The 144179-nt window shown below is 41.6% G+C and overlaps 1 protein-coding gene and 1 long non-coding RNA gene across 4 annotated transcripts; one reads left to right on the forward strand and one right to left on the reverse strand.

The window, feature by feature from the left end:
- Positions 1-54743: 54743 nt before the first annotated feature.
- LOC127685956 (uncharacterized) lies at positions 54744-58602 on the forward strand. The gene is made up of 3 exons (XR_007977957.1): positions 54744-55002; positions 55862-56250; positions 58426-58602. It is a non-coding gene; the product is annotated as an uncharacterized LOC127685956 (long non-coding RNA).
- Positions 58603-66169: 7567 nt separating this feature from the next.
- On the reverse strand, positions 66170-114472 carry Gpcpd1 (glycerophosphocholine phosphodiesterase 1). Of its 3 annotated transcripts, none has more exons than XM_052183700.1 (20): positions 114312-114472; positions 108377-108449; positions 104014-104110; positions 101197-101281; positions 94933-95008; positions 93171-93212; positions 90228-90351; positions 87837-88074; positions 86123-86285; positions 85694-85826; positions 83687-83741; positions 81923-82015; positions 80079-80156; positions 79627-79666; positions 78110-78171; positions 76628-76693; positions 74183-74319; positions 73529-73664; positions 72952-73112; positions 66170-68048 (listed from the first exon to the last, which is right to left on the reverse strand). In XM_052183700.1, exons 2-20 carry the CDS (start codon positions 108423-108425, stop codon positions 67835-67837), a joined length of 2049 nt encoding a protein of 682 aa, XP_052039660.1. In that variant the 5' UTR covers positions 108426-108449; positions 114312-114472; the 3' UTR covers positions 66170-67834. The 3 variants fall into 3 exon arrangements, with proteins under 3 accessions (XP_052039660.1, XP_052039661.1, XP_052039662.1); XM_052183701.1 differs by having other exon boundaries at positions 108377-108452; XM_052183702.1 differs by lacking the exons at positions 94933-95008; positions 104014-104110; positions 108377-108449; positions 114312-114472 and having other exon boundaries at positions 101197-101283.
- Positions 114473-144179: the final 29707 nt, after the last annotated feature.

Genomic DNA, 144179 nt, shown 5'->3' on the forward strand with positions numbered 1-144179 from the left:
TCCCTCCCTTCCTTCCTTCCTTCCTTCCTTCCTTCCTTCCTTCCTTCCTTCCTTCCTTCCTTCCTTCCTTCCTTTCTTTCCTTTCTCTTCCTTATCCACCATCCTCTTTGTTTTGGATGCTACTGATGTTGCTAATAAATGAAGTGTCAGGCTCCTATCTCAACAATAACCCCTTTCTACCAACCTGCATCTTTTTGCTTTTTTAAGCTCTTTTCTTTTTCTTTTTTTAAAATATGTATTTTCTTTATTTACAGTTCAAATGTTATCCCCTTTCCTGTTTTCCCTCTCTGAAAACACCCTATCCCATCCCCATCTCCCCACGCTCACCAACCCACCCACTCCTGCTTCCCTGTTCTGGCATTCCCCTATACTGGAGCATTGACCCTTCTCAGGTCCATGGGCCTCTCCTCCTTTTGTTGGAAAACTCTGCTAACTAAGGAAGCTGCTGTAAGGCCCAGTAGCAGAAGGCTCTGGGTTTGAACCTCAGCACCAAAGGGAGAAAGAAGGAAGGAAGGAGGGAAGGAGGATGAATTACCATATACAAAACTGGTACTGAAAAAGCTTGACTTTTCTTTTCAATTAAATGAGGGGTCAAAGACAGAGATTACAGAAAATAACTCAGGAACCAATCAGCATGGGGAATTTGGTTGGCATGTTGCACACATGTATGAAGTCCATCTGTGACTGTTCTAGGAAAATGGAAGAATATGGGAAACTAAGGTATCAGCAGTTTCTCCTGCAGACTGTGGTGGTTTCCACGACATGACCAGAGCCCAGGTGAGTTGCATGCAATGATTCTAGGATAGCATTCTAGAACATTCTAGGATAGGCTGGAACTTAAACCTGGCCTTCTACAGAGGGACAAGAATGATTTTCTCAATGTTACATACTGGTGATGACTGGTGATACTGGTGAGACTGGTGATGCTAGGTCAGCGTTGAACTTGGGACATTTGCACTGAGTTCTTTGATTCCATCTCACATTTTAACCAACAACAGACCCCTGACATACTTTTCTCATCTAGGCTTATCCAGGAATAAAGCCATCAAACGGCACACATCTGCCCTCTGAGATGGTGCACACATAGCAATCAGGATAACTTTGTGAAGTAGGCCCTTCCCTTTCACCTTTACACAGGTTCCTGGAGCTAAACACAGCTCACCAGGTTTATGCAGCAAGAGATTTCCCTGTTGAGCATCCCACCAGCTCTCCATAAGAATTCTTTAAACAAGCCCTGTACCCTTCCCATCCCAACACATCTGGTAGCCATGCCACCCAAGCACCTCTGCCTTTCAGATGGCTTCTAGATGCCCAGGCTGAGTTTGGCAGAAACTTGGTGTTCTCCAGGACCTCAGAGCAGTCTCTCTGGGGCTCTGCCTCCACACTGCTCTATTCCCATAACTAAAAGCAATGGCAGGTAGGTGTAGGCTTAGATTTTTCAAACCTACTTCACTAAGGATTCTTAAGTGCTTCAACCTCCCATATAGCCCACTGACCAATGGTAGAGGAGGAAGATGGCTAATAGGACAAGGGGGATGTAGACCTGTTTAGAAGTAGTTCTTTGGGATGATTCCAATCTTCATTATAAGCAGTCCAGACCACTAGCAAAATACCAAACATGAATCAGTGGCAGCAGCTTGATCCAGAAGAAACCAACAGGCATGAGACTGCCGAAGCAGCAAGAAGCAGCTAGAGCATCACCAGTTCTTTGGTGCATTTCTCTCTATGATGTCATGGCAAGCGAAGACCAACAAGGTACTAATGCAAGAGTGTCATCAGCAAAGCCCAACAATGACCAGCAAGGCGAACCAATGCCAGAGTGTCGTCCACTGTCTTCTGGGTTATACCTACTCTCCTTCCAAACATCACATGTTCTCTCAAGCATCTGCTCCAGCAGAACATCACATGCCCTTTTACCAGACAGCTTCTAGAAAAACACCAAGTGTCTGTTTTCAGAAAGACATCCTCTCACGTGTCTGCTTCAGCAAAACATCCTCTTATAAGACAGTTTCCAGAAAAACATCACTTGTCACAACTGAGTCTCCAATGAAACCAGAAATACCCACTTCAGCATGAATGTAAAACTTGCACGATACACTTAACACCTGTAAAGCACCCACCAATGCCTGTAAATGCACTCTTTTAACCCTTACAATAAGCCATTAAATCATAAAAACTTGGTCTTTATGATGTCAAGTTTGCTAACAAGGAGCTGAACTTGTTCAGCTAACTAAAGAGGTTAGTGATTCTTTCAATAAAACTTCATCTAACCAGAGCCCAAGCCTTCCACAATCCCTGTGGCAGTGTCTAAGGGACACTGCTCCACCTGCGCTGCCAAATCTTGTCATGTGGGAAGGGATAGTGTGACACAATTCCTGATCCTGGAGCAGAGCTAGCAGAGTGCGGGCCTCCACGAGTGTTGACAGTTGTTAGATATGAGGCTTGTTCATATAACAATGTACACAATTTACTTTATGTTCCTCTTTTGGAAATGTTCTTCCTGCCAAGGCTAATAACTCTGTGATAATTAAAAACTGTATGGGTCCAGTGGGCAAGGGTGTATCCTATGTCCTTAGCAAACTGGTAAACGCTGTGACCTTCCAGGACAGCCCTTGAGGCTGTGGGAAAGAACTATGAAAACATTAGTTTGCAAGATATAAGAATGCAATATAAATTATATGAAGGACTTCATGGACCTACAAGAACAGAGGCAGCTGCACTATGAGCCAGCTTATTAGAAAGATATTATGGGAGGAGATAAAAAGACTTGGGGAGTTGGTGATCACAGACCAAGATTCCACCCAGCTAAGTTTATTTTCTGTGTTTACAAAGACAGGCAGATTCCTAAGTTCAAGGACAGCCTGAGACATAACCCTTAAATCGGTAGTTCTGCTAGTGAGAGACCCCCAACTCAGTGTTTTTAGACCTTTAAGCAACCAGCCCATCACAGACTAACTTGTTTTTCTGCTTTCAGCTTGAGAAAGATAGCCCACCCTGTTCTAGTTCCAATGTTTAATGTCCAGTGCCCCAAGGACGTTTGCTCCAGATAATCTCTAACCTTCCTTACTTCTTCATTCTGTACTTACCCATTCTGTGCATATTTTGTCCTCCACCCCTTGCCTTGTGAATTGTGTCCTCCAACCCTTGTCTTGTGATTTTTCCCCTTTAAATACCCCTGACTTCAGTTGCACGGGGTCCTCAGTCCTCTACTCCTGTGTGGTGTACAGCTGTGGAACCCAGAATTCTGGAATAAAGAAATCCTCATGCTATTGCATCGAGATCGTTTCTCTCGAGTGATTCGGGTGTCGCCTTCCGAGGCGTGGGGTGCTGGGGCACCCTCGGTTTTTGGGAGTCTTACATTTTTTGGTGCATGGGCCGGGAAGTGTGATTTCCCTTCACACTCGAGAACCAACTCGGAGGTAAAGGGGATCCCCTCTGGAATGTGTGTTTGCCGGCTGGTGTCTGTGTCCTGAATGTCTGTACTGATCTGTTTTCTGTATCTGAGGAGACGCGAGTTTCGGTGGACAGCTGTCCTCTCAGGTTTGTGAGAACCAGAGGACCGTGGTGGGCAGAAGTGCTCTGTACCACAGGCTGTGACCCGAGAAGACGTTCACGGGTATTTTAGGGGAACTCCAGAGACCCTGGAAGATTCCTGTCTGAATTTCGGAGAGGACACAGTAGTTCTACTGAATTGGAGAACTTATATGCCCTCCCGGCCGTCTGGTTTTCTGATCTGGGTCTGTCCATCTCAGTGGAGGTGAATACTTGTCAGTTTTGTGTGTCTCTGTCTACAGTTTGACCACTAGACGGGTGCTGTGGTTTGTTTTCTGTCTGTCTCACTGTGTGTCAACGTCTGAGTCTATAAGCCTTTCTGAAAATTTCGGTTTTGCTTGCAAGCTTCTGGTGTGGTGCGTTCAACTGGCAGCTGCTAGAGTCGAGACTGTGAGGGTCTGGAGGAAGCTTTAGACCTGGGAGAAAGCTGAATAAGGCTCTCCTCCATCTGTAAACAGCAAGTCAGTAATAGTGGAAGCCATGCTTTGCTGAAATCTGTTTTATCTGATCCCTGCTATGTGTGCAGGGACGCCTGGTGTCTGAAACTGGGCCCCTCTAGGGGCAAATTGTATGATTTTCCTTTCTCTGTGTTCTTGAATCTAGAGACCTGATGGTGGCAGAGTCAGGCTGTCTATGTAGTGTTGTTTTGTATCTTGCTTTGTGTTCTTGGACTTAGATGGACGATATTATTTTGACTTTGACTGAAAAGCAACTCTGTCTGTGGTGCCAAAATTAGGTATTGTGACTCAAGCACGCCAAAATCGGGTCACATGCCTCTAGCGCGCCAACTTAGAACAAAAGGAGAGACAAAATACTTGGGCTCTGATGCCCCTTGAAAAGAAAAACAAGTCTTAACAAGACGCTCAATGTGGCAGACACGAGAATTTTGGGTTTAAGTTGGTACAAATGGTTTATTTCTTTTATTTTAACTTGTTTAAATTGTTATGATCAATGCAATGTTAAGCTTTGTGGCTATATTGTTCCTTTGGGAGAGAGGTCAAAATAAGGGAGACCTCCAAAAGACTAGATTCTAAAATATTAAGTGAAAAAAAAAATCTGTCTTTGTGATACTAAAATCTTTATAATTGGTATTAAGTTCAAGGCATAAGTTCTTATTTGATACAGGGTTTATTTTGATAGATAATCAAGGTTTTCATTGGTATAAAGACTAAATTTGAAAGTACAGAATTTACACCCAGTTCTTTGTTATTATTACTGATCTGAGATGTTTAAGGCTATGAGTTTAGGGTTAAATGGAAATGTAAGGCTCTGGGTTTATTGTTAGGGTGTTTTCTAGATTTTAATCAGAAATAGCTGAAGATAGTTTAAAAGACAACAATCCACATTACTTTACATAGATAGTTGGTTGTCAAAAATGTCAAAAATCCATGGTATATAATATTTATATCTTAAAAGCTATATAAAGCTTTCTATATATTTCAGTTAATATTGGTCACTCAGATTTCTGATGGTAATGAAGACTGTTAGTCTCATAGACAGCCCAAGCTGTTTAATCCTGAGAAAACTGATATAGATTTAATAAATGATTTTCAGGTGACATAAAATTTAAAGCCAGGACATGAGTTACTTCTTACAATGTTAATTCTTAAGTGTTAATTCTGACAGTCTTTTAAGATAATACAGATGAAAAGGGTTCTATTTAATTGATAGGGATAATAAACTAGGTGTTATGTCTATCTAATAGTTTATAATTTACAAAATGGTAATAATTATGCTCAATTGATATTTATAGAGGACCACAGAGTGGAGCAGGAGAGGACCTGAGACCACCTATCCTGATACCATGATAGCTCTCTCACTAAGGGTATATTTCCCAAGAGACTCATTAATCTCTTTGAGACTGTTTTATTTGTAATACAGGAAGCCAAAAAGATTACCCCCTCAGACAAAAGGTAAGAGGCATCTGATAGACCAACACCAGACTACATTGGCAGGTCTCCAGGGCATGGCAACCCAGAATTTGACCAAGGTATGTAAGGTTAAGCAGGGACCAGATGAGTCACCTGCAGCTTTTCTAGAGCATTTCATAGAGGCATTCTGCCAAAATACATGCTATGAATCCAGGGGCTTGGAATATAAAGCTACTATGACAATGACTCTTATAGACAGAGCTAGTAGAGATATCAGGAAAGAGCTTCAGAGGCTAGAGGGATTTGGTGCAGGTTGCTGAGAAGGTCTGTAGAAGGATTTAGTAGTGTAGGTTATTGAGAAAGTCTGTAGAGAGATTTTGTAGTTTGCTGAGACAGGGAGACAGAGGAGGAGAAGAAACAGAGAAAAAGAAAGAAAATGACAGAGAAGCAAGGAAGCTACAGAGAATCCTGGATATAATAGTTTAAAAAAAGCAGAAAAGGGAGACAGAAAAGGACCAATGTGCATACTATAAAGAAAGAGGCCACTGAGCCAGAGTGTGCCCTAAGAAATAGAAGCCGGGAGCAGGAATTCCCAGGTCTTGGAAAAAGTGCCCCCCAAATGGCAAACCCAGGTATTAGCCCTGGGTGAAGACAGAGACTAGGGGAGATGGGTTTTCTGACCACCTCCCTCAACCCAGGATAACTGTGGAAGTAAAAGAGAAACCCACTCAGTTCTTGGTGGACACAGGGGCTCAACACTCGGTCTTCCAAGCCAATGGCTCTGTTTCCAAGAAAAGATCTTGGATCCAAGAAGCCCCTGGCACCAAACTGTATTCATGGACTACCCGAAGAACAGCGGACCTAGGGATGGGATGAGTAGCCCATTCATTTAGAGTCACCCCAGACTGTTCCTACTCTCTGTTGGAGTAAGACATATACTCTCCAAAATGGGGAGGGGGCAGATATGCTTCCTGCCCAACGCTGCAGCTTACTGGCCCAAAAAGAGAGACTGACCTCTGCTGAAAGTTGCTACAGACCGGAGCAGTTTTCTCCATGATGGAAGCAGGTGCTGCTATGGTGGACGGCACAAATGTCATCTGGGTAGAAGAATCTTTACCCCCTGGCATGTCAATGCAGAAAGTGGAGCTCGTTGCCCTCACCAAGACTTTGGAACTTGGAACAAGCAAGAAAATCAACAACCACATGGATAACAGGTATGCCTTTGCCAAAGCCCACACCCACAGGGATATATGCCAAGAGGACTGCTCACATCAGAGGAAACCAACAGGAAATCTTGGACCTCTTAGATGTCCTAATGAAGTCAGCCACTGAGTATTCACTGCCCAGGAAGTGCAAAGGGAAAAGACTCAATGGGAAATAACCAGGCAGAGCAAGTGGCTCCAGGAATGGATATGCGGGAGCCTATACTGATTATGGGTCTGTAAGAGATACCCATTGGGAAATGGGACAAAATTTAGGAACAGCCTCACTTAAAAAAGGACTGAGATTGCTAGCCATCCTACCAACTATTACCAAGAGAGGGTGCACACAAGAAGGGAGAACTATACTCCCCAGAAAGTAAGCCACGGACTCACTAGGCCAAATGCACAGATGGACTCATTTAGGGGATTTAAAAAAAAAGACACTGTCCTGGCAGTTAAGGGACCAAACGTATATATTTATGACTCAGGTTTTAGGCTAGAGAGATAATTAATAGAACAGTGTAAGATATGCCAGCAAGTAAATGCTTATGCAGTAAAGAGTAAACAGGGCAAAAGACCTAGAAGAGAACAGCCTAGAGTATATTAAGAGATTTTATAAAAGCTACGGCAGGAGAATATGGTTATAAAATGTCTTATAGCGTTTGTTTATAGATACTTTTATCTAGATGAGTTGAAGCAGGAAACAGCTGCCAAGGTTAGAAGAAATTTTTCCAAGCTTCAGAGTGCCCAAGGTAATTAGATCAGACAATGGTTCTGTTTTTTTGTTTCTAAGGTAAGTCAGAAATTGACAGAGATATTGGGGACTAATTGGAAACATTATTGGATGTACTGTCCCCAGGGGTCAAGGCAGGTAGAGAGAATAAACAAAACGCTATGAGAGACCTTAACTAAATTGACCTTGGAGACTGGCTCAGGCTGGGTGGTGCCTCTCCCCTTGTTTCTGAAGAGCCCTACCATTTTAACCTGACCCCCCTAGAGATCCTCTTTGATACCCCCAACTCCTTTGGTGTCCACGAGGCCCTCCCAGGAGGTGTCCCACTATATATGATTTGCCTTAAATGCTCCAGGCATGCCAGAGACTCCTCACTGCTTCCAGATAGGTGACTGGATCTGTATAAGAAGGCTTCAGGAACTGTTGCTGGAACCCTGATGAAAGAAACCCTCACCAAATTGACCACAGAGACTGGTATTAATGATTAGATAGCTCTTCTACCCTTTTTGCTTCAGGCTTTTGTTCTCTAGGCTTAAGGCCCTGGAGTGGGTGAGGCAGCAAGTGTGGAAGCAGCTCTGGGAGGCCTACTCAAGAGAAGTCCCACATCGCTTCCAATTTGGAGATTCGGTCTATGTTAGATGCCACTGCGCAGAAGTGAGTCTTGGTGGAAAAGCCCTTATCTTGTACTCTTGACCACCCTGCTTTCTGTTTTGATGAGACCCTTTGTAATTTTACTCCTTTTGCTTACAATTGGAACCTGTGTGACTAACCAGTTAATAGCTTTTATTAGGGAAATGTATAAGTGCTGTGCAGATTCTTATGCTACGCCAACAATATCAGAGATTAGGGCAGGACAATCCAGAATATATAGTCAGAGATTTAGTTTATAGTTCTAAGATTAGAACTATTAACAAGAGAAGGAGTGGGGAATGAGAGACACCCCCCCCCCACACTCAATGTTTTTAGACCTCTAAGCAACTAGCCCATCACAGAGTAACTTGTTTTTCTGCTTTCAGCTTGAGAAAGATAGCCCACCCTGTTCTAGTTCCAATGTTTAACTATACAGTACCCCAAGGACGTTTGCTCCAGATAATCTCTAACCTTCCTTACTTCTTCATTCTGTACTTCCCCATTCCGTGCATGTTTTGTCCTCTACCCCTTGCCTTGTGAATTGTGTCCTCCAACCCTTGTCTTGTGATTTTTCCCCTTTAAATACCCCTGACTTCAGTTGCACGGGGTCCTCAGTCCTCTACTCCTGTGTGGTGTACAGCTGTGGAACCCAGAATTCTGGAATAAAGAAATCCTCATGCTATTGCATTGAGACCGTTTCTCTCGAGTGATTTGGGTGTCGCCTTCCGAGGCGTGGGGTGCTGGGGCACCCTCGGTTTTGGGGGGTCTTACACTAGCTTTCCGCTTCTGCACACTGCATGCAATGACTCTCCTAAGAGTTCCAGTGTTTTGACTTAGTTTTACTAATATAAGATTTTATATATTCTATACTTGCTTATCTAGGAACCACTCTCAAATGTTGTGCAAAACTTATTTCATAACTTTAATAGGTTTTCTTTTCTTTCTCAGGGTCCCAATGTTGGCTCTAATTCATTTTCTAATAATTTTGTCAAACTTTTCTTGAAAGTCAAGCAGTAACCAAGAACTACCATTGTGCAATTATTACATTGTTTCCAAGATGAGAACACACAGCATGCACCTGGGCATTAGGACTGTGCAGTGTGTGCTGTGCCCCATGCCTCAATTTTTAATTGTTTAAGAATCATTACATCAGGGAACATCTAGTTTCACAGAATTCATCAGAGTAGAAGGAGAAAGAAGTAAGAAAGTCAGATATAATAGAATAATTATGTACACCAAAGCCAACTGAAAAGCACTCATGCACAAATGAAATCTATTCGGCTGTTGTCCAAGGCTACAGTTAGGAGAAATGGGAACAACTGTTGTTACAAAGAGCTGCCAGGGTTACTGAGATGTCTCCATCCTGGCCTACTGCAGGCAGCCCCTTATTTCAGATGGCGGGTCTCCTGGAGGGAAGTGTCTTCAGTTTCTCAGGGTCCCAGATACCCTCCTTTTCCTCAAGGAGCTGCCGCGGGCTTCTGAGATGTCTCCAGCCCAGCCTACTGCAGGCAGTCCCTGTCACTGTATGCTGTCCCTAGCAGGAATGTGAGGCAGCTGGTCACATATGGTCAGGAAGCAGACAGAAGGGGATGCGATGCTCAGTCTGCTTTCTCCTCAGCCCAGACAATGGTATCATCCACATTTAGGATGGGACTTCTTACCTTAATCAACCCAGTCAAGACACTCCCTCATAAACACACCCAAATTCTTAGGTGATTCTAGATCCTATCAAGTCGACAATATCAACTATTATAATTGTACATTGAAAGTACAGGTCCCCCTGTCCCAGACTGAGTCACCTGTGTCCCAAGAGCCTGCATTTTCAGATTCCCTCTTCACTTCCTACCCCTGTGCTCCTTCCACACACAGGACTGACTACATGCCAGTGAAGCTAGTACTATCCATAGAATGGGCACTGTTGCATTAAGTTGTTTCCTGGCTCTAGTGTTATATCCAAATACACTCACTGTAAATTGAAAGCATCATTGGTCAAAATGTATTTAATACATCTAATGCAGTAAGCATCCTGTATCAGTAACACATATGTCACAATGGAGTACTGACCATCACTACCCGGAAACAGAACAAAATTCAAAGTATCAGTCTGGCTTTTGGTATTTTTTTATTTTATTTTATTTTATTTTATTTTATTTTATTTTATTTTATTTTATTTTATTTTATTTTATTTTATTTTATTTTATTTTATTTTATTTTATTTTATTTTATTTTATTTTTATGACAGGGCCTCATCTATAGCCCAGGCCAGTATCTCACTTGTAGTAATTCTCTTACCACAGATTCCTGAGTACTGAAATTATAGATGTGTTCCTCCACACCTAACCTGCCCACCCCCACTCTATTCTGCAAAGAACAAAGAATATGCAACATTTGGTTTCTTTTCTCCTCTCATCTTCTATTGTTTCCCATTCCCCTCTTTTGTGTGCATGCAAACACAAACACACACACACACACACACACTGAAGGGCTTAAGCAAAACCCATGGTGTTTTAGGCAAAATGGCCATTTTAACTATATTGATTCTACCGATCCATGAGCATGGGAGGTTTTCCCATTTTTTGAGGTCTTCTTCCATTTCCTTCTTCAGAGTCTTGAAGTTCTTGTCATACAGATCTTTCGCATGTTTGGTAAGAGTCACCCCAAGATACTTTATACTGTTTGTGGCTATTGTGAAGGGGGTCATTTCCCTAATTTCTTTCTCAGCCTGCTTATCCTTTGAGTATAGGAAGGCCACTGATTTGCTTGAGTTGATTTTGTAACCTGCCACTTTGCTGAAGTTGTTTATCAGCTGTAGGAGCTCTCTAGTGGAGTTCTTTGGGTCACTTAGGTAGACGATCATGTCGTCTGCAAATAATGATAGTTTGATTTCCTCCTTTCCAATTTGTATCCCTTTGACCTCCTTATGTTGTCGAATTGCCCGAGCTAGTACCTCAAGTACAATATTGAAAAGATAAGGAGAAAGGGGGCAGCCTTGTCTGGTCCCTGATTTCAGTGGGATTGCTTAAAGTTTCTCTCCGTTTAGTTTGATGCTGGCTACCGGTTTGCTGTATATTGCTTTTACTATGTTTAGGTATGGGCCTTGAATTCCTGTTCTCTCCAAGACTTTAAGCATGAAAGGATGTTGAATTTTGTCAAATGCTTTTTCAGCATCCAATGAAATGACCATGTGGTTTTGTTCTTTGAGTTTGTTTATGTAGTGGATTGTATCCCAACTCAATTCTTCACAGAGTTAGAAAGAGCAATTATCAAATTCATCTGGAACAACAAAAAACCCAGGATAGCTAAAACTATTCTCAGCAACAAAAGAAAATCTGGGGGAATCAGTATCCCTGACCTCAAGCAATACTACAGAGCAATAGTGTTAAAAACTGCATGGTATTGGTACAGTGACAGGCAGGAGGATCAATGGAACAGGATTGAAGATCCAGAAATGAACCCACACACATATGGCCACTTGATCCTCGACAAAGAGGCTGAAAACATCCAATGGAAAAAAGATAGCCTTTTCAACAAATGGTGCTGGTTCAACTGGAGGTCAGCATGCAGAAGAATGCGAATTGATCCATCCTTGTCTCCTTGTACTAAGCTCAAATCCAAATGGATCAAGGACCTCCACATAAAGCCAGACACTCTGAAGCTAATAGAAAAGAAACTGGGGAAGACCCTTGAGGACATCGGTACAGGGAGAAAGTTTCTGAACAGAACACCAATAGCGTATGCTCTAAGAGCAAGAATTGACAAATGGGACCTCATAAGGTTACAGAGTTTCTGTAAGGCAAAGGACACCATCAAGAGGACAGATCGGCAACCAACAAATTGGGAAAAGATCTTCACCAATCCTACATCAGATAGAGGGCTAATATCCAATATATATAAAGAACTCAAGAAGTTAGACTCCAGAAAACCGAACAACCCTATTAAAAAATGGGGTACAGAGTTAAACAAAGAATTCTCACCTGAAGAACTTCGGATGGCGGAGAAGCATCTTAAAAAATGCTCAACTTCATTAGTCATTAGGGAAATGCAAATCAAAACAACCCTAAGATTTCATCTTACACCAGTCAGAATGGCTAAGATTAAAAATTCAGGAGACAGCAGGTGTTGGAGAGGGTGTGGAGAAAGAGGAACACTCCTCCACTGCTGGTGGGGTTGCAAATTGGTACAACCACTCTGGAAAGCAGTCTGGCGGTTCCTCCGAAAACTGGGCACCTCACTTCCAGAAGATCCTGCTATACCACTCCTGGGCATATACCCAGAGGATTCCCCACCATGTAATAAGGATACATGCTCTACTATGTTCATAGCAGCCCTATTTATAATTGCCAGATGCTGGAAAGAACCCAGGTATCCCTCAACAGAAGAGTGGATACAAAAAATGTGGTATATCTACACAATGGAGTACTATTCAGCCATTAGAAACAATGAATTCATGAAATTCTTAGGCAAATGGATGGAGCTAGAGAACATCATACTAAGTGAGGTAACCCAGACTCAAAAGGTGAATCATGGTATGCACTCACTAATAAGTGGTTATTAACCTAGAAAACTGGAATACCCAAAACATAATCCACACATCAAATGAGATACAAGAAGAAAGCAGGAGTGGTCCCTGGTTCTGGAAAGACTCAGTGAAACAGTATTTGGCAAAACCAGAACGGGGAACTGGGAAGGGGTGGGAGGGAGGACAGGGGAAGAGAAGGGGGCTTACGGGACTTTCGGGGAGTGGGGGGGGGGCTAGAAAAGGGGAAATCATTTGAAATGTAAATAAATTATAGCGAATAAAAAAAAGAAATATGAAAAAAAAAAGAAATATGAAAAAAAAAAAAAACCATGGTGTTTCTCATCCGAAGTCATGGCACCAAATGAAGAGGCTTAAAAAGAGAGGATTGGGCATTAAGGGAGGGTGGCACAGCGGTGTGGGGGAGGGGGTGCCCAAGCAGGCCCTTGTCCAGGCACTTCTTCCCCTGAGGGACCACACACACACAGGCATGGTATAGAATAAAGTTTATTCAGGGTAGAGGATGGGAGTTAGAGGAAAAGAAAGACAGACAGAGAGAGAGAGAGAGAGAGAGAGAAAGAGAGAGAAGAGAAGAGAAGTGGAGTGAAGGCCGGCCATGACCACGTGGAGGGGTGGGGAGGAGAGCCCAAGGGGCAGGGAGGTGAGAGTATGTGAAAGCGCAGAGAGAGCAAAGAGAGAGAGGAGGGGCAAGTAGTCCCTTTTATAGAGCGCCAGATCTATGGGGCGGGGCATACCTGGCTATTGCCAGGTAGGTGTGGGGTGGAGCTTAGACAGAATACCAACACATACACAAGTCTAGATCCACAGATGAGAGAAAACATGTGATATTGGATTTGCTAGATTTGGCTCATTTTCCTTGACGTGGTAATCCCCAGTTCACCCACTTTCCATCAAGTGACATAATCTCATCATTTTTTTAATGGCAGAATAAAAGTCCATTGTGTGATCATGCCATGTTTTTAATAGTTCTATCTGTGACACTCTGAGAAACCTCTATGCTGATTTCAACAACAGGTATGCTGGTTGGGACTCCCACGACAGTGAATAACGTTTCCTCTTTCTGCATCTTCACCAACATTTGTTGTTCTTTGTTTTCTTGTTGATAATCCTTCTGACAGAGGTGGAATCTCAAAGTTTTGTTTTATTTCAAAACAGGGTCTCACTCTGTTCCCCTGGCTGGCCTGGAACTGGCTTTGTAGACCAAGCTAGCCTTGAACTCAGAGATCTACCTGAGTGCTGCAGCGACTAAAAGTGTGCACGTCCACTTAGAACCACAAAGTATTTTTAATTTGCATTTACCCCCCCTCACCCCCTAGGGTTAACAACATTAACCACTTACTAAAATATTTATTGTCCATTTGCATTTCAACTCAGTTGAGGACCGGCTGATCATTTCTTTTGTTTGGGTTGTTGCAGTTCTTTAGACAGTCTTGATAGTCACACCCTATCTGAAGTATAAATGATAAAAATTTCCCCCCATCCTGTTCATTCTGGTAATATTTTCTCTGCTGTGCAGAGGTTTTTAATTTCATATAACACTATTTTTTATTCCTGGGGGAGTATTTCCTGTGCTGTTGGAGTCCTGATCAGAAATTTGTGCTGTGCCTACATCTTGAAGTGTTTTCTTCTAGTGTGTCAATATTTTGGTTTCTAGATTAAGGTCTCTTTCTAGACTAAGGTCTCTGACTCATTTAGAGTTGATTTTTGTGGGGTTAGGAATGTAGATCTAACATCATTTCTCAGGTCACTACTCAGTCTTGCTGCATTTGTTAAATGGACTTTTTCTAATTTGTTTTTGACAGCTTGTTAAATATTAGGTAGCCATGTCTATGTGGGTTTAATTCTGGGCCCTCTATTATGCTCCATTCATGTTTGGGTCCATTTTGTACTAGTACCATGATGTTTTATTAATGTAGCTTGAGACAATAGTTTGAAACCAGGCATTCAGGTACCTGTAGTGCAGCTCTTTCTCCTGGAATTGCTTTGTTGTTTGGGCCATTTGTATCTCCATATAAAGTTTAGGGTTGCTATTTTAGTGAAGAATAGTGTCTTAGTAAGGGTTACTATTGCTGTGATGAAACACTGTAAGTTGGGGAGGAAAGGGTTTAGCTGGCTTACTCTTCCATATCATCATCACAGGAAGTCAGGACAGACAGGAACCTGGAGGCAGGAAGTGATGCAGAGGCCATGGAGGAGCGCTGCTTAGTGGCTTGTTCCTCATGGCTTGCTCAGCTTGCTTTCTTATAGAACCCAGGACCACTACCAGCCCAGGGATGGCACCACCCACAATGGGCTGGGCCCTCCCCCATGGGTCACTAATTAAGAGAGTTTCCTACAGGCTTTCATACAGCCCAGTCCTATGGAGGCATTGTCTTAATTGAGGCTCCCTTCTCTCAGATGCCTTTAGCTTGTGTCAAGTTGACATATAACTATCCAGCACAGATACTATTCACATTTGTATTTGGTTTACACTGAACCTGTAGATTACTTCAGGGTAACACAGCTATTGTTATATTAATTCTACTAATCAATGAACGTGGGCAGTCTCCCATCTTCTCGTATGTTCTTCAGTGTCTTTCTGGCAAATCTTAAAGTTTTCATTTAAAGGTTCCTCACCTCCTGGCTTGAGTTTATTCCTACCTATTATCCTTTGAGTCTACCATAAATGAGATTTTTCTACCTAGCAACCTTATTATTGGCACATTTTTGAAAACTAGTAATTTTTGTTTATTTTGAATCCTTCTACTATGCTGAGAGCATGTGCCATGTCTAAGGCATTTCTTTCCTTTAGAAACATTAACCTGGCATTCTGTAGTCCTCATTTATTTGATCATTAATTTTTAAAGATGCTATTTTCTTTTAATATGCTGTGCAAAATACATGGTCAGATTTTAATAGAAAGCTGCTTAAACACAGTATTCTAAATTTCAAGACTACCTCTCTGAAGCAGAAAAAAAAATCAAAGTTTTAAATCAAAAGGCAGTTATTTGAGAAGGTCACTATACTCTTTGAGTTACACAATAAACTAATTTCCACAAACACGAGATCACTGTTACCCACTAATAGACCACATTTTCCCTCAAGGCACTTTCTTCACAGTGATTGTAGCAGAGAGAAACTTGAGTCTTAGCTACAAGGCAAAACATTGCATAAACCCAGTCAGTGCTGCTGGGGTAAGTTTCTTAAGTTGGTAAATGGTACTGAAGAAAGCAATTTTTATTTGACAGTAAAAGGAGAAGATTCTTTCATGGAACAGCAAATAACTATTATGGCAAAGAACTCTTCAACTCAGGAATGAAAAAGTAAAGACCATTTTTTAATTAGGTATATTTTTTATTTACATTTCAAATGTTGTCCCCTTTCCTGGTTCCCCAAAAGTTGCATAAGCCATCTCCCCTTCCCCAATCAAGCCCCCCCCCCTGCTTCCCTGTCCTGGTATTCCTCTACACTGTGCATCAAGTCCTCTGCTGCCGATGTGTCTGGAGCCATGGCTAACTCCATGTACTCTTTGGTTGATGGTTTTGTCCCTGGGAGCTCTGGGAGCACTGGGTGACTCATACTGTTGTTCCTCCTGTAGCGCTGCAAACCCCTTTAGTTCCTTGGGTCCTTTCTCTAGCTCCCCATTGAAGACCCTGTGCTCACTTCAATGGCTGGCTGAGAGTGTCCCCCCTCTGTATTTGTCATGCTCTAGGAGAGTCTCCCAGGTGATAGCTATATCCGGCTCCAGTCAGCCAGCACTTGTGGGCATCCACAATAGTGTCTGGGTTTTGTAACTGTATATAGGATGCATCCCTGGGTGGGGTAGTCTCTGGATGGTCTTTCCCTCAGACTCTGTTCAACCTTTTGTCTCTGTATCTCCTTCTGTGGGTATTTTTTTTCCTTTTTACAAAGGACCCAAGGATCCATACTTTGTTCTTCCTACTTCTTGGGCACCATTTGATATGTGAATTGTGTCTTGGGTATTCCAAGCTTCTAGGCTAATATCCACTTATCAGTCAGTGTTCTTTTGTGATTGGGTTACCTCAATCAGGATGATATTTTCTAGTTCCATCCATTTGCCTAAGAATTTCATGAATTCATTGTTTTTAATGGCTAAGTAGTACTCCATTGTGCTTATATACCGTATCTTCTGTATCCATTCCTCCGTTGTGGGACCCGGGTTCTTTCCAGCTTCTGGCTTTTATAGATAAGGCTGCTATGAACATAGTGGAGCATGTGTCCTTATTACATGCTGGAGAATCTTCTGGGTATATGCCAAAGAGTGGTACATCAGGGTCCTCTGGTAGTATTATGCCCAGTTTTCTGAGGAACCGCCAAACTGATTTCCAGATTGGTGGTACCAGCTTGCAATCCCATCAGCAGTGGAGGAGGGTTCCTTTTTCTCCACAACCTCTCCAGCACCTGCTTTCTTCTGGGTTTTTGATCTTAGCCATTCTGACTGGTGTGAGGTGAAATCTCAGGGTTGTTTTGATTTGCATTTCCTTGATGACAAAGGATGTTGAACATTTCTTTAGGTGCTTCTCAGCCATTCGAAGTTCTTCAGGTGAAAATTCTTTGTTTAGTTCTATACCCTATTTTTTAATAGGGTTATTTGGTTCTCTGGAGTCTAACTTCTGACCACACCAAACTCTCTACCATATCTTCTGACCACAAAGGCCTAGACTTTCTCTCCTATAAATGTGGATCCTTTCAGGAGAATCAGAGTGTGCCTCACAGGCAGGAGGCAAAGCATATTTGTGTTTTGTGTAGTGTTTCAATGTGCTTATTTAAAGTATGTCCTGCCTTGACAACATGCAAGGCTTTTGACAGATGGTTCTAGAAGTACCATGATGAAGGTGTATAATGCACAAATATGGATTTGTCACTTGGATTATGATAATTTAATTCTGATATCTACTCGCTGTGGTCTTGTCTAAAGTCTTGGGACTTACATCCTACCTCAGTTCCTACATAACAGACCTCTACCTTATTTTGGTCTCCAGAAAGATCCATTTTCTCATTATTTACCGTGATTTATTGAAATGACATTTTCAAAGTTCAAAATACTTTATGACACATGTAGTTGAAACATGATTCATCATTCGTTATCATTCTCGGCATCTAATAATATAAAACCATTAAAAGAGATCTTTAGAAAAATAATGAAATAGTCCTTTGCTATTAAAATTATTAAAAAGCATTAGACCAAAGAGAAACCATCAATGCATAGATGAATTTCTTCATTCATGAATGAAATGAACTGTTTTTGGCCTTATTAACAAAATCAAATATTTGAGATCCCAAATCTTACAATAAATAAATCCAAATACATGAAATCCTAAGGGTTCAGTTTGTCACAGGTCAGTTGTAAACTTCACATCCAGACTTTCTCACTGTTCCGCAGTTTCTGATAATGGAACATTGAAAACCACATGCAACCTGGGAGAGAAGCAGTGTACTGTGTACTTACCAGGCAATTTTTATGCCATTTTGGTGAATTCAGAATTTATTGCTTGAGTACAAAGTGCTCTTTACCTATCGTTTTATGCTTATAAAATAGAAAAAAATTTTTAACATGGCCCACGTCTCATGGCTAACTTCCTCAAGACCTTCTGTGGTTTGGGTGCAGGGAAAAGATGTAACCAAACCGCCTTGGAGGAAGTGATGGAGTGTTTGGCTTTCTCAGAATCAGGGAGTAGCAGAGGGGTGCTGGTCGTTTAAGAAGCAGGGAACTGGCCTGCTCTTTGCTCTTCTTTGTGCTGGAGGCCATTATGCCACTGGAGTGACTACTCCGCATGTCGGTTTTGGAACTTTCAGTCATCTTAACCTGTGGGTCAGAGGTCAGAGTGTCAATCTGGTTAACTACCTCTTTAAGTTCTTTGACCACATCCTTCAGATCACCCAGAACTAATTCCAGAACCCCAACAGTGACCTTGACCTATTCCATGACCTTGGTTTTAGAGGATGCTCGTGGACCCTGAAGTAGAAAGGATGAGGAAGAGTTTCCTTGGACTTGGCTGGCATTCTTTTGGGTTGAGTTAGGGAGGTCAGGACAGAAAGATGAGCAGAGGCTGCCTTGTGCCTCTGTTCCTGCCTCTGCCCACTGGGGGTTTCCACATCTCAGCAGCTTTGTGGGCAGTGCCAGGTGGCTGTGCACTCTTCTCAGACCTCTAAGACTTTTGCTTTGGTGTTGAGTTTTTAAGTGTATGATCACATGGCCTGCAGATGAAGATGATTTCATTTCTTTCTTTCTCATTTGTATCCTGTTTATGTCTTGTAAAGCATTCACTCATGATGTCGACCGAGAAGCAAGATCCCTGGTTTTAGGGGAGATGGTTTCAGTGCCTTCTACACTTGGTATAATGTAGGCTATAAGTTTTGTTTGTATAACTCTCAGTATGTTAAGATATGTTCCTTCTAGTCCTAGTTTCTACAGAGGATTTTGTCATAAAAAGATCTGAACTTTGTTAAAAATCCTTTTCTGATCAATCGTGATGATCGTGTGATTTCTGGGTCTACCTCTATATTTAAATGCTATTTGTCTTAGTTTGGGTTTTATTGCTGTGAAGAGACACCATGACCAAGGCAACTCTTGTAAAGGCAAACATTTAATTGGGGCTGCCTTACTGTTTCAGAGGTTCAGTCCGTTGTCATCATGGTGGGAAGCATGGCAGCATTCAGGCAGACGTGGTGCTGGAGGAGCTGAAAGTCCTACATCTTGAAACAAAGGCAGCCAGGAGGAGACTATTTTTGGGCAGTGTTGAGCCTGAGCACAGGAGACCTCAAAACCCACCTACACAGTGACCTCAACCCCCCCCCCCACAAAGGCCACACCTCTTCCAAGAAGGCCACACTTCCTAATAGTGCCATTCAGTATGGCCAAGCATGCCAACACATGAATCTATGGGGGCCAAACTTATTCAAACCACATTACTACACCGCTTCATTTACGTGTGCTGAAACAGCCTCGCTTCCCTGAATGAGAAGAGCCTGTCGATATCACATCACACTTTCGGTGTGCTCTTGAATTCAGTTTGCCAGCACTTTACTGAGAGTATCTGTGTTTATTGGGAAAGACCATCTATAGCTTTTACCTTTATCCTGCTTTGGTCTCAGGGTAATACTGGCCTCATAGGCAGAGCTTGGAGTGTCCCTTCCCTTTGTATTTCATGAAATAGCTTGGAGAACATTGGTGTTAGTCCTTATTTAGGGCTTGGTAGAATTTGGCTGTGAATGAATCCAGCCTGAGCTTCTGTTTGTTGAGAGGCATGTTACTGTTTTAATTCCATTGTTCACTGTAGATTTATGTGGTTCTTAGCTTCTCAGTGTGGGAGGTCATATGTGTCTAGGAATTTGTCCATTTCTTTTGGATTTCCGGGTAGTTTGAATGAGAAATGTGCTATATAGGCCCAGGCAGTTGAATGCTTATTCTCCAGTTGGTGGGAAATTACTTGGGAAGGTTTAGGGGACATAGCCTTGCTGGGGGAAGTTTGCCACCTGGGTAGGCTTTGAGGGCTCAGAGCCTCTCCCTTTTTCCTGTTCACCCTTTATTTAGCACTTCCAGTTCAAGATGTCAGTTCTCAGCATCCTGTTCTGGCCATCATGCTTGGGACCTGCTGTCATGCCTCACTGCTATTATGGACTCTACTGTAACCTTCTGAGACTGTAAGCCTAAATAAACTCTTTCTTCTATAAGTTACCTTGGTCATGGTGTCTTATCATAGCAGCAGAAACTTATCCAATATAGCATTACACAGCACAGCCCCTAAGAGGCTTTAAAGCTTCTTGGGACTGTGGTTGTATCCTGGGCTAGGACCGACTGACTACCAGTCTGTTTTGAATCAGAGCAGCCCTGGCTTACCCTGTGGAAGTCTTTGGTTCTCCTGTGATCTCGCTTATACTATCAGATCCTTTCGTCTCTTTCTGTTTTTGGTATACATTCTGTTGTCTCTCTGATTTCTATCAACCTGTACCACACAATCATACAAAGGCTGCTTCTAATCTGCCATCATAGCATGATCCCTGTTTTGGTTTGAATATAGAATGTCTTCCACAGGCTCATGTGTTTGAATACTTGGTCTCTAGCTGATAGAGGCTGTGGGACCTTTGGGATGTAGGACCTGTCTTGCTGATGTGCACATCCAGCGAAGGCTATCTTACCTCCAGTTCAGTCTAGAGCTTCACCTCCAGATCTGCTGAGATCTAAAGAGCCCAGCCACAGGCTTCCTCAGCTGTGAAGCCTGCTGCTCCAACCACATGTCTTCCTGCTAGTGACGCCGTGAAGTCACTAGCCAAATAAGTCCTCCCTCAGTAACTAATACATCCCCTCTCAAAGTATTGTTGTTAAATGTGTATTGTTTTTAAAAATTATTTTCAACACGCACTCTTCCAAAGGTATCTATGGAACCATCGTAATCCAGAGATGACCTGGGTTTATTTCATCCTCTGGCTCCTATGGGAACCTGACTCTGCCTGTGGCACCCTCGTCTTCTGCTGCCCTCTAGTGGTGACTCCTTCAGCTTCCCCATCCCTCATTAGCATCTCAGGGACTAACACTGCAGGGGCGCAGCTTTTTGCTTCCCATTGCTACTTTTGGATGTTCCCTGGACCAATTAATTTAGGACATTTATCTGAGCAAAGAAAAACAAAGCAGAAAGAGGATCTCAAATCTGTCAGTTCCCAGAATCAGCACAAGTTCTAAGAACTCTAGACAGCAATGTGATCAGACAACATTTTAGAAAATTGGAGGTGAGAAACAGGACGTAACTTACTGGAGCATGCCTTAGGCAGTGGCTCAGCTGGTTCCTCTTTGGTTAATCAGCTACAACCTCCTGCACCAACCAGCGTGCGATGGCTGTGGTTAAACTCAACGTCAGTTGGGTTTTTTGTTGCTTAGGTGGGAGCATAGGCCACGTCCAAGGACTCATGCAAATTTTGTAATACTAATAAGTTGTTTATATAGTGTCTTACTTTTAGCCCAGGCTGGCACAGAACCCACACAAAGCCCAGGCTGACCTTCAACTCCACACAATCCACCTGCTTCTGCTTCCCAAATCCTGGGATTAGGTGTGCATACCCAACCCCCAGGAATATGTTTCTACCTTGTTCCTAAAACCCCCAACTTTGTATACTGTGTGGTCACAATGTGCATGGGTCAGGCTTTTCATATCTGTGACAAAAATTTCAGCAAAATAAATTGAGGTGGTTTTTTTTGTTTTGTTTTTTGGTTTTTTGTTTTGTTGTTGTTTTTTTCAGTTAAGGGTATTAAACCCAGGGCCTTCTATATACACTACCATTTGGGTCACATCTCTAGGCACTTGGGAGACTGTGTTTCTGGACTCCTTCTGGAGAACATCGTGGTATGGGAACTTGTAGAGGAGCAGGCAGTTTATCTCATGGTGAACAGGAAGCAGGTACAACCTCCGGAAGCTTCCTGTGACCTGCATCCCCCAGCTCGGTCCCACCTTTCAGAAGCCTCCTGTGACCTGCTCGGTCCCATCTACTCAAGTTTCCAATCACATCTCAAATGGCATCAGCAAAGGAAGACAAACCACTCAACACAAGAGCATACAGGAAATATTCTGTGTGAAATCCAAGCCGAATATATGATATATATTATATATTATATATTATATATAATATATATACCTACGTGGCCATCACCTACTGCTGGGGTGTCGTTGTTTGTGTGTGTGGGGGGGTCATCTCTGCTCTCAATACTCTCCTTGGCACTATTCCTGTTGGCTGTTTGGATGCTCATACAACCTTCCCAATACCTCAGGCCTCTTATTCCCTCCTCTGATTTTGACTTTTGCCTGTTCTTAGCCATGCTCACCTTTGGTCATGCCAGAGAACTAATTTCCATGACTCCAGATCCCTCAAGGCTTCTGCTCTGAAATGCCTCCCTCTTTTTTGTGGGGAGGGGGTTTCTTTTTTCTTTCTTTTTTTTTCTTTTTTCTTCTTCTTTTTTTTTTTTTTTTTTTTTTTTTTTTGGTTTTTTTGAGGCAGGGTTTCTCTGTGTAGCCCTGGCTGTCCTGGAACTCACTCTATAGACCAGGATGGCCTTGAACTTAGAAATCCGCCTGCCTCTGCCTTCCTGCTGGGACTACAGACGTGTGCCACCACCACCTAGCAAATGCCTCCCTCTTGATAGCAACCTTTGGCATGGAAACCAAGCCACTGTTGCACACACAAGTGAACAAACCTTTAATTTGCTGGAGGAAGAGCTTCAGCTGATATACTTAAAGAACAGGCATGGCGCTACACACCTTTAATCACAGCACTTGGGAGGCAGAGACAGGAGGATCTCTGTGAATTCCAGGCCAGTCAGAGCTACACCTTGTCTTAAATAAATAAATAAATAAAAGCTTAAAGGAATCGGCTCCACCCCAAAAGGCAGCTGTGCTGTGCTCAACAGAAGGGCTCTGTTTGGGGAAAGAGGCTAAAACTCTGGTGATTGTCAACTGGTCACAGGCATGGCTTCAAAAAAAATGTTTTCTCCGGCCTTTGGGTTACCTCTGTGGGTAAAGGCACTTGTTTGTTGCCTAACTTGATGGCTTGAGTTTGATCCTGGGAATCCATGTGGTGGAAAGAACTGACTCAAAGTTGTCCTCTGACCTCTACATGCATGCCTCAGCAGTTACGTGTATACACACACACACACACACATACACTTTCATACTTTTACAGTATTCTTTTGTTTTTGTTTTTGTTTTTGTTTGTTTGTTTGTTTTTGAGACAGGGTTTCTCTGTGTAGCCCTGGCTGTCCTGGAACTCACTCTGTAGACCAGGCTGGCCTCAAACTCAGAAATCTGCCTGCCTCTGCCTCCCAGAGTGCTGGGATTACAGGCGTGTGCCACCACTGCCCAGCTCACTTTCATACTTTTAAAAATGATTTCTTTCAAGCTCTTTCTGCTGTGGTAGATCCTTGCCAGGTCTGCTGCTGTGAAGATTCCATCTCCTGATACTTCCTAGAGACCCAGCCACTCACAGCAGTTGGCAAGAACCCTCTACCCCCTCCCACCTCTGGAGGCCCAGAGCTGCTGCCAGGGGTCCAGCAGGACTCACTACCCAGCAACAACCAAAAGCTCCACCCTTCTGAATAGCAGTCCCTTCTTTTTTTTTGTTTTTACTAAAATTCTTTTTTTTTTTAATTGGAAAGGGAAGTAAAAACACTTTATGATAAAATTAAAGATTTACATGGAAAATATTTCATGTTAAAATTGACAATTTTCATGGAAAATTAAGGAGTAAAGTGGTAGACATGTATAATATTGCTAAATGAATTGAAATATGGGATAGAAATATTTTATGATAGAATTGAAGATTTAGGTTAAAAATATTTCTGATAAAATTGTAGAAAAATGTAGAAAAACATGTTAGAATTGAAGATTTTCATGGAAAATTTTATATAGATATAATAATGGTAGGCATAAAAGTATTCCTAAGCTGATTGAAAGTGGAATTATAAACATTTTCTGAAAAACTTGAAGATTTACATGGAAAATATTTCTGATAAAATTGTATAAATATATAGAAAAACAAGTTAAAATTAAAGATTATCATAGAAATTATATAGATAAAATGATAAGTATAAAGATAATTCTAAGCTGATTGAAGGTGGAATTATAAACATTTTCAGATAACATTGAAGATTTACATGGAAAATATTTCTGGTAAAATTCAAGAAATAAATAGACAAACAAGTTAAAATTGACTATTTCATGGAAATTTTTACATAAAAAATGGTTGACGTAAAAACTCTTTCTAAATTAATTGAAGGTGGGATTAGAAACATTTGTGATAAAAATCAAAAGATTTACATTGGAAACATTTCTGATAAAATGTAGGAAGTATATAGAAAGACATTAAAATTGAAGATTATGATGAAAAATGCAAATGAAATGGTAGACATAAAAAAATTACTAAATTATTTAAAAGGGGGTTTACAAACATTTTATAATAAAATTGAAGATTTACATGAGAAATATTTCTGTTAGTCTGTCTTTTTATTGGGGAGTTGAGTCCATTGTTGTTAAGAGATATTAAGAAATAGTGATTGTTGCTTCCTGGTATTTTTGATGTTATTTTTATGTTTGTGTGGCTATCTTCTTTTGGGTTTGTTGGAAGAAGATTCCTTTCTTGCTTTTTCTAGGGTGTAGTTTCCCTCCTTGTGTTGGCATTTTCCATCAGTTATCCTTTGTAGGGCTTGATTTGTGGACAGATATTGTGCAAATTTGGTTTTATCATGGAATATCTTGGTTTCTCCATCTATGATGAATGAGAGTTTTGCTGGGTATAGTAGCCTGGGCTGGCATTTGTGTTTTCTTAGGGTCTCTATGAGGTCTACCCAGGATCTTCTAGCTTTCACCATCTCTGGTAAGAAGTCTGGTGTGATTCTGATAGGTCTGCCTTTGTAAGTTACTTGCCCCTTTTCCCTTACTGCTTTTAATATTCTTTCTTTGTTTAGTGAATTTGGTGTTTTGATTATTATGTGCCAGGAGGACTTTCTGTTCTGATCTAGTCTGTTTGGAGTTCTGAAAGCTTCTTGTATGTCCATGGGCATCTCTTTCTCTAGGTTAGGGAAGTTTTCTTCTACAATTTTGTTGAAGATATTTACTGGGCCTTTAAGATGTAAATCCTCGCTCTCATCTATACCTATATTCCTTAGGTTTGGTCTTCTCATTGTGTCCTGGAATTCCTGGATGTTTTGGGTTACCAGCTTTATGCATTTTGCATTTTCTTTGACTGTTGAGTCAATGTTTTCTATGGTATCTTGAGCACCTGAGGTTCTTTCTTCTATCTCTTGTATTTTGTTGTTGATGCTTGCATCTATGATTCCTGAATTCTTTCCAAGGTTTTCAATCTCCAGAGATGTCTCACTTTGTGATTTCTTTATTGTTTCTACTTCCACTTTTAGATCCTGGATGTTTTTTTTTTTTTTCAGTTCCTTCACTTGATTGTTTGTGTTTTCCTGTAATTCTTTAAGGGATTTTTGTGTTTCTCTTTAAGGGCTTCTGCCCATGATAAAGGGATTTTTGTGTTTCCTCTTTAAGGTCTTTTATCTGTTGACCAATGTTCTCCTGTATTTCTTTAAAGGAGTTATTTAAGTCTTTCTTGAAGCCCTCTATCAGCTTCATGAGATATGATTTTAAATCCAACTTTTGCTTTTCTGGTGTGTTGGGGTATCCGGGACTTGCTGTGGTGGGAGAACTGGGTTCTGATGTTGCCATGTGGCCTTGGTTTCTGTTGGTAGGGTTCTTGTGCTTGCCTTTCACCATCTGGTGCTACTTGGTATTCTTGTCTCTAGCTGGAGTTTGTTCCTCCTGTGGGCCTGTAAGCCTGTGTCCTTACTCTTCTGAGCTCAAAAGTAAAAGCACTGCTGGGAGATCTCTCTGACTTGGCAGGTTATACACAGAAGACTGTGGAGTTTCCTGGCTCCCCAGTGTAAATGGCGGCAGGCAGAAAGACTTCTGTCCCAGCTGTTCCACTGATCTTAGGCCCTGTGTGCTCCTAACTGGGTCCCCTCCAGAGAGAAGGTGGAGATCTCACCTCTGTACTCAAAAGTGAAAGCCTGCTGGGAGATCACTCTCTCCTGGTGGGCTATGCACAGAAGGCTGTGGAGTCTCTGCACAGAAGGCTGTGGAGTCTCCAGGCTCCCTGGTGCAAATTGCCATGGGAAGACTTCCATCCCAGCTGCTCCACCAGTCTTAGGCCGTGTGCTCCTAGGTCCCCTCCAGAGAGAAGGTGGAGATCTCACATCTGTGCTCAAAAGTGAAAGCCTGCTGGGAGATCACTCCCTCCTGGCGGGCTATGCAAAGAAGGCTGTGAAGTCTCCCAGCTCCCTGGTGCAAATCAGCAGTACTCTTCTGATCCTTCTCCCCTTCCCACCACTGAAAAATGGTTTCTTTCTTCAAGACCTTAAGGCATATGAATGGCAGCTTAATCCAGGAATTGCCAGATCCTTCCAGTTGCTACTATCATCTTATGTGAACATCTTGTATCCTAGTTTGGTATGGGCCTTAGGAGGAACCATCTGTGCTTGTGTTAATGAGAAAGCACTAGACAGAGTGCAAGAAACGTGTTCACTGCAATGAGCAATAGACCAAATTAACCCTGTGGAAAAGTCTTGAGCAAAATGTTTACCAAAAAGTCGTGCCTACATGCAGAGGTAAGCAGGGTCTGACTAAAGGGCTGAGGCAGAAAACATGCAGGTCTGATGTGTAAGTAGATGCCAAGTCTTCAGTTGACCGTCCTCATCCATCAGAGGTGTGTAAGCGCTACAGAAGAGTACCAGCCTTTAAGTTTCTGCAGTTGTCATAACCAAGGCATCAGCACTGTGATCAGTGTTGGTGGGGAGTGTATAAGGTACTTACTACTCAGCTATAGGACCTTCAGAGTTGTTTCATGGGAGTTAATCAAGAGCAAGGAAAAGGAGAGGGTTTCTTTGGTTTCTTTCTCCCTCATCACTCATCTCCTATTGCATAGCCATGCTAGCTTTAGCTTGGCTTGGGCATGAAGGCTCCTAACCTCTAAATGCTGTGACCTAATCTGCTATTTTATGACAGGGCCACTGAGAGAGTGCAATGGAGGAGAGGGAAGACAATGAGCCGGCTGCCTTTTATGGTGAACAGGTTAAGGGACTTTCGTTCACTCGCACCTGTCTCCCTCCCGGCACACAAGCTCGCACACTTCTTGGTCCCGAGCCCCTCTAAGGAAACCTGAGAGCTTGAGCCTCCCATCTCCCAAGGGTGCACACCTCTCTCCTCAGTTCTTTGTCCACCCTGTACATCGTCATAGTCTTTCACTCTGGTCATCTCAGTCAGAAGACTGGCAGGAGGCCAGGGAAGTGCTCAAGACAAAATGGAGGGAGGACCCACGTGCTGTGTCCTAGCAACACACAGTAGGAGGACCGCTTTGATTTTGCCCTTGGAAACTTCAGAACGTGGCAAATCTCCTTTATCAATACTGGCAACAACCCATAGCATAAGCCAAGAGACCTTGGGGGACCTACCATGTGCCCCTCTCCATCTGTGTCCTCTAGTTCACACTTACCCCACCTTTGCCCTTCTTCATCTCATCAGCACCACTGCTGGGGCATGCCTTCCTTCCTGTCTCTGAGATTGTGGAAGCAGAAGCGTAGGCCTTCCTAACACCCACTTCAGTGTCTCCCAGGAAGAGGCAGGGAGACCTGTTCCCCGGGAAGTACAGCTCCTCCTCAGGGGTATACATTCTAGAACTGGGTTGTGTTCTAAGCCTCCAACTGGTTCTGGTGTTTTCTCTAGCCTATGCCCTTCAATCCTCTCTACTCAGCCACAAAGAATCATACTGTTAGTTTTCCAAACTCAACAATAGAAAATCCAACATCTCTACTCAAAATCAGGCAAAAACAAGGCAAGAAGAAGAGGAGGGAAGAAGAAGAGGAGGAGGAAGATGGAGGAAGGAAGGAAGGAAGGAAGGAAGGAAGGAAGACAGAAAGAAAGAAAGAAAAAAGTAGTAAAAAGCCCATACCAGAGGCTGGGAGATGGCTCAGTGGTAAAGAATGGAATTCGGATCTCCAGAACCCAGGTGAAACACACACATTGTTCATATCAGTCATAAAGATGCCTCTTAATGGATTCTCAGAAACTTAAGCCCATCCATATAAACAGAACTAGATTTTTGAGAAATGTATGAGAAGCCAGTTTTCCAAACTCAACAATAGAAAATCCAACATCTCTACTCAAAATCAGGCAAAAACCTGGATATTTCACTCAAGAGTATAAAAATGGCAGAACAACACCTGTGAAGGAGCTCGACAAACTTTAGGAAAATGCAAATCAAAGCTAATGAGGCCAAACTCAGTAGCACGCGCTTGCAGGAGTACCACCAGCTCAAGGGGCATAGCGTAAGCTCTGTGGTATAAAGCATGGCCTGCAGAGAAGCAAGCGAAGGTCCCTCTTCCCCACATGCCCATGGGTACACATGCCCCTCCTCCATAGCGTGCTGGCCTGAGGGGCCATGAGCTGAGATGCAGTCATTGCCTTACTGGGAAGGCTCAGATACACAGGAAGGGAGACCTGTTCCTAACAGCAGCTGCTGTGGCAGGGGCGGAGCTTAGGGAAGGTGACAAAGCTACATCTGAAGCTCAGAGGCACCACCTGGATCAGCCCTTCCTCCCCTACAGTCTCATTTCCAGGCCGTCCATGCCTTCTCTGCCTGAGGTGCCTTCAAGTCACCTTGTGTTCTTGGAGCAGGAGATTTCGGCATCTTCCTGAGTTTCTAATACATGGCCTCAAAGAGTAATACCCAATATTTAAAAACTCTTCAGCTGGTCCTTTTTGAGGACCGGATAATTCCTGATATGTGGCTTACACAGAGGTGGAACGTGGTAGTTTATGTGGCGCTTCACATGAAGAAGCTTCCTGGGATGGCTCTTACTCTGAATACTGCAGGATCTTGCACGGAGAGATGCATGGTCTTTAAGTCCAGAGACCAGTCTACCGGGCATGTACCGGACAGTTTCCTATCCCTTCTCTCCCTCCTGCAGCCTCTAGAGGCCTTTCAGACAGGCATCTGGTGACCAGCTGTGAACCAATCAGAATCATCCGGGAGTTGGTTCCTTGGAAACAGAATCAGTTAAACTGTCAGAGCCCCCATCAGTCTGTCTCGTGAATCTGGACAAGATGGCCCTTGTGAGTCAGTCTGGACTCCAGACTGAAGTGTACTAGTGAGTCTGGGGAAAGTTAGTGGAAAGGTGGAGGTCAGGAAGGTGACCCGTGCTCAACAGGTTGAGGCCATTCAGGCATACCATGTGAGTGTGCTCAGCACCTTGGGGGAATGAAACAGCTTCTGGTAGAGGAACTTCCCTGGATGGGAAGCCACCGTGCCTGGTAAGAGTGACATTCCGACCATGTCCCAGGGATGGATGTTTCTGAGCAGCCTGCCCTTTTTTAGAGCAGTTGGAGGCAAGTTGTGATGGGGAGGAGGTGGGGAGAGGAGCTCAAAGCACATGATGGGGAGGAGCCATCATCTGATCAGTCAGAGACCAGAGGATCCTGGTCCCTCAGAGAATGAAGACAGGAATCGCCAGGGGCTTATGCTACAGCTCAGCATGTAGTCTCCAACTAGCAGAGTTTCCCTGCAGGCTTTGAGGCCTTTGCATCTGGGCCTCAAAGGAGAGACAACTGGTGCTGAGCTCAAGTTCAATCTTAAAGGCACACATACCCATAAAGATATGGTCATATAGACACAGGCAGCTACAGAGACCCAAAACTACAGACCCCACTGCACTCTTCCTTGTGCAACAGGAAATGACATATGACAGGCAAGCCTTCAGGAAGCATTTCATGAAGGAGTGCTCTGGGATTCACGTGGGACCCTCCAGGCCAGAGTGAGCTCTTGGGAGCTAGGTACTTAGAAGGGAACTATGAGAATCAAAATTGTTTAAAGTGTAGACTCTAAGAGTATGTATGAGGCTAGGACAGATGTGAGAGCAGGAAGAGGGGGTCCTACGTGGAAATGGGGATAATAGCCATCTGTGTCAGAGGGTTTTCGTATAAGCCAGAAACATTGCCCAAGACAGAGAAGGAACTCCTACCCTGCTGTACGTCTCACAGTGTCTCACAGTGTCGCTGTCCCCATCTGTGGTGTCTCTGTGCTGTCAGCACTTGCAGCCAGCCAGGTTCTTCCTTCCTCTGAAAAGGTTGCCCTCAGCAGTCCTCTTTCAGGGACTGACGTGTTCCCTGGGGACAATGATCAGGACACCTGTCCCTCCCTTGCATTTCTCAGTCTAGCAGAGATGGGGACTGAGGTCCAAATCCACAGATGTTCAGGACTTTGAGCTCAAAAGGAAAAAAAGAAATAGCCACCTCATCCATTTGGGTGGAGAGACTCTGGGAATGGCATCTAGACTGGGGGAAACTCTGCTACCTCACAATTCATTAATGTCCCAAAACCCAGCAGCCTTTTCAGATACCCAGGACAAACATGCCGAGAAAGAACTCAAGGAAACAATTCAATTCACGATCACAACAAATCTAAACCAAGTAAAAAAAAAACCCACTTGGAATAAAAGTGTACTGAGGAAGTAAAAGACCCTATAAATACTCAAGGGAAAAATTGAAGACACTGGATGGTGGAAAAACATCCCACACCATGGGTTAGAAGAATGGATACTGTGAAAATGGCTGCCTTGCCAAAAACAATCTACAGATGCAATCCACTATAAATCAAATTCCAACAGAACTGGAAAAGAAAGAATTCTAAAAGTCATATGGAAAGTGGTATGGCCTGCGGCAGGAGGCAAGGACGTGAATGTCCCTCCCCTGTCTTCTGGTATCTGCCAGAGGTGTCTATGGGTTTGTGGCTAACATCTCTCTGTCTGTGCCTGGGGGTTACACACCCTTGAGGTGACCAGCCAGAAGATAGTCGTCCATTACCCTGATGATAGGTTGTGTGCTAAGCAGCAACAGATGCAGAACAACCCTGAGGTATTGTTAATACTTTTGCAATCTTTAGCAAGAAGGGCCTTGCTGCTAACTCCTTAGAGTTATGTGGTCCTGGTGTTCTCTAATAAAGCCTCTTTGCCAGACCCTCAAAAAAACAAAAACAAAACCAAAACAAAACAGAAAAAGCTACATGGAAACACCAAAGACTCCAGATAAAGCAACCCTCAGCAAAAATAACGTTTGAGGTGTCACCATTTCTGCTTTCCATCTGTACTACAAAGCCACAGTAGCAAAAGCAGCATGGTGCTGAACAGACACAGGCATGGGGAGCAGAAGAACAGAGTGAAGGAGCCAGATGTAGACCGATGTAGCTATAGTAACCTGAGTTTTGACAAAGATGTAGAAAATGCGTCTTGGGGAAGACGGCCTCTTTAAGAAAGCATGCTGGGCAAACAGGGCGTCCAGGTGTAGAAGAGTGGAACTAGATCACAAAAGCTTTCTCTGCACAAGAATCAAATCCAACTGGATCACAGACCTGAGCCTTTAACACCATTAGAAGAAAAAGTAGAGAAAACCCTTCAAGACAGAGGCACGAGCGAGGACTTTGTCAACCAGCATGCCTGTCACTCAGGAAATTAGGCCAATGGCTGACAAATGGAATCACATGACCCTCGAAAGCTTGTCTACACCAAAGGAATTGAGTAAGTGAAGAGACAGTCCTCAGAACGGGATAAATTTTCTGTTAGTTACACACCTTACAGAAAATATCCAGACTAAGAAAAGACTTCAAAATACTAAAGAAATCAACCCAATAAGTGGGCGACTGGAAGTAAAAGCTTCTAAAGCATGAGACCCAAATGGTCAGTGACCATGAAAGCTGCCCACCTCTGTAGCAGCCATCAGTGAAGTGCAAACCCAAGCCACACTGAGGTTCTCTCTTACTCCCTCAGAATGGCTGTCATTAAGCCCTATACTCAGAAGGCAGAGGCAGATGGATCTCTTGAGTTTGAGGCCAGCCTGGTCTACATAGTTCCAGAACAGTCAGGACCATGTAGAGAGACCTTGTCTCAACCAACCAACCAACCAATCAATCAATCAATCAATCAATCATCCAAGAATCAGTAACAAATATTGGTGAGGATGTAACCAAATGATAAGATATTTGTACTTTGAATGGCAACGTAAAGTAGGCCAACAACCATGGAAGTCAGTCTGTATGTTTCTCAAATGACGCGAAACTGATTGGCCATGTGTGATGGCCACTCTTGCTCATCCACTTGACGACACCTGTAATTAGCACAAAAGACCTTTGAGATTTTAGAGCAAGTCTACCATCATCTGCAGACAAGTATTCTCCCTTTGAGAGACAGATCTCTTGACCTGCTATGGGGCCTTAATGAAAACTGAATACTTGACAATGGAGCACCAAGTTATCATGTGACCTGAGCTGTCCATCACGAGCCAGGCTTTATCAGACCTCCCAAATCATAAAGTAGGATGTGCACAGCAGAAATACATTATCAGCTAGAGGTAGTATTCTGTGACTGGCCCAAACAGGTTCTGAAGGCACAAGCAAGTTATATGAAGAACTTGTTTAAATGCCTGTGGTTTCTTCTCCTGTTATAATGCCTTCTGCTGCTGAGCACGCACCTATAGCCTCGTGGGATGTTCCCTATAATGGGTTGACTGAGGAAGAGAAAAGGAAGGCCTGGTTTACTGCACGTTCTGCCCATTATGCAAGTACCATGCAGAAATAGACAGCTGTAGCATTTCAACCCTAAAGTCGGGTGAAGGCAAATCTTCACAGTGGGCAGAACTTCTGGCAGTACACATAGTCATACATTTTGTTTGGAAGGAGATATGGCGAGATGTGTGATTGCTCATTGATTCATGGGCTGTAGTCAATGGATTGGCTGGATGGTCAGAGACTTGGGAAGAATAGAACTGAAAAATTGATGAGACATCTGCAAAAGAAGTATGTGGCTAGATCTCTCCAAATGGGCAAAGGATGTGAAGATACTTGTATCTCTTGCAAATGCCCATCAAAAGGTGACTTCAACTGAGGAGGATTTCAGTAATCAAGTAGATTGGATAGACCATTCTATGGACAGTAAACCTCTTTCCCACCCATTCCTGTCTTCCATTCAGCCATCTCAATGAGCCCAAGAACAAAGTGGCCATGGTGGCAGAGATGGGGATTCTGTGTGGGATCAATAACATGAGTTGCTACTCACCAAGGCTGACCTGGCTACAGATGTTGCTAAGTTCCAGATCTGCCAACAGCAGAGACCAACACTGAGACCATCAGGGTGACCAGCCAGTTATCTGGAGGCAAGTTGGCTACACTGGAGCACTTTCTTTGTAGAAAGGACTACACATTGTTCTTACTGGAGTAGATATTCATTCTGATTATGGGTTTGCCTTTCCTATGGGATTTCAGCAGATACTGAAGACCAGCAGAGACATCTAGCTTTGTGGACTGAACAATCACTGGATTCTTGGGCCTTCTTTTGGGAGGTAGCCATTATTAGACTAGCTAGACCACAGCCCATAAGCCATTCTAATAAATCCCCTTGAAATGATGATTGATTCATACATACATACATACATACATACATACATACATACACACATACACACATACACAGACAGACAGAGGGGTAGGTTGATTTACTCTATAAGTTCTGTTCCTCCAGAGAATCCTGACTAATATACCATGTGACCATATGTGCCACTCCTGATTATTCAGCCAAAGGACAACACATCATAGAGCTACTTGTACATCAATGTTTACTGCAGAACTGTTCATATAGATAAGCTATAAAATCAATATAGGTGTCCAACAGAGAGATAGTATGATGGCTATTCTTAGTTGTCAACTTGACTGCATCTGGCATGAACTACAATCCAGAAATGGAGGGCACACTTGTGAGATTTTTTTTTTTTTTGCTTGCTTTGAAGTGGGTGAATTCACTTCCAGTCTGGACCTTTAAGATAGGAAGACTCATCTTTAATCCACACCTTGAGAGAGGAACACATATCTTTAACCTAGGCCACACCTTATAGAAAAGTACATAAGGATATGGAAGAAAGAAGCTCTTGCGCTTTGCCTGTTTGCTCTCTCACCTTGCTTGCAAGTCCATTTCTTCACTGGTATTAAAGACCACTTCCTTAGGATCCCAGCTTATTCTGAGATGTCCAGCTGAGACATTCAGCTTTGTGGACTGAACAACTTCTAGATTTTTGGACTTTCTGTTCATAGCCTGCCATTGTGGGACTAGCTGGATTACAACATGTAAGTCCTTCTAATAAATTCCATGTGTATATATGTATGTATGTATGTATGTATGTATGTATGTATGTAGAGAGAAAGAGGAGAGAGAGAGAGAGAGAGAGAGAGAGAGAGAGAGAGAGAGAGAGAGAGAGAGAGAGAGAGAGATTTTCAGTCTATAAGTTCGGTTTATCTAGACAAGCCTGACTAATACAGATAGGAGAGTGTGGTATGTATGCACAATAGAATACTTTCGGTCATAAAGAATGAAGTCATGCCATCTGCTGGAAAAATGGATGTAACTCAAGAGAATAAGAACAAGCGAATCATTCCTATTCAGAAAGTGTGTTTTTTTCTCACCTATGGTTCCTAGATCTGGAGCACATGAGATATAATCGTGTGTAACATGACATGAAAGTAGGCATAAACTATCTAGGAAAGAGTATGATTGATGCTCAGCTGGCTAGAGAAGATGCTGTTTCTGCAGAGGGCCTGGATTTAGTCCTCAGCCCCCACGTCAGGCGGCTCGCAAGCATCTAAAACTAGTTCCAGGGATCCAGTGCTCTCTGGCCTCCTCAGGCATGCACCCATACATTTGTTGTCCGTTAACTTATTATACAGGCATGCTCGCATACAGACATACACATAAATAGAAATAACAATAAATATTTAAAATACAAGAACTGTTTAGGGGGCTAAGGGGATTGGTTGGAAAGGAAGAGGTGAGAAAAAAAGAGTGATCATGGGTTATGAGGGTAAAATATACACTAAACACGCAACTTATACATCCATGAAAGATAAAACTAATCTGCCAAAGACTTGAGCCCTGCCTTCCTTTCTGTAGCTCTTTCTGCATAGAGGTAGGGGGGCCCAACTATCACCCCTAACCTCATACACACCACCAGAGCACACCTGTTCTCATATCTAGCTGGTGCACACACTGGCAACTCCATCTACCTCTGCCACTGCCACTGGCCTTGAGGAGCTTGTGTCCCATACCTACCCCACCCTCCTCTCTATGTAGGACATCCCAAGTTCTTAGGGGAAAATTCCATCAGTACTCACTCACATGAAGAAAAGTCCTGAGCACCTCCACAGACTCCTGAAGACTGAGTGTAAGAATCCTAAAACTCTATGGAAGATTTGCTACTGAGGTTAGAAAACAATCAGTTTGAACTGAGCTGCGACTGCTCCTAGAACTCCATTTGAACATCAACACTGAATTGCCGGAAGATTGAACTCTAAGCCCCAGGTCAACCACCTGACAAGCTAAGATAGCAGGAAATGGCTTCACTTAACAAATAGAAGACAAGATTCCATATCAAGCAATGCCAGTGACTTAGCTCCAGATGCTTAGGTCCCATCACAAACATACAAACATAAACAAATCAGTTTTAATCAAAACTTAGTACTCTCATAGTAATGGCCCCTGATGAGAAAAGCAACTTAGATGATGTACAAGACAATGATTTCAAAAAAAGCAACAATAAAAGAACTCAAAGAGGATGCTAGAATGACGATGCAAAAATACAATTGAATGAAAGAATGAAAAACTACAAGATAAAATATCAAAATTTAATAAAGACAATCTCTCAAAAATCTAAAATGTATGTTTGCCTCAGCAGCACATATACTAAAGTTAGAACCATACAGAGAAGACTGCACGAGGATGGTGTACTGGCTGGTGTTACGTCAACTTGACACAAGCTAGAGTCATCAGAGAGAAAGGAGCCTCAATTGAGAAAATGTATCAATAAGATCTGGCTATTAGACATTTTCTTAATTAGTGATCAGTGGGGGAGGACGCAGCCCATTGTGCATGGTGTCATCCCTGGGCTGGTGGTCTTGGGTTCTATAAGAAAGCAGGCTGAGCAAGCCAAAGAGAGCAAGCCAGTAAGCAGCACCCTCCATGGCCTCCTGCCTCCACGTTCTTTCCCTGTTTGAGTTCCTGTTCTGTATTCTTTCAGTGGTAGACTACAATGTGGATGTGTAAGCCAAATTAATCCTTTCCTCCTCAATTTGCTTTATGGTCATGGTGTTTTGTCACAGCAAGAGAAGCCCTAACCAAGACAGGTGACATACAAATGCATAAAGTGTTCTATAGATGGAAGAAAAAAAGACAAAATGAAAACTTGAAAAATCCAGGAACTCAGATACAATGTTCAGAGTAAATTCTGAGCAGTAGATTGGATAGAACAGAAGAGCGAACATCAGGTCTTGAAGACAGGTGGAAGAACTTGATCCTCTGGTCAAAATGGCAAATCCAAAAAACCAAGAACAGAGCATGCAGGAATTTTAGGGCGCTAACTATAAAAGACAAAACTTATGATTATATATCAAAGTGGGGAAGACCCAGGTCAGAGGCAGAGAAAATATTTTCAATAAAAATTATAGAAGAAACTAATCTAAGAAAAGAGGAGCCCATCAAGATCTAAGAGGTATACAAACACCAAATAGACAGGATCAGGAAAAAAAAAACACTAAATGAACAGAATGAAGGATATTGAAAGCAGCAAGAGAGAAAGATCAAATCACATATAAATGCCGATCCATCAGAATCACAATAGACATCTCAGTGGAGACCATGAAAGCCAGAAAGGAGTGAACCAATGTTCCATAAATTATAAAAGACTACAAATACCAGTCAGGCTACTATACACAGTAAAACTGCCAATCATAGTTGAAGGAAAGAGGAAAAAAGTTTTTCTCTGTTAAAAACAAATTTAAGAAATTCTTGACAAGCCAGTTCTACAAAAGATACTAAAAAGAATACTTGGATCTGAAAAAATGGTTAAACACACCCCAATATACACACATAACAAACAATTCCATAAAACTGAATAAAAAGATATCTAACAGAATACCATAAAACAGCAAAATGACAGAAATTAATACATGCTGTTTAAAAACTTTTTGCATATGTGTATTTTGCCTGTACTTATGTATCACATGTAGTACCCATGAATGCCAGAAGACACCGGATGCCCTAGAACTGGTCATGCAGACAATTGTGAACCAGAGTGTAGATGCTGGGACTCAGACATTCGTCCTCTGGAAAAACAGCCAATGTTCTTAACCTCTGAGTCATCTGTCCAACCCCAATAACTCTTAATGTTGATAATCTCATCCACCAATAAAGAGACACAGAATAACAGATTTGAAGTGGAAATTTCAGGTTGTGTCATGTGATACAGATTCACATGATGTTTTGCTAAAGCAGCTCATGTGATGTATAAGTAGGACTCAACAGACAGTGATGGAGTGCTTGCATAGCTAGCTGTGTAATGCTTCATTGTTCTTGAGTCTTCACCAGTCTTCATTGAGAGAGGCACAGCAGAGAACTCCTGGCATTCCTGCTGGATCTGGTGGCTCCCACTGACTTGCACCAATTCCAGAGGAGGCCTGGCGGTTTCTGCTGGATCATGCTACTGCTGTTGATTTGTGTCTGGTATCCTGACACTACTGAACTGGACTGCTGGTGACAGATTAGAATTGTCCCTGAAGAACTACTTCTAAACAGGTCGACATCCCTTTGTCCTATTTACCATCTTTTCTCCCCTACTTTTGGATGGTAGGTAAGAAACGGGGTTGAAGCATTTGAGAACCCTTATTAAAAGTAGGTTTTGATAAATCTAAGCCTACACAGACTCTATTAGAAAACAGGATTTATCTTTTTGCTGCCTCTAAGAAACAAATCTCAGGACCAACAATAAACACCACCTTAGGGTAAAAGGATGGGGAAGTGGTTAAGAGAGTGGGGAAAGGTGTGCCACGCAAACGGAACCAGGACAGAAGCAGGCATGGCTGTTGTAGCATCTGACAGAAATAGACTGCAAGCCAAAACTAACCAAATGAGGAACACTTTATCCTCATTCAAGGAAAAAGCTACCGTTGGGCATTAGAATCCTAAAACCACATGCATCAAATATAGGAGCACCCAATTTCATAGAAGAAACACTATCGGACTTAAAATGATAGACTGACACTGAAACAGGGACAGTGTGTGACTTCCATACCCCACTCTCCACATAGACAACATCATCTGGAAAGAAACTAATCAGAGAAACGCTGGAGTTAAATGACATTATAAATCAAATGGACCTAACATATCTACAAAATATTCTACCCAAATACTAAAGAAAACATACCCTTCTCAGCAGCTTGTGGGACTGTTTTCAAAACAGACCACATATTGGAATGCAAAGCATCTTTCAAGAAATACAGAGAAACTGAAATCACAACCAGCCTTCTTATCTGACCACAATGGATTAAATCAGAATATCAACAACAATAGGAAAGATAGAAGTACAAATTCATAAAAGCAAAACAATGCACTACTGAACCAAAATTGGATAAAGGAAGAAATCAAGAAAGAGATTAGAATTTTCAAAATCTGAATGAAAATAAAAATATGACATTCAAATCTATGGGGCACAATGAAGACAGTTGTAAGAGGAAAGTTTACAGCACTAAGTTACTATATCAAAAAACGTGAGAAATCTTAGGCCAAGCATGGTAGCACACACCTTTAACCCAAGTAATTGGGAGTCAAAGGGAGGCAGACATAATAAAGACAATATACAGCCCACAGCTAACTTCATCCTAAATGGAGAAAAACCCAAAAAAATTCCACTAAAATCAGAAACAAGATAAGGATGTCCATTTTTCCTCCTCTTATTCAATATAGTATGTGAAGTCTTAGCAGAACAATTAGACAAGAAGGAGTCAAATAGGAAAGAACATCACAGTGTTCCCATTTGAAGTTGTTATAATTATATTCATAAAAGACTGTAAAGTCTGTGCCAGAAAACTACAGCTGATAAATTCAGAAAACAGGACACAAAATCTTCACACAAAAATCAGTAGTGTTTCTACACAAACCCACCAAGACACAAACAACAAATACACAAAGAAAGAAATTGAGGAAATAGTAACATTGATAGCCACCTCAAAAATATCTGTGGGGATGAGGGCAGGAGTTAAGAAAACTTTATTTTTTTCTTCCAGAGAACCCAGGTTCAGTTCCCAGCACCCACAACCATTTGTAATTCCAGTTCCAGGGACTCTGATGTCTTCTTTTGACTTCCATAGGCACCAGGTACACATATAATACATGCATGCATGCAAAACACTAATATACATAAATCTTTTTGTTTGTTTTTTTTTTATAAAGGGTTTCTTTACATAGCATTGGCTTTTCTGGAATTAACTTTGTAGACCAGGTAGGCCTTGGACTCAAAGAAAATGCCTGCCTCTACCTCCTAAGTGCTAGGATTAAAGGCAGTGTCCCACCACCACCACCACCACCACCACCACCACCACCACCACCTGGCTATCTGGCTGTCTGACTGTAAAGTAAATCTTTATAATAGATAGATATAGATAGATATAGATATAGATATAGATATAGATATAGATATAGATAGATAGATACACATACACACATATATGTATGTATATGTATATATGTATATATATCATATTTTAAATATAGTATATAGTATATAGTACATAGTATATAGTATATATCATATAGCATATAGTATATAGTAGTATATAATAGTATATAGTAGTATATAGTAGCATATAGTAGCATATAGTAGCATATAGTAGCATATAGTAGCATATAGTATATATAGTATATATAGTATATAGTATTAGTATACAGTATATAGTATATAATATATAGTATATAGCATAGAGCATAGAGCATAGAGCATATATGGTATATTATTACATATTACATTCTATATTCTATATTAATTATATAATAAAATAATATGTAATTAAATACGTGTTAATTAATATAATTAATTAAATAATTAATATATAATTAAAAGTATTTTGGAATATATCTAACCAGAGAAATTAATGACTTATACAATAAGAACTTTACTACACTGAAAAGAAAGATACCACAAGAGAAAGATCTGCAAATAGTGATAATTTGACTTCTTCTTTTCCAATTTGTATACCTTTGACCTCCTTTTGTTGTCTAATTGCTCTAGCTAGAACTTCAAGTACTATATTGAATAGATATGGGAGAGAGGACAGCCTTGTCTAGTCCCTGGTTTTAGTGGGATTGCTTCAAGTTTCTCTCTATTTAGTTTGATGTTGGTTACTGGTTTGTTGTATACTGCTTTTACTATGTTTAGGTATGAACCCTGAATTCCTGATCTTTCCAAGACTTTTAACATGAAAGGATGCTGAATTTTGTCAAATGCCTTTTCAGCATCTAATAAAATGACCATGTGTTTTTTTTTCTTTGAGTTTGTTTATATAGTAGATTACATTGATGAATTTCCATATATTGAACCATCCCTGCATCCCTGGGATGAAGCCTACTTGATCATGGTGGATGATCATTTTGATATGTTCTTGGATTTGGTTGGGAAGAATTTTATTGAGTATTTTTGCATCAATATTTATAAGGGAAATTGGTCTGAAGTTCTCTTTCTTTGTTGGATCTTTGTGTGGTTTTGGTATCAGCATAATTGTGGTTTCATAGAACGAGTTGGGTAGTGTTTCTTCTATTTCTATTTTGTGGAATAGTTTGAAGAGTATTGGTGTTAGGTCTTCTTTGGAGGTCTGATAGAGCTCTGCCCTAAAACCATCTTGTCCTGTGCTTTTTTTGCTTGGGAGACTTCAAATGATTGCTTCTATTTCTTTAGGGGTTATGGGACTGTTTAGATGGTCTATTTGGTCCTGATTTAACTTTGGTATTTGGTATTTGTCTAGGAAATTGTCCGTTTGGTCCAGATTTTACAGTTGTGTTGAGTATAGGCTTTCAGAATGTAAATAAAGAATATATATTTTTAAAATAGATAGATCTACCACACCCAGATTGGCAGGATTAATATCCTGGAAAGACTTGATGCTGTAGGATAGAGGAATACCAGGACAGGGAATGTAAATAAAGAATATATCAAGCTGGTGGTGGCGCATGCCTTTAATCCCAGCACTTGAGAGGCAGAGGCGGTGGATTTCTGAGTTCAAGGCCAGCCTGGTCTACAGAGTGAGTTCCAGGACAGCCAGGGCTACATAGAGAAACCCTGTCTCGAAAATACAACAACAACAACAAAAAGAATATATCAAATAAAAGAAAAGATCTACCACACTCAGATTAGCAGTATCATAATTATCATATTAGAATATGATAAAAAATGACCACTCTACCAAAAGCAATCTAAGATTCAATGCAATCCTCATGAACATTCCAACTCAGTTCTTTCACAGAAGTTGAAAAAAAAAAAAACCTTAAACTTTATGTGTCTTAGTTAGGGGTGAATCAAAACATTCTACAAAATCCCCAAAGCACTACTAAAAAGAGTGTATATATACACACATCATATATGTGTGTGTGTATGTATGTGTATATATGTTTATATATTCTACCACACCTACCATTTCCTAGCCTTTAACATGTAGGCCTTTGTGGAAAACCACAGATCCAAACTAGAATAGCACAAAAATTAGAGCGAGTGCCAGCAAAATAGTGAACAGTATGCTCACATACTGGCTTAGCAAATGAAGGGCTGTCATTAGCCTCCAGGGTCTTTGTGTCCCTTCTTCACACCGAGGCAACTATTACCCTGAAGTCACTGCTGGCTAGTCATTTGCTTTTCGTTATAGTTTTACTACACACTGAGATAAACTGAGAGAATTCATCAAGCATTCTGCATATGCTTGAACATTCCCTGCGGATGATTCAGCGTGTCTTTGCTCTGTGTGACACACTGAAGTATCTGAAAACTCACTGGGATGTGAAGTAAGCATTTGTCCATTTCACAGTGTGAGTGAAGGCTGGTGGGGATCCAGACTCCACTGGAATCTGTTCCGCAGGCCTCTGATCTCAGTATCCATGGATCCCAAACATGTGGGACATGTGGGGTCTGAGTGGCAAAGGGAGCTGTAAAGAGTATCAGCATACAGTCATGTTTAGCTACTTCTCCTCCTCCTCCTCCTCCTCCTCCTCCTCCTCCTCCTGTCATGTCCACAAATCACGTAGGCTAAAGAAAGTCCTATAACCTAGTTAAGGGCAAATTGTAAGTTTATTCATTTCCATCAACATAAGAGTTTTTTAAATTATGTTTAAGTGTAAGGTTGTTTTGTCTTGAATATGTCTGTCCACCCCATACCTGCAGTGTCAGTGGAGGCCAGGAGTTAGATCCCCTGGAACTGGAGTTACAATGGTTTTGAGCCACTGTGTGGGTGCTGAGAATCAAATTGTGGTCCTCTGGAAGAGCAGCCAGTGTTCTTAACCACTGAACCACCTCTCTGGACCCAACATACTGATATCACGACACTACAATATAGTGTACCAATATAGTGTACAATATAGTGTACCAATATAGTGTACAATATAGTGTACCAATTACAGTGGTAATTTGTCCTGCCTGTCACCTCGTCAACTAAGGGCTTTGCTGGGATGGCTTGCTCCTTTGGGGATTGGGGATGAGGACAGGTTCCCTGTCTGTGTGACACGACAGTGCCCATTAACCATTACTCTGTTCACCACGACCCTCTGAGGGTTAGGCAACTGATCTGCGTTGTTCTATAGGTTTGCTACTTTTAACATTACCCACAGATGGAGTCACATAGGCTTCTGTGACTGGGTTTTCACCTTAAAGGTTTTCTTACTTTCTCCTTGTCGAATCATGAATCGGAACACCATTCCTTTATGCATGCAAAAGGACTCACCATCTGCGTGTCTGAGAACTGCGGCTGGTGGGCATGTTTTGCCGTGAATGAATCTGCTCTGAGCATTGGTGTGAAGGTTTCTGCTGGTACGTGTCTGCGTTTCTCTTGCGCATTATGTAATTTGGGGGTCAAAAGTATACAGTCTGGGACTGTAATTTGAGGGTCAAAGTATAATTCTGTATTTACTCTTTTGGAGAACTGCCCAAGGTTTTATAAATCACCTGTTCCTTACTGTAACCGCAGCACTTGAGAGGCAGAATGAGGAAAACCATGAGTTCAAACCCATTCTGAGAGCTAAAACACACCAATTTACATCCCCATTAGCAATATATGAGTTTCACTGTCCCTTGATCATCCCCCACCCTAATGGGCACACAGCAGTATTCCAGTATGCTTTTCCTTGCATGTTATATTGTTAAGCACGGCACACCACGACACCTAGATCTCACTGCTGAGAATCTCGGCAGACATGTCAAGAATGTAGAACTAACATTTTCACTGTCTCTTATTTATGCATCTGTTTGTGCAGGTGAAATACATATTAGTATATGTGGAGTCACATGCAACATCACCAAGGAGACACATGAATTAAAGACATCAAAAGACTTGACCCCACGTCCAGACTGAAATGGCGAAAATATATAGGGACCCACAGGATGGCTCAGTGGGTAAAGCACCTGTAGCACAAGCCAGACAGCCTGGGTTTAATCCCACATAATGGTGGGAGCAGAGAACCAACTCCACAAAATTGTCCTCTGACCTTTGTGCTTGGGCACACATATAGCATACACAATAAGAATTTTTATAATTAAAACAGAAGCTACAAAAGGACCTGCAAACCCAAAGACCCCCAGGAAACAAGCATCTTTGCATACATGAATTTTCATGCCACATCTCTGCCTTGTCCTGACACATCAGACCAGCACAATAGCAAACTCCAAGGAATTGTTGTTGCTAGGCATGTGTGTTCGCTCTCAAGAATGCTTCAGACAAGATGCATGGCTCCAAACAAAAGCTGGTTCCAGAGAATCACTTCTTCTGGCTGGGGTTTGACACCTAAAGGATGGCCATTTGGACCTCGGCATAGAGCAAGAGAAGCAAAGAGTGTCTGTCTGAGGTGCATTCCCTTCCTCCCAAGAAGTGGGATTGATGATGGGCAGGTCTGTGACTTGGGGACAAGGAGCTATTCAGATGAAACTGCAGGCGATGGAGTCCAGTCAGTGAAATAAGGCATCTGGGGACAGAGCGATTTGAAAACCAGCTGTGTACCTCTATCCTGGCCACTACGGGAGTGACACCAATTAACTTTGGAAAGTTAATAGCAGAACTTTTGCAGGGCTGGGCATGGTGGTGCACTTCTTTAATCCCAGCACTGAAAGAGGCAGGCAGATATCTGTGAGTCTGAGGCCAGCCTGATCTATGTAGTAAATTCTAGGATAGCCAGAGCTACATAGTAAGATCCTGTCTCAAAGGAAGGAAGAAAGGAAGGAAGGAAGGAAGGAAGGAAGGAAGGAAGGAAGGAAGGAAGGAAGGAAGGAAGGAAGGAAGGAAGGAAGGAAAAAGGGAAAGAAGGTAGGAAGGTAGGAAGGTAGGAAGGAAAAGGAAAGAAAAAAGTGAAAAGAAAGGAAAGAAAAGAAAAGAAAGGAAGAAAAAAAAGAGAAAAGTTTTGCGTGGAGCCAGAGAGATAGCTCAGTGGTTAAGAGCACAGAGTAGAGCCATAGAGTTGGGCCTGACTTAGTTTTGCTTTTCAGTATCCAATGTTCATGGATTAAGTTCTGAAAATGTTCATATCGTAAGGCTGGGATCTGTCTGGATTCCACCACGGCAGTGTTCTTGGGTTGGATGCTGGAGTGAGATCTGTCTTTCTCTTGCTCTGGAGCTGAATACTTCTCTCTTGTTCTGTGCCTTCTCATTATCCAGATTTTCATAGACTGTTAGAATCCTGACAACTACAATTCCCAAAGCCTGGGCTGGAGAGATGGCTCAGCAGTTAAGAACACCCAACTACTCTTCCAGAGGTCCTGAGTTCAATTCCCAGAAACCACATGGCGGCTCACAACCATCTGTAATGGAATCTGATGCCCTCTTCTGGTGTGTCTGAAGACAGTGACAGTGTACTCACATAAAATATTTGTTTTAAGATTTATTTGTTTTTTGTTTTTTTTTTTCTTTTTGCTTTTGTTTTTGTTTTGTTTTGTTTTGTTTTTTTTTGGATTTGGTTTTTTTTTTTCGAGACAGGGTTTCTCTGTATAGCCCTGGCTGTCCTGGAACTCACTCTGTAGACCAGGCTGGCCTCAAACTCAGAAATCCGCCTGCCTCTGCCTCCCAGAGTGCTGGGATTACAGGCGTGCGCCACCACCTCTCGGCTTTAAGATTTATTTTATTTATATGAGTAAACTGTCGCTGTCTTCAGACACACACCAGAAGAGGGCATCAGATCCCATTACAGATGGTTGTGAGCCACCATGTGGTTGCTGGGAATTGAACTTGGTGCCTCTGGAAGAGCAGTTAGTGCTCTTATCCGCTGAGCCATCTCTCCAGCCCAATAAATAATTCTTAAAACAAAAAAAGAAAAAAAAAAAAACAATTCTCAAAGCCTGTGATGCATTCTCGACATCAAAGCAGTACCTGCCCATGTCTGGCTGATTTCATACAAGTATCACCCTTTTAATTTCTTTCTTTCTTTCTTTCTTTCTTTCTTTCTTTCTTTCTTTCTTTCTTTCTTTCTTTCTTTCTTTCTTTCTTTCTCTTTCTTTCTTTCTTCCTTCCTTCCTTTCTTTCTTCCTTCCTTCCTTTCCTTTCCTTTCCCTTTCTTTCTTTCTTTCTTTCTTTCTTTCTTTCTTTCTTTCTTTCTTTCTTTCTTTCTTTCTTTCTTTCTTTCTTTCTTTCTTTTTCTTTTCTTTTTTTTGTTTTGAGACAGGGTTTCTCTGTATAGCTCTGGCTATCCTGGAACTCACTCTGTAGACCAGGCTGGCCTCGAACTCAGAAATCCGCCTGCCTCTGCCTCCCAAATGCTGGGATTAAAGACGTATGCCACTACTGTCCGGCATCCTTTTAATTTCTTTTCTTCAGCAACTGTATGTTGAAGGGGGACTAGGTAGACAGCATCTTGGGAATCCATTTCCATCACCATAGACTATATCAACTGTTTCTAAAAGTCTTGATCAGCTCAAAGCAAACATCAGACAGACTTCGTTTGCCCACCCCACTGCTGTTTCGTGTTGTCAGGATGAGCTAACAGGAAGTAACTTTAACTTTACTTCCTGCTTCCTCTGCCTCCAGACTCTCAGAGAATTCACACAGGGCTTGCCTTGTGTTTCCTAGGAGTGTGGCAAAGAACAGCTCTGCCACCTATTACACAAAGCCAATGTGCTGTCCCTGAAACCTGGCCACACAAGCCACACGCAGTGATGTGCTCATGGGTTTGAAAGGTTCAGAGTCCACATGGGCTTTCTTTTCATTTCGTCCTTTGCTACGGTAGTTCCCTGGTAAACAGCCAGGCCATTTGGAGGTGTTTTATGTGAAGCACACCTGTCTGCCACACAGATGTGCCAGCTCCCACAGGAAGATGATTTCTCGTGACTTCATGTAAGATGGTTTCTCGTGACTTCATGTCATGAGTTGCCTCCTGTTAGCTCATCCTTGCAACACGAAACGAAGATGTAGTCCTAAACTCTTCTGTGAACATCACTGCCACTCACAATGTTGAGTTTGGGGGAGGAGTGATAAGTGGCCAGCGATGGCCCATGCTGCCACCCACAGGTGGTGTCCAGGCTCTCTCTGAGCTTCCTGCTCTTCCAAATCTGGCCGACCATTATGTTCTCTGAAAGGTAGCATTGCTGGTCCCCTGGGGCTGCTTATCTCCAGGGAAGCTCTGACATGGGACGCTTGTTCCCTCTCCGCTGAAGCTGCCCCAGTTCCGCAGCTGGCCTGAGACTAGAGGCATTTACCACCTCGTTCAGATTTGGTGGTGCTGGCCTCAAACCCAGGGCCTCATATATGCTTAGTAACACTTTACCAACTGAGCTACAAACCCAGCCTCCTACACTGTTGTGATGACTGCACTTTGTATAATAATGGGGTAGACAATGCCCCATCTAGACATCTTATGCCACCAGATGAAACATCGAGTGTCAGGAATTGGTTACATGTAGCTGAGCTGTTGACAAAGGGGGACTTGGAGAGCACCTTAAACAACTCAGGCTATTGTCAAGGCTATTGGTTGCTCCTCGCAAACTTACAGTGAGATGTTTTGCTGAAGACAACACATATCTCATCAAACACAAAAACATCAAGCTGGTACCCAGGTAGAGGCTTCGCCTTCTAACTAATGTTCATGGTACTGGCAGAGACCTCTGCACATTGTCGGAGGAGAAAGAAAACCATCAACACAACTACAAACCCTAGACCTACAACAGCAACCTACCTAAAAAATAGTCTTAGTGCAACAGTGGCACAAATATCATGAGACTCACCAACCACTCTGATTGGACTGAAAGCCTACTCAAGGAAATGAAGTCCATGTTTGACACTACTAGAGTGGCCAAGAACCTGAGACTGCATAGATCATGGTTCTGGTATTTGGAAAACCAAATACCACTGTTCTGTTAAAGGAACATAGCACTCAAAAGGACTCCTAATATCATCCTGTTACAACCACAGATCACTATCCTCCCTCCGCCATATTCATAGAAACTGCTTCTTGCAGTAGATGGGAACTAACACGGAGACCCAAAACTGGACAACGTGCAGGGAATGAGAGACTGAAGAACCGAAGCCTAAGCAGTATGTCCTCACCAGACCCCTTCCTTCAAGGCTCAGGGCCCTCTGTGGGAGAGAAGGTAGAAAGATAAGAGGCAGAAAGGATGGGGGACATCAAGACACAACAGGACTGCATACACATGGACTCAGAGACTATGGCAGTACAAACAGCCCACGCAGGTTCAAGCCAGACAGGGTGCCAGGGTGCCAGTGTTGGGTATGGACACAGGTTCCCAACACTAACCAAGAAACTATCTGCAATTGATATCTACTTGCAAAGGAAAAAATAGGTTTTTCCAATGGAGTATCACTGAGCATATGAAGGGAACCCCAGGTGGGCTCCATGCCAAGGGCAGTTGGCCAACACAAAGCGAACTCAATGGTGTTTTGGTAGACGCTCTTTCTTTCATCCCAGTTTGCTCTGTTTGGGTTTTTGGGGTGTTGTTTTATTGGTATTTTGTTTGTTTTAATTTTTGGGTTTTTGTTTCTTGGGCTTCTTTGTTTCTTAAAGAGAAAGAAAGGGTGTGGGGGTAGGGAGGTGGAATGGTGGGCAGGACCTAGGAGGAGTTGGCGGAGGACTTAGAATGTGAAAAAAGATGAAAAAAAATGTAATCTTAGGAAATGCAGACAAAGAACATGCAAAGAAAATGCAGAACAGCAAGGACACGCGACCTAGCCATTGGAGCAATGTGGGAAAGTCTGCCCTGCTCGAGACAGCGCTGGGGGAAGGCAGCCCTGCTCAGTATTATGACCCACGAACAAAGGCAGTCTTTTCACTTACTTGAAATTTCTTTATTTGAATGCTGCTTTGTCCTGTTGCAGAATATAAGTTTTATACTTCTTTTAAAAATGCATTCCTACATATTTTATTCTCTGTGATTGCTGTTAAAAAATAGCACCATTTTCTTAAATTGCTTTTGTTGATAGCATAGAGAAATAGTTAATTTTATATATTGAATTTACATTCTACAGTCTTGATAAGCCATCGTTTTTAGTGACATTTTCATAATTTTCTAGGCATAAGATGAAGTGCCCTGACAATAATGGAGGTCTGATTTCTTCTATTTCAGCCTGAATTCTTTTGTTTCTTTTCCTTGCCAAATCCCTTCCTAGAGCACCCAACTCAGTGCTGAATAAGCGTGTCTCTCGAAGGTGTCTCTCATCTTCCTAGTCATCCACAAGACTTAGCTGTGGGCTTTCGTGGATGCCCTCGGTCAGCAGGAGGTATGTTCCCTTCTTGGTCCTCCCACGACAACTGCTTTCTATGAAGAGGTACTGGATGTAGGCATGCTAGACTTTTTCTGGGTCTATTGGGATGACCATGTGTTTTTTAAACATTTATCTCACTATGATGTGCCTTATTCACTTTCCAGATCATTTTGTTTTTGAGGCAGCCTCTCCCCAGTCAAGCTCTTCATTCACATCTTGATGCTGATGTGTTAGGTTCCTAACCCTGAGTGTTAAGAGGATCTTAATCTGTGTGCTGCTGCCAGAACACTCTATCTCTTTGTTGAAGAGTTTTGCATCTGTATTAGTAAGGTGCGCAGGCCTGTGGTTTCCTGTTTATGTCTTTACCCTTTGATGCCAGACCCAGCTGCATCTCAAGGCCCCAGTCTTCAGGGTGAGTGCTCCCTCAGGAAGCCCCTTTCGTGCAGTTGAGTTCCAGAGACCAAGTGACCTGTTGCTTGAGATCATGAGTGTCACGGAGGTGCTCCATGTAGCAGGTGCCTTCCAAACTTACATAGTCTGGAGCGGGGTGTGGGGGGAGTGGAGAGGTGGGGAGGGGCGGGGCTTTCATCCGGAGCTTCTGAAAGGAATTTGAAAGATCAGGAAGATCAGTAAATAACACCAAGCCAGTGAAAACCTGCTTCCACCATTCTGGGTAACCATTCCAAAGCTCGTACTTGAAAGTAGCCAACTCACAATCACCTCATGGGATAGGACAGAGGACATAAATTGGTGGAGTCACATTGGCCTTCACCAGTGAAATGGAGCCTACAATTTCATAGCCAGACAATGCAGCAAAGCCCACTGCAACCCAACTATACCTTAACAGGAGACATAAACAGCAAACTCTGTTCACGGGAAAATAGGCAGTAAACTGTGCGTTGGCAGGAGAGATGAAATATGGTAGAAACAGTGTGGGGGCGGACGCTTTTGTAGCATTAAAGATGTGCAAACCGTGGCTCATGTGTCTATGTAACAAAGTCTCTGATAAGGGCTGAAGGTCCGGAAGGATCACACCCCTTAAAAGACACACAGAATTGCCTGTACCAAGGCAAAAAGCAAAACAAAACAAAAGCCTACGAACAAAAGTCTAACGAAGGGAAGGGACAGAGGATGAGAACATTCCAGATAGGATTGCTGGGGATGGCAGTGGCGGAAGAGAAGACCGGAAGAAACAGTCATGGGTCTGTATGAGGAGGGGCGGACACCTGGCTGGCTGGGCACTGTGGCCAGCTGTCCCTCGAAACGTTTGCACAATTTATATGTTCTTTCAGGTACGGGAAAAATGTTTTATATCTTGATTTTTAGGTGAAAATTCACACGAGTCTGGGCCTCAGCTCTTCCTCTCTCTTCCTCCACTTGAGCTAGCTTCACGCTAAACACAGAGTTAAGCAAAACCCGGCTAAGAGCTAAGACAGCAAGTGTGAGCCCCAGGGACTTACAGAGAGAAGCTCAGAAGGAGAAAATATGCCAAGCAGGGCCTGCTGGGAAGCCGCCGGAAAAGCCACCCCTTGAAAGGACAACCTGACAGATTGCTGAAAAAAAACAAAACAAACAAACAAACAAAAAAACTACAGTCTTGACCATCCTGAGATCTATGTCCTCACAGAGCAGAAGGGAGACAGCAGGGGGCTTTGGCGAGAAGTCGGTAGAGCCAGAGACATGGCAGGTGTGAGGGGTGTAGGAGAGATCTCTGCTCAGCTCAGAGAGAGAAACTTGGCCTTCTGAGAGGCTCTGGTGCAGATGGATCAGGAGAAGTAAATTGTGAGGATTGATGCATGTGGCCACCAGACCGACTTCAGGGGCTGGTTAGGTGACAAACCGTATCCGACTCTACAGTCGTGGGTCATGAAACCCGGCTACCTACCTATAACGGAGACTGCAAGCCAGCCCGGAGATCCTGATGCCGCCAGCTCCACCCTGCCTGCCCTTGTCTGGCCTCTGCCTTTGGGTAGCAAATACATTTGTGAGCAGCAAAGTCACTGGGACACAGCCAAGGACAGGGAGTTCAGTCTCAGCACCCTTGACACGGTGGCTTCTATCTGAAATTATTTGGCTGTTCAACCCGTGCAGATGTGAGAGTGCAACAAGAAATTCAAAACAACCAACAGTCAGGAGCTTTCTCTGCGGCCTCCGTCTGCGGGAAGCTCAGGTGTGTGTGAGCACTGCGGGCTCCGTGTGAGCACTGCGGGCTCCGTGTGAGCACTGCGGGCTCCGTGTGAGCACTGCGGGCTCTGCGCCAGCACAGCCTCACAGCACATGGGGCCTGAGCTGGACCAGATGGAGCTGGCCTTCGAGCTCGGGGACTCGGACACAGGAGTATACCGACTCCCTCAGCCACATCTCCATCTTTTGTCACTAACTGGAGCTGACTGGATCCCAGTCAGCCGGGCTCCCAATTGCCTCTGCCCTGTTGTCCTGGTTCAGAGCCCAGGGCTTCAAGTGACTCACCTTCCTTTGTCAACTTCACCCAAGCCCGTGGCTCTGTTCTCATCGGTCTAGGCTCAGCACATCTACCCGTTGTTCTGCTGCCCTTGGAATCTCCCCCCTCTCTCCTCCCTTCCCCTCCTCCCTGCTACCCTTTTATCCCCTCTTCTCCCCTCTCCTCTCTTTTACTTTGCATGTATGTGTGAATGCCTGCATGTATGTATGTATCTGTGTCTGGTGCCAGTGGAGGCCAGAGGTCAAAGGAAAAAACAGTGGCCATAGAAAGTGCTAGCAAGTCTGAGTGGCAGCGAATGCCTATGCTGTTGGAAGAGTAACATGGTGGGAAATTATGGCGGCCTCTTAAAAAAAAAATCAAACAGGTGACTCCGGCAGGGAAGCAGATCAGTGCCTTGTCAGCTGTCATCAGAGAGGCCGCCTCCAGCAGCAGATGCGAACGGAGACCCACAGCCAGACACTATGCAGAGAGTGAGGGATCTTGGGACACTCAGACCGTAAGGTGCTGCCTCCATCAAATCCCTCCCCTCAGGGCTCAGGGAACCCCGTGGAAGAGGATACAGAAAGTGTTAGAGCCAGAGGGGCCTGGAGGACACCAAGAAAACGAAGCCCCCCAAGTCAGCATGTGCAAAGAAGATAGGAGCGCACAGAGGCCCGGGCGGCACGCGCAGGCCTCCGGGTTTGTGCCCGGATCTCTGTATGTATATTATGGCTTTCAGTTTAGTGCTTTTATGTCATACCCGAGCGTGCAAGCAAACAAGTGAGGCTTGGCTCTTGCGCCTCCTCTTGGGCTCTTCCTCCTGTTTTCCAGTTACTGTGGTTTTGTTTTTACCTTATTATTATTTTTTTTTTTTGTTATCCCTTAGCCTGTTTGTTTTCTAATGAAACACAGAAAGGGAGTGGATTCAAATGGGAAGGGAGGGGGAGGAACTGGGGGAGAAGAGGGAGGGAAAACCATAATGAAGATCTATTATGTGAGGAAAAATATTTCCAGTTAAAAAATTTATTAGAATTCAAATATAAGGATAAATAACAAAAAAATTAATGTACAATAATGGTAGGGCCAGATAACTACAGTCCTGAGGATTTATGCAAGGCAAATGAAAACTTACACATGTACAGCATGCATGCGTGTCTAGAGTAGCATCTTCTCATCAGGACAACGTGGAAAGCACCCAGATGTCCCTCGGGCAACTCTTCAGAGCAGCTGGAGGGCAGAGCAAAGCCCCTTCTGTGGGGAAGAGATGAGATGCCCTGAAGCTGGGGAAATCCTAACTTAAAGTCGACACACGCTTTCCGCAATACCTCTCTACAAGCGTACTTGGCATTTCTGAGCTGGGTGCAAGGGTTTTAAAAGACGAAGGGTTGTGCGGTTTAGATTCTTCGCCTTGTCAGTCAAGAGGATGCACCTGAAGCCAGCTGCTAACCCTCATGTCCTCCATTCATTTATGAAGAATTTGCCTGCTGTTGGACGGGATTTAATGGCTGACACGCCTCACCACACTGCTGCAGCTACCTGGCATAGTATTACTTACCTTCGTTTTATGGATGGGGAGAGTAAGGATTAGAATCGTTAGAAGCTGTGGTGGTCTGAATGTGCTTGGCCCAGGGAACTTGGCCATTAGAAAGTGTGGTCTTGTTGGAGTGGGTGTGGCCTTGTTGGAGTGGGTGTGGCCTTGTTGGAGTGGGTGTGGCCTTGTTGGAGTGGGTGTGGCCTAGTTGAAGGAAGTGTGTCACTGCGCAGGTGAGCAGTGAGACCCTCTTCCTAACCAACCATGTGGGAGCCAGTCTTCTTTTTGTGGCCTTCAGATGAAGATGTAGAACTCAGCACCTCCTGCACCATGACTGCCTTGAGCCGCCTTAATGATAATGGACTGAACCTCTGAACGTGTAAGTCAGCCCCAATTAAATGTTGACCTTTTAAGAGTTACCTTGGTCATGGTGTCTGTTCACAGCAGTAAAACCCTAACTAAGACGGAAGTCTTGCTGGAGATCTGTGCAAAAGCTGAGGTACACTGGTAAACAGATTGTCTGCGGTGTTTCAGTGGTCTGGTGCAAAAAATGTCCACAAGGTGGCGCTGAGGACTAGAATGTTATTGCCCCCCCCACCCCCTTTCTAAAATGAGATAGCACCTCTTCACTGGAAATATGTTTTAGCAACTAGTAAAACTATTTAGCTACCTATTGAGAATATCCCTTAAAATGGAATCAGTGACAATTAATGACCAACAATTCATCAAGAAAAAAAAAATTCCAAGCCAGGAATGGTTGTACACATCTGTAATCTCAACATTTAGAAGATATGACCAGAGGGCTGCAGCAAGGTCCAGGCTAGCCTCGACTATGTAAGGAGGCAGCCTGGACAACAACAACAAAACCCACCACCACCACCACCACGACAAAACCACAGGAAACCTGGTCATGGTAGCACATGGCTGTAGTCCCACTATTTGGGAGGCAGAGGATGCTCCTGGTGAGTTCCGGGCCAGCCAGAGCAACCCATCAAGAAGCAATTTCAAACCAACAGGAGGTTGGCAAGAGGGATCCATGACTAAGGAACTGGCTGCCCCTCCAGACCCAGGTTCAATGCCCATCACCCACAGGCTGACTAACAGCCATCTGAAACTCCAGTTCCAGTGCCACCTTCTGGCCTCGGAGGGCTCCAGGCATGAATGCAGTGTGGTATACATACCTGCAGGCACTCAGAGGGTGCTCCTCCACACAGGCTAGAACAGAAAGATGTGCTTGGGCAGGCAGGGAGGTGGCGCCTAGGGTTCTTCAGATGAGAAATGGGTTTTTACCCAGTTGTAGACCCAGCTTCCTGGAGATCCAAAATGCCATGGCTTGGTACACAGCTCCTGTAACAGCCAGCACTGGGAGCCTTGCATGTCCCCAGGGAGGCCTGTCTGTGGCCTCAGTTCTTGTCAGTCCCCCTTCCTAAGAAGTGGCTTGTCTTCAGACAGGTAGGAGGCAGACCCAGGTCTACCGACCACTGTCACCCCCACGCCCACCGCCAGCCCTTCTGCATTGCCAGGCCCTGGGCAGCCAGTTCTGCTGTGCCGTGTCAGCTCCCCACGAGGCCGGAGCCTCAGCCAGACCTCTAGAGCAACGGTTCTCAGCCTTCCTAACACCTCGACCCTTTGACACAGTTCATGCTGTGGCGATCCCCAACCATAAAATTATTTTTGTTGCTACTTCATAACTGTCATTTTGATACTATTATGAATCATAATGCCAATATCTGATATGAAGGATATCTGTGAAAGGGCGTTTCCCTCACAACCACCAAAGGGGTTGCAACTCACAGGTTGAGCACCATTGCTCTAGAAGCAATGCCCTCTCCCAGCCCCCACCCTGCAGTCACCTCCCTTCTTACCCCACCCTCCTCAGGCCTGGGAGCTGCTTTCCACGCTACAGAGAAAGGAGATGAGTCACGAGCCTACACTGAGGCAGCAAGGAGAACCGAGACTGCAGCCCTCCCTCCCTCTCGTCCTGTCCTTCCCGAGCCTGCCCTCGCTGAGCATCCCTTCCTTTACTTGTTCTTGCTAGGAAGGTCACAAGCCTGAAACCTCTAAACAGGGTCAAGAGGCACAGTGTTATGCTCCCTGCGGCGGTCACAGCAGCCCACGGACCTGCGGTGTTCACAAGACACTTTTCTTCCACTTGTCGGTGAGCAAATGCTAGTGGTCTAGACAAGTGTCCGGTGAGGAGCAGGCACGTGGCACCGAGGAGGGTGGCTTTCGGGAGGGAGCGTAGTTCTTGTTTGGTTTTCTCCAGTCCTGCTGATGGATGCAGGGTCCCGCACTTTCCGGGCAAACGCTCCCCCCAAGCCCTGTTTCCCTTTCACATGCCTCGCCCTCCCCGAGAAAACAGAGAACAGAAGAGTGGAATTGTTTCCTAACATGGAAATGAATTTGTTCATGTTGTTTGTTTTGGGTTTTGGGGGGAGGGGCCCGCAGAGACTCTCCATGTAGATCAGGCTGCGCTGGAGTACGCTGTGTAGACCAGGCTGGCCTTGAATTCCCAGAGATCCACCTGCCTCTGCCTCCACAGTGCTGGAATTAAACGGTTTGTGCCAGCGCACCCAGTCCACCTTACTCGTGTGCTAAAGGTAGTTCTGAACACCGGTTCTTCATTACAGTTTTGGGCACAGCATATCGAAACCAACTTGTCATGTTCCATTCTGCAACACAGCGGGGACTGCAGATAACATATTTACAATAGGCTTTTCAAAACTATTCAAAGGTGTATAGAACTGATTGCGGTCGTTTTGCACCACCATTACCTTCCCTCATCACCCCCCTTCTCCCAGAAGAACTGAAACGCGGACCCTGCATCCATCAGCAGTACTTGTTCTTATTTCCAACAAGCCCCTCCCCCCATCTGTGACCCACTGAGTTCAATTCTGGTTTCTTGCATGAGCGTGGGTGGGGAATTATTTACTGGAGCAGAGATGACTTATCAGCGGCTGCAGCACAGGCGAAGGCGCACCACTCCCCTGCAACCATTTCTCCTAACAACTCCTTAGGAGCGGGCGGTGCCTCGTGAGTGCCTCTCTCTTCCGGGATGAAATGTTGATGAGTCCCATCTTGGACAAATAACAGCTTCGGTGATTTCACAGGAGTGTGCGTCTTGTCCGGGAGGCGACATTTTGCAGCAGCATCCTCCCCATCCTCCAGCTCTGATGTCATTTCCACCTTCCCTTCACGGTGTCCCCTTGAGCCTTGGAGGCCGGTGATGTGGATGCCCCCATTTAGGCCACAGCACACAGCTCACTCCTCAGTGTTATCAGGTGTTTCCGGGCTCTTGGCCTCGTACCCAAAGAACTGCAAGCCCGCAGGTCAGCACGGAAGACTTGGAGCAGTAATCAGGAAGATACAGAAAAGTCCCCCTGGCAAGTTCGACAGCGCCCGCGGGGTGAGTGGGGACACTCAAGGGCCACAGTTGCTGTTTGGAGTTGCTTTTATGGGGTTCAAAGTTACGGCAGTTCTCTAATTTGATTGTACGTCTCTTACTATGATGCACCTGATGTTAATCATATGCACACACAATTATGTCTAGGCCTAAGATGGTAAATAGGAGCTTCTTCCCCAGATCTTAAGGTTTCCAGAAGATACAGTTTTGCCTCATGGCTCATATATCTAAAACTAGTTCTGACCAGATCGCCCTTTCTGTTCTTCCCATGCGTTGGGAATCTACTTGAAACTATGGATCTGATGGTTACCAGCGGTGGGGAGACGCGCACCACTGTTCAAAGATGAGCCTGTGCTGGGAGGAGGCCAAGGGATTCCTAGGGGAACCAGATGCACTGTCTGAAGAGGAGTGTGAGCACACTAGTTTATTTTCTGTTGCCGTTGGAAACACTGAAACCAAAAGCAACTTGAACAAAAAAGGGGCGAGGGTACTTTGTCTAACTGCGCCCAGGTTCATCACGGAGGGAAGTCAGGACAGGAGCTGCAGGAAGAAGCTGTGGAGGAGTGCGGCTTATAGGCTTATAGGCTGCTCCCAATTGATCGATCGATTGATCGATCGATCGTACTCAGTGTTCCACTGCTGTGGAGAGACACCACATTTTACTCTTATAAAAAGAAAGCATTTCATGGGTGCTGGCTTACAGTTTCGCAGGTTTAGTCCATAATCATTACGACGGAGCAGAGCGGTACACAGGCAGCCGTGGGCCCGGAGAAGCAGCTGAGAGCTTTACAGCGGATCTCCAGACGTCCAGAAGAGACAGTGGAGCCACTGGGCCTGGCTACCCGGCCCCTCCCCCTCCCCCTTCTTCTCCCCTCCTCCTCGCTTCCCCCTTCTCTCTCCCCCTCCCCACGATGTACTTCCTCCAACAAGGCCATGCCCCCTTGCCCTTCTCAAGTATTACTACTCCCTGATGACTAAGTTATTCTAATATATGAGCCTTAATGGGAACCATTTTTATTCAAACCAACACTACCTCCATAACTTTCTCACCTCTCTTATACAAGCCAGGACCACATTCCTAAGTAATGGAAGCAGCCTACACATCCATCAACAGATGAGTGAAAAATCAAATTATCGTACATTTACACAATCAACTGTTATTCCACTACGAAAAACAATGAAATTGAGAAAATTGCAGGAGCCAGGGCCTGGTGGCACACACCTTTGATCCCAGCGCTTAGAGGACAGAGGCAGGCAGATCTCTGTGAGTTTGAGACCAGCCTGATCTGTGGAAGAAATCCTAGGACAGCCAGGGCTACACAGAGAGCCTTGTCTCAAAAAGGGGGAGGGGGGGATGTAGTAAGCCACCTTTTGTTCATCTCCATTACAAGATGGCGCTGGCCGGATGCAGCTCTCTGGTGGTAAATTACTTTAGTACATGCTCAGTGAGCTGTATTTGTTATCATACCTGCTAATGAAGAATTCACTTAGTTCACCAATTAGGAAGCGGTGCACTATCTATTCTACTGCCTGAAGATTCCAGAAGAGGGCACCGGATCCTGCTGAGCTGCACCACCATAACAAGGTTTTCCAGTTCACAGTCTTGGGGTTCATAATGTGATCAAATATCGGGCAACACCTACCAGGCTTGTGGGCAGCACCTTCTGGTAGCAGCCTGGGTAGAAAGGGCGTGGCAGGAGGAGAGCCATCTTGTCCTTTGCTTACTCTGTCCTTTCTCTCTCTGCAGAGCTGAGAGGCCTATTGTGTCCTTCACTGATAGCAGGGCCTGCCTGCCTGCCTGCCTCCATCCCCCTCTCCCTCCCTCCTCCCCTCCCTCCCTCCTCCCCTCCCTTCCTCCTACCCCTTCCTCTGTCCCTCTTACTTTTCTCTCTCTTCCCTTCTTACATCCAACCTCAGTTTTCCCTCTCTCCTCTCTTCACAGCCCACCTCCCCTCTCTCCCAGATTCACTCCTCCCTTCAGGAAACAAATTCCCTTCAGAAAAAGGCAGGCCTCCCAGGAATATCAAGCAAATGTGACCTTGTGGATTAACTACAGAGAGACATGAGAGGCAGCTGTTGTGGGAGACTCCCAGCCTAAAAGGACCAAGAACCAGCATCCCTAGTGTGATATAACAGCTGCTATTTTAAAGCTGACATTTCTTTTTTCTTTCCTTTTAGACAGGGTCTATTATGTTGCTCTACCTGTCCTGGAACACCATATACAGACCAGGCTGGCCCGGAAGTACCAGAGATCCTCCTGCCTCTGCTTCCTGTGTGCTGGGATCAAAAGTGTGAGCCTCCACCATACCATACCCAGCTTTAATAAATTCATTCTCTCTCTCTCTCTCTCTCTCTCTCTCTCTCTCTCTCTCTATATATATATATATATATATATATATATATATGTATGTATTTCTCATTTCTCATCCCATTAATTTTATTCTTCTAGAGAACCCTGAGTAATACAGCTAAATAGATTGAACAGCTTTAAAAATATTTCTTAGCCATTTGTCTTTCTTCTGAGAATGCTTTGTTCAAATTCCATAGCACATTTTTAATTAGCCATTTTTTCTTGATGTTTAATTTTTGAGTTCTTTGTATATTCTCAATCGTAACTGCATGTCAGATGTCTAGATGGAAGAGATTGTTCTCTCATTCTGAAGACTGCTTTTTCACTCAACTTTCCTTGGCTGTACAGAAGCTTCTGAGTCTCCTGAGGTCCATCTGCCATGCCTGTGTGATCAGGGCCCTCACTATTCAGGAAATCCTTGCCCAACGTTTAAGGGTCATAGAGGGGAAAAAAGGGGGTGTGTTGGTGAGTTTTCTATCGCTGTGATAAAACACTATAACCAATAGCAACTTGGGAAGGAAAGGGCCTGTTTGGCTTGTGTCTCCTGGGTCAAAGTCCTTTGAGGGAAGTATTATGGAATTCAGGATCCCTGAGAAAAGACCATAAATTCAATCCAATTATAAGATTTATTGGTTATCTCCGAGCAGGTCAAGCAACCTCTGAGCTAAATTTAAGATTATGGCGAAGGAGGGGTTTGGGAAGGTACTTTTGTTTTTGTTTTTGTTTTTTGGATTTGTTTTTTTTTTTTTTTCTTTTTTCGAGACAGGGTTTCTCTGTATAGCCCTGGCAGTCCTGGAACTCACTCTGTAGACCAGACTGGCCTCAAACTCAGAAATCCGCCAGCCTCTGCCTCCCAAAGTGCTGGGATTACAGGCGTCCGCCACCACCGTCCAGCGGGAAAGGGACATTTAAAAGGGAAAACCACACGATGACCTTCAAGATCTATGCCAGCAAGTAAAAACTGCTCTTTTCTGCCAAGATAAGTAAGGCAACTCGAAACAATCTTTGGGTATCTTTATACTCAAGTTACAGAAGCAAAGTTGAAAAAAAAAATTAGTCATATCATAACAAGTAGAGAGCGACAGCTGTCCATTTTTGGGCGGGGGTCACTGAGTTAGGTTTACTGGGAACTTATCTTCCAGGGACTAGAGTAAGAGACAAATGACTGGTGGGTACCACGATGATACCTAGCATAAAATGGGGCTTCTTTAGCATAGTTGAAGCCCAGGCAGGAACTCGGCGGAGGCGGCGGCAGGCGCTGAAGCAGAAGCCACAGAGGAATGCTGCACGCTGGCTTGCTCTCCCAGGCTTTCTCACACTTATCCCACCTGCTCAGGGGCAGCTGGGCCCTCCCATAGCAATAATCCAGAAAATGTTCTAAAGACTTTGCCTACAGGCAATCTGGTGAAGGAATCTTCTCAACCCAGGTCCTCTATCCAAGATACCTTTAGCAGTGTCAAGTCCACAAAACTCCAACCAGGACAAGGGGTCAGAAAGATTGAAGCCAGAGGTAGTGTGGTAGGTGACTAGAGAAACAGTATTTTCCAGGCACCACAGGGCACTTGCACAGATGAATTCACAGGACTTTGACAGCATGCACAAGACACATGCAAGATCAAGCCAGCCCAAATACCAGCATAGACCGGGTGAGGATCCCGGAGCCCCGTCCTAGCTGAGCAGCTATTGGCGGTGAATGGTTTTTAGAACAGAGAATCCATTTTCTTCAAGAGTCTGACCCCTGAGAGGCTGCCCTCTCAGTGGTTTTTTTTTATTATTATTATTTTAAAAGACATATAGGGCTGGAGACATGGCTTAGCTAGCCTTTGAGAATAGTTTCCGTTCCTTTAGAGGATCTAGGCTCAGTTCCCAGTATCTGCAGGGTGGTTCACAACTGTCTGGAACTCTGGTTTCAGGGGATTTAACACCACCTGGCTTCTGTCAGTACCAGGCACGAACATAGTATACATACATACATGTAGGCAAGACAGTCATACATGCAAAATTATAATAAGTAAATAAGTGAGATCACTCAAAATTGAGAGGGGATATTAGTGAAGGGGTGAGAAGGGATATGAGGTAGATTTAATCAAAATGCTTTATATGCATATATGAAAATCTCAATAAAAAATTTAATTATCTATTTAAATTAATAAATGCTTATTGGGACCGGTGAGATCAACCTGCAGTTAAAGACACTGCCGTTCTTGCAGAAAACCCAAGTTCAGTTCCCAGCACTGACACAGTGACTCACAACCACTCATAACTCTTGTTCCAGACCTAGGCATGTGCTTGTTCTGCATGCAAAAATGCAGGTCAAACATTCATAAAGCAAATCAACCTAAAACAATTTAAAAAATATATTAATACTGAGTATAAAAATTCTTACCATGAGAATAAAATACAAAGCCTTGAAAATGAAAAGCTACACCCAGATTATGTGTCAACATTTTACAGGCTTGTATTTTCATTCACAGATGTGTTTAAAGGCCTCCGAACAGCTTAGCCTGATACTCGAAGGAAGTGGTACGTTAGAAGAAAGCGAGAAATCTCACAGGATGTGGGGATGAAAGTAGGGTTAATATTTTATAAAACATATAAGGGTTTATATAATAAGCATATCACCTGCATGTAATAAACAGCAATAAGGAAACTGGAAGACAACATTGAACAGATCACCCCGAATGCAGTGCTGTGCACTCCTCACTGATTTCAACATGTCCTGACCTCACGTGGCCAGGGCCTTTACCAGATTTAAGCAGGGGAGGGGTAGGCTCGAGATAGGGAGAAAAGCAGAGGGACGCGTGTGTGAGACTAAGGCTAACTGAAAAGACTTACTTTGTGAGCTAAAACACAACAAAACAACCCCGGTGTGGTGATGGCTCCTAGCACTCAGGAGACAGAGACGGGTGGATCTCTGAGTTTGAGACCAGCCTGTTCTACAGAAGGCTACACAGAGAAACCGTGCCTCAAAAAACAAAAACAAAAACCAACCAAGCAACCAAATAAAAGTGAACCCTTGTACCGTGGTAACCTGTGTGGGTGAACTCCCAGAAGCCATAGGCTGGAGAACTGCAGGACTATATCAGGGGTGGGTTATCCTCCCCAAGTGCTGGGGTTAAACCTGGCCCTGTAATATATCCTTTTTTGAAAACCCTAAGTCAGTTTCAGCTCTAAGTGTGGATAACAGATCTGAGTGAGACTTACAGATCAATGGCATGGCTTTAGTGTGTAGGCTGCATACATTCAACTATAGTTAATGTCACAACACAAATGCAAATTAAAATGAAGGTGAAAAATGACTATTTTCCAAACCTTCAAATGCTCATCAAATAAATTCAATACCTCTTATTGAGGGCTGGTTCTCCTACAAAAGGAGAAAAAAAAATTGAGGGTTTTTTTCTTTTTTAAATGTTGGCAGCCATCTATTGGTCAGTGAGCATCAAAGTTATATCTCTACTGATAATCAGAACAAAACTCCAGGCTGCCTGTGACTGCAGTAGCTAATAAAATATACAGGACAGTTCTTAAAACTGGAAGGAAAACCCCACTTTAGTTATGACCAGTCACTTAGAAAATCCCTGAGACTAAATAAGACCCTCCTTCCTTCCCATTCACATGTCAAATTTGGACTATTTTGACTAAATGAATTCACAAGACTATTAGCATTATGATCAATAAACAGTTGGTGCGCAATATTTGCTTAAAAGTCCGTTTAAGAGCCAGCAAGATGACTTGGAGGGGCACCTGTCACCCTGATGGCCCGAGTTTAGTCCATGGAACCCCCATGAGCACCGTGGCATGTAAACCACACCCAAATGCACCCCCGCACCCAAGCACTAAGTAAAATGTAATAAAATTTTAGAGAATGGTTTGAGCACTGTGAAGAGAGGCCAGACAAGGGCGGGGAGGAGCAACCTGCCCTGCCACCTGAGGCCATGGTGAAGTCCTGGTTTATTCTGTTGCTGAGGGGCATGGCTAGGACCTTGACCATGCAGCAGTAGGGGTCTGTGTCGAAATCTGTAGCCTATATAAACACCAAAGGCCATGCAGACATCCCTGCTACCTGGGAGCATGGTAATGTCTAAGGGCCACACAGAGCTGGCCCCACCCCTCACCAGCTGCAGTGTTTGGGAGTGGGCCCAGCACCTCACTTAGGCAGCACAGTAGTGCTGGTCCTGGTGGTGGTAAGCTGGCCCTTAAGGTATGAAAATGTAAGAGCTGGCTCTGCCCCCTTGCCAGCTGCAGCACTGGGTGAGGTAACTGCGGCAGTGCTGGAGAGCTTGGCCTGGTGGTGTGGGTGCAGAACTGGCGGGCGGAGCAACTCAGTTCCCACCCAGGCCCAGAGCTGGCCCACCCAACATCTACCGCATCTGAGCTGTTGGAGCACACAGAGGGGGGTTCTGTAGATCCAAAGTGGCAGGATCTCCATGGCACAAGCCAACAGGACATCTGAGAGGAGTCCCGCTGAGGACCCAGGATTGATAGTGAAGCAGAAGCCAGAGGCCTCCAACCAGACCAATGATTTCTTGCTGTGAGCATTTGCAAATAAAGATGTATGGACAAAAGGATGTACTATGCGACACACTGCAGCTTCCACAAGACTTTATTTGGGGGAATGTTGAAAGGGTGGAAGGCAGATGAAGTCGGGGCATAAGTGGGGTACATAATATAAAATTCACAAAGAAAAAAACCTAGTTTATAAAAAAAAGTCTTTAGAGTAGCTGTTAAGATCTAGTAATGAATTTTTAAGTGCATAAATGTAAAAGCAACACATTTTACTGGAAACATTTTGAATAAAATTGTAGCTGACTCTACTTTTAAAGCAGGGTTATCCCCAGTAACCCTGTTTGTGATATAGCAAATCAACACAGTATTTCAAATACTGATTGAACTCATATGCATAAAGGAGAAATTTGACTGAAGGGAGAGATTTGACTGGAAACAGGCAGCTAATCACATGGACTCAGCAAGAAAAAAAGCCATGGCTGGTGTAGGGGTTCGAAGCGGGCTTGCAGATGAAGGGAAACCTATCTGAGGCACCATTAAGTGTGAGGTGCCCTTCTCACAGCTAAGCAGAGCCAGGATGGGCTGGGGATACAGATCTGGAACTCTGGGAGAGTCTGGGCTGCAGGGATAGCTTGAAACCATGGATGGGATGCTACTGGGCTTTTGCTAAGCATTCTCACTTTCTGCAATTAGCTCCTGTCTCATCCACTTTCCATCTGATAAAACAGGTAGAGGATGCTTACTTAAATCTCATAAAATACTGTATAGAGTAACCCAGACACTTTCTATTCCTAAATGATTATTACTTCAGTAGTTCTTGTTGGCAGCTGGGGTTGAAAATGGGCCTTACTGCTTAGTCCTAGTTGGCTGAGAACTGTGTGAACAAGGGTGGCCTTGAACTCAAAATTCCCCTGGCCTAACTCCTCAGTGCTGAGATTAAAGGCATTTGCCACTACTTTAAACAACTAAAAACTCCTATAGATGTTTTGCATCTCATGCAATTTGTAGTCATAATGGGCAGAAGATGCCAGATCCCCCTTCAACTGTAGTTACTAGAGGTTGTGAGCCACCGTGTAGGTGTCTGAAATTGAACCTGGGTCCTTTGGAAGAGTGTTGTTACCAATGGACCATTTCTTCATCCTTCCTCTCTGCTTTGAAATCAGTACTAGGATTCTTTCATTTTCTTCCTTCAAGACAGCTCTCACCCCACCCCCACCCAAAATGAGACAAACAGCACAACAGAAACATGGCTACTTTGACCTGAGTTTAAACAGGTTGTGATTCAAACTGTCATAACTCGTTGGCTGTTGCTCCATTAGGGGCTTGAGAAGTCATAACCATTTCAATTTGTATCCCAGGATGGCCTAAAACTTGCTATCACAAGTTAACCTTAAGCTCTTGGGATTACAGGATGCATATACACCATGACATGCAGTACTGGGATTGAATCCAGTGTTGGGAACCAGAGAGCTTGGCTCAACGCCCCCAGCTGAGCTGTTTGCACAGGTTCCTTGAGAGCAAAACATCCGTGTCTTAGCTTGATTCCTGCCTTCCTGCCCGGTGTGGTACGGACTTCCCAGGTGCCTGACCTATGACTATAATTGTTTTTTCCTATTCCCTTCCCTGGCCTCTAGTATATATATATTGCTGGTCTCTCAGTAAAGCTTTGGCATTCTCCTTGCAGAATGACCCATGTCTGTGTTTTTTGTTAATCCCCCAGGCCTATGCCCGATACTCGGTACTGTGGCAGCGCGGGCACTGTCATCAGAGCTTCATGCTCTGGGAATTCATGCCCCAGCATAGTCTTAATCATATGCTCTCTTACAACTTAAATATCCTAAATCTACTTCTCAATCTCTAGATGCCAAGTGAGGTTGAAAGAATCCCTGAGCATGAATGAGAATGGTACTATACTTCTGATATAAATACCTTACTTTCAACCTGAAAATCACAAGATTGAGAATGAAATTGTTATCTCAATGAAGGGTACTCTTTCATCAACCCAGTGTAACGAAACCCATTACATTGCAGATGGCAAATGCAGTAACAGCTACAGAGACAAGGGCAGAAGAGGAAATAAATGACCATTCATCGTGCCCTGCACCACACCCAAGTCCAATAAGCTCTATGCCCACAGACAGGTCAGAACAACCTCAACACCACCATCATGAGGGAGCTGTGCGCCTCGCCTCCATACTCAGCAGTGCTAATGTAGGGAGCAAATACCAGAGAATCATAGAACTTTCCAGAAAGTGTAAAATAATTTAACATAACTTCTACATGTAAAAACTGACATCAATAAGCTATCCCAGTGGTCAAAATGTAAGCCACTTCAAAACGTGCTTAATACATGTCCTTTACTGTGGAAATAAAGATAAAGTAGGTAAGATGAAGCCAACTGTGTCTCTGGAATGTCCCAAGACTCCGTAAGATCACTGGCATATGCTTTGTAGGGAGCAGTAAAATATGGGCCCCTCCCTTTCAAAAGTGTTGGCAGTGGATACAGTTGGATGGCCAGAGTGTGGGCAACTGATGAGGAAAGGTCCCAAGCAAGGGACTCGGGCACAGATGGAGTGGTGCAGAGGTGGTCATAGCAGAAAGGCGATAGCTAGTGATAAGGGTTAGCTCAGTCTAATCAACCAGTAACAGACAAGTCAGTGGCCAGGCTCTATGGTACATCAGCCTAGCTCTTCCCAGCAAACTAAACTGTGTGGAAACCACTCCCTCCCACCTGCTGTGTTAGCTCTCTGCTGCACCCTTCTGCTTCTCCTCTGTCCTGTACCCAATCATGGAGCTAGGAGGGAGAATGCATGGGAGAGGCCTAAGGGAGTGCACCACAAGGTACATTTTCTGAAGGGACCTGATTATATGAAAATGTTAAAGATTCATCCGACGTGGGAAAGGCTATAGAAATATCCTAGTAGAAGACCATTTTCTAAACTATGTGCCACTAAACATCGTGTTACAAATACAATACCATGATTTTCAGACCCCATCTCCCCACAGTGAAAAGCTGACCCAAACCCATGCTGTTGCACTGTTAAGAACAAATGAGGAAGCCAAGGGTGGTGGCACATGACTTTAATACCACTTAGGAGGCAGAGTCAGATGCATCTGACAGTTCAAAGCCAGCGGGCTTACACAGTGAGTTCCAGGACAGCCAAGGCTACACAGGTTGTCTCCAAAAATGGAAGGAAGGAAGGAAGGAAGGAAGGAAGGAAGGAAGGAAGGAAGGAAGGAAGGAAGGAAGGAAGGAAGGAAGGAAGGAAGGAAGGAAGGAAGGAAGGAAGGAAGGAAGGAAGGGAGGGAAGGAAGGAAAGAAAGGAAAAGAAAAGAAAATAAAGGAAAAGAAAAGAAACGAAAAGAAAAGAAAGGAAAATAAAAGAAAGGAAAAGAAAAGAAAAGAAAAGAAAAGAAAAAAGGTACAACTGGTCATTTCAAGTTTTATGCTTTTAGTTTCTGTCAAAATATGTCAACACATGAACAAACTGCCTCAGCAGGAACTCTAAAAAAGTGCAGTGAGCCAGCCCATACAAGCAGAATAAAATTTCTATTTGTCACACAGAATACCATTATAAAACCATTCTACAAAATACCTTCTTGAAATTTCATTTTAAGATGAGGAAAAAAATAAATCTGTCATTTTATTTAACATTCATTCTGAAGTTACAGTTTTATCAATACAATCTGCTTCTAATAAAATCTTAGTATAATCCTAAAAGCATGCATTTATATACAGTAAGATCTACATTCCTAAATAAATTACATACATGATATATATTAAACAATAAAGAATACCAATTTGAGAATTCAGGACATTTATTTTTCTGCATGGGAATTTAACCACTGTGTAACACAGCAATTATGTTTACTAGGTAGCGAGACACTAATAAGCATACTCAAGTGTCTAAAACAGACTTTGTTTTTTAAGCGACAAAATATTTTATGTCCTTAACATCTCACTCACCTAGCACCAGATGCAAGGACTTAACAGTAAACATGTACAATCTCATGCTTAAAACCTAAAGCATGCATTGAGTCAAATTTATACATTCTGATCTACACTACTCTATATGCAATATATACTTCTTACAAATACTTTATACATTAAGTTACCCTGCAGCGTCCTGGAACTTTAACATCTTTGAACGGTTTATGAGACAAGTTTGAGGTTCATCTGCAGGCTGGTTTGGGTCAGATGGGACATGGCAGCAATCTGAGGCTTATACTAAAGGAAAATGGTACATGTTCCTATCAACCATGTAAAGATACCTATGTACATGGATGACACAGACATGTGCAGCTGGAGCCACCAGTGCAAATGCATGCATTGAGGTACTTAGTTTTTCCATGGTCAGGTATAATTTATGCATTTTTCTCAAGCACTGAAGATTTAAGACTTAATCAAATGAAAAGCCTGAACTTTAAATGAGATATTTATATAGTTAATTTCCAAGTATTATGCTTTCAATGAAGATTCACCATTATAGGCTTAGATCTCATTAAAATGTTTAACAGTATATTTTCTCATTGTACAGAGACTGATTGGTAATTATACATGGACAAGTGATAAATAGCATACTTGATATTCTTGCGGGAACTGTAATGAAATAGTAAAATACTTCATTATTGCTTCATTGGATGAGAAACCTAAGAGGCAGCAGCGCTCAGTGGTGAAAACTGAACATCAGAGCAGCGGTGTGCCTCCAAACGTCCTCTGTGCACTACCAACTAAGTGTTCTCCACACTATCAATGCCGTTGGCATCCACGTGGATTTCAGGCTCCACGCAGTACGGAGAATCAGGCTCCACGCAGAAGGGAGAAGGGATGAAGTGGCTAACAGTGGGACACAGACAGTTCTTAAGCTCCGGCAATTCTCGCTTCAGGCGCTCCAATTGCTCCACTTGGAATATATTTGGCTGTTCAGGCATCCAGTCGTATATCCTATGGTGAAACAGACAAACAAAAAATATAGTGAAAAATTAATTTTAAAAATACCTGGAGTATCTTTATTATAGATATTTTATTCTGCTTTAAAATAATGATAAAGGTTAAAGCATTAGTTGAATTCTAATTTTTCAAATAATTCAGAATAGAACTGTCTTTTTGAAACCCTGGTTATAAAGCAATTCCTTGAAAATGGAATTTGTAGTTCTCTAGTGATTCTTGAAGTATGCACCCTCTAGGTCAATTAACTGGTGGTGCCTTATTTTTCAGGAGGAAAACCTCCTGAGAGGTGGAACTTGTCCCCAGTGACTTAAGTCACAAATGAGGCCAGAAAGAGCCTCTGAGTGTGAGGCATGCTTCATATGCTGCCCTGTGAAAGCCAAGCAATGACATGGGGCCATGGGAGAACTTATGATGTCACAGAAAGGAGACAGTCTTAGAATACATTCTGCTCTATCAAATATATGTGCACAGTAACACAAAGAATTTCTATTAAAGAACTGCAGGGCCCATGGGCTACCTCTGAATATAGTACTTGTGCACATGAAGGAGAGGTGTGGTCCCCAGCACTGCAAACATCCATCCACCCAACACCCACCCACCAACCCAACCAAGTCAAAAGAATGAAAAACAGCATCTAACTTACATCTCATGGACATTAATAGGAATTTTGAAGGTACAAGAGTATGCCAAATACCAGACAGGGCAGTGACACTGAGGAAGCTGGGGGAAGGAAAGGCTGCAGTATTTTCTATCTTTCATTTCAGTGAAAACTGGTCAAATCAAAAGAACAGGTCAAACAGCTTTTTAAAGCAGCACAAGTTCCCCTTGATGTGGAAATTAAGGGGGATTTTTAAAAAAGCGATAGGACAGTCTTTGGGCAGCAGTTGGGTTATTTTGTTTGCTGGACAGAGGTGGCCTTCCCTGATACTGGCTTTTGAGGTAAAAAAGGATGTCTCTGAGAATGGGTGAGGTCCAGGTAAGGGTTTGGTTATTTTATAAGAGCACAATGCTACTACCAGAAACAAAAGAACGCGGAAACTAAACAAACACAGAGCACACCTTCCAGCTGCAGTTCCCTTCTCAGTTGAGCACCCACACTGGCAGACAGTCAAGGTCTGCCCAGGTATCACGCAGACATTCATTCTCTTAGGAGAAATCTAATCAGCCAAGATGTGAAGCCCTAAACATAGCCTCAGAGGTCTGAGCAGAGGGCCACCAAGACCACCCTATAACAAAGCCCTCCTATTCCTCTAGGGCTTCTAATATGCTTCTTAAATTTCAACAAAGAAAACTTTATTGAGGGAAGAAGGGGAGAGTGAGCAAGCGGCAGCTACCATTAAGTTTAAAAAACAACTAGACTTGGGAGAAATAATACATTCATCAAATGAGAATAGGATACTACACATTCCCTAATAGCACTAAAATCAGCAACAAAACAAAAATCCTTAGCAATTAAAAACACAATAGCATATGTGGAAGATTCAATATAAAAAGGTTTCAGAGAATGAAAATAGAAAAACAGAAAGGATTACAAATGTGATCCAAAAGTTGTATGATACAGGACTTATATATATATATTATATTTTATATTTATATACATATTAGAAACAATACATGAATCTCAGAAATGCTTTGCAACATTCCCCATCTTTTATCCAGTACCAGGGCTAAGCCCAAGGCACTGTGCACACACCACCACTGAGCAACATTCCCATCCCAAAGTTCTGTATCTCTTCACCCCCCCAAATAGGGTCTCATGCCCGGCCTCCTGTTCGAGCACTAACAGACTACAGCCATGCACCATCACACCAAGTTATGCTGTGTTAAAACAAATTCTAGGTTTTGTACATGCTAGGCAATACTGTACCAACTATGCTAAATCTCAGCCCAGTCTTTAATGACATGTACCAACAGGATAGTAGTGGCTGCCAAGTGCTCAGAAAGGGGTACAACTGACTTATTAGGTGCATCTCTGATTCCAGAGCATTGGTAACAAAGATTCTCCCGAGTTTCACAGGGGAAACAAATACTACAAGAAACAAAAACCACCGTGACTTCACAGATCTCAATGATAACAATGGTGAATCGTGGTTAGAAATCCCTCATAGGAAACTACTTCTGAAAGAGAACCCGAGCCTTAACCTTAGATCCTATCTTCACCGAGTCCTGGGATTATAGCTATGGGCCACCATATCCTTTAAACATGGTGCTGGGGATGTGGCCAGCCCCTTGTGTATGCTAAGTAGACACTGGAGCAACTCATCTAAAGTCCCCCATGAAGTATGCATTTTTAACTACTCTCTACAAAATGGTTAAAGCAGATTGTACATATAGCCCCTACTTGTGGTTTAAAGCTGCTTCCCCTTATTTTCTAACATTTCATTGGGAGTGGTTAATTTAGGATGGTCTTTATAGTTTTGACAAATTTCCATCTGGCTTTGGCATGGCAGACAGCAAAGTCTATTTTAGCCAAGCAGACCTGGAACTCCTCTTGATTTTGTGCAAGCACTGAGATTATAGGCATGCCCTTCAGAGAGCAGCTCAACTCCTGCTAGGGGGACAGAAACAGACAGGTGACAGAACTTGAGTGGCATTGGGAATGGCCCAAGTTTAGTCCCAAGCATCACCACCAACTCCAAAAAAGAGTAGGAGAAGGGGGAAAAGGACAGACACTTGCAGTGAGGGTAAAGGCAAGTGACTTTCAGAAGCTACAAAACATACTTCTATCACTGTTCTCTCATAAATGCCCAAAAGTCTCCAAATTACTCAAAACTTTTTAAATTTGTGTATTTAGGAACATATTGGTAAACACAACATAAAAACAAAAAAAAGCACAAGTCAGGAACTTGGCCAGAGACAATTAAAGGAATAAAAAAACTAGCTTTTATTGTAAGCCTTAGATAATTATTACAGTTTTTATGTTATATACACATATTTCACACCAATATTACCTCCCTTGTCTCTTGGAGGCTAAGTATAGCCCATGCCAATTTGGTACTCCAGATGCTCCTCCTGTCCTACCTTGATTCATGCTAGGCCCATGCCTGAAATGTTAGTCCCACCAAAACAAATCTGACCATCTCAAACTTCCACCTCTGTATTTTCTCTTCAAAGAAGCTGAGTCAGGAAGACTCTTGTCTCAAGACTTATAACACCAGCCTACTATTACACATCAACATCCAGCAAGCCCGAAAGCCCTTAAGAGGAAGATCTGTTTAAACTTGTATTCCTTAGCAGAGTCATCCATGGAATTACCCTTACACCATCCTATTCTTGTCCATATTCTTGTCATTTCTTCTTTTGCACTCATGGATACACATAAAAATTCCTAGCATTAAATGAATTTTATCAAACTGTTAAAAATATAAAATATAAAAATTAAGTTTTTATTTTGTTAGTTGGAAGCACCCATTTTTTAAAGACTGGCTAGTCACTCTGTTTTAGATTACTCTTGATTTAAAAGGCAGGCAGATAGGTAAGTAAGACAGCCTGCCAGTACGGCATGGCAGTCAAGTCAACTGTGATGACTTTGGGAAGCTGAGACAGCAAGACTGTAGGACTAAGTCTGCCTGAATAAAACCTTCCCTATCTTCAAAATCAAATAAGTGAACAAACTAGACCAGTTTAGACAAAATAGTGGGAGTAATATCTTTATTAAAGAACGATATAACTTAGTAGGACAAAGAGTAGTATGAATTAAATCCAAGGATAGTATATTTCTTAAAGCAGGTCTGGTCAAAACTTTGTGCTTCCTCCATCAAGTCAATGTTTTTTACAACTTAAAATGTCTTTATACTAAAGCAATATTCTAAGTATTAGCAGCTAATAAACATTTTACATAACAATTCCTAGGAAGCTGTTTTTTTTTAAATCAAGTTAACAAGCATTTGATCTCAGTCTGTATCTTACTGTCCTAGCCTCTGAAGATAGAAACAAACAGCCTCTGCATGCATTAGAGGTAGTTCAAAGAGGCCAGGAAGGAAAAGACACAAGGCATAATGTCACATACATGTGTGTTTGTCAATGATAAATGATCTGGAGAGAAGTTAAGAAGCCCCTGTGAACAAAAGCTACTATTTAAAATAGTGTAGTCCTTGTGCAAGTAACACTTCAGTGTACAAGAGTTATTCTCTGAAGCAAAAAGAAATAGCCCATCGAGGGATGTTGTGAGAGGAAAGATCCCAGAGGTTAAAGAACACTGCTATGGAAGACTTCAAGGATTTAGCCTGAGAAGGCAGAATATGCAGAGAGAAATGAAAAGAGACATAAAAGCTTTAGAAAGTCAGGGTAACGCCCTAAGTTGGATACATACAGCATTGGTATTGTGTAGATATAAAAAGCCACAAATTCAATGAGATCACTGTAGTGGCTTGAGTGAGAAAGTATGGTCCCCAGTGGGTGGAATATTTGGGAAGGATTCGAGGTATGTATGACCTTGTTATGTCACAAGGCAGTAAACGTTGAGGTTACAAAAGTTCAAGACTGTCTGTTTGTCTGCCTCCTGCTTGTGGATCAGAGGTAAGCTGTCAGCTCCGTTAGAATGCCTGCCTGCTGCCACACTCCCCGCCACGATGGGCATGGGTTTATACCCTCTGCAACTGCACCTAGGTCAGCATGCCTATTCATAGCAATAAAAAGTAACTAAGCCAACTGCATAAAAAGCTTTGATAGACAGAAGGTGTGGGACAGGCAGGTATCCTCACTCCAAGGCAAATTACACATTTGGGTTAGCACTTCTTACGTGACATTTGGCATTTCAACATCTGGGAAAAGGTTACAAGTGTCAGGACAAACTAAAATCCAGAATTTTAACTTAACTAAATTTAATAGCATAAAAGATAAAAACTACTATGCTTCTTGAATAATTCCATGGAGAGTTTTTACAAAAAACAAATACCTATCATATATTAGACCATCTACTCCAAATTCTTTCAGTTTCCTTCTGTTTTCAGGATCATTGGTATCATCACCCCAGCAGAATATGACCAATCCCTTAGCTTTTGCCTCTTGCACATAGGATGGGTTTCTAAGGAGGTCTTCAGTATGGGCATTTATCCCCTAGAAGAAAAATTCATTAAAGAAATGTAGTCATTACAGATACTAAACGATCAGACCCCAGGTTAGTGCTATCTAGGAGATGCAAGAAGAAAAACTGGACACATTTCCCTTACTTAATGGATTCTATGTGTATATAGTATATAATATATACATATATAATTAATTAATATATACTTTATAAGCACATAGAGTGTGCAAACACTGTCATTTCTCTACTTGACATTAAACTTTCATCCAGTTGTTAGACTAGGAAACATTATTTACTGTCTAAAACAAAATGACAATTTGCATACAAGTAACAAGTATCATGTATGTGCATGTAACAAAACAAAGGTCACATTTGCAAGGGACTGGGGAATGAAAGCACTAGAAGGAAGTACAGGGCATGAAAGAATGAAAATAGAAACAAAACTTACCAAAATATTTTCAAACTGTGCAAAACTCATTGCAATGGGTGTTGTGCGAGATCTGAGGTCCATGAGTTCAGGGTAAATATCAGACTTCCCTTGAGTCAAAAATAATATGGGATATTTGTTTTGCTTCTGCCGAACCCTAAGTTGACAAGATAAAGGGGGAAAGATTAGTAGGAACATAACAAAATTACTTTGAAACCACTAAAAAGAAATCAGAGAAAGAGCTAGGATTCATAGCTCCAGATGGTTGAGGCTGGAGGATCAAGGCCTAATACTCCTACACAGTGAACTCAGATTGAGAAAATCTCAAAAGCAGAACAAGAATGACCAATCCATTACTCAGATACAACCAAGTCAAACATAAAGATTTAAAACCTTTACATTCAGAAGCTGGTAATGGAAACCCTTAGGGGCTTACATTTGACACAGAGGACAAATGCCAGACGAGGGTTACAGGCCCCAGCACATGACAAACACAAGGGAGAGGTGGAGGGCACCTGACACAAGTGCACCTACCTTTCAGGAAGAAAAGAAAACATGGGCAACTGACTGAGAGGAAGCCATGTGGATAATCTCCCAAAACTGCCTCCCAAATCCGAGCCACAATGAAAGAATACAGAATGAACATTAAAAAAAAAAACCTGTACAATTACTCACATTGTACAAATATCTGCATCAAACGAAGAAAATACTATTCTCCTCTTCCCAGAATTTTCTAAAACAGTTTTTAAAATTATATCCAAAAACACATTCATATCAAAATATGTTGATAAGTTGCCGTCCCACACTCCATCCTGTAAGAGAGGACATTGAGCATCTGTGAGACACGCAGAAGCTGCAATGTTAGAGAAAACCTCAACAATCAGCCCAAAATTTAAAAATGTAATTATGTGTTTCCCAAAAGCATATAGAATATTACAGATACAGAAAGTACATAGATTGCTAAATTAAAGCAAAGAAGCACATCTATCTTTGACATAGTTGCCCCTTAGGTGCAGGAGCAGACAAACTCAGCTCATGTAACATTCATTTCATGTACAGCAAACAGGGTACACCCTACTCCTACAGACCAATCTCTATTTGCTACTTTGTATTCTCTACCTCTGATACATTTATTGCCTTCCTGCCACCAGTAACAAGTTTTATTCTCTATCTGGGAAAGATACTTTTCTGTGGCTTATTCCTACTTAGCAAATAATTTCCCAAAGCCCATTTAATGTGGCCCATTAAATGGCAAGATCTTACTCTTTTATGACTATTTATTTGCCTACTTGCCTAGTAATGACCACTTAGGCCACCTCTTTATTTTGCCTATTGTGAACAAGGGGGCAATAATTACCTTTACAAGATAGTGATTTCATTTCTTTTTGGTAGATACCCAGGAAAAGGGATAACTGGGCCATGATTGATTTCTATTTTTAATTTCTTTAGAAACCTGTTTCATAATAGTTGTACAAATCTATATTCCTGCCCAATTGGGCTCTGGAGATGTATTTTAATCTCTTAATGGCTGATATTTGGTTTCTTTTAACTTCTTTGATAATGACCATACTAAGGACATGTGGCATGATACTCGCTAATGGAGCTGGCTAACACTTATTTCACAGATGAGAAAGTCAAAGGCCAGGGATGACTGACTGCCAAAGACCACATGGTTATCTAGTGATAGCCCAGCAATAATAATTCAGGTGCTGAGACAAGAAAAATCAATTAAACTACCAACAGACTTTGGCTTTAAACTTAAACTAATAGTTGAATCTATGGAAACCTGCAATATACTATGACTTAACAATTTTGACATCATCTTCAGAAACCATAAGATAACGTTAGTCTTAGTAAAAATGTCTTAGTAAAAATAATTCTATAAGCCTCAGCAGACAGACAAAAACTATGTATTAGGAAAATCTTGGTTGAGAACCTGTTCGTTCAATGGTCAATTATGGCAACTCAGTAGTTGCAGACTCCATACCCCATGAACCTTTTAGCATACATACCTTCCTCTAGCCATACATACATTCAATAGGTAGTCCTATCTTTAAAGACAGACTTGTTAAATTACATGTTTATGTGTAGATATGTGCCTGGAGGCCAGAGACACTGAGTTTTCCTGGACTTGAAGTCATGAGCAGTTGTGAGGACCTGGTGCTGTACTTGTGTCCTCTGCAGAGCAGTGAGTGCTCTCCAGTCCCAATAGTTAATTAAGCACTGTTCCAGGACTGACATAAAACTCCAGAAAAACGGGACCTTATTCTACCTATGTTCAACACTCAGAAAATGCCAGGCCATTATTATCTTCTCAGCAAATATTTCTGGATAATGAAGGACTAAACCTGGGAATGATTTTAAACATTCACAGAAATCTCTTCTCCTAAACTAGTATTACAATCTAAAAAAACCTACTTAGAAAATTATTATTTATCATATGTTTTGATGTAGATAATAAAATCTACTTTTTAAATACACCCAGAAACCCAGTTTTTATTAATGTAAAATTAAGCCACTTATATATTGATGGTAGCATTAATTTGTTAAACAGAGTAAAAACAAAAAAGTTTTTAAAACAGCAGCAAGTTCAAGTACTGTCTTTGACAACTTAATTGTCACCATAAAAGACCCTTAATCTATTTATTATAACTGTGCAGGGCTGGAGAGATGGCTTGGCAGGTAGAATACTTGCCACCCACATCTAACACCCTGAGTTTGACTGATTCCACATGCATGGTGGAGAGAATATAGTCCTAAAAGTTGCCTTCTGTCCTCCCCATGCCCATATTCACAATGCATAGAATAGTTTTGTTTCAATTCTCATTTTAAAGATTTGTTTATTTATTTATGAATATAATCTATATGTACATATTTGACCTATGTGCCAGAAGAGGGCACCATTATAGATGGCCATAAGCCACCATGTGGTTGCTGGGAATTGAACTAAGGACCTCTAGAAGAGTAGTCAGTGAATGCTCTTAACCGCTGAGCTATCTCTCCCGCCCTTCTTTTTTAAAAAACTCCAACAATCAATGTGCTTCAATGAAACAAGATTTCAGTTTTACTTAATCCCATTTAAATAAAAAAAAAAAGAGTAACAAAAAAAAAAGTACTTACCCTGTGTTGGCAAATCCATTTTATTTCTATATTAAATCCTACATTTTCTGGCAATGATTCTAAAACCTATTGTTGTTTGTTGATGATGAATTGTGTTGTTTTTGGTAAGATGGATGGCAAAATAAGGGGAAAAAACACACAGAATTATTTAAAAAATCAGCCAAGACTATATTACCAATATGTCTTGTCATTATGAACTAATTTTTCTAATGTCAAATAGAAAACATGATAGATTCGTTAAATGAAGTAAAAAAAGCTTTTAAAGTAATATCTTTGTTCAAGTAATATCTTTGACAACTCAATTATCACAAAACTCAAAAACCTTCTCCATCATTCCTTTAAAAAAACTCTCAAGTAAGCTATAGGCAGTAAAAGAATTGAAGAAGATCCTATTCCTATATCTAATGCTAATCTTAACCCCCAACGCTAACCATCTTTTAAAAAAGATATTGTTCAACAAATACAATGCTGATTGATACTCCCCTCCAAGAAAATATACTATATTATTCTGAGGAAAATAAATCAAGAGCTAATAAACACACATATAGACACAGAAGAGAGGCAGAATATACAAGTTGCTCATATTTTCTGAAGAAAATTATCTGGAAGCCTGGTAATCAGGTAATTTTGGCAGCTGTAGCTGGAAAATTGAATTAAAAATATGATGCAGAGTACTTGCATCATAGAATGCATTAAGTCCTAAGTAAATTCCTACCAACACAACCAAATACAAAAACAAAATCTGGACAAAACCAGACCACAAAGAACTGAATTGAATGTGGGGTCACTATGAAAGTACACTTGCATCTCTCCAGCATCGACATGGACTTCCCTGAGAGTGTCCAAACTGTATCTAGCTTTTAAATTATCATCATCATTATTATTATTTTAAATATAGGATCTCACTATGTAGCACTAGCTGTCCTGCAATTAACTATGAAGATCAGGCTAGCCTCAGGCGTGTGCCCAAATGACCAGCCAATTTTTAAAATCTTTATACTATTTTTTGCTTTAGATCTTTTCACAGTAAATTTCTGAAATATCCTATTTTCAATAACGAAGCTTCCTATGTTCTCTGTTTTGATACTAGTTTTAGATACCATTATCACATCTTCCTTCCATGTCTGTTCTGTGACCTCTTCACTTTATACAGAAATATACAAACTTACTATTGTCATCAAATTAGCCCAGTGAGAGGGAAGTCTTATTCAAGTAAGCTATTCTTTAAACGCAGCAGTCTCAGGGAATAGGCAGAATCTGCAATCCCAGTATCTGGGAGAAGGCAGGAAAATGAGAAAAAGAATCTAGGCAACCTGAGCTATGTGATAGAATGCTTCAATGACTCCCGCCTGCCCAAAAACTTACATTGGTGCTGACGTTGACAGAGCCCTTTTAGTGTCCATTTAATAGCGTAAAAGAAATCATTCATGCAAACAGATATCAATGAGATAGCCCTGTCCAAGTGTCCCTCAAGGAACTTACCATCTTAAGAGAAGGAAATGGCTGGTTTTCAGCAAAGAAATTTTCCTCCTCAGAGAAAGATTCTGAAATTTCAAATTATAGAAGTCTGGTAAGTAAAATAATCCTAGAGCAGATCTTCTCTCCAAACCTTAGGATAGCCTATACACTGAAGTAATTACCAGATCTTTTAGGCTTAGTATTTCCAAAGACGCATTTGCTATCTTTAACCATTAAGAACCCCATTTTCTAAATAACCATCTAGTAAAAAAGACTAGCTCATAATACTTCATGTAAACATCATACTTTGTGGCCCCAAAAGTGATTATTTTCATGTAATAACTGTTAAGATGACTCTGAATAATAGCCAGTAATAAATCCTCTTAGTGGAATTTGTAGTTGGATCAGCAATTACAGATGAACGAAAATCTAAGAGTTGAGCTTGTAGCTCAGTTGCTAAAGAGCTAACATATGAATGTGAGCCTGGGTCCCAGCTTTGGGAATGAATAAAACTACGCATGGCATATACAGCTGTAATCCCAGCACTTGGAAAGTAGAGACCCTGTCAGAGATTGTTGATGAGCTGCCCTCCTCTTGGATGCTGTTGGAGCCCTGGTGTGTCCTGCCCTGAGCAATGTTATGCTTGGGTTGTCTCTGTGGACTAAACTTGGTACTGCCTGCCTGTCCTGTCAGAGAGCGAGGATGGCAGCGGGGATCCCTCAGGGCACCAAGTGGAAAAGAAGTCCAAAGTTATCCTTGGATGTATGTGAACTCAAAGCTATCATGAGCTGTATGAAACTATCTCTTTTGTTATTGTAATCTCTTAATCTAAAATAGATTAAGAAGCATAATTTTTCCTAAAAGAAAAAAGAAAAAAAATCAACCCATGTACAGTACATATCTATTTTAAAATTGAGTAAAAACTCAAATGATTAATGGTAAACCTATGACGTCACATATTGAGGCATCCTTGGTATCTAAAGCACCTCATAACCCCTCACAAAGACAGTCGTGGTTTCAGAAAGCACATTATTGAGTATTTGTCCTTTGTAGAACAAAAGGTGAAAGTCTCTGGGACTATGAAACCACTGTCCTGCCTTTGAGAGATAACATATTCCAGCTAAAGTAAGGGGGTAGAAAAGCAATGGATTTCAAGAGGTACATAAAATAGAGTTCTGTTGAGAGGGGGATATAAAGTGGCACTAAACTGCGGGAAGCAGGGAATTCTGGGAAGGCACTGAGGCATGAAGCTGTTAAGTAAGTGACTGGACATCTACTTGCATCACAGCTAGAGCTGATGCAACTCCTGGCACTGGAATCTGTACCTGAGAGGCACTCTACTTTGTAATGGTTAAGAATTTTTGGAAAGAACTGACATAAAATAAACAAAGTAGTGAAATGATAGTTAAAAATCAATTCACATCTATGAAATTACATTCAGATGGACCATCAGTACTATGGTCATTAAAATGACCAAAGATATAAATGTATCTACGACAATCATAAAACAAAAACAAAACGTTGATGAAACTAGCACATACGTTTCCAGTCTTTGGTTTTTAATGCAGTCACATGAGAAAGCTAGAAAACAAACACAAAATGCAATTAGAAAAAAATCCATAGTCGATGCAAGCAATTAGCTAAAGGTAATTTGAAAAGCTAACAGGCTAGAATAAAATGTGGAATTACCAGTTTAATAATAAGCACTAAACTAAAAATTGTATGCACTTTCTCTATGTATAAATACACATCATGACCAAATACATAATACAAAAACTCCTGTTTGAAAACTATGTGCATTTAGCTGTTTGAGTATCTAATAGGGATATTACACAGTAAAAAAAATTATACCAAGATCCTAGTATGTATAAAAACTACTCCATGAATGTTGAATGCATAGTCATTCTTCATGTACATAGAGTATTACTAAATCAGACAAATGTAAACTATACTAAAGCAGAATGGAAATTTGCATTTTGCATCACTGTAATACCTTTAATAACTGGAGTTGGTCAAATGTTAATTCTTTTACTGGTATTTCAAACAATTCAACTGGATCAGCTTCAAATTTCTGTTTAAAAAAGGGAGAAATAAATTTTTATTATTTTTGAATGGTTGCACTACATAGTAAATCTCAATTTACTGAAGATGAGATAGCGCTTAGGTATCATGATCCCATGCAGAAGAGTCCTTCTAACTTAGCACTACAGGAGCGCTTGTTCTAGGTTTGTTTGTTTTTTTTCCTTGTAGTTCCAGAAGAGCCCACAGCCTTTCACATGCTGGACAAAGGCTCTCATCTGTTTGTTCTGCAGGCAGCCAGAGCCTGGAAGAAAGATCCATGAAAAGGGAGGAAGATATGAAGCAGAGAGTCATGGGGAAATAATCTTCCTCTACTGCCTCAATATTATACCCAAGGGATCAATGCAGAAACATCAGTAACATCCAAAAGCGTTATGTCAGGCCTCATTTTTACTGCCTCCTTCATGCGATATCAACTGCATTTGCCACTTATTCATGCTACATGCCTAGGAACTCAACATGCAAGCACTATAAGCAATTTTAATGCTGCAAATCAACTTCTCTAAGCCTTTTAATATTTAAACTATACGAAAAGTGGCAGGTGCACACACAAAAAAATTCTGTGATTATATATAAGCAATATTTAAGATCTAGCATGTATCCTCCACAGGCAAATCTACATTTTAAAGTCATATCAAATGTTATACTGTAGGAAGTAGCATTCTTTAAGGAAATGCGTTAAGGAACCACTAATAAATAAACTCAACATTAAAAGTCATTGTGCAAATATATTCACTCATGAACATTGGTACAAACCTGTATATGCACAAATTTTTTCTGGAAGGACACACAAGAAACTATTAAGAATAAGGGAATGATATCAAGGGAAGGGGAAGGAAGATGTGTCATTCATTTCATCTTCTGAACTACTTAATGGACATGGGTGAATTGTTTTACATGAAATTGATAAGATAAAAATATATACAATTCATTACTTTCATTCCCCCATTAACTCATTCGGATTCAACTTCACAGCAAGACAATAATAGTCTTCTATAAGTTATGTTAGAAATAACATTTGCTTGTAGCAAAAATGACCTTCCCTATTGCTCCTTTGAATAGATAAACCCTCTCTTTTTTGCCCTCCTAATACTATTCCACAAGGACAGAAGGGTCCTTATCTAGGTCTGCTTAGCATGTAGAGCCAGCTATCCTGTCAGATTATATTGTTCAATAGCGGCAAACTGGCCAACTTTAAACCAGAGCACTGAAAATGATACAATTAAAGAAAATTCAAGAACCTTCCTTTTCTGATCTCAGTATGGACTCTTCCCTGTATCGCATGTTCCTCGCTCTTCTTACTGCCTCTACTGCAGCTGTTGTCTCACTGCCCTATAGCTCTCAAATCCCTGCTTCTCCCATCTAACCTACCTTGACTGAGAGGCCTTCTGCATACTGATGCCACACCACTCCATTGTGGTCCCTTGTAGCTTTGGCTAAACTGTGCCAGCTGTCAACTTAAGATATGAAGCAGAGAGTCATGGGGAAATAATCTTCCTCTACTGCCTCAATATTGTACCCAAGGGACCAATGCAGAAACATCAGTAACATCCAAAAGCAAATTCAGCAGCACTGATACCTGACTCTAGGAAATCATTATTCCCATCAAAACTATCAAAAACCTATCAGGCTTAAGGAGAACTGGCAGTAATTCACTAAACAACTGAATCTACCAACTGTAACTAATTAAACTTGTAACAAACTTAGTTTTTAAACATCTTATTACAGTAGGCATAAAACACAAGAATGTCAACGTACCCTTTTCATAGTCAAACAGCAGGTGAGATCATGATAAACCACAGGCACAAAGTCCTTTGAAAGGTGAACATCAAATTCTACAAATGCTGCACCCTGACAGAAGAAATGGAAGCAAGTATATCAGACAAGCAGACAACACATTTCTTACTACAGATCAATTTTTTTGGTTTGGGGTATTTTATTCATATAGCCATGATTTTGTACAATAAAACCACTTCATGAACATCTCACTTCAAACTCAGCTAATTGGTCTCCTATCATCCAACTTTTTTCCTGGACAAATAAGGTGTGTGTTGGGGTATCCTGATCCATTTTCAAACACTCACAGCACTAAGGAGCAATGAGACAGCCCCAGTCAGTGCACTGAGTAGGAGCACAAGACTCTCTCTGTATAGTCCAAATAAACAACTGAATCTCCTTATTCTGCTCCTGAAGTCACCATTTGCTGCAGGTGGCTTGGGAGTTAGGAGTACTTGCTGCTTTTGTGGAGAATCTAGATTCAGTTCCCAGCTTATAAGTCAGGTCACTCAGAACCATCTACAACTCTAGTTCCTAGAGGATCTGATGCTCTTTGGCCTCAGCAGGCAAGGCATGCATGACGCTTACCCACACACAAACCCACATACATACATGCAAATTAGAATTCTTCTAAAAATACCATTACAGTTTCTAAAAGGGAACCACACCATTTCCTCATAGTTCCACCTACATGTGAAGTCACATTTTCCTAGTTAAAATATTTTATCTTAGCTGGACAGTGGTGATGTACGCCTTTAGTCTCAGCACTTGGGAGGCAGAGGCAGGAGGATTTCTGAGTCTACAGAGTGAGTTCCATGGCAGCCAGGGCTACACAGAGAAACCCTGCCTTGAAAAAAAAATTATCTTACATAATCACACATCTGAAAGAAAACATAACCAAAAGATAAATGTTGCTTAGTAAGCAATAAATTAAAACTAGTTCCAAATTATGAACTATGGTCCAGTATATCCTGTATTAGTATATCCTTTCAAATAAAAGACAAAATTATATATTAATTTTTTGATGCAGGATCTCACTGTGCAGCCTTATCTGGCCATGAGATCCAGCCTGGCCCTGACTCACAAGTGCTGGGATTAAAGATAAGTGCCACTATTCCCAGTTTAAATTACATTAGGAAGTAAAAACCACTGGGAAAAACTGTGGAAAGAAATAAAATAAGATGCTTTTCCATCACAGTTTAAGTGTAGAGCCGAAGTCTCTCAGGTGGAGGAGGAAAAATGAACTTTAATACCTAATGATTAGATAAAAGGAATAGGGACCAGACTGCAGAGCTAAATTTTGAGTTTTAAGCCACCTTCTGCTATTTTAGACAGCAAGACATGGATTTCAAACAAAACAAAGCAAAACTAAACAAAACAGGTTTTTAGTTTGTGTGTATGGACATGAGGGGTTTAAAGCTCAAATTCATTTTTTGCCCTTTCAAAATATCTGTGGTTAGTTCCTAGCACCCACATAATGGCTCTCAAATGGTGGTAACTCCAGCTGTACAGGATCTGACACCTTCTGGCCTCGAAGGAAACCAGACACACACACTGCAGGCAAAACACTCATACACATATTATTCTGCTATTTACATGTAAATCATCATAAATCTATACACAAATACCAAAAGGTATTTATTCTTCACATAGAAACAGTTTCAGAATAGTTTTCTTTTTATCTGTTACTACAAACTGGACCATATCCCTGTCGCTATCTCAATAATCATTTAAAAGGATACTTACATGACTGGCAGCACTTCTTAAAGATGCTATAGTATTTTCTTGTACTTTAGCTAGCCTGAAATAAAGAAATTCAGTCATCAAGAACTAAAGAAAAGAAACATTGTAGTAAGCCAATTATATCACATCTTCAACAGTGAAGGACCTTCTTTGATGAGGCTAATTTTACTATACTCAAAATATAATAGTGAACCCTCTTGGCTGGTATGTGCACTTATTTAATAAACACCAGTGGTAAATGTTAAATTCCACATCACAATACATGCTTCCCTGTACTTCAATCTTTTCTTGGAAAAAAGGTGCCTGATTAAGGAAAACAATCCTTTTCCAGGGAAACTGAAAAGAAATGTACTATATATAGAGCCTCCAAATGACTTCATACTGGCAAAACACAGGGAATTGGGAATGACTGACACATCAACAGGGTAGCTATAAGAGGAGAGTAGCTGGAAGAATAGCTCAATAGAAAGAGTGTTTGTTGCTAAAGTCTAAGAACCTGAGTCCAGTTTGCAGCACTCTTGTGAAAAAGTCAGGCATGGCTGTACATGCCAGCCTGTGGTGCTGTGGTGAGCAGGCACAGGAGGATTGCTGGGGCTTGACAGCTGCCGTTCAGTGAGTGACCTGGTGTCAAAGGTGGAGAATGATATCCCATACCTCTGCAGTAGCACATGGGCATATATGTCACACACACACACCACACAGACACATACAAACACACATAGAAACACACACATACATACATACACACACACATAGACATACACACATAGAAACACACACACAAACATACAGACATACATACACACACACAGAACACACACCACACACAGACACACATAGACATACACACATAGAAACACACACACAAACACAGACATACATAGACACACACATAGAAACACATACATACATACACACACACACACAGACATACACACATAGAAACACACACATACAGACACACACACAGACATACACACATAGAAACGCACGCACACATAGAAATCATTATCATGGAACTTGAAAGTGCTTCTTACTTAAATGTAAGCTGACTTGGAGACCTAAGAGATCATAATGATAACCCCAAGTCCCAAAGAATAACCTCAGAATAACTTACTTGTTTGGTTTTTTTTAAGAAACTAAATTGCTCTTGTTTCTCAACTGGTATTAGTATGTAAGTGTAAGTAGTAAGAGACAGCCTTGGTTGTCCTAAAACTTGCTGAGTAGGCTGGTCTTGAAATCAAAGTTCCACTTGCCTCTTAATCCCATGTAATCGGATTCAAGGTATGTGCCATCACTGCCATGTCGGAATGATGTGGGGGCTGGAGATGTGATTCGTTGGTTGGTTAAGAACACTTGCTATTCTCATGGACATGAGTTTGCAGTCTGCCTAGCATCCACACTGGATGGCTCACAACAACCTGTAACCCCAGTTCTAGGTGATATGATATCCTTCATATTCCATGAGCACTACACACACATGAATACATACTGGCACACAAATAAACTATATTTTTAAATAGGATTAAATTTCATAGTAGAAAGCCTAGAGCAATGAAATACACCACAACTGTATTAGGCTGGCATTGCATCTGATGAAGTCTAAGCTTAACTCTATTCCCAGGACTTCCATAGAAGCATGGCTATGGAGAGATGAGTCACTAATAGTCTTGACCAACCCTTCCATAGGTGAGGAAACAGAGCAGCTTGCAAGAGCAATAATATCACAAGAGTGGTAACAAACAGGCCAAAAGGCTTTCTGCATTGAATCTTCCTCCTGGCTTTCAATTTTAATGTCTTTTTCATTATGCAGCCAGTACATCAAAAAGATTGAACATTATCTCAGGAAAGCCCTTGTTTCTATTGAAACAGTAATCCCTTTCATTACCACTTTTATTCTATGGGTAATAAAAAGTTACTTTCTGACATTTAGCAGGTAAAAAAAAAATCCCATTAACTTTACCAAGTTTGGGCTACTGAATAGTAATCATATCCAAATATGCAACCTACTTGGCAGTTGTTGTTGAGTTCCCTGCACCACGATGTCCAACATCCAATGGTATTCTTGGTTTCCAATACTTTGAAAATGAAGACTGCATAGAACAGCTATACCCAGGTAATGGCTTGATGATGATAAAATCAACTTCCATAGGAAAAAAAGAGGGGCATGATTAAAAAGGCCACTGTAGGCTCAACACATCTGGAACGTACTTAACCAGTTTTCTACCAAACAGAAAAAGATCAAGATAAAATTGATTTAGAGTAATTACTGTGCAGAAAATTCAGTAACTATACTTCTTAAAGTGTTATTGAACTATTAAATAATGAAAGTAATCAGTGTTTACCTTTGTCATTCAAAAATACTCCTTTTAAACTAATAAAAATGAAATATGACCTTAAGTTTAGTTGTAAGGGCCTATTTGCTTCCCCCCAACTTACCTCTGACTTTGCCTATAGTTTTTCTGGAATTTCTGCTCATGATGGGAAGAATAAGGATTCCAGCGCTTCTCCCACTCTCAGCAATGGTAGATGACAAGAGGCACGCTGTGCCCACGTGTCCAGGAAGAACATCACCCTGAACTACGTGCTCACTGAGATCTTCCTGAAAAAATGAGGTTCAGAATATCCTGAATTTTTACTTACATTTTTCAAAACTTCTTTGTGTGGGAGAATGAAGATATTTGGTGTGCAAATGCCATCACATGTATATAGAGTTCAGAGGACAACTTGTCAAAGGTGTGTCTCTCCTATCATGTAGTGCCAGGGTATGAACTCATGTCATCAAGTTTAACAGCACTGAGCCATGCAAACTATGCAAAAAATCTATTAAATTTTTTAATAGATTTGGTTATTAAATAAATGTGTGTATAGGGTGATATATGTATTAGTACAGTGACTGTGGAGGCCAGAGTCCCAGGAGCTGAGTTCCAGGAAGTAATGAGGCACAACTATACACTAGAAACTGAGCTCAGGCCACTCAAAGTACAGAAAGGGCTCTTTTTACCATTTATCTACCTTTCTGGGCTGCCCTGCATTTTTAAATATAGTTAATTTTCAGCTTCCAAAAACCTTTAAAGTGAACATGGAAGACAGCTGATGAGAAAGATATCTAGGACTAGAACTTAGTTGGTAGGGCACTTGTCCAAGTATTTCATGAAGCCCCGGTTCTGACCCCCAACAGTGGATGAAACCAGACATGGGTGTGCCTTTCTGTAATCCCAGCACTTGAGAAGTGGAAGCAGGAGGATATGGATCAGTTCACAGCAGTCTAAACCACATAAAACCCTATCTCAAATGTACAAATGATATACAACAAATATACACATGATGTATTCAAGAATAGTGACACACATCTATAATCAAAGGCCAAAGCAGGGAGGGTATTATTTTTAGTAAGATCCTAACACTTAAGTAATGAAAAAAAAAAATCCAACCAAACCCTCCTACATTCTTACAGATTCCCGTCATCTTACAGTTAGATCTGTAACTTTAAGAAATATAATCAGAGTTTACATTACATCTTATATGTAATAAGAGGCAGTCAAAAAGCCATTCACAAAAACCTAAAAATAGCCAGGAAGTGGTGGCGTACACCTTTAGTCCCAGCACTTGAGAGGCAAAGGCAGGTGGATTTCTGAGTTCGAGTCCAGCATGGTCTACAGAGTGAGTTCCAGGACAGCCAGGGCTACACAGAGAAACCCTGTTTTGAAAAAAGTACTATCACTGTGCAGATATTCTCCTACCTCAAAAACAAATCAGCAGAGGTGGCAAAGGAGCCAGTACATATAATCTACAGGTCAGGCACACCTTGCAGGAAGCAAAGAGCTAACAATCTCTAATGTAAATGTCATTAGATTGGGACAATAGTTGCATAGATTGTTCAAAACCTGACAATAAGTTTTACTAATTTTTTAGAAGCAAGAAAGAGATTGTTTGGTTGTCCATGCGTGGGTACACAGCTGCCTGACCCTCTTTAATCAATCCATGGGAAGTTCTTTGGAAAATTATTTTTATATTATTAGGCATAGACATCTTGTCCTTATTTAAAATATAATTCTACTGAAGCTGTCTTATTCTTCTTCCAAATGTTTCTAAGAAGTAAAATCTAACCATATACAAAATAAGTTTGTCCCTCACTGAGATATCTACTCACCTCAAAAAAGTCAAATATGAGTTCCAGGTTATCTGGCTCCATTGTCTGTATGCTGTACTCTGTCCATCGATCGGGCTGTAAGCCATACCCACATTCTGGCTGTGAGTGCCTGCACTTGAACTCATTGTCACTTACTAAGGATATCTCCAGGCTATTGGACATTTTGTGAAGAACAGTGGGAGATCCCTTATCATCATCATCATCATCTTCTTCCAGACCCTCTAGTGTAAGCTTTACCCTATATGACAAGAAAAAATAATGAAGTCTAGTAAGAATAATTCACAGAATGTACAAATTGAAAGTATTCTTAAATAAGAAAAAACAGACAAAGAATATCTACACTTCAAGTTTATTTACTACACTACCAACTAAAGCTAGCTCTAAATTTCTTCAAACAGGAATTCTTTGAGATCTCATTTTAGATAGATGATTTGATAGATGAATTAAGCTAAAGTAACTGTACTTTAACTGTAATAAAAGTAATGTATTTAAGTACTTAAGTAAATGTACTTTAACTGTCCATTAGAATTACGGGTTTAAACTGAATACTTTCCACTTTTTGTTTTGCTCATTTGTGTGAAATAAGGGTCTCTCTCATACTATGGTGGCCTGGGACTAGCTATGGAATTCAGGCTGGACTTAAATGCATAGTAATCCCATTGTCTCAGCCTCCCTAGTGCTAGGCAAGAGCCAGGACTCTATGCATGGACAGTACTATCTGCATGTATCTATTTTTAGGTAACTGCTTTTTTTTTTTTAGCCAGGGCTACACAGAGAAACCCTGTCTCGAAAAACCAAACACCAAAACCAGAACCAAAACCAAAACACAGAAACAATAGTTCTGATATTGCATTATAGAATACATCAATAACTCAAAAAACCCCAATTATCTCCTCTCAGAAAGCAAGAAATTGTTCTAGACAAGCACTAACCAGGCAGAGGTTAATAAACCTGGGGGGGAGCCAGGCGGTGGTGGCGCACACCTGTAATCCCAGCACTCTGGGAGGCAGAGGCAGGCAGACTTCTGAGTTCGAGGCCAGCCTGGCCAAAGAGTGAGTTCCAGGACAGTCAGGGCTATACAGAGAAACCCTGTCTTGGAAAAAAAAAAACCTGGGGAGGGGGGAGCAGAAATGTACAGAAACAAGCAGATAAGAGAAAAAAGTAGGGCAAGTCTAAAGGAAAGGGATCTGAGATGGGAAAGAAAGGATTTCTTCAAACAGCTATGCAATGTCCAATAAAGATAACACTGTTTTCCACCTTTAAATGAGTCAATAAGTAAGAAAAGAACAAAAAAAAAAAAAAACCAAAGAAACAAAGAAAAAAGAAAAGAGGAAAATAAAAAGGGTATCTTTACAGATTGGTGCTACTGAGGTGCATGTTCTCTGCTACATTTAAAATGCAAAAGCTAGACCAAGTTTTAAAATCACTGAGGCTCTTACAGACACATTTGTTTTCTAATCCATGGGGGCTAAGTCTATCACTAACATACATTTGGTGAAAAGAATGACCAGAACTGACAACTATGTCTAGATAGTTTATTTCAACAAGAATCAATTCATTTAACTTGTAGAGTCCACCAAGTACACAGAGTTATAAGAACATTATTTCAGTGAAAGTCTGATGACCTAAATAACATTTAAAAACCCTCAAAGTGATTTCTATATAAACGAGAATATATATACCCACTTTCCTTACCTGTGATTGGGATATGTATTATACTTGGACAATTAAAAAGATTTAGAGTATGATAAATTTATATTAAGATAATTAAGAAAATTAAGATAATTAAGAATTTCAAGTTAATTCTTGATTCCAAAACCACATCAAGTGTAAGGTCAGGCTACATCTTAAGGAAACCATCTTACTCAGATTTATGCTCAATGACATTACAGAAAAACTAATTCAACTATTGTTTTAAAGCTTTTCCCTCAAATGGGGGAAATTGAAGGAAACAAAAGAGAAGGAGCATGAAGAAGAGAGTAGGAAGGGGTGGAAAGTCTGGAACTCCCAGGATAACTTTTACTTTCATTGTCAAAAGTTTTAAGTCATAAGGTTTAACTCTCTAATTCTAGCAATTGTTTTCTGTTTGTCATTTCCTCTTACCACAAATCACTTCTGTTTTTATCAATCTGAAAGCAATCCCTACATTATTAAAGCTTAAATGAAATTACAAAAATATAAGAGCCTAGAAACCACTTGCTTTTACAAAAATGAAATTTTCTGGTTGCAAATTTAGAGGTTAAAACAAATATAAATGTGTAACAGTAGCAATTTGAATAAGCAGTTCATTATCCTAGAACCCTATAAATTCAGAGGTTAAGACCACATAAATCAGAAATCTGCAGGAATAGCAAAATTAATGGCCTAAGTAAAACAATCAAATGGTCATACCTAAATCTAGATTTTTTGAACTTTTTCTTGCTAATTGTGACAGGAGGTTTCTCAGAAAAATGCAGACGCAATCTTATTTCAGTCTGGCATGTAAGCCATCCAGAATCCAGTGTTTCGACACCATCTGGCAGGAAAAATAGGAAGGATAATACAATTTATATTATTAAGCGGTCTGGTTATACATATTAAGATATACATATTAAGAATTAGAGTTCCCATTCATATTTCAGTACTGATACTATATAATACTGGTCTTTTCCGAAAATTAAAAATAATTAATGCATTACTCTAATTAAATGTATCACTAAAAAAGAACTTTCATTTGAAATTAGAAGAACAAAGCTAAATGACTACTAATAGTCAGCTACTTAGGGACTTAGGGATAAATTATGAAAGTCTATAAGAATTGCCACTGGAGTTAGAAAGACTGTTAGTTAAGAGGACTGGCTAGTCTTCTAGAGGACCTGGGTTCAATTCCCAGCACCCACACAGCAGCTCAGTTCCAGAAGATCTGACACTCTCACACAGACATACATGAAAACAAAACCAATTAATGCACAATAAATTTTAAAAAGAAGGGCTGGAGAGGTGGCTCAGCGGGTAAGAGCACTGACTGTTCTTCCAAAGGTCCTGAGTTCAAATCCCAGCAACCACATGGTGGCTCACAACCATCCGTAATGAGATCTGACGCCCTCTTCTGGTGTGTCTGAGGACAGCTACAGTGTACTTACATATAATAAATAAATAAATCTTTAAAAAAAAAATTTTAAAAAGAAGATGGCTGGGCACACATTAGATTCAGCATTAGGGCGGCACAGACAAACAGAGTTTGAGGTTGGCCTGGTCTACAGAACAAGTTCCAGGTCAGTCAGGGCTGTACAGAAAAGGAAAGGAAAAGAGGGAAAGGGAAAGGAAAAGAGGGAAAGGGAAAGGGAAAGGGAAAGGAAAAGGAAAGGAAAAGGAAAAGGAAAGGAAAGGAAAGGAAAGAAAAGAAAAGAAGAAAGAAGAAAGAAGAAGAAGAAGAAAGAAGAAGAAGAAAGAAGAAAGAAGAAAAAAGAAGAAGAAGAAGAAAGAAAAAGGAAGAAGAAAGACAGACAGATAGACAGAAAGAAAGAAAGAAAGAAAGAAAGAAAGACAGACAGACAGACAGACAGAAAGAAAGAAAGAAAGAAAGAAAGAAAGAAAGAAAGAAAGAAAGAAAGAAAGAAAGAAAGAAAGAAAGGAAGGAAGGAAGGAAGAAAGAAAAAAAAACAGGCATGGGCAATACACAACTTAGATACCAGGACTCAGGAGACAGAAACAGGTAGGTCTCAGTTTCAGGCCAGCCAAAGCAACAAACTAAGGGAGGGAAGCCGGGAATTTGCAAAACTTCATATAAGATATCCAACTAAAACTAAGTGTGAGACCAGTATTGAAGATTTAAGAAATGAGCAGGACCAAGCTCAGTCAGCTCTGACTCTCACACGAATGTGCCACCATAACAAATGGTGTAGTAACATGCTGTTAACACTGCTTAACTTGAAGTTATACTATTAAAGGTAATACATTTTAAGATATCTTACAAATCAATTTTCAAATATTATTTAAATATTGAATAAAATCAAATTATATTTTTACCCTAAAAGCTAGCTAAAGCTTATTTAATGAGAAGGTAAGTGAAAAAGATAGAGACAAGCCAGAAATGCTACAATTTATAAATATAAAAATAATTAACATGACAGATAATATGTTGTGCATTACAGCTAAAGAAAGCCATTCTCTGGGGGCTGAAGAGCGCTTCTACTTTTACTTTGTCCGAACTATGTTTAACTCCAACTTGAGGGAATTTTCCACCCTTTTTTGGCCTCTAAGAACACCTGTACTCACACAAAATTAAAAAAAATAATCTTAACTGGGAGTGGCGGTAGAAAGGCGGACCATGCTATTAATACATAGTGAAACTCAATCTAAAATAAATGTTCTAGAAAATGTTCAAAAAATCATAGTAGCATAAATGTTATCTTTTGTAAATAATACAAGATTTTAAGAATTAAGTATTTAAGCCATTCAAGCATTTTTTAGACTATACTGTTTTATAATATAACACTTCTAATGAAATAATGGAGTAAGGTTCAATTCCTTCAAATACTGCCATAGCATATATATACTGTTTGTGTTTAACGAAATAGTACAGGCCTGCAAAGAAAGCACACAACTCAACTCTGGTTCAGAGTCAGACCAAAGGCACTTTTACCCCTGTCCCACTTCTGTCCACAGAACCCAGGATGAGACAAGGCAGCACAGCAGTCTGATGGACTTGGGGACTCCCGATCATAGGAAGTTTGAATTCTGAGGATGAAGTACTTACCAGAGCAGAAACATATAAAAACAATTAACATTTTAATATATTTTGAAGATTAAAAATTTTCAACTTAGTTAAAAATTAGTTTTTGAAGAGTCAGTTAGAATTACTAGAACATCCTGGCTGTCTGCATTTATTGTAAACACATTATTTAAACATACAAAATATATAAATTTAGTCTACAAATAATATTTAGCTTTTTAAATGTTTAAGAACCATTATATTTCAACATAATAGTGTTAAAAACAAAATGGTATGCTGCTAACATTTCATACTAATAATATATATAAAATTTTAACCTCTAAAAAAATTTGTACCTAATTGGTACAGTACCATTAATTCAAAATATATACACCATGTGTAATCAAATTAGAGTTAATTAGCATATCTACCTCCTTTACCAGGTATGTCTTTACAATTATGTAAAGTCAAAAATCTAAAATGACCAAGAACTAAATACAAAAGTTTAAAACTATGATAAAACAAAATGCACTTCTCTGTTTTCAAAATTGCGCTGTGTTATCTCAGTGTGCTATATTTATTTCAATGCGATGTTAACAGGTTAATCATATTAAATGTTTTCAAAATTCAGTCTCACTTACTGTGGATTCCAAATTGTCCATCGTCAATAATGATTTCACTTTCTAAAATTCAAGGAAAATAAAAAGCCTAGTTAAAAACTTCATGTGAACAGAATGAATTAGCAATTGAGAATTTAAGTACTGCTTAAAATGATATGTCTATAACATACAGCAGCCTAAAGTGAATAAGCATGTTATTGTACCTCTACATAAGGTATTTCCTTTCAGAAGGCTAGCAAGCAGTGTTGCCCTACAGACCTGAGTGATTGATGGTACACAGAAGGTCCTCTAAAGGTGCCCTAGAGGACTGGGAAGGAGCTCAGCACCCAGACATGAGCCTGACAGCCTGACAGCTGCTGGACAAGAGATGCTTGCTTATGTCTCAGACAGTCCTGGCACAATTATATTAAAATGCTTATAAATAAAATATAAATTAAAATGTGGTGCACTTCCACAGCTTTGCTAATTAATTTTCTCAAACCCCAACAAACGCTTTTACAGACAGCCAAAAGCTTTATAAACAGCATAATTGTGCTTAGAGAGCTGTGGAGAACTACCAAGAATTATTACTAGCACAGCTCCTCACCATTTCAAGATCATGAAAAAAAGATGCAAAGCGTATCTAGTAAAACGTGAACTGTTTCCATAGTGCTCATCCCAGCTTACTTTAAGCAAGCCTGAAATCTGTCAAAACCAATGGGGTGTTTCCTAAAGACTGTCCAGCAGAGTACACAGTATTTATGTTTACCTGCCCCCAAAGCAGAATATTGGTTTCTACAACAGAAATAAAGTCACTTCACTTCTCACAAAGGCAAAATATATTAAATTTCAGGATGCATCCAAATGCATACTGTTTTAAAATACTGTTTTAAGCTCTGTGTTCAATGAGACTATTGTTATTCTAAGATGTTGCCATAAAACTATCTTTACTATCAAAAACACATTAAAACATAAAATGAAAACCCAAAGGAAGATGGAATGAGTCATCTATAAACAAAATGTGCTCTTTAAAGAGGGCAGAGCAGAAATTCCACTTCCTAATCTAAACTAGAAAAACTACAATCTCAATTTTTATTTTCTGTAGGAACTAAAACATGCACTTCTCATACTAATTCAATTCACAAACACAAGTGAGTAGTTTCATATATGTGAAATGGGTTTTAAGATCTATTTTCAGCATAGAAAAGTGAACTAAAAAAAAGAGAAATGCCATTTTTGTCACAGAAAGCAAAAACAAAAACAAAACGAAAAAATACTTCTGATATAAATAATAGCACAGCCAATAGGGAATCTAAACAAACTAGAGAAATATATGTCAACTATAATAAAGAAATGTAAACTCACTTGTTTAATTAGAGGAATATATGTCAACTATAATAAAGAAATGTAAGCTCACTTGTTTAAGCATTTACTCTTATTTAAAAAACAAATGATAACTTTATTAGCATTCAAAACTGAACTTAGATTTTATTTTGGATCAATTTTTCTTAAAATGCTCTCTAAACTAGAGCAAGAAATGCAATGAAGTCATGACTCCTCAGTCAAGAATGTTATTACCATCCAACTCCAGATTGAAATAAGTCTTATAATAATCTAAAACCCCCAAAAATAAGTAGACAAGCATTTCTAATAGTTTATAAAGGCTATAAAAATTTTTGAACAAGATCCATGAACTGCTAAGTGAAATCTAGAGTACCTACAATGCATTACATCCCTAAGCTCCTGTGCAGCACATTAGTAACTTTATGCATATGCCTCAAACAGATTCAGTTAATGCCCATACCTAAAGGGGTTATTGATCGTGGTTGTAGATGAGTCTCCCACTTGTGAACTATGACTTGACATGGACCACCGATAGTCTGCAATTTAAAAGTTAAACGTCTGCAATAATTTCTTATATCTTATTTTCTACCCATGATTCCATTAGATGTTTGTGGCCTATGTCTCACACTAAAAATGAGACCAAGAAACAAGAAATTCATTTTTCTAGTTATTCAATAATATATATCCCAAAATCAGGCATGTACCCAGGTCACAAAACATGATGAAATACTACCCAAAAAAAAAAAAAGCTAAACAAATAAATAAAAAGGAACTAGATGAACTGGCAAAACTCTTAAATCCATTTGAAAATTTATAATATCTATAATGTGGTCTGGGTTTTTTCTTTCTTTTATGAAAATTTAACTTTGCGCCAATATTAATTCTACTATAAATTAAAATGAACACCAATTATACTTTCTTTGGTATGTCAAGGGGTGTTTCTAAGTACTCCCCTGCTCTCCTAGGAAAGACTACATGTTTAAAAGACAGACCTATGAGAGCAGGGCTGGCAAAAACAAGTACCCCAGGACCACTCAGCACGCACTGCTGCAAGAAGCCAGAGCTATGGCAAAGTTCTCTACTTAGGATTACTATGTTTCTTACATGTCTCATAGTACAATAACCTATGTTTGCAAAGAACATGGGAAATCCTAGAAGAATACATGACAGCTAAGTTTGAAAAATGATTGTGATAAAAGGGAAACTAATATCAAATTTAAGTTTTATGCTTTCAAGTTGAAAAAAATTCATACTATACAATTCCCAATGTTCTCATGTTCCCTTACTAGTGAAGAAAATGATGCTGTGCTGACACACAATTTTACAACAAGAATGAACCTACAGCAAAGGAACTTCTGGGCAAACTCAAGGCAGAGTAAGGAAACTTACACTTAAAATTATGTACCAAAATGAAACTACAACCTTATATAATTATTATATTATTATAGTTGATAATTTTAACAAAATACAGATAGAAATTATCCACTGTTGCTCTATTTTAGGTTTATCACTACCAATATAAATCTTTCAACCGAGGAATATAAACTTCTGTGTATATTATTCTTTAGATGGCTCTTCCATTGTTGATTTAATTTGTACCAAATGGTAAGCAGCCAAAAAAATGGACATATTTTTAAACCCATAGTTCCATCACTTATAGCAAATAAGTTATTTTCTTAAATTTGTACAGTTTAAAATTACAGTAGCACTATGGAAGTTTATTCAAATCACTAACATTGCTAGTGAAATGTTCTTTCTCAATACCTCCTTGCCATTATATTAGTCATCTTAAAATATGCTGAGTATTATAATTTCTTTTTTTCTTTTCTCTTTTTGTTTTTTTGATTTGGTTTTTTTTTGAGACATGGTTTCTCTGTGTAGCCCTGGCTGTCCTGGCACTCACTCTGTAGACCAGGCTGGCCTCTAACTCAGAAATCTGCCTGCCTCTCCCTCCCAGAGTGCTGGGATTACAGGTGTGTGCCACCATCACCCGGCTATAATTTCTAATATACTACAAAATTATACTTATTTCTGCATCATCTGCTTAAAACTGTTAAACTTTTAAAACATTTTTTGGGATTGCCAGTATGTGTGTGCACATGCAAACACAAAGACATACTTCCATCTATCATTTAAGCTTCAAAGAAGTCAAACTTTAAAAACAGGCATGTTTCTTACCACTGAAAGCACAGACTGAACTAAGCCTTTCCACATTCACCCCACCTTTCCCTCACTACCTCTTAGCTCTTCTATCTCTTAGCTCTTCCCTCTTCTATCTCTTTAGCTGCCAAAATTGTCTTTCCTTCAAAGATTACTTGAACTTAGATTCAGAGAAAAATTATTTTAGTAACAATTTTAATACCTTGACTTTCACCAATTTTAGCAACAAACCCATTACTTACACAATACAACTGCATAGACTTGAATAGTGAGGAAGAGTCCCAAGGACTAGTTCAGTAAGAAGACCTGTGTCTACAAGCACTCACTATAGACAGACATGTGGCTGGTACACAAAATGCTGAGTGTAAAAGCAAGCAGCACCTTCAGTCCCAGTACTCAGCAGCCAGAGGCAGAGGAATCTCTGAGTCGGGGCCAGCCTGATGTACACAGCAAGTTCCAGACCAGTTGAGGCTACATGATAAGACCCCTGTCTCAAAAACAAAGGCCCTAACTTATAAATACATTGATTTTTTTCTAAGCTGTTGACTATGGCTTTTACTGATTTCACTGATGTGCTTAAAAAAAAAAGGCTGTAATATTTTAAAATTTAAACTCTTAGTGATGATTCAAAAACCTATAATCCTTTATACTAATATGCTAAATATCATTCATTCTTTAAAATTTTTGTTAAAGGACAGTTACATTCTGCAAATGATATGAGTAAGTCCAATAAGGAAATGTTTAAGCTTTTGGAATAAAGTGAAAAGTTTTCTTTGTAGAAAAGGTAACAAGCATTTTATTAACAGTAATACCTACACTTAACTCTCATAATATATAAAATGGAAATATCTCTACACATGTATTACTAACAAATAGTTACAATATTTTCTGAAAAATCTTAATTACCTTCTTTTAAATTTTTTTTAATTATGTGAAGGTATGTCTGCATGTGGGCATGTCCTACAGATGTCCTTGAAGGCCAGAGGTGTCAGATCCCTTGAAGTTGTACCCATAGTTGTGAGCTACCCAATGTGGGTTCTGGGAATCAAACTCAGAGTCCTTAACCACTCAGCCATCTTTCTAACCCCTCTTGTTGCTTTCTTTCCTTTTTCTTTTCTTTTCTTTTTTCTTTTTGGTTTGTTTTTTTTGGGGGGGGGGGCGGGGGGGTGTTTTTGAGACAGGGTTTCTCTGTGTAGCTCTGGCTGTCCTGGAACTCACTTTGTAGACCAGGCAGGCCTCGAAACTCAAGAGATCCACCTGCCTCTGCCTCCCCAAGTGCTGGGATAAGGAGTGCACCACCACCACCCGGCTCTTGTTGCTTTCTTAAATACTTGGATACCACTCAATTACACCAAGCACCAGGAGAAACAACAACATGTAGCTGTGTTTAACTTGTGTCTTTAATACATCAGCAAGCAAAACTGTGATCCAGGTAAAGTTATTGCTTACAGACAAACCTTTAAAAAAATTTTTTTTGAGACAGAGTTTCTCTGTATAGCCCTGGCTGTCCTGGAACTCACTCTGTAGACCAGGCTGGCCTCAAACTCAGAAATTCGCCTGCCTCTGCCTCCCAAGTGAAACCTTAAAATTTTTTACTGATTCTTTTTTCCTATAATTTAAAAAACAACCTGAATGCATGGGAACAGGATCTTTTTTTAACTTTACAATGCCAACAATTATTCAACATTTCTAGTAAGTCCAATAAGGAAATGGTCATTCTGACATGACTCAAATAAAGGAAAATGGATCTTAACCAATGCCTTTGGCATCCAGAACAATATTATTGTATAAAGAAGCTACTCTACAAAGTGAAAACCTAAAAATGAAAAATTATCTCATACCTGACTCACTTGTTAAAGCATTTAAGAAAATAAGAAATGAAGGACAAATAAGAATAATATTTAGTAATTAAATTGTGAGTATTAGCATTATAAAAAAGTGGTATTTTTAGTACATAAAGGTGTTTTCACAAAAATGAAGAAATCAAAAAGTATATTTAAAAAATTGGGTAACATTTCAGTCTGAAAAAAATAATGGATTTTAATAAATTCCTTAAATTTAAATTTTAATTCCTCAACAAAGTAGTTTAAGGCTAGATAGAGAGCTCAAAACACAATGGCTCAGGGGACTAGGTTCAGATTCTAGCATCAACGCATTAGCTCATAACCAACCATAATTGTGATGCCCTTTCCTCTGTTCTCTGGGGGTACTAGGCACACACACAAGTGCACAGACATACAGACACACAGGCAAAATGAAATAAATATTTATTTAAAGCATATTTAGCATAATTGTGAAATCAATGGACTCTGTGGACACACACTGTTCTATTCTAGGAATGTTCATCATCAACTTTGTTTAAATAAATAGAACAGTTTCTACCTGTAAAATTATTAAAATGTAGCGCACTAACATTTTATTCTAACTTCACAACTTCTAAAACATGTAGCTTTCAGAAATTAAGAAAAAGGAAAAGAGGAGGAGGGTCTTACAATATGCTCCCTTCCCTTTGTTCCATAGATGAACATGGAATGTTGCTAGGAATAGACTTTTCTTTAGTGGTCTTGACATTGCCAAGTTGTTCATTCTCCTGTAATAACCCTTCACCTGGGCTCCTATAAGGAACTCCAATTAAATTCACTAGAGCACATGCACATGTGAGCACACACACATGGGGGGTGGGGGGGAGAGAGAACTTTACAACTCTACCAAACTAAAAAAGAACATGCCAAGGAGAAGCAAAGTATGGGATAAACATATGAATTGTGACCCTGTATTCGCTTACAATAAAATTAGTGATTAAATGGGACCTAAGAAGCCTGTATAGCCTTAAATTTATGCATCAGCTCAGCTACTAAATTCTGTAGCTGCCTAGTTAAGCCTCCCACAATTGCTGCCCAGTGGCACACTCTTATGGCCCACTGCAGCTTCCCTATCAACCTAATATTCATAAGATCTGGATTCCACTCATTTGTATATTTTCATGATTCAAGATTCCTTGTATATGTCTACCATTTTTGGCAATATAGTCAAAAGACAAAGTTTCATCATAAAAAAATGTTTCATTTTAAAAGCACCACCAACTTTTAGAAGTGTCACTTTAAGCTGGCACAAAGGGGGAAATGTAGCCATATGCAAGGGGTTTTAGGGTTTTATGTAGCTATTTACTCTAGTCCATGAAAAACATACTTACCAGGGCAGCCCCTGCATCACACGGTACATGTGTACACGATACAGAGCAAGCACCTACTTGAAGAAACACACTCACCAACATATACTGTAAACTTTTGCAAGTATTACAAGGGAAAATTCTGTTACTGTTTAGCAGATGTCCTGCCAATTTTCCAAAAGGAATCAGTGGACTGATTTGTTGCTTTTGGTCACAAATTCTATGAAAATATCAACACTACAGGTTGGTTTACTGTGGCCTGTGTTGACAATAGTTTTATGTAACTATGCCCAAAGTACTTACTGACTTTTAATGTCCAGATTCCCTTTTCCAAATTTAACTTCCCATTACACAATGCTTTTATCAACCAGGACTGAAGACTTCTAGTGACATGAGTGATTTGTTTATCCACACATTGTTCAATTTGATTCGGAAGACCTGACCATGAGGTACAACCGCTAGACCAAATAAATAGATGTTCTTTGTTGCTAGACTATTGTCAAGATAAGCCAACACAATGATCACCCATAATGTAATTTAAGTTCAGTTACTGAATATTTAAAAAATATCCTTATTAAAAAAAACGTAATAGGTGCAAAAGACAGCTGGAGTGGATTTGTCAGCTTTTATGATAGCTAAGAGAGTGAAGAAACTGGTGGTTGCTACTATTTTTCATATGTAAAAGTATCCGATAATTCTCAAAGAAAATAAAATTGCCCAAAGGCCTAGTCCATATTTTGTTCCCCACACATGCACAAGTGAGGCAAAGCTAAAAACCCTAAGGAAGAGAATCATTAAATATATTGATGTCTATAAACTAAGAAAACAAGTTAACATTTTCCTTCTCTGAAACAATCCTAAAATAATAAGCTGTTTGTGGCAGGCAGACTGCGGACTAATCTGTGCTCCAAGTTTTCAAAAACCCTGCCTGATCAGTAGCATCGGTGGGAAGCTCTAAGAGGAATCATTCTTTTTTGGTAAGCATTAAATAATGCAGCCACTTAAGGGATAGATGACTGCCATGGAAAAAATTTTAACTAATTAATATACTTTTCTAAATGTATTTGTACCACAGAATAAAAACAAAATGTAAAACCCTATAATAGTAACTAGTTTACAATGTTACAGAAAATATACACACTAGGTAACACTGGTTAAGACATTGCAGCACATACTTACTATTTTAGTCTTTCAAAAATCCCATGACAATGTCTGTGAACTAGGTACTTACCTGGTTCTCTTTTTTCTTCTTTTTTTTTGTACTAAAATGTTAAGAATTCTATTCCTTATTTGAGAAAAACACACATTCTCATTTTACTTCTAATGTTTTCAAACTTAAATTTGTTACTAAGAAAAGTCCTATAGAAATAAAAAAAATATAGAAAGAAAACATACCTTTGGTTCTAAAAAGCAGCCTCTGAAGTAGCGGTACTTCACTGACACTCCTCTATTGAGAGCAATGACTGCTTTCCACAACATACTGAGGGGTAGGGGGAAGAAAAAGGCATATATCAGTGTCAAAGTAAAATATATGAAGAACTTCCAAAATAAAACTTCCCAAATAGGAACTCTACCCATGCCTTGACTCCAGGCTTGCCCAGTGGGCACTGGGAATGCAGAATTAGCCCATCCTCAAAGAGTCTGCTTTCCTGTGTGGGTGGACAGATATATAAGCAAGGCACATGCACTAAACTAATAAGGCTGGGTAGTGTGTAGCAGGTCTGTAATCCTAGCGCTTTGGAGACAGAGACAGAAAAATTGAGCTCAGAGTCTATGTGGACAGCAGAGCAAGTTCAAGACAAGCATGGGCTACAAGGTAAGATCCTGTGTTTAAAATTTTAAAAAAAATCCCAAATTTGAGGAAGCAAGCTTTGGAGTAGAATCCCCAGTGAAAAAAGAGACTTAAAGGATGAAAAGAAACCAGATACACATTCATATCACTACTTGAACTCTTAGAAACTCAAAGCAATACAAGAGTGAATACTGCCCATCTTCTTGTCTTAAAACTTACCCAGAGATGCTTCATGTTACTACAAAATTTTGGAGTACACCCTTCAGTGAGCCACGGACACTGTCAACTTATAGTCTTAAGTCTAGCTGTTCTTTATTCTTTAACTTAAAAAAAAATCATCTCAGGGCTAGAGAGATGGTTCAGTGGTTAAGAGCACTGTCTGCTCTTCTAGAAGTCCTGATTCCCAGCAACCACAGGGTGGCTCACAGCCATCTCCAATAGGATCTAATGTCCTCTTCTGGCATTCAGGGGTACATGCAGATAGCTAACAAAATCTTTTAAAAAAAATCTCAGCTGGTATTTGTCATAAGGACACTGGATGTATGCATTTAGTATTTAGGACCTTCGGTAACACAAATAACCACAATTCAAGTAAGTGCCACCTCTTTTCATTCTATCCTAACCACTTTGCTGTAAAGATTAGAAAATTAATGTTGCTAGTGACTACATTTCTCTTTGTAGCTCAGGAATCAAAGTGATGCTCTACTCATTAATATCACATACTTCCCAGAAGATGGTTTCAGCTAAGCATGGCAGCATACACATGTGATACTGGTTAAGAGGTTGACATCAGAAATTTCAAAGCTCAAGAATAGAGTGGGCCTAGACTATAGTGTAAGTTCAAGCACATTTTGAGTGAGCTAGTTAAGATCCAGTCTCAATATCCTGTCTGTTGGGTGTTGGGATTTGAACTCATGTCTGTGAAAGAAGATGCACTAAGCTGGGGGACAGTAGGGCAAACCTAGCCCTACTCTAGCCAGCCTAGCCTATAGAACAAGTTCCAAGCCAGCCAGAGTTACATGGTGAGGTCCAGTCTAGTTGATAAACAGACAAATAAATAGAATTTTAGAAGAAGCTAGCAAAATGGCTAATAAAATGCCAGGTGGTGGTGGTGGTGGTGGTGGTGGTGGTGGTGCACATCTTAATCCCAGTATTCAGGATGCAGAGGTAGGTATTCAGGATGCAGCCTGGTCAATATGGTGAATTCCAAGACAGCCAGGCCTACACAGAGAAATCTCTTCTTAAAAAAGCCAAAAGAGTAAGGACACTTGCCACCAAGCCAGATAACCCAAGTTCAATCTTCAAGACTCACATAGTAGAGAACTACTCACAAAATTGTCTACACATGTCACAGCATGGGTAAGCTTATATACATCTATACACATGAAAAAAAGTACATAAACAAATACAAAAAAAATTATAGAGAAAGAAAGGTAAAGAGCTCAGCAGTAGAACATTTCTCTAGCATAAACAAAAGCTGTAAGATCAATCCCCAGTACTTCCCCCCAAAAGAAAAATAAACTTGTGCATGTTTATGCCTGCAATCCTAGTACTCAGAAGGCTGAAGCAAGAAGGTCAGGTTCAAGCCAGCCTGAATAATACAACAGTAAGAGTTAAATGGCAGTATGCATGTTTAAAATGTGTATGAGGGCCTGGATATGATCTCTCTCTCTACCCTGCTACCAGTCTTCCTATTGCTCTCCTCTCCTCTCTCTCTCTCTCTCTCTCTCTCTCTCTCTCTCTCTCTCTCTCTCTCTCTCTCTCTCTCTCTCTCTCTCACAGACACAGAAAGGGGGACGGGGAATAACAATGGACTGAGAAGCCTAGAGATAATTCCTAGATTTTGGTTTTAAACCAGACAAGCCTGCTACTTTGTAACATGGTGGTAAAGCTAGTGCTAAAGTGGTGGCACAGGCCTGTTCTAATAACTGAGGAAGCTGAGAGGGGAAGTTCAGGGTTCAAGACCTGCCCTGGGTAACTCAGCAAGATACAATCTGGTTGTGTGTAGCTCCGTGGTTTAATTCTTGCTTAGCTTGTGCAACATTGTAGGTTCAATTCTCAGTTCATCCAGAACAAGGTGGGGGGCCTTCAGGAGAGGTGAGTTCTTTGGCATGGCTCAGTGAGTAAAGGAGTTAGATAAGCCGTTTGGTAGCAAACTGACTAACGGCTGATCTGAGATCTTTTCCACTACCCAGATGGTAGGAGATAACTCACTCCTGCAACTTGTGCTTTTACACACTTACACACTTACACACTTACACACACACACACATTTACCATTAAAAATGTAATGGAGCCTCCCCTCCACCCCAAACTTTATAAAGGGATTACTTTTTAAAACTATATACATAATACTTCAGCAGTCCGTAGGTTTATAATGTAATGTCAATTACTCTGGAACCTAGCATTTCTGCACTCACCTTTCTCCTGTCTCATTCTCATTAAGAAGAGCCACCGCATTTTGAGGATTCCAGTTTCCCAAGGCATCACAACTTCCACATATTGCAAAGACCTCTCCTAAAGAAATCAGAGCTGTTAGGCTTTTCAAAACAAGAAACTCTCCGGTTTTAGGAAGCAAGAAGAGCAGTTGCAGTTAGTTGACTTTAGTCTCCTTGAGTCTCAAGGCAAGACTCTATCACCTTAAGTTAGTTGGACTTATCCCTCCATACCAGAGGCAGCAAAAAGAGGTACAGAAATAAGCTTTATCTATTCAACTATTTATTAAGCAAGTAAAAAGCATTTGAGAAACAAGTGTGACCAGATAGGATCTCGTCACAGAAATTTCTAACTTCAAGAAATAAACACCAAAGAGGGGTTTTGTTTTTGTCTTTTATGTTTTGTATGCATATCTTACTATGTAGCTCCGGCTAACCTGGCACTATGCAAACCACGCTGACTTTGATTGAATTTATAGATCCACCTATTTCTACTTCCTGAGTCCTAACACTGAACTACTAAAAACATACTAGGAATTTTAGAAAAATATTGTTTGTTGGGGACTCTCCCACACCTTCCTCTGCTTCTCTATATCCCTTCTCATCTAGCCACAGCTATCAATCATTTCCTCTTTACTCCCTAAAACTGAGCGCCTTCCTATTTGTAAAGGTAGCTACTCTTAGCTCTGGTCAGTTCATCTGCCTGATGTCATCAGCTGCTAACTTAAACTGCCTGCTTACAATTCTCTCAAAAGAGTAGAACACAGGGGCAGTGGAAGCCTGAGGTCTGTAGCATGTGCAAAGCCTTGATTGTATTCTCTCCCTGTGTCTAATCCCAGCACTTGGGTATAGAATTATCATATAGAAATAATAGAATAAGAGGTTATTCAACCTGCTCTTCAACTTAGAGCTATTGCTACTCTCAAGTAACAGTATTCTTATTTACATTGATATGGATTACTGTATATCAACAGGTTTTAAGATTTTCATTGGTATAAATGTTTGTATATGTATATAAAATTTAAGATTTTGTTACAATATAATGTATGTTTCAACTTCCTTATAGGTATTACCCATACATTGCAAGGTTTAGTCCTTTTAATAGGTGTTATTGCAAACTATTAGGGATAAGAAATTCAAGTTAATGGTCAGTCAAATTCATAATCATGTCAGATATTAGTCTGGATTATCACAAAAATATACACCCTGGGCTGAACAGATAACTTGAGGCAGACATCTGCTTTTTCAGATATGCTATGAATAGACAGATGGTCTTCAAAAACCTCAGAGGTTCACAAAATACAGCAGTTAAAGATGTTTGTTTACTTATTCATTTTGGGTTTTTTTGTTTGTTTGGGTTTTTTTTTTTTTTTTTGTCTTTTGGATTTGGTCTTTTCTGTATAGCCCTGGCTGTCCTGGAATTCGCTCTGTTAACCAGGCTGGCCTCAAACTCAGAAATCCACCTGCCTCTTCCTCCCAAGTGCTGGGACTAAAGGCATGCACCACCACTGCCCGGCCCCAACTTTTTGAATGTAAAGCTTACCTAATAAGCTCTATAATTATTTCATAAATGTTTCTATTATATATGTTGTTTATTTTAAGAACCATTTTATTTAGAAAAGGGGGATTGTTGAGGTTTGGTCTGTTGCTTCATATTGTAAATGCTATGAGTAAATTTCTCCTTTTTAACAGCTTTTGTTGTGCTCCTTAATTTAAAACTATTGGTTAATATCTGTAGCCTACAGACGAGGTAGACGGAGCTTCAGAGCTTGGGTTCCCAGGCTTGGGGTCTGACAAGAGACCACTAGGGAAGAGAGGAAGGAAGAAGACACCATGGGGTTATGTGGAATGTAAGACTATGGTCATATCTCCCCCCAGCAGCCCAGGGAGAACATGGCAAGTTATATCTAAGGGTTAGTGACAGGGAAAGAGACATAATAGTATAGTGGGCTGATATCTGTCCAGGTCTAGTGCTATTAACACTAATTATAAAGGTTTTGTGTCTTATTTGGGAATGGAATGATCGATGGTGATAAAGAAACCCCCAAATAATTTTTACTACAACACTTGGGCGATAAGAGACCCTGTCCCAAAAAAAGAGTACAATATAGTCTGTAGTTTCTCCAGAAGGCTACGATAGGACTCAAGTGAGCAGCGAGAAGCTACTCATCAGCTAAGGGGCAATCATCATCTTTAGAATTCTACCTAGAATAAAGCTGTACTAGGTGTTTTGGAAGAACATAAAGCATGCACAAACACACTTGCTGTGTCAATTGTATGGTGGATGCTACAACAAACATGTTAGCTACACGAAATGAGTCAATCATTTATTACTTGAACACATTTACTCTACTCATCTGTACCAAGCTCTGTGCCAGGTTCAAGAAATCAGCATGAAGACATGAGCATGTTTTCATAAAGCTTATTAGCAGTTGTCACAAGGCAAATTTCTCATGTAATTAAAAAAAAAAAAACCTACAGAAACAGGGCCAGAACCTGAGGAAAATTCTCAGAGGCCTCTCACTGTTCTCACCTTGATAACAGTGAGAGTTAAAGGGCACAGATCCAGGCAAAGGAAAACAGGATTTGGAAAAAAAATTCTCAGGGCAGGAGAGATGGCTCAGCAGTTAAGAGCACTGACTGCTCTTTCAAAGATCCTGAGTTCAGCTCCCAGAAACCACATGGTGGCTCACAACCAACTGCAATGAGATCTGATGCCTTCTTCTGGTGTGTCTGAGGACAGCAATGGTGTACTCACAAAATCTTTAAAATAAAATTAAGAAAATTTTTAAGAAAAAAGAAAATTCTCAAAAGAGGAAATGGGCAGCAGATCTGCAGAACTACGGAACAGAAAGGCAGCCAATATAAGCAGAGCATAGCAAACAGGAAGACTCACCCAGGTGTGGTAGTGTTTGGTATAATATCTTACACCAATTATCATAGTACTTTAACAGGTAACAGAAATTCCCAAGTAGCAAATAAATCATTTTAGCCAAATATTTCAACTTCTTATAGTAGCAAACAAAATACCCATTTCTACCTGCAAAAGTCCAGTTTTCTTAACTGGCAGTAAAAGATATACCATCCATGAGGGGTGGGTACACTCTTGAATTTGCTATGCTCTAAGTATGTGTCTGACAGGCAAGACCAACAAGGCAATTCCATCTAAAATTTTCATTTGAAAACTGGACCCAAGAGGGAGTATGGTTGGAGCAACACATGTGCACAGGTGTGGACCAGCACATCCTTGGACTAGAAAATAAGCCATCAGGCTTCAGTTTGTATAGCTAGTACTACTGGCATCAGAATTTAAAATGAGTGGAGGTTTTCTGTGGCTAGCCAGGAATACAAAGTAAGACCCAGTCTTTTAAAAGAGGTAGTCAAGATAACATTTAAAAAGGCAAGGTCTTTATGGCATTTTGGAAAGAAAAGGCAAACACAGGATTGCACCAAATTGGCATGATCTGTGTGGCAGAAAAAAATTCAGGCTGCTGGATTTATTTTCCTTTTCTTTTTATTGAAAAGGGAGGCTAAAAACACTTTGATAAAATTAAAGATTTACATAGAAAATATTTCTGATAAAATTGTAGAAAAATGTAGAAAAACATGTTAGAATTGAAGATCATGGAAAATTTTATATAGATATAATAATAGTAGTTATAAAAGTATTCCTAAATTGAAAGTGGAATTATAGGTGGTGCACACCATTAATCCCAGCACTTGGGAGGCAGAGGCAGGTGGATTTCTAAGTTCGAGGCCAGCCTGGTCTACAGAGTGAGTTCCAGGACTGCCAGGCTACAGAGAAACCCTGTCTTGAGAAACACTAGAAAATAAAAAAATAAAAAGTGCAATTATAAACATTTTCTAATAAACTTGAAGATTTACATGGAAAATATTTCAGATAAAATTGACGAAATATATAGAAGAACATGTTAGAATTCTTCTATGTGCAGGATTCTTATATGTGGATGCCAATAAGAGCACAGGTATCCCCTGAAAAGCAAGTACACTGATGGACAGCTAGAATCCCCAAAGGACATTCCTGGGGCAGATATGATTTTTGCTGCGATAAAGGGAGAAGGTTCTGGAGAGATGGCTTAAGTTAAAGAGCACTGGATGCTCTTCAGATGCCCCAACTTAAAACTATAGGCATCCACACATCAGCTCACAACAATCCTAAGAAGATCCAATCATCTGAATTCTACAGAATACACACAGAAGCAGGCAGACAAAACACCTATACACATTGAGAGAAGGCTATCCAAATGATTAATTTTAACAACATCTGGCAAAGAAAAATGTCTACTTAACTTTAAAGAGCATTTTATAAAGTAAAGCTTTAGTTTACCTGGTAAAAGAGCTCCTCTTATTTCAAAAGTGACCTGAGAAGGTGTCATTCTGATGGAATTATTTTAGGATTTCTGCTAGGAAAGAAAAGAAAATTTTTTACTGACTGTATAAACAAAGTAAGTTATGTTAGCATTAGTACACAATGGAGTTAGGAGTGTAGTTCACATATAGTGCTTGTCTACCACACACAATGCCCTGGGTTCAACCTCTAGCACCACATAAACCTAGCATGGGGGCACTGACAGAACTTCAAAGTTATCCACACTATATAGTGAGTTGGAAACCAACTTGCAATGCATGAGTTGCTGTCCTAACCGAGAAAGCAATGAATCCAATGAAACAGAGGGTAACTCAGAGGGCAAATGCACTTGCCACCACACCTGATGACCCAAGTTCAATCCCCAGGTCTCAACAAAAGTGGAAATAAGCCAATTCCTGAGCATTGTCCTCTGACCTTTGTTGTCCACATATATACACTTAAACACATTTTAAAAATGTCATTGGTTTGGATGGTCGGTAGTAGCTCATGCCTATATGGGCAGCACTGGCTACAGAGCTAGTTCCAAGACATCCAGGGCTACAAAGAGAAATCTTGTTTCAAAACAATTTAATTGGTGCACACTTATAATCCCAGCTCTTAGAAAGCAGAGGTAAAAAAAAAAAGAAAGAAAGAAAGAAAAAGAAAAAAAGAAAAGAAAAGAAAAGAAGAGAAAAGAAAAGAAAAAGAAAAAAAGAAAGCAGAGGTAGCAGGATCTGAGTTCCAGGACAGCCAAGACTACATAGAGACCTTGTCTCAAACAAACAAGATATTTAATGACTTTGCACTTCTTTTATAAATTTCTTTTAACTTTTAAATTTTTCTTTGAAAATTTCAAATATTTATACAATTAGTTCATATCTACCTTACTCCAACTCTTCCTAGTGCATTTTCTCCCAACTCTATGCCTTCCTTCATCTTAAAAAGAAAAAGGTTAAAAAGGAAAAATAAAGGGACACAACCAAAACATTCAAGTAGTCATTTCAAACTCCTTATATACAACTGATTGCATTAAGTATCTAGTAAAACTCATGGTTTTGTTACAAATTTCACAAAAATCAAAGAATGTATGGACCAGAAGTATTGCAAAGCAAATGTGTCCAAACTTTTTACTTCTAAGGAGTCAGGATTCTCTTGGCACATACTTGCTCTTCTGATAAGCAGCTGTGCTAAGTCAGTATCTTTCTTAGCCAGGCCCAGGCGAGGATGAAAGCAAAAGAAAACCCCAGACAGAAAAAGCTCAAGTAGAGACTTCTAGTTGAATAACAGAAAAACAGGAACCTTCAGCTCAACTACAAAAACTAGCTTTGTTTAGCAACAAGGGTCCGAGAATCTATTTCTAATATACAACGTAACTGGCTACCCACACAAATCCTCTCTCAGGAATTTCAAATTTCTTTGTAGGACCAGCATATTAAAATTTAGTCTCAACTACAAACTATTACAAAACCTTGATCTGATGTTCTCATGGCCACAGTGCTCTTTCTAGTCATCAACATCATTCAAAATCATAGATATTCTGACTTCTAATCTCTTCTGACATAAGGAAGGAAACATTCTTCCTCACTTTACAGATTTTATTTTCAGAAATCCACACTTCTAACACTGAGATCCTTTGCCTTTTTTATTCATATTTTCTAATTTTTCTTCCCCACCTCCAGACTTAGCCAAGTATGTTTACTATAGCCTACCTTAAATAACCGAGGGATGATAGGAAATTACTTTTTTCTGACAGGGTTTCTCTGTGTAGCCCTGGCTGTCCTGGAACTCTGTCGACCAGGCTGGCCTTGAACTCAGAAATCTGCATGCCTCTGTCTCCCAAGTGATGGGATTAAAGGTGTACAAGATAATAACTAAGTCTAAACTAAGAACACATTCTTTATACCATGATACATTTTATATAACTACTCAAATGATTATTCAAAAAACACTTTTGTACAGGAATGTCCAGGTCTCTAAAAGAATACCAATCACACTTTTATTCAGCATTATGCCTCTTAATTTACCAGCTACATTTCATTTTATTTATGGATAGGGATGTTTATGTCATCTAGTGGGCAGAGGTCAATGGTATTGCTAACATCACACGGTGAGTCCATAAATAGGTCTGAGGTTCAAAAACCTGATCTATAACACCTAGAGGGGACTGGTAAGCAATGCTTAATATCTACAGACTATGGAGCCATTGTCACATTTACATCAATTAGAAGATGTAATGCTGAAATGTTATTTTATAAATGTGTAAAATGCTGAAAGTTATTTTATAAATGTATAGTATCTTATTTATATGTGTAAACAAATCAAGATTAATAATGTAATATAATGTTGTACTTGGACAAATAGTATTTGGCAAGTCTACTGGTTTTTGGTAAAAACTTGTTCATGAACAAAATAAATTATAAGATACCTTATTTGATTTTCTGTGTCTAAGAGTAAACCATATCTATTCATGTACACACACCCTGAGCTTGTACTAGAACTGTTAAAAAAATCCCTTACATAAAAAGTTGTAGATTAGCCTACTATATCAATACTTCAATAGTTCTTTTAGAATAGCTGACAAAACCTTGAGTATAACACTGAGCCTACAAATAAATACTTTCTAATAAGTAAAATGGTTTGCTGAGATACTGCAACCTTCCATATAAAAGATCCAAATTATAACAAGAAAGTCCTAAATCTAACAAAAACAGTTTAAAGTTACTGAATGAATGAATTTAAGTTTTGTTTTGTTTGAGACAGGGTTTCTCTTTGTAGACCAGGCTAGTCTCAAACTCAGAGATCTTCTTGACTGAGCCTCTGGGAGTAGAGGTACCCACCACCACTATCCAACATACTGAATTAATTTTAAGAGACAGACTAAACTCATAACTCAGCCACACCACTGAATAACCAACTACAATTTCTCTTTGTGTTTTGAGAAAAGAAGTAAGGCAGGGAGGAACGGAGGAACAAGGTATACATGTGAAGGTCAGAGGGCAACTTGCAGGAGGAGTTGGTTCTCTGCTACCTTGATCCTGGGGATCAAACTGAGGCTCTGAGCAGTGAGGCCGTCAGGCTTTTCAGCAAGCTTTTGCCGAGTCTAGCCAGCCTGTCAATCTTACACTGTAATCTGAACTTTCACCCAGTATTTACAATTCTAAACTAAGGGCAATCTCATCTACAAGACTTCAGTGGTGGTATTCAGCTACTACTCATCAATTGGCTATAACCAATCCAATCAATGTAAGTGATGTGACATGTAATTATTTCCATATACTCACACCAACAGTGAATACAAAATTATCTCTAGACATCTACTGCATTAGACAACCAGGAAGAGTCTGGATATTTAATAAAAGAGAAAACAGCCAAGTTGTGAGATAGCAGTGACAACTCAGCAGCGACTACACAGAGACACACATGGAAACACAACAGCCCAGAAGACAAGCATCGTCACCCACTTGAACTGTCAAAAGTCAGCAGTCTCAATTCCTACCACTCAAAAATGTAGTTCCGTAACAAGCAGAAGCCTGAGAAGCCACTGGACTGGCAGCTTACTTGACCATGGACAGAGGCCAAAATGTTGGTGCAGGACTGAAGCGTACAGCTTCGGCACCCATTGCCTCCAGAACAGCAGTGATGGTGTTTCAGAAAGTACCTGTTCTACTGAGAATCTCAAAGTTTTTACATGTCTACCTTTATTTCTTCTGCTAAACAAACAAAAATATCCCAACTTGGATGAAGGTGGTCTTTCAGATACACATAAGAGTAAAAATGCTAGTCACTGCATACCCAGCTAAGACAGCTAACCAGCTCACCTATTCCCTTACTACGTTTGTCATTTTGGCTCTGGTAAATTTTTCCCAATGCATCCTCCAATTTGTACTGTCTAAAGATATATATACTACACAGTACTTTCAGCTGAATTTGATTTTTTGGATTTGGGGTTTATGTTTTTTGTTTTTTTTTTTTTTGTTTTTGTTTTTTGTTTTTGGTTTTTTGAGACAGACAGGGTTTCTCTGTATAGCCCTGGCTGTCCTGGAACTCACTCTGTAGACCAGGCTGGCCTCAAACTCTAGAAATCCGCCTGCCTCTGCCTCCCAGAGTGCTGGGATTACAAGCGTGCGACACCACTGCCCAACTTCAGCTGAATTTGAGCAGTTGATTTAACTTAATTTGCTTACTTATTTTTGAGGCTGGATCTCACTTCAACACCCTGGCTAGCTTTGACTGATCTGTCTGTCTGTCTGTCTCCACCTCTTAAGTGCCTGGGTAAGGAAAAAAAGTGTGCACTGCTACCTGGCTCTGGCCCATTTGAACTTTGTTGAAAGACTCAAAGGAGTTTTTAAATACCTCCCAATGTAACTTACTGACATCAAAACTTTTCACAGTTCCTCCTGGCAAAATAAAATTTATTCTTTTTTGCTGAACGTTTAACAGTGGACCTAGCTAGTTTATCAGCTTGGGAAACATACTGGAGATTTAATAACCAAAGGTTACAGCTTAATTTACAGCTTACTTTACAGCTTAACTGAAGGTGGGAATTTTTAGCTAAATCATGTATTTCTGGCCAAAAAGAATATCTGTGTTTTCCTTTAAAACTTTTCAAAGAAAGAAAAACAAAAAACAAACAAACAAACAAAAAAAAAACGCTTGTTTCTAAATCTCTTCGACCTTTCCTAGATTCTAGCAGTTTTGATCCTCAGAATATCCTATAATCAAGAAACGGGTTAGGTGGCCCCACTGATGTATGCCCATGTTCGTGGGGGGATCATTATAGCCCTATTTCTTAGAACCTCCATATACTTCCAGCCAATATTTAATCAAACATATGCAGACAAGAATGGTTTTTTTCATTAAGCAAGGGCTAATGGAGAGTTCTTAAGCCAAATTAACGTTTTCAGCTTTAGACATGCAGTGGGCTTTTTCCAAATGCTTTTCCTTTCATGTTGTATTATTTTCATATGTATTGATCACACGTTTTTATTATATACAGTTATTATATAGTTGACTCACCCAACTTTTTATACACACCAAATATTACTTAGTTTTTCTTCTGTGTTTACCAATTCTCTGTGTTTACCAAATTTCCTGCATCTTTCTTTGCAAATTTAAATTGTTTAGAACACTGACTTCCCTTAGTTTGAAGCCTTTGCATGAAGTTTACCACTTTTATTTTGTGCTGTTTGTTTTCTAGAACATTGAGCAATCGGGAGGTGGGGAGGGAAGGCTGACAGCTTGTATTTATTTTTTCCTTATTGTGTTAGAAATGTAACAGCAGCTTGAAGGGCAGAGTTAAGTGGGCAGGAGCCCCAGAGAGGCAGGGCACAGGAGTAGAGTGGGGGACACGAGACACGAGACCCAATCATGCTGCCTGCATAGTCAGAGAATCCTTAGAAACCCGCAAACTCCAGGCTTCCCCGCAACCCCTCGCGCTTCTGGCCAGACCAGGCAGAAGAAGCAGCACGGGGGCAGCCACTGTCCCCAAGCCGGCAACGCCAAGAGGACCGCAGCCCTAAAACGTCACCGAGGGCACCGACGAGGAGCTACACAAAGCCCTGGGTTCTCCCCACCCGACTGCACTGTCACCCGGAGTTTCTTTTGCGGGCACTCATTTTTAGGCAGCTGTCAAAACCGCGCGAGTCACCAGTGCCTTCGCGGGGTGACTGAGGGGGCGCCGAGGAAGGGAGGCACGGAGGGTGGGCTTCGGCTCCGGCTCCGCCGTTTTCTTTGTTCCCCTATTCTCCGCCCGGTATTCCGTGGCTGTCCTGGGTCACGCCGCTCAATGGGACCGCAGCCGCGCGTGGCAGCCGGGGCTCCAGCCGCACCGCGGCTCCGGAACACCAGGCCGCCCGCCCGCCCCTCCGCGTGAGCGCCCGCCCGCCTGCCCGCCCGCACCGCCGGCCCCCCTCACCTGCCGCGCCGCGCCGCGCCGAGAGCCTGGGCCACGGCAGACGAAGCCGAGCGTCAGCGCCTCGCCAGCGCTCCCTTAGGTGGCCCGAGGCAGCAAGGAGCCCAGCTACAAGGAGCCTCTCAAACCGGTTTCAGCTGCCCTAGACTAAACTGCCAGAACCTCCCCACGGGGCGGGGACGAAGGGCGGCGGGGCGGGGCCTGACGTCACGCCCGGTCCAGTCCTGGCCAATCGGCGGCCGCGCGCCGGGTCGGGGGGGCGGGTTCCGCGTTCCTGGAAGGCCGGCCCAGAGACCTGAGGTGGCCTAAGCACTTTAGCCAGCCTGGCCCTGGTCAGCTGAGGTATTGCAGGTCAAGGTGGTGCACCTGTCATCCCAGTGTTGGGGAGGTTGTGCCAGACAAGTGGACCTCGAGTTCGAGGCCATCCTAGGCTATAAAGTGAGATCCTGTCTCAAGATGAGGGAGCCTGATGTTTTCTGGAAACTTGTTTTAATCACTAAATCCTTAAAGTTGAACAAGGGCACCGGGATAGCTCAGTGGATAAAGGCATTGACCACCAAATTTGAAGATCTGAGTTCACCCCAGAACCCACATGGTGAAAGACCAGACTCGTTTTGACTTCTAGAAGCCTGCTGTCATAAACCCCAAATTAATCAATAAATAAGTCAATAAATAAATAAAACCAGAGACTCTCCTTCTCTAGAATTCTGTTTTCTAAAACCATCCTTCCTCCTCTTCTTCCTTCTCTATCTCCATCTCTCTGTTTTCCTCCAAACCTAAACCAGCCCAAGATCAACCACCAGGTAACTTCTAATATAATGTTATGTAATCGGGCTCCACTTAAACTGAGACAGTGCACATCAAGCTGAATCTCCTTTTCCTATTGAAGGTCCACAGTTGCACATCTGCTAATTGCTTGGCAAGGACTTCATTTCTCTAGGTTAGTCATGCTTCAGGGATGGTTTTTCAAGAGTCCACTTCCTTTGAATGTTTGTAGTAGATCTATTCTTCTATAATCACCATTTATTTAGTCAAACTACCATTTGTGGATATTTATGGTTTGGGATGGTAGATCATGCCCCTCCCTAAATCCTCTTGAAATATCAAAAGGACCTGTGCGCCTGACACAGTTCTATATAATCCCAGAATCTCCGAGGTTAAGTCAAAGTTAATATGAGTTGGAGGCTTGCTTAATGGGTACTAGACCAGCAAGAGGTACAGTACAAGACATTGTCCCAAACCAGTAATAAAAGCACACTGACCCAATGTATCCTTGAGTTCCACATTGGCAGATTCAAGCAATCACAGGGTAAAAAACGCATTTGTACTAACCATAGCCTTAAGCCTAGCTGGGGGGAAAAAAGCATAAATGAGATGGGGGGAATTTAAAGATAAAGGCATATGCTGGGTGGGAAAGATAGCTCAGTAGTTAAGAGTACTTGTTTTTGCAGAGGACTTGGAACTGGTTCCCAGCACCTACATGGTAGCTGACAACCTTCCATAACTTCAGTGTAGAGACACCAATGTCCTCTTCTGTCCCCCAAGGGCACACCAGACCCACATGTGGTACACACATACACATACATATATAACACACACACACATGCACACACACACACACACACACTAAACTTAAAATACCCCTAAAGTGGGTATGCACTGGTTATATGAAGGTAGTATATTAATCATGTAAGAAACCTGAGCATTTTGGAATCCTAGTTGAGACCTGTCACCAACCCCCTATAAATTCTGAGGGCTAACTTGAATCCACATTTGAAGGATGGCCTAGGGCCAGAAACAGAGAGATGTCTACAAGATAACTAGCTAGTAACAAGAAAGCATTTACAGAGAAACAAACCTGAATCCTTGAAGGTCAAGAAGGGAAGTGTTTTTTATATGCATACCTAGAAACTTTGAGAGCACCCCTCCTACCAGTCCTGGGCTAGTTCTTCTATCATAGATCCTAACACAGAGCTTGGCAGTGTGTTCCCTCCTCTGGCTCCTGCTCTGTGCGTGGGATGTTATAATTCCTCAAACACATCTTTAATGAGATTAATCTGAGAATTTACTTTTTTATTACCAGAAGGGCACTGAGTACTATTTCACAGAAACACTTAACATGTGCCATCTTACTGGGCTCTGAGATGTATTCTCAATTGTCTAGGATAAGCACAGGATCTTGCTTTGTACATTTTTAAATGTGTTCATGGGAAAGGGTCTCAGTTTAAGAGCTCGGCCTGGGTTTGTGTTCTGCCTGTTGCCATCTGTGACATTATGAATATAAATTTTCAGCAAAAGATTCATTGCTACTAATGGATTTTGACAGAGAATTCCAGGGAGCCCACTTACTTTCTTAATTTTAAATTTCCTAGAGGTAAAGTTAGGCTGTTTGTGCTAAAACTATTCCAGTTTTGGTCTACTGAAATTAGTTTTACTTGATTCAATTTCTCATATGTATTTTAACACACACAATTACTTAACGGTGATGCTTTTTATGAAAACAAACCACTAGTTATTGCTCCCACCATTGTTAGTGTCCTTTTGTGGGCACTATTTTGCTATATTTAATATTACAAGTCTGTACTTTTGTTAAAAATGTTTCTTTGGGTATGTGTGTATAGTTTGTTTGTTTTTTCTCCCTTGGTAGTTACTGCTTTTATCAGCTTTCTTTTGACCACATTTTTCCCTAGAAGTATTACAGCTTAGATAAAAGACTGATATGCATCTTCTGTCCCACAGTCTACTTTAGAGGCATTATCAGCATCTTTATCATTCTCCATCAACAGTTGTGTGGTTTGTGTACTTCGTGGTGGCCCAAAGAGTCCTAAATCATAGCCTGCACTCTGTAACGCATCGTGTAAGTCATGGCCTCTTGAACTTCCACTTATGACCTCTCTCTACTTGAGAGCTCTACAAGGCCTTGTGTACATAGGTATAGGAAAAAGGTGAGCAGGTTCTGCCAATATGTAGGGGAGGTGAGGAGTCAGGCCAAACACTCCCACTTCCAAGGAGCCACCTGCCTATGACTGTCCTCTAGGAAGGTCTATTTCCCCTCAAACTGAGCCAAACTGTCCCTCCTTCCTAAAATAAAATAAAACAGGTATACAAAAACATCTCTCAAAGTAGCACTTTGTTATTCATATGGTCTTACTATTTATTAAAGACAAATGAAAAAATTTTACATAGATTTTAATCTTGAGCTGAGCATACTTTAATACTTTTAATCTCAGCACTCCAGAGGCAGGAGAAGGCAGCCTGGCCTACATAGAAAATTCCAGGATAGCCAGGACTATATTTGAAAAACAATCAAACCCAAAGAATTCAATCTTGCCCAGGCCTGATAGCACAATCCTAGCTACTTGGGAGGTTGAGGCAGGAGGATAACAAGTTTGAAGACTGCCAGGGCTATAAATAAGCAGGACATCGAGTCCCCTTGTCTCTGAAGACCTCAGGAGACACAGCTTAGTGGTGGAGTGCTTTCCGGACACATGCAAAGCCTTAGGTTCAACTCCCAGTACCATGAATAAATTACCCAAGCAAAGCTTGTCTGATTCTGAGACTACAGAATAGAGAATACCTGAACATCTCTCAGAGTTTATTGATGTTTTAATTTTATAATTGCCAATCTGAGAACACTTTTCTTAGCATGTATATATGTGTGATGTGTGTGAGATGTGTGGGGGAGTGTACGTAGTACATTAAGTTCTCTCTGCTACTAAACTGTGTACTAAGCCAGGCAGCAGTGGCGCACACCTATAATCCCAGAACTCGGGAGGCAGAGATAGGCGGATTTCTGAGTTCGAGGTCAGCCTGGTCTACAAAATGAGTTCCAGGACAGCCAGGGTTACACAGAGAAAGCCTGTCTCAAAAAAACCAAAAAAACTAAACTGTGTGCTCCAGGCTGGCTGACCATAAATTTCTCTGTCATTTTTCTCTCACCTCCTGTCTCTCCTCAGGATTACAGATGCCAACTATACATCTGGCTTTAACAAAACAAAAAACATGAGTGCTGGAAGTCAAATCAGGGTTACCAGGCTCGTGCAAGACCATGGATACACCACCCTCACCCCCCAATATGGTTAGATTTGGTGGCACGCTCCTGTAGTCCCGGAACCTGAGAGGTCGTGGCCAAGGATCAGAAACTCAAGGTCATTACTGGCTACTAAGGTGTTCAAGGCTGACACAGGTTATAGGATATCTTGTCTCAGAAAAAAAAAAAATGTTACAGTTCAGCCGTAGTGTTGCTTCACATGCATCAGGCCCTGGTTTCAGTCCCCAGCTCTTTTGGGGCAAATAGTTCCTTAATGATTCAACAGTTGACTAGCTATCATTTTATTTTATGGAAAGTACTGATAACTTCCCACAAAATGAGCTCCTGTTTTCAGAATAGATCCACCTGTGAACAAAAGAACTCTTAAGAGTGCTGTTACCATGCACTGGGTTTAAATACCCAGTTGCCAACTGCAGCCTGGCAGCCAGCCAAAGCGAGCTGGGACTGGACCCAGGGAGGCAGAACTTCTTGGCAGACTCGGTGCATTAATTATGTGCATGTTTTTGATGAGAAGATTAGAGGCCGTGTTTCTGCGCTCTGCCTACTCCTGACTTGCAGATTCACACCCCTCCTTTATTATTCCACCTATAAAACATAAATGGGAGTGAGAGAAGACAGGGCAGGAGTTTCTCTGCCATATCTGCAGCTGGACCCTCCTAGAGTCAGTCTGCCAGGGCAGGAACTAGGACAAGACCATTACTCCCAGCACCAGGCCTGGACATAGCAGCTATCTATACACCGAAAACAGTAAAAAGCTCAGTGGTGTGCGTGAATTCTGGCTGTCATTATTTTATTATTGATGTTAAAATAATGAAATAATGGTGTCTTGTCTTTCTTTCTTTTTTTTTTTCTTTTTGTTAGTCCCTTGAGACAGGGTCTCACTATGAACCTTGACTAACCCAGAATTTGCTATGTAGAGCCGACTGGATGGAATTCATGGTGAGTCTGCCTCTACCCCATCAGTGCTGAGATTAAAGGCTTGCTCTGGTTCATTCCCAGATTTGATCAGAAATAGTGGCATATACGTGTAAGCCTAGAACTTGAGAGGTGGTGGCCAAGAATCAGATATTCAAGGCCATTCTTGGTTAAGAAGGTGTTCGAGGTTCCAGGCCAATGAAAGTTATAGGAGATCTTGTCTCAGGAAAAAAAATGTGTGTGTGTGTGTGTGTGTGTGTGTGTGTGTATGTATGTATGTATGTTTGTGCTCTCATGAGCTTGTGTTTATAAATGCATGGCTCCACTCAACACAGACCTCCACTACGCTGTGGGAAATTTCCCACTGTCCTGATCATGTATTCCATACTTCCTGCTTGACCTCACCAGTCCAAGCTTAAGGAAACAAATTCCTGCTTGTCATTGTACTGATGAATTAAAGGGAACTGCACCTTTAGACTGTGTCAACACCTCTGCTCTGTTCCTTATTGCATTTTTCCTCCTACAGACCAAACTAAGTCCCTCTTCAAGAACCACAGAAAGTGGAGATTACCTAAACCTCTAAGATTTATCAATGTTAACAATCAATTCATGTGACTATAAAAGTGTGACATAAAAAATGAACTCTAGCCGGGCAGTGGCGGTGCACACCTATAATCCCAGCACTCTGGGAGGCAGAGGCAGGCGGATTTCTGAGTTAGAGGCCAGCCTGGTCTACAGAGTGAGTTCCAGGACAGCCAGAACTATACAGAGAAACCCTGTCTCTAAAAATCAAAAAACAAAAACAAAAAACAAAACAAACAAAAAAACTAACCAGGAAGTGGTGGTAAATGCCTTTTATCCCAGCACTTTGGAGGCAGAGGTAGGCAGATTTCTGAGTTCGAGGCCAGCCTGGTCCACAGAGTTCCAGGACTACACAGAGAAACCCTGTCTCAAAAACAACAACAACAACAAAAAAAAAAAACAGCAACAACAAAAAAACTCTAGGGGCTGGAGAGACCAACTGCTCTTCCAGGGGTCCTGAGTTCAATTCCCAGCAACCACATGGTAGCTTCTAACCATCTGTAATGGGATCTGGTACTCTCTTCTGGTGTGTCTGAAGAGAGCAACAGTGTACTCACATAAAATCAATAAAATCTAAGAAAAACACAGCTTCATTCCTTTAATACAAAAATTATACTTAGGATTTGTGTTTAGAAGATTAGTGTGTATATATATTCAGGGAAGCCAAAATCAGAAATGGAAACCGAGCAAGGGGTGGTGCCTGTAATCTCAGCACTCAGCAGTGGAAGCAGGAGAATAGCCACAAATTCAAGGGCAGCCAAGGCTACAAAATTACATATTCTATCTTAAAAAAAAACAACAGACAGACAGAAAGAAAAAGATTAAATTGAACACAAGCGGGCAGTGGCATACGCCTGTAATCCCAGCGCTCTGGGAGGCAGAGGCAGGCAGATTTCTGAGTTCAAGGCCAGCCTGGTCTACAGAGTGAGTTCCAGGACAGCCAGGGCTATACAGAGAAACCCTGTCTCGAAAACAACAACAACAAAGCAAAACAAAAGAACAACACTGGGCATGAAGGTGCATACCTTTAATCCTAGCACTCCGGGAGCAGAGGCAGGTTGATCTCTGAGTACAGGGTTCAAGGCCAGCTGCACTACTTATCAATGTCCCAGCCAGTCAAGGCCACACAGAGAGAAGGTTTTCTAAAAAGCCAAGCAACTCAGACCCTCAACACACTAAGGCTCAGCCAGGTCCAGCCTCCTCCAGGACTGTGCCTTCCACCTCTCATTTAAAATCTGACTGCAGCAATTCCTCTGTGCTCCGTATGCAAAGGACTTATCTACTCTAAACTGTACTGTGCCTCTGTGGTTCCAGCAGGCTGGCTCGTTGCTTGCTTCCAGTAATTTCCTTTTTTACACTCCTGATGTAATTTGATGCTGAGGAGGGAGAGGAGGAAGTGAAGTGAATATTTATCCCTTATTTCTGCTGCTGTACTCCCTGCAAGAGAAGTCCCATGGTCCTTTCTGCAGTCCTTCAGGGAGCATCCTATAAACTGGACTTGGAAGTACATCTGCACTTTCTATTAACTTATTTTTCTCTCCTGTCCCCTACTCACACACACACAAAAAAAAAATAGATACCACTGTGTCCCTATGTGTCCCAGCATGGCTATTAAATGCCCAGAGCCTTGGCTTGTAACTCTCTCCAGCAAGCAGATGAAATGGTATGGCCAGTGAAATCTGGCTTGTCACCAAGCCTGAGAACCTGGGCTGAACCATCAGACTCACCTGGAGGAAGGAGAGAACTCACCCCCAGAAACTGTCCTCGAACTTCCACGCAGCCCCCATGTTTATGCACTTACACATGCATGTATACAAAATTTTTCATGAAGGATTAATTTTTGATTTTATGTGCATGGGTGTTTTGCCTGAATGTATGTCTGTATACTACATGTGTACCTGGTGCCTGTAGAAGCCAGAAAAGAATCAGCTCCCCCAAAACTGGAGTTATGGACTGCTGTGAACCCTCACATGGGTGCTGGGAATTTACCTGGGTCCTCTTGAAGAACCCCTAACTGTAGAGCCCTCTCCCCAGCCCCTTAAATAACATTTCCTAAAGTTGGAAAGCAAAAGTGTGTTTCATTGACTGAGAAAGTCCTTCATAACTCAGAGTACGCAACAAAAGAATTCTGCACTAAGTTCATTAGCAGTTAAGAACCTCCTATAATTTTTCCTGATTGACTAGTATTTCCTACAAAGTTCAGGCCAACAAAAAACCAAAACTTGCTGTGTAACCTGGCCTGGCTTCAGTCTCCTGGTAATCAATCCTCCTACCTCAGCTCCCACATGTTAGATTTCCTGTGTGGTTCTTCTGTCTTTCAGATGGAGAACAGCTGCAAACTAGGCGTCTTGTGGACCTCACTCATCCTCCCAAGCACCCTTGAGATGGTGTTAGCGCTCCACTCAGAAACAAAGAGCCAGGTAAATAAATACTTAGCTGACTCTGCATGGGTGCCTTGCTTTAGATGAATTGCTCATTCTCTTCTGATTTTTTTTTTTTTTTGATCTACAAAACCAAGATAGTATCTGTCTTCTCAAATGTTTGTTTGTTTATTTGGTTTTGGTTTTTGGGTTCTCCATGTAGCCCAGCCTGTTCCTGGAATTCACTCTGTAGACCAGGCTGACCTTGAACTCCCCTGCCTCTGCCTCCCAAGTGCTGGGATTAAAGGCGTGCACCACCCCTGCCCGGCTAAGTACTCAGTTTAGTAGCCCAGAACTCTGTCTTATCAAATGTAGAATCAAAAAAGAATGCCCAGACTGAAGTTCTTGCATAAAGCCCCGGGACGAGAGGGGGGGGGGAATGTTTATTTACAAGTGTTAAATACAATTATAGAACACTCTTGAGCAATGGATTTCTGGAGTTTGCTTACTTAGGTGCCGGACTGGATGCACTTCCTCCAACCTCAAATTCACTCTTTCAGTTTGAGAATATTAGCATTGACCTCAGTGAGGGTGGGGACCCAGGAAATACTACAGATTAGGGCCTTTCTTCCTGAAGAGTCTGTTCTTCAGTAGGGTCTCCACACTTCCTAGACTAAGGGACTGCATAAAATTCAGATTTTTTTCTTTTGAGTTATGCACTGATTCATAACTTGGCTCTGCATGTTATGAGGCCTGTTTTCCCCAGCTCTCATACAAAATAATTCCAATGATGGAAAAAACAGCCCTTCTCACTTTACAGCTGTTTCAGTCTGATTAGGAAAACACAATTTACTATAGACAATACATCTGGATGTTGATTCAAACTTTTAAACACCCACATTGCAGAGGAGGCAAAACTCTGTGTGCTGCTTATTGCTGTCCCAAAGGACCCACATTGACAGCTCTTACCATGACTTTGGCATTGCTATCCCTTGTAGTGGCTTCTTATTAGCCAGGCAGTATTTCTTAAGGATGTTTTTGTAAGAATGGTTGATATAGAGACATTAAGATATTCTACTAGAACATAGCAGTATTAGCCAACATTATTTCAGTGCATGACATCCAACCCCTTCAACCATCCATTTGGTGAAGTTCAACCCTATAAGGGCCAAAAGGTAAAAATCCTACTACGGCAGCACACACTACAATCCTCCAGCCCCTTTCATTGCCATCCCTCCAGTAGTTGGAGCCTATACCCTTCAATGTTGTAAGTCTAATTGAAGCAAAAATAGATTATGGTGTATGACCAGTCATATAATTAGCCATGTGATTAAAAGGATCAGCTCATCTCTACCATATTAACTAGGATAACAAGCCAGACTTCTGTAACAAGTACCTCGTGCTCAGTGGTTTAAAACTAAAGAAATGAGAGTTATCAGTTCTAGAGACAGGAGGTTCAAAGTCACCGGCAGGTGAGCCTTGGAGGACTCTAAGAGAACCTCTGTACCAGGCCTGAGACTTGGTTTCAGATGTTGCCAGCAGTTTGGGGCATTCTTTGATTTGTAAAGTGTCACTTCAGTCTCTGCCTGACCTTTAGCCGCTTTCTTATGCATTTGCCCTTATGATTTCTTCCCCAACTGTGTGTCTGTTTCTTCCTTTTCTATAAAGATATCAGCCATACAGAATTGTGGTCCACACTAAAGGCCTAACTTTAACTCGGTTACATCTGCAAGGACCCAATTTCCAGATAACAGCACATTCACAGGTATGGGAGTTGGGACTCAAACGGAATGTCATTCAACCCACAGCAGATACTAAGGGGTCCTCAGTAAAAGCTGTACATTTGAAGGGGAGGTTGTAAATAATCAAATCCACCATGAGGAGGCACAGGACACCCCTGGTGTGGAAAGCCCTGAAAGCTGGCTTGCACCGCAGTGCTGGAGGTGGCTCACACATTCCCCTTTTATTGTTCACCTGAGTGATGTTCTTTTTCCATATTATAAAACCACTGGGCCTTGCCATTCCCTGCCATTCCAGGAGAAGAGGTTTGTCTTGATTCCTGTTTCAGAGTCTATGTATTAGGCAGGGTTTTCTAGAGTCACATAACTCATAGAAGGCCTCTATATATTAAAGGAAACTATTGGAATGACTTACAGTCTGCAGTCCAACGAAGCCAACAATGTGCAGCCGTGGATGAGAAATCCAAGAACCAAGGTGTTTCAGCTGACCTTCTGTATAAGCTGGAATCTTGAAGAAGTAGGTTCCAACAGAAGTGCTGGCAAGGAAATACAAGGAGAAGAATGAGTCTTCCTCGCCCTTCCAATGTCCTTATGTAGGCCTCCTGCAGAAGATGTGACCCAGATTAAAGGTGTGTACCACCACCTGGATCTTCTGCCCCAGGCTGGCCTTGAACTCAGAGATCTACTTGTCCTTGTCTTCTGGCATTAAAGACCTGTGCCACCTTACCTGGGCCTGAGCTTTTCCTGGACACTATGCCTCAATAGCCAGATCAAACACGTGTCTTCTAGCTGCAAGATCTGGATCACAGGTGTGCCCTCGATTTCTGGATTGTAGTTCATTCCAGATATAGTCAAGTTGAAAACTGGGAATAACTGTCACAGTCTGTTATGCCGGGGAAGGCATAGCGGAAGCAGAGGATCTGAAGCAGGGCTGAGGTAGAGGACTGTTCCTCTGTCTGGGAAGCCAAGGAAACTAGAGAAGAGATAGCAGTAGCCATAACCTACACAGGCCCACTCCCAGGCCCCAGCCAGTCTCCATGCCTAAGAAGCTGCATCATTCCAAACTTCTGTCAGAGACCTGAACCTTCACAACACAGGGCTGTAGGGAACATTTCAGATTCAGAACATATCAGTCTTTGACTAAAAGAATAACTTCCCAAAGTCAGTCATCAGCCACAGAGAAAAATTAGGATACACAAGAGGAGTAATACGTTTTCATGGGGACAAAATTGTTAATTCATTTGTGTCTGTGTTAGAGGGATATTCTCATGTACATATGAAAGCCAGAGGACAACTCCTAGGAGTGGATTTTGGGATCTGAACTCAGGTTATCAGAATTTGGTGGCAAGCACCTTTAACCATCGAGCCATCCCACTGCTATCATGAAGATAAATTTACAGCCTAAAAACTATAGGTGGCATTTATCTCTATTTTTCTTGGGGGGAGTGTTCCTTATTTGCTTACAGACAGGGTCTCACTATGTAGCCTTGGCTGCCCTTGAATATATGATCCTCCTGCTTCAGTCTCCTGGAAGATGGGGAAATTACAGAACTGTGCCACAGTGTACAACTTATCCCTGCTTTTTAAATAGGTTCTCACTCTGCAGCTAGGCTGGCCTGAAACTCACTATATATCCCAAAGGTAGCCTCCAAATCACAGCAACCCTCTGCCCCTGCCTTCCAAATCCTAAGATTACTGACAGGAGCTATCATGTTCTGCTAGATCCACTTTTAGAAGAATAAAATGTCCACTAAAATCACTATGAAAGTGCAGTAGGCCATTTACCCAGGAAGCTCAGGAGGGAAAACCACAAACTCAAGACCAGCCTGGATCACAGAGTAAGTTAAAATCCAGCCTGGAAAACTTAGAAAGAGACCTTGTCTCAAAAACATAAAATAAGAGCTGGACAGTGGTGGCTCACACTTGGGAGGCAGAGGCAGGCAGATTTCTGAGTTTGAGGCAGGCCTGGTCTACAGAGTGAGTTCCAGGACAGCCAGGGCTACACCAAGAAACTCTGTCTTGAAAATGTGTGTGTGTGTGTGTGTGTGTGTGTGTGTGTATGTATTTAATATATGTATGTCTAATAGGACTGAGGATGGAATTCAAGGATAGAGTACTAGCTTAGAGTATGCAAGGCTGAAGATTCAATCCTTAGCCTCTCTGTCTCTGTCTCTCTGTCTCTCTGTCTTTCTCATCCCACTTGTGTGTTTGTGTGTATGTATGAGAGAGAGAGAGAGAACTTTTTGACATTTTTTGAGAAAGAACTTGAAATGAAGCTAAACTTGATACCACACACCTGTCATTTCAGTATTTTACATGTTGAGGAAGGAGGATCATAAAACCAGGCCAATCTGGTAAAACATGTCTTAAAAGACAAGTAGGGGGAGGGGAAAGGGGTGAGGCTGTTTTTAAACCCGGTGTAGTAATTCACACCCGTAATCTCTCTGCTTTTGGGACTGGAGGCAGGAAGGTCTGGTGCTCATACATAAGGATTCCAGGGCCGCATAGGCTAGAGACTACGTGGAAGAAAGTAGCTGGGTGTGGTGATGCACACCTTTAATCCCATCTCTACGGAAGCTGAGGCAGCCAGATCTCTGTGAGTTACAGGGTAGCCAGGGATAATAACAACAAAAACAAAAACAACAACTAAAAGAATGTGCTCTAGATGCCTGGTGGTGGTGGTGGTGGGTGGTGGTGGTGGTGGGCGGTGTTGGCACACGCCTGTGATCCCAGCATTCTGGGAGGCAGAGGCATGCAGATTTCTGAGTTCGAGGCCAGCCTGGTCTACAGAGTGAGTTCTAGGACAGCCAGGGCTATACAGAGAAACCCTGTCTCACAAAACCAAATCCAAAACAAACAAACAAAAAGAATGTGCTCTAGAGCCAGGTGGTGGTAGTAGTACATGCCTTTAACCCAAGCACTCAGGAGGCAGAGACTGAGAGTTTGAGGCCAGCCTGCTATACAGAGTGAGTTCCAGGAAAGCCAGAACTACACAGTAAAATCTTTTCTTGAACCACCTCCTTCCACTCTCAGAAATAGAATGGGCTCTAGAAAATTAAAGCATCTGACATGTAGCATGTGCCAGTTTTCCTAATATGAATATTCCCTACAGCCAGCTCCAGCCACCAACAAGGCATCACTGAATGCTGTGCTACAACAAGCTGCAACAGTTTATCAAATTTTTTGAAAAAAGGTATCGGCTCTCTTGAGTAATATAAGCTGGCTCTGGCCCACTGGATAAGATAGAGTTCTTGCAATAGGAAGCTGAAGCCATGAGGAGAAGGCTGAGGAACAAGAAGCCAGGTCATGTATCTTCCCACGCCAACCCTTACTGTCAGAGGGCGAATTCCAGGGGCATAAAAATCCCACCTGCTGCCTTGCCTCAGTCAAGGCAGTGACCAGAAGGTACTTCTGGACAGACAGAAAAAAGAGGAAGCCATAAACATTTCAGAGGGTTATGTTCTGGTGACTTCCAGGTCAGGGTGACAGACTTTACTTCCTGAAAAACACGGTTCCCCTCCTGGTAAAAGGTTCTGGGAACAGAAGCCAGGGCCTTGCACAGGTTAGGCAGACAATTCCGAAGTCAGGAGTCCAGAGTCAAGGAATGCCTGAACTAAGTCCTGCTAATGGGAGCGTGGACCGGGCTGTGTTCCTGCAGCTCCCAGGTTGTGTGGTTCTGAGCCTTTCTCAGAGCTCTCAGGGCAGCTACTTCTCTGTAACTAGTGCTAGTTCCTTGAAGACGCTGATGCTTGCCTACTTGGGGTGACTGTAATAACATACAAGGGACCAGGTAGTTTATGAACAACAGAGAGTTACTCCTGTTACTCCTCACTGTTCTAGGGGGGAGGAGTACAAAACCAGGCTGACTGGTGAGGTCTGCTTCCTGGTTCCTAGATAGCACTCAAGAGTCTCTTAATCTGAGGGCACTAATCCCAGTGTGAGGGCTCCTTCCTCTTACCTAATACTTTCCCCAAAGCCACACCATCACCTTTCTGGTTCAGCATTTCAACCTGCGAGCCTTAAAACAATATTCAAACCATACAACCATCCCTGGGAAATGTTTTTCAAACTTTAGCTTGTAGGAGCGTCACTGGCAATTCCTGTTAGATGTGATTGTGACTTGATTGTCCTAAGGTGCAGTTTGTGACTCTGCAGCCCTGATGGACTCCAAGCAATGTCCCATCTAGTCCCTGAGATGCTTTGGCTGGACAATCTGTTTTCAAAAGTTCTCCATGGAACCAGATATGATGGTGAACGCTCTAACCAGCATTCGGGAGGCAGAGGCAGGGAGATCTCAGTGAGTTCTGAGCTACCCTGGTCTACATAGCAAGTTAGAGGCTAGCCAGGGCAACAGAGAGAATCTCTGGTTTGCCTCTTACCCAGATTTGCAGGACTGCAATTCCAGATTTAAATCCTTTCTTGGTTTAGGCTTTAGGTTGTTTTACGACCCATTCTCTAAAGTTAGGAATTCACTTTTACCTTTTGGGGGCAATATTTACCCAAAAGGTGGCTATAGAACATCAGGCCTGTATTCAACACCTGTGGTTCTCCTTCTCTTGCTTTAGGCAGGTGGGTTGTTGAGAGTTCTTGGACCAAGTGCTGAGACTGAAGAGGCTTGCACTCCAAAGGCCAGCTTTCTGTTTCAGTTTCACTAGGCTTTTCCCAAGTCACAGCTGTGGAGACCTTGGGTGAATCAGGCACTGCAGGTTGGGGCTCAGAAAACAATACCTCGTGTGGAAGGTCTCAGAGGTTTAAGGTGTTTGCTACCTACCGCAGCCTTCTCTTTCTCCTTTCTACCCTGAGGATGACAAGCCACAAAAATTAGACTTCTTCTGCCAGGCAGCTTTTAGAAGCCACAGTACTCAAACCCTCTGTGATCTCTTGTTTCAGCTTTCTGGGTGAGGGGGTTACAGGAAAACCCCATTCTGCTGGACTCTAATTTGACACGTTTAAAGGAATATGAAAATGGTCTTGCTGCTTACTTTTTTTCAGAAATGAAACCACCATTTCCTGACCCTTCGCCCCAGGTCTTCCTCAATATTTATGTTTTGGTCTCTGTCCCACACCTGTCAAGAGGGTTCTGTCAGTACTGTGAGGTTACTAGACCCTTTGTGTGGCCATCTGCCTGTTCCAGTCAACACATTCTCATAGCAACCCTTAGATTCTGTTAAAATTACTCTTACTGTTCTGAGGAGTCTCAGCTGCTTACCACGCTGGGTGGCTCCGGGCTGTTGTTGTGGGTTGGAAGTGGTGACTGTGCAGTTTGTAATTTTCAGCAAACATTGCGACTACTTTTACTTAATGAGATACACAGGCCACATGTTTATTTTCCAATTAGAACAGCTTCAGAATAGCGAGTGGAAGGGGAAACGGGACACCAGGGAACTATCCTGACACCCCTGGCATCATTTCCTTGTCTTCTGAAAACAAATGTCTAATTCTTAGCTGTTAGTAGGACCACCCACCCAGCCAGGTTCTCTGTTCACAGGCACATCTCTTTGCTAGCCTCAGGTCTTTGCTGAAACCTCACTCACATTGAAGAAAAGTATCCCGTCCTTCCATACATGAAGAGTAAGTGTTCTCATCATGACTTAAGATCATAGATTAAATTATAGAACATTGGAAGTGTTTTTTAACTAAGAACTAGCAAGGAGAGTGGTTTGCTCTGACCAAGAAGGCACAACAAAGTGACAGCACGTCAGGCGTAGCTCCGTGGTCAGGGTTTAGGCTCCATCCCGCCAACCATAGAGCGAAACAAACAACTATAAGACCATGGTGACCAATGGTGGTTTAGAAAGTGCTCAGGACTGTTTCATGTTCAAGGGAAAAGTTAATGATAAAACCAGTCGATGTTTCCTTTTGAAAGTTAACCATCGACACACTCTCTAAAGGGCTACAAGACACTCAAAAGCCCCTGTGCTATGGGATGCTGCCATGTCAAAACTCAGAATCACTCAAGTGCATGAGTGGTTACGCTGAAGACACACAAGTATGCATAAAGCAAGGTGGGTGGGAGACAAGAGGAGGAAAGCTTGTGGTCAGTCATTACAGTGTCCCTGCCGGTCATGGTTGTGGTTATTGTCCTTTGACAAGTGAATTTACTTGGGTAACTTTGTTCTGGGCCAGTCATTAGGAACCACACCTCTATTCTGGGCTCTTATTCTCCTTTGAGATCAACTCCAGTCCAAGAGTATAGCTTAACAGTGGTCGCTTACATGGGGGCAGGGGGCAGGGGTGGGGGTGGGGGAAAGGATGAGTTCAATTGCTATTCTATAAATAAATTAGCAAACAAATAAATTCAACTTTATTTATTTATTTATTGTTGTTATTGTTGTTTTGATTTTTGAGACAGGGTTTCTCTGTATAGCCCTGGCTGTTCTAGAACTCACTCTGTAGACCAGGCTGGCCTCAAACTCAGAAATCTATCTGCCTCTGCTTCCCAGGTGCTGGGATTAAAGGCGTGTGCCACCACTGCCCAACTAAACCCAACTAAATGCAACTTTATTCAATGCCTATCCATCACTCCCTGGGTGCTGCCAGTCTCATCATGCCTTAGGGTAAAATACAAATCACAGTTAAGTTCTACTGTTCTCTTACTCTGCCTCTGACCTTGGGAAACAAAGCTAACGAAAGTCACAGAGAGCCAGACAAACAGCTCCATCACACGCAGCAGCCCAGAATCCTTCACAAGGATTCCTAGTGTTCCTCTGATCAATTCCCTCTTTCATTTCTCAGATTAATTTTGCTGCAGAACAAACCACTCTGAAACGTAGTGCCTTCAAACAACCATTCCGTTATCCCTCTCAGTGCTGCTGGCTGACCAGGCTCAGCTGGGGATTCGGGATTTCTCATCGAGCTGACTGGCTCTAATGTTGTCTGGAGCACAAATCCAAGATGGCTTTTTTGCGAATGTGTGGACTTAGTGGGAATGGCTGGGGCAGGCAGCCCTCATCCAACACCTCTATTTTCAACTTCCTTTCTTCAGCCCATTTCTTCATAGGCTTCCTCACAGAAAGGCACTCTAAAGAAAGACGGCTCACCTGTTGACTGGCTTCCTTTGGAGCAGCTATTCTAAATTTACCACAGTAATTAGCTCGATAAAAGATTGGGTGTGTTTATTTGTTTGTTTGAAGTCTAGGGAGGAAAGAAGCTTTGGCAAATACAAACTAAAGAATGTTTTGATTCTAAAGCAGCTTTGGGACCTACTCAAGTTCATGTTAGCATCTTCTGCCCTTTTCTATGACTCAGAATACATTTATGTACACAATAATGACTTATATACAGGTAATTCCAGCACTTAGAACGTAAAGGGTTGGGAATTCAAGACCAGCTCCAGCTCCATAAGAATCTGTCTCAAAAACAAACAAATAGCAGGGCAGTGGTGGCACACGCCTGTAATCCTAGCACTTGGGAGGCAGAGGCAGGTGGATTTCTGAGTTCGAGGCCAGCCTGGTCTACCGAATGAGTTCCAGGACAGCCAGGGCTATACAGAGAAACCCTGTCTCAAAAAAACCAACCAAACAACCAACCAACCAAACAAACAAATAAACAAGCAAACAACAATGCTCATTATCTATGCCCTGGATCCTTCACATCTTTTTTTCTGTTTTCTAAAATGGACCTGTTACATACATGAGTTTGAAACGATCCTCCTTAAAATATTCAAACGTCTTTGGGAGGTTATAACATTGTTCCCATTAATTCAGTTTCAGGGAAGCCCTCAGTGTCTATGGAGTTCAAGAACTAATCTGGCTTAAGATCTCGAAGGAGACTATGTTCAAGATGTCTACTGGGCATATAGCTCTGGTAGGGTTAGAAGATTCATCCCCAAGATGGATTCTGGTCCTTGGAAGGAAGCTTCAGATCTTCTTCCTAGTTACACTTTCAAGAACTAATGATCGAGCGAGACAGGGTAGAAACCCTAGATTAGGGTTAAAAATTTCCTGCCTCTAATCCCTCCAGTAATTGGCTGTAGTCCATCTTATTTAACCAATAGTTTTTTTTCTTGAGATTTATTTATTTATTTTATGTATTTGAGTGCACTGTTGCTGTCTTCAGACACACCAGAAGAGGGGCATCGGATCCCATTACGGATGGTTGTGAGCCACCATGTGGTTGGTTGCTGGGAACTGAACTCAGGACCTCTGCAAGTGGAGTTGGTGCTCTTAATTGCTGAGTCATCTCTCCAGCCCTAACCAATAGTTTTAAAACAAGGAACAAAGCTTGTGCAACAAAAGCTTGTAAACAGGAGAAGTCACTCATAGGCCTAGACCTTTGAGTATAGGATTTAGTATTATATACATAGCAACAGACCTCACATGATTATCTCATTTTTCTTTTTTACTTGCCTTCCCCAAGAGTACAAAATCCAGAGCACACAAGGGAAATGTCACTGGACGTAAGGCATCACTTATCATTATCAAGGTGCCCTATTAGTCACATAAGTCAGCTGTAGTTAGTGAGAAGAGATTACACAGGAAGAGAGCTAGTCCAAAGGAGGTAAGATGTTGAGGGGACAGTATGAGGCAGGGTCGTAGAGTTAGACCCAAAGGCAGTCAGTCAAAGGCAAGTGTGGATTCAGATCCTGGATCTGGAAGTAGAGTGGAACAACTCCACAGCCTTCAGTCCCTAACTTGGCTACAGAAGGCAAGTGGAAACAGAGGGGACGGATGAAGATACCGATTCCTCCTTCCTCAGTCTTCCTGCATGAGCAACAGAAGCCGCCAGCATGCTCGTTGCAGGGTGCTTTTCAATTTCTTGGCTGAGTTACAACAAGAAGACTATTTCTCTTGAAATATTAATTGGTTTTTATGGTGATAGGAAGATATTTTCAACTCCTAACAAGAAATCAGGGTCACCAGAATGATATCCTCAGTCGACAAGGACATAGCCAGGAAGCTCACGTGTGCCAATATCATTAAGTGTTAACTTTGCAGAACAATCATGTCCAGGCTTCGTGCTGGGTTCAAAGGAGATGATTTTTCTAGTAAGCCCTAATTGAAAACTGAAGCAAAGTGGACTTTGTGATCAAAACAGGAAGGGAACACCAGGTTGCAAGCTGACAATAACCTTAGAGCTTTGTTCTTTCACAACAAGCAGGGAAGCAAAAAGACTTTAAAAAAAAAAAAAAGGCTTTCATCTGAGCCTGGGCTTTTGGAAGAGTGCCCTCTCTATTCTGTCTCCACTTCCTTTGGCTGGCTCTTCCCTGTCACCTCAGTGGCTCTGCTCTCCTCACAGGCAGCAAGGACACCTATGTTGCCCTACCCGGGCGTGTTTTTGCTTTTGTGTTTCTCATCTAGCCAAGGCCAATCAGTCAATCGCCCACTGTTTCTGGAAATGTTGTTCTCATAGTACCAAGAATGCCCTTTCTCTCTGTTTGCCATATCCTTGGCTATCTGTTACAGCCACTACTCAGCCTCTGAATGGTGAGGACTGAAGCATGTGGATCACGTCCATGCTCCTCTGGGTGATTTTATCCGGTTCAATAGCTTTGGTGTCATCATATGTCACACGCTGAGATTTATATCCCTATCCCTGATCTCTCCCTGCAGCCTGAGATGACTATATCCAAATTGCCTTGTTGACATTCTCACTAGGGATTCCGCAGACACCCAGAAATGCCTCCAGCTCTGATTACCATCCAAACCTGTTGCTCCACCCTAAGCTTTACCTGTCTTGAAACAGCAGCATCTACCATTTAGATGTCCTACTTGGGTTTATCTTTCCCCTCTCTCTCTATGTCCATTACATCCAAGGTGCTGCCTAGTCTGTCTCCAAAGCCCACCACAAACACCTCTACCTCTGTAACTGCCCATCTCTTTTTCTGGCCAACCTATTTGTTTTGTTTTGGAAACAGGGTTTCTGGAGACAGAGTTCAAGGCCAGCCTCATCAGCATAGCAAGTTCCAGGCTTCCAGGGCTACATAGTGAGAATATTTTAAATTTTACTTTCTAAAAGTTATGTACATGCATGCATGTCTGTGTTCCTGAGTGCTGGTGCCCGCAGAGACCAGAGGCACTGGAATCCCTGGAGTGGAGCTACAGGCATCTGTCAGCCACTGATGTGGTTACTGGGAGTCAATCTTGAGTCTTTTGCAAGAGCTGTTAACTACTGAGCTATCCCTTCAGCTCTAAAAAGCCTAATCACCTTCTCAGACTCATTTTGTGTCACTGTCTCGGCCAGCCAAAGGGTCTTCTTGCATATGTTGTTCCATTTTCCTAGAAACTCTTCCCATATATTTTTCTCTTGCTTTAGGTCTTAGCTTACTACTTGATCAGAGTAGCCTGCCCTGCCCATCCTATCTGAAATCAGTCCCTTGGTTCCTTTATGATCTTCTCTTTCCAACACCACAGTAAATCCCACTGTCCCAAGGCTAGCCCTTTTTTGTTAGTTTGCTTGCTTGTTTTTTTTTTTTTGTTGTTGTTGTTGTTGTTTTTTGGTTTTTGGTTTTTTTTTTTTTTTTGAGACAGGGTTTCTCTGTGTAGTCCTGGCTGTTCCGGAATTCACTCTGTAAACCAGACTGGCCTCGAACTCAGGAATCCACCTGCCTCTGCCTCCCAAGTGCCATTTTTTTTCTACAGCTGAGCCAATTGGGTGTCTTAAGGATTGTGCTGACAAAAAACAAAACAAAAACCGGAAAGCCCCAGGCCTTTTTCCCTCATGGAAAACCTGCTGCAAGTGACCAACTATTCACAAGGGCACTCAGATCCTAATTTGGAAAACGCACATCAGCACGTGATACTAAAAAAAAAAAAAAAAAAAAAGCGAGGTTAGCCCGGGAGGTGGTGGCGCATGCCTGTAATCCCAGCACTCTGGGAGGCAGAGGCAGGCAGATTTCTAAGTTCGAGGCCAGCCTGGTCTACAGAGTGAGTTCCAAGACAGCCAGGGCTACACAGAAAAACCCTGTCTCGAAAAAACCAACCACCCCCCCCCCAAAAAAAAAAAAACCCGAGGTTGATCTTGAGACCCTTTCAGTGAAAGTGGATGGCTCCCCAGTTCCTGTTTTGCTGTAGGCCAGGCCCTTCATGACTCCGTGGTCCTCAGCAAAGCATGTAAGCAGTGGGAGGGTTTTCTCACGGTAAGCCTCGGTTCCTGTGCTTCTCACTAAAGCGTATTGTTATTCCTGTGTTCTCCTTCTCTAAGACCCGGTCCCAGGAGATGGACATTAGAGGAACACAGGAAAATCTGAACTCAACTTAAATGCCTGGGAGGGTGTGAACGAGTCTCCAGATTATGTTCTGGCGCTTTGAAAATTGTAACATTTCTGGAAAAGCAGACATTCCAGAGCCAAACCGGTGCCGCTCATTTAGGGATTGGGAAGACATTTAGGGTCCGTGCAGAGGACATCTTCTCATGGCAAGGTCCTTTGTCAGATATACTGAGCTCACAACACATCTAATAGTTATGCTTTCTAGCTTTGTTGTTTGTTTTTGTGTTTCCTGCATCTCACTTGCAGCCCAGACTGGCCCGAAAGTCCAAATCCTTTTGCCTTCCTGGGGCTGGGATCACAGGTCAGTACCATCACACCTGGCATAATTATGCCCCTGAAATCACTTAGCCTAAATGTTGATGAGCAGCCAAGTATTCAGCAGAATTGGATGCATTGGCATGTCTCACCTGTTCCCAGCATTCAGAAAAGCACCCATCACCTTTGTAGACCCTGAACTTCTGGTTCACAGGGAAGCCCCCAGACAACCATCCTCCCAGGAAACAATATTTCATGTGTATCAATATCATCTGAGGAGCTGGGGTTGTTGTGGCTTGGGGGTAGAGTGCTTGCCTATGATATGCAAGGGCTCAGGTTTGAACCCCAGCACTGAAAAAAATCAGGGAATAAGTCATGGAGCGGTGACTGGGCAGACAGAGATCCTGGGAAGAACCACATGTTCTGAGGAACAGAGCTGAGTCAGCAGAGTGTTTTCACACAAATAAACTGACTTTTGCATCGAGAACGAGAATCAACAGATATCACAAGGTCAAAGTTCCCCGACTCCCACATCCTTGAGGAATTCTGGAAGGAAACTGTTTATAGTCATTTCTCTATGGAAGAAAGCTAATTGGAGAGCTGGGATCCTTTGTATGCTTTCTCCTGCCATCTTCATGACCTTCATGTCCTGCTTCAGGACTCTGGGAACTTCAAAGTAACATCAAAGGGAACATTGGTACCATTGTCAGTTGTTACCAGTTTGTGTAGCTGGGCTTAATCCAGGCCTCGGAAATGTGCTCCCTAGGCTATACCCTCAGCCCAGAAGCCTAAACTAATTAAGTCTCCTCCCCTCCCCCTGTTCCCCTCCCCTCCCTTCCCATCCCCTCCTCTTTCCTTTCTTTCTCCCTCTTCTCTCCTCCCCTCCTCTTTCTTTCTTTCTTTCTTTCTTTTCTTTTCTTTTCTTTTCTTTTCTTTTCTTTTCTTTTCTTTGTTGTTCTATGTTACTTTGGCAGGTCTAGAACTTACAATGTAGATCAGGCTAACCTCAAACTTACAGAGATCTGCCTGCTTCTGTCTGTGTAGTGCAAAGATTAAAGTTGTATGCCACTATACCTAGTCAAAGACTTTCATTTAAAAATTCACCATAAAGGCCAGATTGCTGGGCACAAGATTTTCCTAGCTAAGCAGACTCTATCTGGCAAGACTGTTTTTATTTTTCCTACTTTGTGAGAGGAATTATTTTTATAGGAAATAGGAGCTTCTGATTACTGCCCCCCTCCCAACCTTCCTATTTCTTCCTCTTCATCTTTTTGGTTTTATGGGACAAGGTCTGCAGATCATGCTGCCCATAAACCCGTGACATCCTCTTGTCTTGGCTTCCTGAGTGACCACAGACATGAGATACTCCATGGCTTTTGTCCCACTTCATTTTTCTGCGGGACATTACCTCAGACCAATCTCTAATTCAGAGAGAGCATCTGGTAAACTTCTGAAAGAAGTTACAGAATGCCATCACACACACACACACACACACACACACACACACACACACACAGTTCTCCTTTTGTTACGCAACAGTGCCAGCTTGCCACACTCCGTGCTCTGTGAGATAGCCACATTGGTCAGTCCTGAGTCCTGAGTTGCTGACGTCTTTAATGGTGTCCTGTAGGAACAGGCCTGATCCAAGAGCTTCCACTGCTGTGAAAATAAAGCAGGGTACACAATGCCCACAGACGCTCCAGAGCTGGGGAGACCTTAGAGGGCTCTGCTACTGCTCACAAGCACTCCCCTTCGTCTTCCTCCCCATCCTCCCACCTTTCTTTTTGACAGAATTAGAGCTATTTAAAAATATATTAATATAGATTCTAAGCCTGAGAGTTAAGAGAAAGATATTCAGAAAGAAAGCAAAACACACTTAAGAGTGTTGGTGTAGGCCTCTCAAAAGGCCTCTCTAATACATTAAAAAAAATCACATCACTAATTAGTCTTTAATTCTGGAGATAATAAACAGATTAGATTAGAGGGGCTGGGGAGACGGCTCAGTGGTTAAGAGCACTCGCTGCTCTTTCAGAGGACCTGAATTTGATTCCCAGCACCCATGTGGCAGCTCACAACTGTAACTCTAGTTCTAGGGGATCTGACCCCTCTTCTGGTCTCCAGGAGACCAGGCGCATATGTGGTGCACAGATATACATACAGGTAAAACACTCGTGCACATAAAAGAAGTTGATTTTTCAAAAAGTATTTTATCTTAAGAGAGTTTTCCTACATTTTAAAATGACCTAAATAGAAAACTATTACCACATACATATTTTTTTTTCTGGGCAAGCACCTTCCCAACTGAGCCAATGCCTAGACTTCCACATATGTGTTTTGGGCAGGAAGTCTGAAAGAAAAGAACTACAGCATACCTGACAATTACATCATCCCAAAGCAGGAAGAAAACAAGGGGATGTTGTCCTTAGCAACTGTCGATTAGTAGGACATTTAGTCTGTCTCAACTTTTTCTGTGGTGACACTTGTACAGATTCTATTTCCCTATTCTCGTGACAAGGCCACATTGTCAAAACTCTTCCTTCTCGAATCACTTGACTCATTAGCTCTAATAGAAACAAAAACAAAGGAGGGGGAGGGGCATGAATGGGAGGGGCGTGAATGGGAGGGGCATGGAGGGGACGATGTGGGAGTGGTTGGTGTACATCTGTAATTCCAGCACATGGAAACTAAGGCGTAAGATCATGAGTCTGAATCTGAGCTAAATAGCAGGTTTAAGGCTAGCCTAGGCTGCATAGACAATTTACAATGTTTTCCCTGGTCTTGTTGGTTTGTTTTTCTGCTGGTGGTCCTGTACTCAGACCCTGTCAGTTCAGTCCTCTCCATCACAGCTTATTCTTGAGTATGATCAAAATCCCTACCTGGGGCTGGAGAGATGGCTCAGATGTTAAGATCCTAAGTGTTCCTGCAGAATGGCAAGTTCAGTACCCAAAAGTCATGTCAAGATGGAACACAATCGCCTGTAACATCAGTTCTGGGGGGATCCCATACCTTTGGCTGCTGCATACTCGTAAGCACATAGACATAGACATAGGTGTAATTAACAATATTAAAACTTTTTCTTTAAAAACCATAGATTGATCCCGGCAGTGGTGGTGCATGCCTTTAATCCCAGCACTTGGGAGGCAGAGGCAAACAGATCTGAGTTTGAGGACAGCCTGGTCTACAGAGTGAGTTCCAGGACAGCCAGGGCTACACAGAGAAACCCTGTCTCGAAAAAAAATAAATAAATAAAATAAATAAATAAATAAAATAAAATACAAATAAATAAATAAAATAAAAACCATAGATTGAACCCCAGCCTTTGTCCAAAGACCTTGATCTTGAGTTCTGGTCCATTTCTCTCAGAGCAGCACATCCTACAAAGATGCTGTCTGACCTGGAGCCCCACTTTCCAGTCCTTCCAGAAAGTTCTTGCCTATGTCTACATCTCACATAGCACATTTTCCTGTAGTACTTTCAGCAGCTCAGATTTTAAAGTCTTTGCTCCACATTTTTTCTTTCTCATTAAAGTAAGATTAATTAATTAATTAATTGTGTTGTGTGTGTATGTGTGTGTGATTGTTGAGACAGAAATGGGTGTTGCCTATGCAAGAGCAGGGAGTGCTTTTGATCACTGAACATCTCTTCAGCCACTTGAATTTACTTTTGTTTGTTTTGTTTTTTGTTTTTGTTTTTTGTTTTGTTTTGGTTTGGTTTTTCGAGACAGGGTTTCTCTGTATCGTTCTGGTTGTCCTGGAACTCACTCTGTAGACCAGGTTGGCCTCAAACTCAGAAATCCGCCTGCCTCTGCCTCCCAAGTGCTGGGACTAAAGGCGTGCACCGCCACTGCCGGGCTTGAATTTACTTTTATGCAGGATGAAAGATATGGCTTGAGGATATAACCCCAGGGATTGACATATAGGATACTTGAAGCTAATGAGATTCTATACAACAAAGGAAACCAGCAGCAGAGGGAATGAAACCTGCAAACTGAGTGGGAAAACAATCTCAGAGGGCTGAGTTTCTTCAGGATGCTAGTGTTTTCTGCAGGTAGGGGTCCAGTTTGACCAGAGTCTCTTGTTGGATAGTGAGTTTATTTTTAGTATATGGTTCCAACATCTTCATCCAAGTCTAGGTGTCTGAAGCAGAATGTGTTTATTTCTCGGCCCTCTATTTTGTTCTGTTGGTCTCTATTTAGTTCCGAGTCTGTTTTTGTGCCAGTTACATGCTAGCTCCGCCATTATAACTCTCTAATATAACTTGAGGTAAGAGAATAAAATCAACCTAGAAATACACATATAGATCATGTAAGCATGATGCCTATACACAATAGAACTTCAGTCAGCCTTAAAGAAAAACGAATTTTGCAAGAAAATATGTGGATCTGGATATCTTAAGCCCATTAATTTAGGCTCAGAAAGCCAGATACTGCAAATTCTCTCCATGTGGATCCTAGTGTCCAGTTTTGTATGTGTGTATTTATGTGGGAGTGAGAAGCAAGAGAGGAGCCCTGAGAGGGGGAAGATGAGGCTTTAAGGAAAGGTGATGGGGAGGGTCACAGAGCACATTGGGAAAGGAGGTACGGGTGGAAGGGCACAGTGGGGGAGGGGCTGGGGAGGACCTAGAGAAGCACCAACCAAAACAGTAGCTATGAAAAGCTCTTGTTACTCTGTATGCTCATCAAAAACCTTAAAACTGTAAGCAAATGCATATAGATGCTGGGTCTGGTTGAACATGCCTGTGATCAGCACTGGGGAAATGACAGAAGGGTCTGGTTGAGTCTTGGCTACATGAGACTGTCTTAAATCCCCTCCCCCCAACCCCCATCCACACAAAATCACTAGGCAACTTTTAACACAGTCTGAATCTAAATATAAAAGGAGGAAGTAAAATGTTTTCCAAACACACCCTGTAATTTGCAAAGTTGCCTCTTTCCAAAGAATATAGAATTTCACCTTTAACACAAGGAATATTCGCTCCTTTCCTTGATCCACCTCTCCCTTTCCTGATCAGTTTATATTTCTCTGACCTCAGGAACGTGAAAGAGGTCTGGAATCAAACAGCCCTGTTTCTCCACAACTGCTCTCTGCAGCATGAAGGAGAGCCAATGGAAGCTGCTCTCTGAAAGGCACAATACAGACAGCTCAAAACGACCAAAATAAACCAAAGATATATGCAGCATGTGTGCATGTAGTGTATGTGTGTATGTGTATGTGTGCATGTGGGGTGTGTGTGTGTGAAGGCTACATATCCTATATACATTCTGTTTCCTGCTTTCTGGACACAAAAATCGTATTACTTAAAGCCGGATTCAAAGTGTCTAAACTTAGAGCAAGTGACGAGCTATCAAATTCTGCATGAGCTACTCAGCACTCTTGAAATTCACCAGACAAGCTCTCCAGTAATACAATTGCAATAATAATGGTGTTTACTGCACAGGCTTGTTAGGATTCGCCAGTGAATTCACACTTGACACAAAGCACACAAATAACTTTTAAGTAAAGCATTGCCATGACACCTAGCACCCGGGAAGTTTTGGTTATTCATATGTATATACCTGGCTGCAAGTGTTTTCCTTAAAGGCAACTTAAGGCATGGGGGGGGAGGGGCTGGAGGGAAAGAGTTTGTTTGGCTTATACTTCCAGGTCATAGTTCACTAATGAGAGAAACTAGGGCAGGAACTTGAGGAGGAACTTGAAGCAAGAAGCCACGGAGGAATAGTGCTGACTTACCCACAGGATTGTACTTAACTATCTTTCTAATGCAGGCCAGGAACTCTTGCCAATGGAATGATACCGCTCATGGTGGGCTGACCTACATCAATTAACAATCAAGACAAATACCCCATAGGCGTGCTCATAGCTCAATCTGATCTGGACATTCCTTCAGTTGAGACATCCCAAAGGAGTCTCAGTGCAATGGATTATATATTTCGGTTTTTAAAAATACAGTAAGATAGCTCAATAGGTAAAGGTGCTTGTCACAAAGCCTAAAGACCTGAATTCAGTCCTAAGACCCACACAGTAGAAGAGAGCTAACTCCTACAAGCTGTCCTCAGATCTTTATGTATGTTGGCCATAGAACCAACAATCTGCACACACACCCCAAGTAAATAAATGCAAATAAACATAAAAATACTGCATCTTAGAAATTATTTGATGTTTTCAGTTCTAGACCAAACATCAAAGGACTAGATATGGTTCATGAAGAATTCTTGTTCCTTTAAGGAGGCAATTTAAAGAAAATACAGTCTCCATTTATGTAAATTAGCCATGTAAACATGAGAAACATCATAATAAACAACATTCACAAACACATGTTTTCTTTACTTGAGTTAGGGTCTCATGTAGCCCAGGCTAGTCTCAAATTCTCCATGAAGCCTAAGCTGGCCTTAAACTCATGATCCTCCTGCCTCTACTTCCTCTGCGCTGAAATAACAGGCAGGTACCACCAGGCCTGGCTATTGAGAACAGTTCTTGTCATGTAGCTCAGGCTGGTCTTGAACTCAGAATCCCCTTGACGTTAGCTCTGGAGTGCTAAGGTTGCAGCTATGTGCTCTCTCACAGGCAGCTTCAGGCAGGGTTTTCCATCTGTTTGAAGCACAGTGTATTTAACTAGGGCATTTGAATTTGCCTGAGAAACTGAAGTGAAATCATTGGTTTACAAATTGAGAAATGCAGAGACGGGCTGGCTTTAGAAAGAGCCGGGCAAGTATGATTCGAGCCAGAAGGTCAAGTCTCATGACTGTTTCTTGCCTCTGTTTTCCCATAAGCTTTTCCCATGGTTTTCTCACAATGTATGAGTAACTCAGAAGCCACAGCATGTTCTTAGTTTATATCCAGAGACAGAAAGTGGCTCCTGCTTAGCCTTTGGGAATGTTAGGAAAGATTCTCTCATTGTTTCCTGGCCCTAACTCAGAACCAGTATGGTCAGTACTGGAGGAGGAGGAGGAGGAGGAGGAGGAGGAGGAGGAAAAAAAGGAGGAAGAGGAAGAGGAGGAGATAGGCTTTTCCTAGTATCTTAAGCAGAAGATTAAATGTGAAATAATTTGCCCTAAAAATTCCTCTGGGAATGCAGATGTGCATCGTGGGAAGCTGGCTTTGAGACAGTCTTTGAAGTATAGACTCATTCGGAAGAATGACTGATGCCTGGGAGAAGAACGGGAAGGACAAGAGCTGAGCAGAAGCTGAACTATGTGGCAGTCTCACCAAGGGCTCCAGCCACCATGGTGGCCTTTCAGATGGGTCCAATGTGAGTAGAGTGAGAGAGATCAGGGACTGGATCTCTGTTCCCCACACCTTGATGGCCCAGGTGTAGTCTGTGTGATGCTCGGGAAGGAAGGAAGGACTGATAGCCTCAAGGGACGACTGCTTTTTCCACAAGGCATTCCTCTGTCCACTGATAACATTTCCCGTAACTAGGAGAAACAGTGTTCCCAGCCTGAAGAGGAATCTTGGCGGTGTGTTGATGACCCGGAAGCAGCTATGGAAAAAGAGAAGGCATCCAGGTTTATTCCCTCCAATACTCATCTTGAAACTCCATCTGCATGACGCTAAGAAGTGGGACCAGGTGGGACCTTAAGAAGTGGCTGAGTATCTGGCCCTCAAGCTGAGTATGGTGGTGGTGGCACACCTGTGATCCCACTACCTGAGTACCTGAGAGGCAGAGGCAGAGGCAAGCAGGTATCAGGCTAAATAGTGAGTTTGAGGACAGTACGATTACATAAGACCTTGTTTCAAAAAATGAGGAAATAAAGAAAGGAAGGGGGGAGGATAAAGTTTATCTCTCATGAGTTATATTAGCTCATTTATATGAGCAATAGATCATGGGCCAATGAGTTCCCTCTCTCTCCCTCCCTTCCTCTCTCTCTTCTTCCCTCCTTTCTTCCTTTTTCTTCCTTTTCTTTTCCTCCCGCACACTAGTCCAGGCTAGCCTTGAATTCCCAGTCCTTCTGCCAGCCTGTCCATGAGGGCCCAATAGGTTCCCTAGTTCATTCACTCACACCCTCGCTTGCCACATGATACCCTGTGCCACCTATGACCTCTTCTAGTAAGAAAGTCATCATAGGTCCATGGAAAAAAATCAACTCTCCTTTCTTCATAATTTAGTAAGCCTCTAGCAATAGCAACCAAACCAAACAAGACCCAAATCTGAGCTCAGATCTTTTAGAGGCCATTGTTCTGTCTTCTACCTTGTTGCTATTTCCATATACTTGATGCTGGAGGGCATTTCTGGAAAGAAATACAATCTCTAACGACATCTGCCTGTCCATGTGTGTCCTATGAGTAACTCAGAGGGCTGAACACAGAAAAGAAACAATGATACACCTCATTGGGCAGCTAGGGCCACCACATGTCACCTTAGAGTCTGACCAGGGAACTGTCCACTTTGAACTAATGAGAATATGAAGAACTCAGAAAGGTTACAGAGAACTCACTTCCATGATGAATGTTTTTGTAAACAGAACAGTGAACAAGGAGAACAGACTGTGAACAAGAAGGCTATGAGGCCAGATGTAGTGGTACTCATCTTTAATCCCAGCATTCCAGAGGCAGACAGGAACTCTGTTAGTTCAAGACCACCTTTGTTAATACAGCAAGTTCCTGATCAGTCGACCTAAGACCCTGTGGATGAGAGGAGGAAGAGAAGGAGGAAGAGAGAAAGAAACAGAGAAAGAGACAGACAGAGACAGAGACAGACAGAGAGAAAGTAAATGAATAAACATTTTAAAAGAAGTAATCTTCCTCCTAGCTCTGAAACACC

This window comes from Apodemus sylvaticus, chromosome 5 (genome assembly GCF_947179515.1).
Source record: "Apodemus sylvaticus chromosome 5, mApoSyl1.1, whole genome shotgun sequence".
In the NCBI taxonomy this organism is placed as follows: Eukaryota; Metazoa; Chordata; class Mammalia; order Rodentia; family Muridae; genus Apodemus; species Apodemus sylvaticus.

What these genes read in the sequence shown, in the direction of transcription:
- Gpcpd1 (XM_052183700.1), bottom strand. Translation starts at nt 108,425, where the DNA reads ATGACACCTTCTCAGGTCACTTTTGAAATAAGAGGAGCTCTTTTACCA. An exon ending in GCTGCTTTTTAGAACCAAAG is followed by an intron (nt 95,009 to 101,196) that starts GTATGTTTTCTT and finishes TTTAAATTGCAG; the next exon opens with ACTATCGGTGGTCCATGTCA. An exon ending in AATGGATTTGCCAACACAGG is followed by an intron (nt 74,320 to 76,627) that starts GTAAGTACTTTT and finishes CCTCTCTTACAG; the next exon opens with GATGGAGTGTGGGACGGCAA.